Source organism: Podarcis muralis, chromosome 6, assembly GCF_964188315.1.
Source record: "Podarcis muralis chromosome 6, rPodMur119.hap1.1, whole genome shotgun sequence".
Lineage (NCBI taxonomy): Eukaryota > Metazoa > Chordata > Lepidosauria > Squamata > Lacertidae > Podarcis > Podarcis muralis.
Window position 1 is genome coordinate 22,267,960 of NC_135660.1, and position 144,179 is coordinate 22,412,138.

Sequence of the window (144,179 nt, forward strand, 5' to 3'; positions counted from 1 at the left end):
ACAATTTGTGCATCTCCCCCTGGGATAGATGTGTATAAATGATTTTGATTGAGACTGAAAGTCTTAATCAGCTGTGATTCCTGTTCCTGCTTCTATCTGATTGTCACATCTGAAACAAACAGAATATTACTTATTTACTCCTTTACTTATTTACTACTCCTACTCCTAAATTAATAAAATTATTACCCATTGCTCACCAGCAGGTCCTAGGGAGAGTGACAACAATTCAGAATTAAAACAGATTTACAGCCCCAAGAATTCTCATTTGTTGCTAGAAATGGATCGTTTCACTGATGTCTTTATCAGGGCAGTTTTTAATTATTTGCAGTATAAACTTTGATATCAAACATATCCCGAGCAGTCATCAGACGAGTCTTTTATAGAGATTTATGTACAGCTCTTTTCCCCATTTCCCCCAAGTGTTTCAGTCCTCATGCAAGTCTCTCTTTGCACTTTGTGTCCAAAAGCTATAAAATAGGATTGCGTATCAGATCCATTTTTTCCAGATACCACACAATGTCTTGTCCAAGCTTAAGTGCTGTCAAAATACACATGTATATATATGAGAAATAGTATTTCATCTAACAAAATGTGCCAGCCCCTCTCGCTAATCTTCATTTATATACAGGATCCTGCTTAGCTGTTCTAAGGAAGTCAAATCATGGATTAGATTGCTCATTAGGGCTTAAGTGTGAGAGGGAGTGGATTTTGTCTGGCATAATGAAGGTAAAGCTGGGAAGCCTGAGAGACAGGAAAGAAAATGCAATGAATGCAGTGAATTTTAAACGGAGACTAGGCAGAACTCTACATGCATATTTATTCATTTGCTGCTTTGTTCATTTTTCTGTCTGAAGTGCCCCCCCTCAACCCTAGGTACATAGGAACCAAGGCTAGTCAAGTTATTTTTGCATCTGAGGTGGAAAATCCCATAAGCACTTCATGTGCAAGGAAAACATAAGAAGTGCCTTGCTGGGTCAGGCTGGTGGTCCATCTATTCCAGCATCCTCTTCTCACAGTGGCCAACCAAGATGCCCTTGGGAAGCATGCAGAGCAGGACCTCAATACAGCAGCATTCTCCCCATTTATGATCCCCAGCAATTGGCATTCAGAGGTATACTGCCTCCGAAAGTGGAGGTGGTAGAACATACAATACAATAGCAATAAACTATATGACTAACAATCTGGTTGCTTTTCATGGTACCCAAACTCAGCTGCCTGAAATGGCCATCTCACTTTGCCTAAGGGTAGGGCTGGCCCACAATAGTGCTCAAACTGAAGAATGCTGAATTCTGCACCATAATCTAAATCCTATGCAATTTAATGTGTGGAAAATTACATTCATATCAGACTTGGTTATATCTTATAAATTCAAGTCAGCCTTTCCCAACCTGATACCATCCTGGTATTTTGGATTACATCGTCCCTGACCATTGCCATGCTGGCTGGGGCATGATGGGAGTTGAAGTCCCAAATATCTCAAGGGAACCTGGTGTGGTCATTAGCATTACACCAGAACAGAGAAATAGGAACAGAAGCTTACGGCATTCAGAGTTTTGTGATTCCTTGTTTCCATAATCCCCACTCTCCTTTTGGTCCAGCTAAGGTTTATTCTGTTTTGGCCTGGTGAGAAAAGTGAAATGACACAAGATGAAAGAGTCAAATATACGGTAAGTCCTCCACTTTGGAGCAAAGTTTTAAGCAAAGCTTCATTTAATGCCTAATCCCAGTGAGAAAAAGCATCCAGTTTGTGGTTATATCCAGGCAGGGATGAATTCCATCATGACATGTTCCGTAGCTCAGGGATAGTCAATGCTATGCCCTCAAGATGTCGTTGAACTACAACTCCCATGCAATGGGATAAAAGACATTGTGAAAAACTTAAAAGTGACAAAAAGAAGTCAGAAGAGGGAAGGAGGGGAGTCAGCTCATAGGAGCAAATTACAAATGTAAAATGTAATATAATATGTATTTAAAATGTGGAATTTGGAAAACTAATAAACATTATATTGGGGAAAAACAAACAAACTACAACTCCCATCATGCTTGACCATGCTGGCTGGGACTGAGTTGTCATCCAAGAATGTCTGAAAGGCACCATTTTGACTACCTCTGCCTTAGCTTTATTAGAGTGATCATAAAAAAGGCATCAGAACTTGCTTGACTGACCGGTGAAAACACCACCTGAGAATTCTCAAAGCACCGCTCTACACTAATAATGGACAGAATGACCTGTAAAGTGTAAGGGCCCAAATTCCTGTCTTTCTCAACCATTGAATGCAGATAACTTACAGCTTACACTAGTGAAAGAAGCAGGTGCAATGCATTCCAGATTTTGCTCTATTTAAAGCTCCAGAAGCCTCAGAGATGTAACAGCAGAGTCGAACGTTAAATCAGTTCTGCTTAGACACACAAGAGAGGAATGGAAAAATCAGGTATGGTGAAAAGCCAAAATGTTTTAGAATTGTTGATCACCTGTGTGCAAAAGTCATGGATAAGAGCTTAGTCCTCCCTCTTTAAGATTGTGGTTGGGCTCTTTTATTTTTAGGATAATGCAATCTCATTTCTTAGCAACCTAGTCTTGTTTTCCACTGGGTTATTTAAAAAGTGCTTTTTCTTTCTTCTGCATTACTTTGATTGTTTGGTAATTCTACAAGCATCCTTTAGTACGAGTGAGAAGCTGAATGCTTTTCCTTTCTCAACAGAAAGCTAAAGTTACTAGCTCTACGGATGAACCGAATGCATGTAATCTTAAATGGTACTGTGATTTAAACGTAGCTACCATGCTGTAAAAATTAAGTTTGAAAATGTAGCCAATGTAAGCAAAGTACAGTATGTACCTTTCAGGAGAATTGAGCATCAAAATTCTGTTTTACATTGCTTTCGGTTATCGATTAATAATAGAACTTGAAACTGGATTTCTCTTTTAGTGCAAGTAAGACAGAAATTTGGCATTTAATATTTACTGACACTTTCTGTACTGTTTCTTGTACCCCTCTCCAAGTGGAGATAGATGAAAGCTGCAGACTAAAACATGATGCTCTGTTGTATTTTGTCTTTATAGCATTCACTTGAGCCCCTTGCCCAGCAGCAGATGACATGCTTGGGCTCTTCTGTTCCCTTGGTCTCTATCCAGCTGTGTCACTACAGCATACCAGGATAATAATAATAATAATAATAATAATAATAATAATAATAATAATAATAAATTTATTATTTATACCCCGCCCATCTGGCTGAGTTTCCCCAGCCACTCTGGGTGGCTCGCAATTGTGTGTTAAAAACAATACAGCATTAAATATTAAAAACTTCCTTAAACAGGGCTGCCTTCAGATGTCTTTTAAAGATAGGATAGCTGCTTATTTCCTTCACATCTGAAGGGAGGGCGTTCCACAGGGCGGGCGCCACTACCGAGAAGGCCCTCTGTCTGGTTCCCTGTAACCTCACTTCTCGCAATGAGGGAACCGCCAGAAGGCCCTCGGCGCTGGATCTCAGTGTCCGGGCTGAACGATGGGGGTGGAGACGCTCCTTCAGGTATACAGGATAGAGAGGGGTGTGGCGGTGGTGAGGTTGCTGCAGTGCAAACACAGCAATGGAGCCAGTACAGTGCTCCTGCTGCCGCATTTGCAATGTGCCAACCTTGCCACCACCAACCCTCCCCCTCTGCATCCATGTATGCTGCAGCAACTGCGTTGGATGGAAGTGAGTGACGCAGCCTCCCTACACCGTCCAATACTGTCCTTGCTGCTACTAAATGTTCATCAAGAAGACAGGATCATTTTTGTTGCAACAAGCAGTCATTCATCCCCTCCCCACCTAGGCTTATTTTTGTGGTTGGCATCCATTTGTCTTGGGAGACAATGGAGGAGTGTGCCTTGGGAGTGAAGTCAAACCATCGGAGAACCACAGCGCTTGCTGTGGCTCTAGAGGCTGATGCGGGAGAGACATGTTTCGTTGCAGCTGGGGCAAATGAAGGCGTCCAGTTGTGCTGCTGCAGATGTACCATGGCATTTCTTCTCTGCGCTCCTCCCAGTGGTCATTCCTGCTCTGGACACTGCTGTGGATACGTGACCTGCTTGTTGCAATCATACCTCCTTAAAAAAAATAAAAATTATTTATTTGGTTTTTCAGATTAACGTTTTACAGTCACATCTCCATCATACAACAGAAAAACAAGATTCTGAGGAATCTCTTGGACTTCCCTCTTCCCCTTTGTGGGTCCTATTGTAAATCATTTCCTTCTGCATCTTTTATAATAATCCAGATCTTTTATCTTTTATCTCTACATTGTATCCCAAATTCACTATTAAACTACAAGTGATATTCCAATCGTACTAGCAAGTTTAACTTTAAGATAAGTTATAAAGTTTCCCCATTTTGGTTTTCCTAATTTCTGACTCTTCCAGTCATTTTAGCCCTTTTGGCACAGTCCATTAAATTTATCTGCCATTCCTCTCTGGTAGGAACTTTATCTTCTTTCCATCTCTGAGCCAATAACATTTGCGCAGCTGTAGTCGCATGCATAAATACTATTTTCTGCTCCCTTGGGATTTCGGCACCTAGGATTCTTAAAAGGAAAGCTTCAGGTTTTGTTGCAATCATACCTCCTGTTACCTGGGAATAAGTGCCACCAGTTTCAATGGGCTTACTTCCAAATGGGCATGTATAGGCGTGCACTGTAACTTGGTAGTTTTTATGACCGTTTTAATTATTACGTTTTCGTGCTGAGGTTTTGTTAACTGAGAAAGAGAATGCACAAATGTCATCTCTGGAATGAAGAAACCAATACATAATTTTATGTATTACCCCAGAGGGAGTGGCTTCTGGGGATATTTATTCTGGCAACCTGCAGTGATGTCTGCCCCATTTATTTGTGTGCCATTGGCAGGCCTTCATGCCTTTAATGACTCCCCTGAAACAGTATCTCTCCCAGCCAGCTGCTCATTGCCTCATGACATATGGTGAGTGTTTCAATGTCTCTGACTCTTCCCCTTTCATTGTCTTCTTTCAGCTAAATTGGATCTCTGTTAAAGGGCATGTTTTACGGCTTTGCTCTCTTAGACCTCTTCTGAAGGCAGCGCTGTTTAAGGAAGCTTTTAATGTCTGATGCATTACTGTATATTAATTTTAAATAATAAATTATTTTTATTGTTATTTTTATTATCATTATTCTGCAGTTTTCCACCACCCTGTTAAGGAATATTAAGTTAATAACTCTTTTTATGTTATATATATATATATATATATATATATATATATATATATAGTAAAGGTAAAGGGACCCCTGACCATTAGGTCCAGTCGTGGCCAACTATGGGGTTGTGGTGCTCATCTCGCTTTATTGGCCGAGGGAGCTGGCGTACAGCTTCCGGGTCATGTGGCCAGCATGTCTAAGCCGCTTCTGGCGAACCAGAGCAGCACACGGAAATGCCGTTTACCTTCCCGCTTATTTATCTACTTGCACTTTGACGTGCTTTCGAACTGCTAGGTTGGCAGGAGATATATATATATAAGCGAGCGCAAATGAATGCTACGGTGATGAGCCGTGTATGTAAGGTTTGCATACCTGAGATACCTGACAGGGCAGCAGTGCCATTCAGACTGGATATGTGAAAATTCCAGGCGAATAACACAGTACCAATAAGTCTGCAGTGACCTCATGTCAGAGGAAATCAATTTCAGCTGCAGTGCTGAAATCACTGTCTCTCAGCCTAACCTACAGGGTTATCGCAAGGATAAAGCAGAAAGGGGAAAAAAGCACATCACCTTGAACTAATAAATACACAAGGAGACCTGTGGAATGAGACTTTTTAAATTGGCAGCTATTGAATTGATGTTTTATTTTATTATTGCTTATACAGCTAGACGTGGTTGGGGCTGTTATGGGTGGGGTACAGGGGAGAACTATAATTGTTGGGTATTTGCTCCTATATTCACAACAAACAAACAAACAAACAAATAAATAAATTGGCAGTCCTTTCAGTGGGCAAAAAGTGAAATCTCTTCACTGTACATAGTAATGACTACGGCTTATATCACCCACCTCTTTTAGCAACCAAACTAAGCTGCCGGTTTGCCCACTATTAGCAAGCAACATGTCCAGTACAAAAATGGCGCCAAAATGTGATTATATAGTCCCCGAGCTCATTGTTTTTAATTGTTAGTTGTGAGGTGGTTTTAAAAGTGTGGCTTTAATTGAGGTTCATATATTTACTTTGTAAAATTTATACACTGCTTGATTGTAAAAAAATAAAAAACCATCAAAGCGGTTTACAGAAGTAAAATTATAGGTGAAAATGGTTAAAAACAACCATTTAGAAGATTAAGATGAACAGCAAACCAAAAAACAACATTCATCACCATTCCACAAATCTATATATGCTGTTTTAATTTGTTATATTGGCATGTCTCCACCCCCATCGTTCTGCCCGGACACTGAGGTCCAGCTCCGAGGGCCTTCTGGCGGTTCCCTCACTGCGAGAAGTCAAGTTACAGGGAACCAGGCAGAGGGCCTTCTCGGTAGTGGCTCCCGTCCTGTGGAACGCCCTCCCATCAGATGTCAAAGCGATAAACAACTACCTGACATTCAGAAGACATCTGAAGGCAGCCCTGTTCAGGGAAGTTTTTAATATGTGACATTTTAGTGTATTTTTTATCTTTGTTGGAAGCCGCCCAGAGTGGCTGGGGAAACCCAGCCAGATGGGCGGGGTACAAATAATAAATTATTATTATTATTATTATTATTATTATTATTATTATTATTATGTGTGTGTTTACATGTCCCACCCTGGGACCATACAGCAAAGGAGAGGTTATACGTATTTGTAACAATAAGTAAGTAGATCCTTTCGGTTTCATGAGGAGAAATGTAAGCAAGTGCTTCCTCCGTGTTAGGAAAGTGATTGGATCATAAAGTGTTTGGGTTTGTGGGGACTTGGATCAGAGCCAGCGCCAGACTGCTGATGCTTGCCCAATGAAGCTGTGCAGCATTCTTCCCCTGCCCCTCCTGCTCTTGCCATGGTTTCCTTGAAAAACTCCTCCCTGCCAGACCCCAAGGTAGTCATTTTAGCAATGGGCAGGTGGAGACGCCACTTCTGAATGTGAGCCAAGGTTAGCTCCCCTTTGCAATGGCAGCGCCTTAACTCACCCCAAACGAAGGTCCACGGACTGTAGGTCAATGGAATCTACAGCTTTCATGGATCTATATGGCAGGGCATTGCAGTTCAGATGCCTTAACCATCACGGTGGATGGGATGAATGCTTGGCTCCCAACGTGGTACTTCTGCCTGCTAAGGCAGAGAGCAATGTTTGGTGGCACAGCTGGGTTGAGCCACAGTGAGACTCTGGGACCTTTGGACAGTTCCTGAACTGACTGACTGCTGGTGGCAGGCCTGCCTGGGCTGGCTGGCTGGGAGAGGTATCCTTTTCTAAACCTTTGATGGGTTCCCAGTCTCTGGAATCAAAATATTCCTCTTAAAGACCTTCATACGTTATGTCTCCAACCACAATGTGAATAAAACCTTTATTTTCTTTCTTCAGAGACAATCCTGTATTCCACTTATGTCATACCTCCGCTTCTCTTGCTTGGATGGCTTGCAGGGTGTGTATTAATGGTTTGGTATGTCTTCTCTTAAAAGAGGGTAAGTATGTCCTCCCCCGCGTGTAGCAGAGAAGTGTTTTCATGTCATTGCAATAATTTATTAACTTCTGTTTCTGTTCTGCAGGGAAGAAGCCTTTGCAAAAGAACTTCGGGAATTGGAGGAAGAAATGCCTATTTCTTCTTTAAATATACTGTGCAAACTATTGTATGTTACAATGAAGACATGACATATACTCTCTGTCTGCAAAGTGCTTAATGCAGAACTAATAACCAAGCAATTTTGTAGCCTTTAAGAAAATTTTGTATTAAACCTGAATTGGATGTTTAGGGTTAGAATGCTGTTTGTTCATCTCTTGCTACCAACTTCATTTTTCTCGTCCATGGACATAAGCATTTCAATGTGTGTATTCAAAGGCAATATAAATATTCTGCCTTTGCCCTGGTTATGGTTGGGAAAATGGGGTTAAGTGTTTGCGGTCTATACCTCTGAACAACTTGTCACCCTATCATTATAATTTTTTTCCAGTTATTCTACACAACTGAGGTATAACTCTACCCAGTCAGTAGAGCACGGGGCTCTTAATCTCAGGATCGGGAGTTTGAGCCCCACATGGGGTGAAAGATTCCTGAATTGCACGAGGTTGGACTAGTTGACCCGTGTGGTCCCTTCCAGCTGTTTTATGATTCTGATTCTGTATCCAAAGATTTGCTTCTGGTGCAGGTGGGGAACCTGTGGTCCTCCAGATGCTTCTCAGCTATAACGCCCTTGCCGTTGTGGTGTAGTGGTTAAGAGCGGTAGATTCGTAATCTGGGGAACCGGGTTCGCGTCTCCGCTCCTCCACATGCAGCTGCTGGGTGACCTTGGGCTAGTCACACGTCTTTGAAGTCTCTCAGCCTCACTCACCTCACAGAGTGTTTGTTGTGGGAGAGGAAGGGAAAGAGAATGTTAGCCGCTTTGAGACTCCTTCGGGTAGTGATAAAGCGGGATATGAAATCCAAACTCCTCCTCCTCCTCCTCCTCTTTCCTGGCTGAGGTTGATGGAACTGGAGTAGAACAATATCTGGAAGGCCACAAGTTTCTGGACACTTTAGTTGTGTTCAAACATAGTTCTAGGAAACAGAAGTATTTAAAGTGCGGAAGCCTGATCTTTAAAATAGGACAGAGGATTCTGGGGGCATAGGTGTGCATGACTAGGTGGGGAGGGTAATATAATTTGGAATACATTTAACTAGATTTGGTTTTTGTGAATTAAAGGCTAACCAGAATAATGAATTTTAGATAGATTGGTAAGAGAGCTAATTCCCAGTGCCCTTTGTTTCGATTGAACTTCTACCATATTCCTGTGGTGTAGCCTGGGAAATCCTTAAACACACCGACACTAATGCCATGGACAGGACAAGACTTCCAATCAATAGTCATGACTCCACCCCACAGAAACCCCTTGCTCTTAAACTTTAGGCTCATTGCCCAGGAAGACTATTTTTCTCCCAACAGGACTCCCACTATCTGGTGTTTTTGAGAAGTGCTGCCCACCTGCTGTGTTGCAGTGCATGGAGTGGGATAATCATGGAGAGAGGCTCTTCACGCCAGCCTAATCACTTGTTCCATCTCATTGTTTTTCTTTCCCTTTGTTTCAATAGCCCTCTGTGTAAATCTTAAGTCGGAGTCCTGTAGTGATTTCATGCTCTTTATTGCAGCTTGTAAAGCAGGGATTGAATTGCCCCCCAAACCTCAGTCTTTTATATACATTATATACACAATGAGTCCCATCTGATTGGCTGATTCTGCTTCCCTCCTGGAGCCTGATTGGTCTTTTCCTGCAGGCCAATCAGTTGTTGCATTCTACGATCCTACCAGCCTAATAGGCTGATTAACTTCTTCCTGGAGCCTGATGGGCCTTCTCCTGCAAGCCAATCAGTTGTTGCATTCTAGGATCCTACTTGCCTATTGCTCTAGGATCCAAGGTTAGTACATAACATGCAGTAGTAAGTTCCAATGTACTTTCAATTAATGGTAGTAAGTTACTTTCAGTTAACAGTAGTAAGTTCCAATGTACTTTCTCTGGGCACAGGACTGCATTGCAGTTTAAGACTCCAAAACACGTCCTGCACTCTTTCTTGAGACTGTTGAAATTTTCAGGCTCACTGAGACTCTTCCATTGTGACTATTTCACTTAACAGCCAGCCTGAAGAAGAGTGCTGGAGGACTCAAACGCTTGCTCGCTATTTCAAGACATTTTAGTTGACTCCAATAAAGACATGAGTGTAGCATGGCTATTTCACACCCTCCAGCATTCTTCAGATGAAAATCAGGATGCACATCTCTTGGTGCTGCACTGCTGCACAAACCAGTGCCTGATGGGAGCCATGACATTCCGTCCCTGGAAGCCGAAGGCAGGGGACGAGAAGGGAAGCAAATGCCGCCTAGGACTCTGGTTCCTGGAAGCCACTGCACATCAAGGGTTTGGTGGCTATTTCCACTGTGGCTGCTCCTGGGAATCATAGTTTCTTCCTCCCCACTCTTTTGCTGAGGGAGGAGGAAGGTGAAAGGGCTTCTGTAATTCTGGGACCATCCCAGTAAAATCAGGACACTTGAAGGGTATGATATATTAACTAGAGGCAGCAGGAATTCAGCCAGGGACTTTCTGCAGGCCAGTAATGTATTCTACCACTGAATTATGGCCCCTTTCTTTCACAAGCTTTCTTAAATGAAGACAATTGGACCTTCTGATCCAGTACTGTGGCAAGGATAACCAGTTTGGTGCCCTCCAGATGCTGTTAGACTACAACTCCCATCATCCATGACCATAGCCCATGTTGGCTGGGCATTGAAGTCCAACAACATTTGGAGGGCACCATAAGGACATAAGACACGCACGTCCAAAGTCCATTTTGGGGGCCTAATCTGGGCCATCCGTCTGTTTAATCCGGCCCCCGGGGCAGTTTATTTTCTGGGGTAAAATTGTAAAAAAAAGAGCTCAACAACTTCAATCCTAAAAATGTCAACAACTTTGGTTGGCCCTCACACATGTTCACTTCATCAAATCTGGCCCTCCTTGAAAATGTTTGGACACCCCTGACATAAGAGGAGCCTTCTAGAGGTGGTGCTGTGGTCTAAACCACGGAGCCTAGGGCTTGCCGATCGGAAGGTTGGCAGTTCGAATCCCCGCGACGGGGTGAGCTCCCGTTGCTCTGTCCCTGCTCCTGCCAAGCTAGAAGTTCGAAAGCACGTCAAAAGTGCAAGTAGATAAATAGGTTCCGCTCCGGCGGGAAGGTAAACGGCGTTTCCGTGCGCTGCTCTGGTTCGCCAGAAGTGGCTTAGTCATGCTGGCCACATGACCCAGAAGCTGTCTGTGGACAAACACCGACTCCCTTGGCCTATAGAGCAAGATGAGCGTGCAACCCCAGAGTCGTCTGCGACTGGATGTAATGGTCAGGGGTACCTTTACCTTTTACCTACGCATTCTATGATATCAGTTTGAACAGTATGATTTCTGACTCATGGACTAAATATATAGAAGAAATTGTACACGCCAAACCATTTTGCATGGTGTTTCATGAAAGACAAGATCAACACGACACTACATTGCAGCCTTTTCCCCATTTGAATGACTGGTATAGTAATGGTATTGGCCACTGTCTGCCACATGGTGGGGCTGCGTGTTTCTAATATCACTTTTTGGAGCAATGCATCTGGTGCATAACAACCAGTAGATGGCGCTGCCTTTGCACTCAACGGCTGCTGTGCAACAATTAGCAAAATGCAAGAAGGCGTTTCATTTCCCTCTGTTTTATTTATGGACTCTGGAGGCTATAATTAAAACCCCATAAACTGAAACTGAAGTGTGAGGAAAAGAGAGAAAATATTTTGTTGATGTGAAAATGTTTTGCTTTTCGCTTATGCCCTGCTAAACGCAGGAGGGGAAACACAGATAAATTTTGAAAAGACACACACACACACACACACACACACACGCACACGCACACACACCACACTAATAAAACCACAACAAGGAAGTGTTGAAAAGGCAACTCCACACTCTCAAATGTATGTTAACCCTTACCATGTATTTATATTTCTCTCCACACCCACCTGGAACTTCCATAATGTATATCACCAAAACCACCTTGTTAATGGTCACACTGTCAGTATTTTGTTTTATGTCATTATATCCCTCAGAAGATCCCTTCTTCCTCTTTCTCCTCTCACCCCAAGCTATATATTCCTGACAATTTAGGATTACACTTCATGGGTACGATATAGAGGTCCCTAATCCAGGAGTGAGCAGATACCAAATTTGCAGGATCTTGTCTTTATACTGCAATCTCATGGATGCTGGTCCATTTTGGGTAAATGGGGAACTTCCCTACCAACTTCACTCTGCCTCAGCCAGCACCTAATTTCCTGCCATCTTCCTTACAACCCACCCAGGGGGTGGAACTGGGTGTCATCTTCCTCCTCCTTAATCTCAGTGTTACCTGAGTGAAGAATTCAGCAGGGAGGTAAAGGTAAAGGGACCCCTGACCATTAGGTCCAGTCGTGGCTGACTCTGGGGCTGCGGCGCTCATCTCGCTTTATTGGCCGAGGGAGCTGGCGTACAGCTTCCGGGTCATGTGGCCAGCAAGCCGCTTCTGGTGAACCAGAACAGCGCACGGAAACGCCGTTTACCTTCCCACCGGAGCGGTACCTATTTATCTACTTGCACTTGACATGCTTTCAAATTGCTAGGTTGGCAGGAGCAGGGACCGAGCAACAAGAGCTCACCCCGTCGCGGGGATTCGAACCGCCAACCTTCTGATCGGCAAGTCCTAGGCTCTGTGGTTTAACCCACAGCGCCACCCGCGTCCCTCAGCAGGGAGGTAGATGAGGACAAAACTAGGATGAGTTGGCTCTGCCTGTCATTGGTTCTAGCCTCACCTCCTGTGGTCCTCCTTCTTTCTGCCCTACCAGTAAATGGCATGGAAGACTGGTGGCTTTTCTTTTTTTAAAAAAGTCATTTCTATTTTCTTTGGATCAGGTGGGGGCCATAGCTATTTCTACAACACATGCCCTTCCTATTCTGCCGCCCACTAACCTGCCTGCTGAGCGACTTTTTCACAGTCAGTCCTTGTTGTGCCGGCTCCATTCTCAGAAAAGCCTACACAAGATCCCTTATTCATAGCAGAACAACAGTGTTACGTCTCTGAATGTCTGCTCAGTTGTTGAGAATCACAGGCAGTGGGCAGAATGCTGCTGTGCTCATGCCCAGATTGCAGGCTTCCCACAAGTGTCAGGCTGGCCATGGTGAGAACAGAATGCTGGAATAATAATAATAATAATAATAATAATAATAATAATAATAATAATAATTTTATTTATACCCCGCCCTCCCAGGGCGGCTAACACTAATAAAATCACAGCAAAAACATAATTGGGGGGGGGGGGGGTAATTTAAAATACAAGTTAAAATGCAATTTAAAATGCAGCCTCATTTTAAAGTAGCCGATAAATCAAGACCGTAAGGGAAGGGAAACATAAGGGTCAGACCGAGTCCAAACCAAAGGCCAGGCAGAACAGCTCTGTCTTTCAGGCCCTGTGGAAAGATGTCAAGTCCTGCAGGGCCCTAGTCTCCTGTGACAGAGCGTTCCACCATGTCGGGGCCAGTGCTGAAAAGGCCCTGGCCCTGGTTGAGACCAATCTAACCTCCTTGAGGCTTGGGACCTCCAAAGTGTTGTTATTTGTGGATCTTAAGGTCCTCCGCGGGGCATACCAGGATCCAGCAGGCTCATCTTGTGTTCTTTATGGTGCTTCCACTTCTGAGGTCTGTAGAAGCCTGGCCTTGCTTTAACAGGCCTTTATTCTGCCCCCCCCCCTTCTCTGTCTGCATTGGCACTAGCTTTCCAGCCTCCATCGGTGTATGAATCCTGCTAACCGCCTCCTCCAAGGCCATGTTGACAGTCTAATGCCCATAACCAAAGACATGGTTATGTTGCAATTCTCATTCAGCATCCTGATTCTGCACCACCAAATCCCAAAAGGAACTTGGCTGGCAATTTACACAAAAGCAGAGCCTAGCCTGCTTTCGTCCTGAAAAGTGACGAAAAGTGATTCATGATGTTGAGCACCCTCAATTGTAAACAAAACTTCTTCTTTTTTTAATGTTCAAGATTTGACCTCTCTAAGCAGGAAAAAAAACCTGCAAGCATCTTCCTGACATCTTGAGGCCAGTTCGCACAGGTGAGCAGCCCATCTTTCCCTCCTTCAATGCTGTTTTGTCCCCTCACAGATTTGTGTGAAGAAACGGCATGGGAACTGACAAATTGCTCTCTTCCAAGGAGTTTATGGCTATTCCTGCTTTGCCTCACCACAATAGGGTGGGCGAGGATGGTAGTGGGGAAAACAACTGGGCCTGATTGGGCCTGATCCTTTTGTGTGACGATATGAGAACAGCTTGGGATTCAGCAGATCCCTGGCTATCTCATCCTTGGCCTCAGAACATCCCACTTGGGAGCCTTCCACTGATTAGTATCTGTAGGCAGACTGCCGAGAACATTCCTGCTCACCTGCATGTTCAACCACTGATGGAATACCACAACTTAATCCACACACCCCGCCAGCCTGGTATAAGTGGTAGAGATTTAAGGTAGCTTACAATGTAAATTTTTTAAAAAATCCATCTAGAATTATAACAATGCACTCATTGTTCACCGTACTAAATGGTCAGCTTGTGTATCATTATGCAGCCCAAATGGCAGGCCTCTGGGGACCACTATCAGGGCTGGCCCTAACATTAGGAAGAATGAGGTGGCCATTTTGAGTGGTGGATGCTGGAAGGATGAGCGGTGGCAATGAGGTGTTGGAGGACAGAGCTTCCTAGCTTGCTGCTTGCTCCTTAAGCTAGACTGCTGGGGTGATATCACCCCTTTTAGACTGGTTTATGGAAATGGGCTAGAACCTCAGAAATAATGAGCTTACATACAGCTGTCTCCTGTTCAAGGTCGGTGCCACAAGGTGGAAGAGGTGAATGCCCATGGTCTTAGTTTCCATAAAACCTGGATTGGTGGGAGCTCTTGTCAGCCAGCCAGTCAAGTGTCTATTTGGGCTTTTGACAGCATCTTGTCCCGTTGCTCAGCCTACTGAGGTTTAAGTGTAAGTGTGGATAAGTCTGTGTTTGTTGTTTTCTTGCCTTCTATTTTAATCTGTGTAATTATTTGGAGTTTTCCCTCTCTTGTAGAGTGTTGTTTTAGTAAAGTCTGTGTATGATTTTTATGAAACTTGGTCTGCTCTGAGTTCCTGAACCCTTCAATTTTGACCACACTTTTTGGAGCAAGGGTCATCCACCACAACTGCTGCCCTCAGATAGGATGGGAGATAATTCCCTGCCACCAAGATGCATTCAACTGTCATCCCAGTCAGCTTCTGCATGTGTAAAGGTGACACCTACTTGGCCATGGTCTCAGGCAGCAAAAAGTCTCGGGCCAGGCCTGCACATTATATATTCATTTATAGTCCGTCTTTCCTCTTAGAAAATCCCAAATTGGGCCACCTCTACGATTACGTAGAGTGAGGCAGCTTCTGGATAATTCAACCAATGTTGGACTTCATGAAAGGGCAGCAAATTTTTAGATATTTAATTTGTCACTGGTGTGCTTTTATTGCCAGGGAGGGTGAGAAGTGGTGCCAAAATATGGTAACATGAACACAAGGATGGCCCGTAATATGCATTAAATGGTGCTATGCTGCGCTCATGAACATGTTAGTCCAGTACGGTACTCAGGGCATGTCCTGAGGGCATGGATGACTCATTGTAGGGCTTCTCTGTGGTTCCTTTCCAGACTTTCTAACATAAGGCAAATGTTAAATAACTTACTCTTAATGTTGAAAAATGATCTGCTATCAGAATCATTTTCTTGCTCTGCGTTTTCCCAGGCAATTTGTCATTGTCGCAAAGAAATTGCGAGGTGAATGAAATAGAAGGAGGGGGACTCACCTTGAACAAGTCTCCTCAAGGCACATTGAGGGCAGATCTGAGGAGCAGGACAACGGAATAAGAGTGACCACCCCACAGAATGGATTTCAGTATTAAGCCAGAGTGATCTATAGACTATGCTAAAGAGGCTCATTTGAATGTTTGGAACTGATGATGGGCTGTTGCTGGCCACTATTTATAGGTTCTGTTGAAGAGCCAGGTTCCTTTCCAAAGAGCATTTCAAGCGTTCATGCTTCCCTTGTTGATCCTTTTAGATCTCCTGTCTCTTGCGCTTTGGCCTAGGCATAAATTTATATGCCCGGACATCACATACAGGCTGTTTAAATAGTGCATGCAACGAGGGCTTTTCTTTTTTGCATGTTACTAGTAGTTGTAGCTCACTATGGGATAATAGCTATTGCACCGAGCAATCTGAAAGCCGTTTTCGTTTGGGAGTTGCAACATGTAAGGCTACATCCACACCATAAATTTAAAGCACAGGGATTCCCCCAAGAATCATGGGAGCTGTAGATTTCTGGGAATTGTATCTCTCTGAGTACAGTTCCCAGGATTCTTTGGGAGGGGGGAAGCCATTTGCTTTAGATACTTGAGATGTATATTTTTAGAATCCATGTTCCTTCTGTGATTGTAAGTTGTTCTAAATTGTTGTGACCTGCCTTGGGACCTTGGGATAAAGGGCAGGTTAATAAATAATAATAATAATAATATTGCTTGGTCCCTGCTCCTGCCCACCTAGCAGTTCGAAAGCATGTCAAGTGCAAGTAGGTAAATAGGTACTGCTCTGGTGGGAAGGTAAACAGCGTTTCTGTGTGCTGCTGTGGTTCGCCAGAAGCGGCTTAGTCATGCTGGCCACATGACCCGGAAGCTGTCTGCGGACAAACGCCGGCTCCCTCGGCCAGTAAAGCGAGATGAGCGCCACAACCCCAGAGTCAGTCACGACTGGACCTAATGGTCAGGGGTCCCTTTACCTTTACCTAGGAATTTTTTGCCTGCCCTCAAAATGGCTGAGGTGGGCAGCTTTTTTTGCCTACTCTGTATTTGATTCTGGGAGCATAGAGGTTTAGGGGTGGATGCAGTTAAATAGGTTAATTTGGTTGCAAGGTTTATTTGCCACGTTGTTGGCAGAAAGGTGTGGGAAAGGTTAATGAAGGGAAATGTATGCACCCTTAGGCACCTTTAAAGCCAGCTGCTCTGGGCTGTGGGGCCTTTAACCTGAATATAGGGCATGAGGCTCACATGTTGTGGGGCTCCAGGAATGCATGGGGCAAGGCGGCCTCCCTACTCACCATAAAGTGGACCCCAGGCTTTGAGGCTATACCTTGTCATGCCCCTTAGAACTGGCAAGGTTTGGCTCATTCAAGGTTGAGTTTTAAATTAGCTTCCTGCACTGCTCATTTCCCTTATTATCAATAAAATGTGTCCCTTGTTCAGCCTATTGTTTGTGTTTCCCCTGTGTTTATTACCGGGTCCTGTCGTGGGAAAAGTATTAGGCCTTCTCTGTCTCATAGACCTGAATGGGACGCAGAGTAAATATATTTGGTCTGTGACTTTTGGCTGCTTTCCAAAGGTCTTGGCAGCTCTGGTGGCATGAATCAAATGTCAAAACCGAGAATTGAGTGTGTAGCCTGATACAGTAACTGATCAGCCGAAGCAGCTGCGATTTCCTGGAAGTGTTTGCAAATGTGTGTGCAGAACACTGAAGATCTGGGGGTCATCCCATGCTGTAGCGTGCCTCTCTATTGGGGCACAAAACTGCATTCCCCGCTTCCTGTTGTTATAAGAGATGCTTCTAGCAATTAGCCTGCCATGCATTGGCCTACAAAATACATTAATTAGCAGTGACCTTGCTTGCTCCAAAGGGCGTGAGCCAAATACCAATTACAAATGTTGAATTGCAAACTAAATTGCAAATTAGGGGAATAAATCAAAGGCAGTCCAAGTCCAGTAACAACTGCATTTGCGATTGACATATTTGCTACATGCAGACCATCTCTATTTATGAGAAATAGAGTAGCCTGTACCAACTGTGGCAACATATTCATGTTTGCCTCCCCCCACCCCAGTCATGGATACATTATTTGGGCACCAAAGGTACCCATCCCTTTAAATGTGTTGTTGATCATGAGACAAGGAAGCTGTAGTATCTCCTGACAGACCATTAGTCCACACCACGCCTCCCCACTATGGTGAGGAGGACACTGGTCCTGAGACATCTGCATTGGCTCCCAGTATGTTTCTGAGCACAATTCAAAGTGTTGGTGCTGACCTTTTAAGCCCTAAATGGCCTCGGTCTAGTATACCTGAAGGAGCATCTTCACCCACATTGTTCTACCCGAACACTTAGGTCCAGCACCAAAGGCCTTCTGGTGGTTCCCTCATTGAGAGAAGTGAGGTTACAGGGAACCAGGCAGAGGACCTTCTCGGTAGTGGCGCCCGCCCTGTGGAACACCCTCCCATCAGATGTGAAGGAAATAAGCAGCTATCTTATTTTTAAAAGACATCTGAAGGCAGCCCTGTTTAGGGAAGTTTTTGGTATTTAATGCTGTCTTGTTTTTAAAACTCGATTGGGAGCTGCCCAGAGTGGCTGGGGAAACTCAGCCAGATTGGGGGGGGGGGGGAAAATAATAAATTATTATTATTATTATTATTATTATTATTATTATTATTAAATTAAAGTGTTGTCCAGAGCAGCAGAGTGGGAGCCAGTGTGGTGTAGTGGTTAAGACCGGGTTCGCGTCTCCGCTCCTCCACATGCAGCTGCTGGGTGACCTTGGGCTAGTCACACTTCTCTGAAGTCTCTCAGCCCCACTCACCTCACAGAGTGTTTGTTGTGGGGGAGGAGGGGAAAGGAGAATCTTAGCTGCTTTGAGACTCCTTAGGGTAGTGATAAAGCGGGATATCAAATCCAAACTCCTCCTCCTCCCTTCCCCCGTGTTGAGGGGCCCATCGCAGAAGGCGGCACCATGGGAGACACCATGGGGACTGGCAAGGCCTGGCGCGAGGTCACACCAACCTGAACAGCGTCTTTCAATGCTGCTGGGACCGGTGTGACTTAGCGGAAGTGACTTAGGTGGCCTGCACACTATCAGGAGACGTGTGCAATTTTGCGTGTCGCGCATATACTCTCACCAGCACACAACGTGCACCGGTCCCGCCAATCTTGGGGCCACCCACCACCTCTGGGACCTACTGCCCTGTTACAAACTCTGGATTTGACTACAACTGCTGTTCTTGATAGGCTTATTCGTTGCACTGAAATTAACATTGCACTCATAGCCTTTCCTTCAGCTAATTCTAAACATGGCACGGACTATTAAGTAATTCAATGTACAGTGGTACCTTGGTTCACGAACTTAATCCATTCCGGAAGTCCGTTCTTAAACCAAGGTGCGCTTCCCCATAGAAAGCAATGCAAAATGGATTAATCCGTTCCAGACTTTTAAAAACAACCCCTAAATCAGCAATTTAACATGAATTTTACTATTTAACAAGACCATTGATTCATAAAATGAAAGCAATAATCAATGTACTGTACTATAAAATAAATAAAACAGTATTGTAGGTGATAAAAATTAAAAAAACAACAACTTACCTGCACTGATGATAGTCATTGTTTGGATGGGGGGCTTTTATCCATTTCCGCAGTCACACAATCAATCAATCAATCAGTTGCTGAACTGTGATCCACATAGATTCCCCCCTCCACGCTACTGTGGGAAATGCTCCCTAGAGCGTGCGTCTCCCGCTACTGTGAGAACAGAGCGCTGGAATCAATGGACCCTTGGCCTGATACTAGAAGTACTTCCTTACTTCCTTAAGTTTTGTCTGAGGTCTGAGTTCCTCAGTCCCAAGGTTGATTCCTCAGCTTTTCCTTCTGTCTTGATGCATCACTGTTTTCACCTGCACAAAAGTTCACCAAATCATGGAAATCCAATAAACCTGGCATCTGCACTTCAGAGCAGAATGGTTCTTTAGTTTCCATATGTTGGTGGCATTTATATCTAGGGACTCAGCTACATTAGCAAAGAAAAAGTGTTTTAAACGCGTTATAACATTGTGACACCAGATAGTGGTGTGGAGTTTCATTTTTTGGCAACGTGATTTCCCTTTATGAGGCTTACAATGCGTTTTCCTGAAACTTTTTTTATGTGTCTAGATCTAGTCTAGTTCATATATGCATACATATTTTTTTTCATGCTGTTTTGCACGCAGATAACCAACAATGTGGAGAAAAGTGTTGATGACACTAAGTGGATTTAATTGCACAGCCAATTCTGTCTTTATGGCTTGGGGAAAATATAGTGGCAATTTCAGAAGCAGCTGCTGGCTGAGTGTTTGTGTGTGGTGGTCCACCTGCTTCACACCAGTGTTGCTGTAAATGGCTTCTGTGATTCTGTGTATGAGATCATGTGGAGAAAATAAGCATGCTGAAGTTCTATGAACTGGCTCTTCATTCAAGTACTCAACCTTGGGCTTTGAGGGTCAGTTGAAACAGAGCAGCTGAAAGGCCCAGGCCATGAAGCAAGGCTCATGTGCTCCTTCCATGTTTTCCCTCAGCAGGTTGCTTGTCCTGATAGGAACCTTTTGGATCTCTATTTTAGAAAGTGTGAACAAAGTACTCAAAGGCACTCTGAACAACATTCCCTCTGAGGTCCATCATGTCTAGGGATAGAGGAGAAATATAGAATTGTAGAGATGGAAGGGACCTTACTGCCAGAAAGTTATTCCTGGAGTTTGGTTGGAATCTCTTGTAACTTGAAGCCATTGGAGCAGGTGAAAACAAGCTTGCTTCATCTTGTGTGTGACAGTCCTTTAGATATTTGAAGATAGCTAGAATGTCTCATCTCTGTCTCCTCTTTTCCAGGCTAAACGTACTCAACCCTCTCAACCGTTCCTCATAAGCCTTGGCTTCTAGACCCTTGATCATCTTGGTTGTCCTCCTCTGCACACGTTCCAGCTTGTCATTTTGAAATCTGAATGTGTCTTCTGTGGCATTAGCTACCCCTCCCAGTTTGGTGTCATCTGCAAATTTCATGAGCACCCACCCAATTCCTTCATCCAAGTCATTTATACTGTAAAGATGTTGGAACAACAATGGGCTCAGGTCAGAATCCCAAAGCACCCCACTTGTTACTTTTTCTGCAGAATGAATGAGCACCCTGTGGAATTTAGTTTGGTTCTCATTAAATGTGAACCTATGTCATTTCCGCTTCCTGATACAGGGTGCAAACCACAACAGAGCCATCCTTCAAAATTCACACTTCTCTGAATTTTGCAGTGCAGGTCTCCAGGCAAGCAGTGCGTACAACAGTGCATATACTAGGATAAAGTGTGCATAGAAACACATATATTCATGAAAACAACATACAAAAATGCAATATATATGGGGAAATGGCTTGAATAATTGTGCCTACTGGGCAGAATTGCATACAAAAATGTGTATGTGAGGGAGAAATTCACCCTAAAACGTTGCTGAGTTTTCATGAGAACTATTGTTTTTTTTTTAAAAAAAATGATGTGGAAATGTGAAGAACTGAATTTAAGATGGGGAAAATGAGAAACTGAGGGAAACCTAATTTGACAGATTCATTTATCTTCAAGCCAATCATTCTGCCCAGACTAGTGGTCAAGGAATATGTATATGATCTCTCATTAATCATTTGTTCCTACCACACTTTTCAGTGTATTTCACTATTATTTTCCTAACCACAAACGTTCAGGTTTTTTTAAAATAAATAAATAAAATGGATTTTCTGTGCCAAGGTGACACAAATAATGCACTTTAATTGTGCAGATGTACAATTTTCAGCACACAAAATAATGAGAGTCTGAAGGTGACCCGAGTCATTTATTGGATTGAATTGAATCGAATAAATATAATTTCTAGAACTAATCCAATAAATAATTTTTTTAGGTCTTATTAGGTTGAATTGGAACAATACAGTGAGTTTCAAGGACATGTTTTACCTGATGGTTACTATAGCAATGTAATCGTCAGACATTCAGCCACAAGTGTGTTAAAATAGAGAGTTGGCTTGAAATATAATTACTCATGAGGAGTTGGTCTGAAACTTGGAGGGAGGTGGGCGTTCTTAAGATATGCACCTGGTTCCCTGTGTCAACTCAATAACCTGAAGGTCACTGCATGCCAGACAGAGGTGCTGTTAGTGGGAAGTTCCTCTCCCCATTTATAAATGCCATTTAACTTGTTTTGGATGGGACTGAACGTCTGCTAAAGCAGATTACTGAAACACATTAACCCCAGTGACTATTCTGGTCTGCAGGGTGGATCCTTTGCCTTTGATCTCAGAAGGTTTCTGTCCACAGGCATGAGGATCAAACAAAACAATACTAAGGTGACACAGGTACTCCTTGGAGATTAGAAAAGTTCAGACCTAAGGATGAACCTCACACTAAGTATTGCTGGAGGGGTGTAACATGCCAATTTGACAAAATGAGATGGCACTGGAGCCCGAAAAAGAAAATGAAAGAAAAGGGCAGCCATAGAAGCAGGTCACCAGACACCTTCACTGCAAGCCGAAGTCAAAATTTTCCAAATCATCACTCAAGGCGCATTGAAGAGATTTATGATGGCATGTGGAATTTCAGCTTCTGAATCTCAGAAGTCATGGCAATGAATCTGATCGTTCTCCCACCAAAGAAAGCTGTGTAATCCCATGTACAGGGCATGCTCCAAGAGCCACTTACCTCCAACTTAATAGTGTCAAATGAGTGTGCGTGTGTGTGGTGTGTGTGTGACACCTTTCCATGCCAAGCGAAGATGTACTGCAACAGTACAGGCAATAAGGGACACGTGGCTTAATTTTAATTATCACAATGCTTTATCAGATGACAAACTTGAAAAGAAAGAATTTGCACAGGCAGTCCTCAAATGCTCAGAAATGGACCCATTCGAGTCATCTGAGGTATCAAGTAGTAATTTATTTGGAAAGATCTGTGTGTTTCAGTGCCAGAAGCAGTATGTTCCTTGGCCACCTGCAGGAGGGCATTTGAAAACTATTGTAGCAGATTTAAAAGACTTATCACTAGTAAGGGTCCACATAATGTAAATGCCTATATATGCACCATTATTACTGAAGCAAAATGTCCTGTTGGTTCAAAGGAATCACAAGCAACTTTTGTGCTACATTTGAAAGTCCTAACATTTGTAGATCTGGCTTCTAGAAGTTCTTCTCAAAACCAGTCAGTCAGTCTGTATATCTTATTAGTAGAGATCTCTGTGTTGAGACTTAATCATCTGTTGAACGGTTTGTACCTCGACACTCTAACAAAATGCACCCATTGTAATAATATATAACAATTCATGTCCGGTATAATTCAGAATTAAATATAAAAAGTATGGTCATATATATTATTACAAATACTTTTTCATCCTCTTCTTTGGAAAAAAAAAAAGACAAAAGTTTTGAGAAAAAGCAGGAAAATCTTAGAAAAAACATGAAGGAGTTTTTGATTACAACTGCAGTGATTACAACATACGCTAAAAAAATTTCATAAATTATCTACAGTATAGGTTTTGGCTGGAAAGCAGCAAACAATAAATTTGGTCAACAGTTAATCCCTTAAGTAGATTACACTTTCGTCTTTGGGTTGTTCTCATGAAGATGGCTTCACACAAAAAGAAAATGAAAAGGAACAGAAGAAAGCTTGGAGACGAGTCCACGGGGTGAAGATGTCTTGTATGGGCAAGGGTGCCATATGTAATATGTAAGTCAGAAGCGCTTTGCACCACTACCTGCCTCCTATGAGGATGAAAACCACAGTGAGGAAGGAGAAGATCTGCTTGGTGGCTTTGCCTTCATCCAGTGATTGTGGATGTCAAAACAGAGCACAGGACAGTGTCAACCACAACCTCTCAAGAAACAGCACCCATAAGCAGATGTTTGCAGGCAAGCACTGCCATCTCACACATGGTTCCACATCTCACCTGTATTGGAACGCTCACCTGTTCCCTGCTGATCGTGCATGTCTTTTGTTGTAAATACAGAAATTCCTTACATGTGACAAGCTTTCTGCCACTATGGCTGGGGCCATTGGTGTTGTCTAGATGCAAATCACTTTTTTCTTTTTAAAGGGTGCACTGAGTCTTGAGCATTTACAAATGGCAAATCGCTAGGGTCCCTTATAGGGTTCTTTTTTCCTCCAGGCCCTGCAGTTCCCAAGGCCACATTGGGAGACACAAGCATTTGGTGAAGCACGCCAGCCGTAATAGGAGATGTGTGAGAAACCACATTGTAGGCTTTTGATTCACTTGACACATGTCCAAGCTAATGTGTGACTTGGTGCTCCCTTCTTTCGTCTGATTTATAAATATCGGGACACCTTCACGGGACGGCAGGTCATTAAGGCTGAATGCACTTTCCTGGAAACAAGTTTCACTGGAATCGGTGGGACTCACTTTCACAGAAAAACGTGGCGACGGAAAGGGTAAAACATGAAATAGAATCTGCAGGCTAAATGGAAAGCAGGATTAAAATGGTAAGATCATTGTGGGGAAAAGAAATGAAGAACCCTTAAGTATGCAGTGATTTATCATTTCCCAAGTTTCGCCAGAGTAATTGTTGGCAGTCGCTGCCTTAGCGAGGTTTTCTCCTCCTCCTCCTCCCTTTCTAGAGAATGCATCGCTTGGTATGTCTCTGTTATCGTTCCTTTTTTTGTGACAAATCCACTCTGGCCATCCTCAAATCAGTCTCGATTTCTTGAAAGCTTCTCCTCCTTCGAGTCCACTCTATGTAGCTTCATCACCAAACGCGGCACTTTTTCTCGGGGTCCATGTATTCCGCATTGGTACACTTAAAGGCTTCAGAAAACTCTGCTGTGTTCTGCAGTGTTCCTAGGACCCTTTAAAACAAGATGAGAATATGTTAGTTCTGCTTCATAAATAACTACACCCAGGACAGCAACTTCTGCTGCTTGCTCAGGAAGCATACAGTTTATAGGGAGACGACTATGGCATCTTAGCACTGTGTGAAGAAGATCCTAGTTTTAGTCCTCAGCACCTAATAATAATAATAATAATAATAATAATAATAATAATAATCCGGCCCTCTCCGGCCAGAGCTGGGCTCAGGGCAGCTAATGCCAATAAAATAACAGTAAAAACATAATAGGGGAAAAAGGGAGAGGGGGGGGGGACCCAATTTAAAATACAGGTTAAAATGTAATTTAAAATGCAGCCTCATTTTAAAACAGCTGATAAATCAAGACCATAAGGGGAGGGAAACATAAGGGTCAATCCAAGTCCAAACCAAAGGCCAGGCTGAACAGCTCTGTCTTGCAGGCCCTGCGGAAAGATGTCAAGTCCCACAGGGCCTAGTCTCTTGTGACAGAGCGTTCCACCACATCGGGGCCAGTGCTGAAAAGGCCCAATCTAACCTCCTTGAGGCTCGGGACCTCCAAAGTGTTGTTATTTGTGGACCTTAAGGTCCTCCACGGGGCATACCAGGAGAGGCGGTCCCGTAGGTACGAGGGTCCTTGGCTGGGAGAGATGAATCTGAAAAACTGGAGAGCTGTTGTCAGTCACTGAGCTACTGAGCTACATGGACCAGTTGTCTGACTTGGTATGCAGCAGTTCCATGAAATATATATTTTTTAAAAGCAACCAACTTCTTTGTAATGTGGCTGTCATTGCAAGGACCCCCCAGAGCTGGTTCTTACTGTGCACGGGGCAATGTCTTTGCAGAAAGGCAATTAGGAACTGGGAGCTGGAACATATAGCATAAAGGCAGGCCAGGGACCTGTGCATTCTTTCCCTCGCATAGATTACCAAGGAAGAAGGAAATGAACTCTGCTATCCCACAATGCTTAAGCGATGATGCCCTCTCACTCACCACTAGGAATTACTACCCAGTGGTTGCAACAGTTACTATTGGCTGAATGAGCTGTCCAAAGTGGAGTGTATATCTTTACAGCTGTCTCGTCAGTAATGAAATGCAGTGCTTGTTACGGAACTCTAAACCGTGTCCAAACAAAAGATATACAATGATCTCAAAGAATGAATCAGCAATGCAAGTGGATAAAAGGCACACCAGGCAAATGTCCTGGGAACAGCCCCATCCAAAGCAAACACTGTAGCTGAGAAATTCAGCTGAGTGCAGGATTTTGGAATATAATTGCATCAGGGAGAAAGTCGCAGATTTCCTGGAAAAACAACAACAAAGCCTTGAGAGCACACCCACATGAAAATACCATTCTGAGGCCAGCTTCAGAAACAGTTGATGCATTCAATAAATGTTTGGTTATGCAGGGTATACTGATAAAGTGAGCATTTGCAAAAAAGATGGGAAAAAAAGGGAATACTGATGAGAAGTATACCAGGTAGGTAAAAGCACAGGCTCAGAATTGTATAATAGCAGCACAAAGGCATTCACTCATCTATCACAATATCTTTATATTTTCCATTATTAATCCACTTTGATTTAATAGAACATTGCATTTCTCAAATGATATTTATCTGGACCATCCTGTGAACTCAGAACAGGATGGAGAAACCGATGCCTTATGACGGGTAATCAATGTAAACTTTGCAAACTGGGTTTTTTTAAACCCGTTCAGGTACGATGAACACATTTCTAAGGACTGAATTTTTGTGTGGCTCTCCAAACAGTACTACTGCTACCCAAAGAGACATTTGCTGTTTGGGTGGTAGTAGTACTGTTGTGTACCATTGAAAGTTGCTGCTCTCCCACACTATGATGAAACACAAATTGTTCCAGGAAGCAGACATTTAAAAACATGTGGTGGAAGCCATTTGAACCCACGTCTTCTGCCCTAGAAACAGGCATCTTAGAATGCAGGGAATGTGTCAGTGGTGGACCTGGGTAATATGGTGCCATGCGCGAGGCCAAAATCCACTCTCTCCCCCCCCCCCCCCGCCCTTGTGCTGCCTTCCCAAAGGTGGGTCAGAAGGTGACTGGCTTTGGAAAGGAGGCACAAGGTTCTGGCAGGGTCCTAGAGCCTTCGCACCTCCTTCCCAAAGGTGGGAAAGTGCTAACTAGTCTTTGGGAAGGAGGGGAGAGGATTCTGTGACCCCGCCAGAGCCCTCACATCTCCTTCCCAAAGCCCTCTTGTGGTCAGTTAACAATTACTGTATTTTTCCATCTATAAGACACCCCCATGTATAAGATGCCCCCTATTTGGGGGGACTCAGATTTAAGAAAATGGGGGGAGATGGCCCAGAGTATAAGACGCTCCCTAATTTTTGACATTGTTTTTTAGGGGGAAAACCTATTCTTATAGACGGAAAAATACGGTACTGCACGACAAAGTCTTAAAGATTAACATGTTTAACTATGCTGTTGACTTTTGTGAGAAAGGTGTGCATTTTGTGTGTGTATGTGTATGTGCATGTGTGTTTTTTAAAAAAACCACTGTTTAAGAAAATGGATGATTTAAAATACTAACCTGAATTGGCCTGGGCTGTGGACGTCTGTTTTAATAGAGTTGACAGCATATTCCGGCCTGTATGTCCCACACCATACCTTTAAAAGAACACACACACACACAATATTGCAGAAATGATTATTTAAAAAAGCAGTGACACCTTAGTTTTGATTTCCAGAACATTGGTCATGTTGCAATTTTGGACATTACCTGCCACACGGTTTAAAGACTAACAAAACGTATTGTGGCATAAGCTTCAGCAGTATTTTCCTGTAGTGGGGATGTGGGAAGGCTGTGTCCCATGCAGTTTTTCTTCTTCTTCTAATTTTTTTTTAAAGTGAAGTCATATATATATCTGTACTGAAAATATATATATATATATATATATATATATATATATATATATATATATATATATGCAGGTTTTGGTGTCCTCGGGTGTCTTCCCGTGTAAAAGTTGGGGTGTCTAGGCGACGTTTCGACGAGGTCTCACTCGTCATCTTCAGGCTGGTGCTTTCGGCTTCTTGTTACTGGAACAGAGCAGGGTCTCAGTGTTTGAGTTCCTATAAATACTGTTGAGGTGTGGTGTATAGCCTCCAATGTTCTGGGCCGAGAGGAAGTTCCCAGGCTAGTTTGCCTTTTCTTCTTTTGTTCCTTAATTGTTTGAGGGATATCTTGAGTGATTTCTTGAGTGATATCCTGAGTACCACTTAGGTGGGTCATTAGGTGTGGATTAGTTGCTAAAGCCTTTGTGTCTTGACCTCTTGAACTTTGTGAAGAGTTTTTCTGAGAAGATGGCTGTACTGCATTTTGTTGTGCTCTGGCTTGGCTTCGTGTATAGGGGCGAGCTGTGGTTTTGTGGCCTGTGTAGGGATTGCAGGGGGGTGCAGCATCCGGAGGTGCCACCATGGTTTGGCTACTGGATGGTGTCTGTAATTTATCTGTGGAGAGGGTCTGGGTTTGGGTCTGGTGTGGTTGATTGGTGATGGCGTTCTGTGTGCCTCTGGATCTGGTGTCAGTTTTTGTGGGGAGGGCTAATTTCCAGATGTCTGGCAAGCGGGATGTGTTGTCACGCTTGTTCATGTTGTGAGGGTGTTTCTCTATCTCGATGGCTTCCATGATTATTCTCTTGTGGTGATGTTCCATGTTAGAGAGCAATTTGGAATCTGCAAAATTAATTTCGTGTCCTGTTTCTTTCATGTGTTGGAAAAGAGAGGAAGTTTTTTCTTCTTTTTTGACGGCATTCTTGTGTTCTGCGATACGTGCATTTATTCGTCTGTTTGTTTGTCCAATGTACGTGGCTGGGCAGACTTTGCAGGGTATTTCATAGACCCCTTGGTTTTCCAACACCTCAACAGTATTTATAGGAACTCAAACACTGAGACCCTGCTCTGTTCCAGTAACAAGAAGCCGAAAGCACCAGCCTGAAGATGACGAGTGAGACCTCGTCGAAACGTCGCCTAGACACCCCAACTTTTACACGGGAAGACACCCGAGGACACCAAAACCTGCATTCCTATACCCGTGAAAATCTACGAAAGCAAATATATATATATATATATATATATATATATATATATATATATATATATAATATTTCAGTACAGATTTTTTAAAAAATTAAAAGGAATTATTTAGCTTAGAGAAACAAAACCAGCAAGTACATCAGCTTCAGGAGTTCAGTAGGCAGCCTCTGTTATCTAGCAATGGGTAGCTCAGTTGGTTAGAGCACGGTGCTGATAACACCAAGGTTGCAAGTTCGATTCCCTTACGGGGCAGCTACATATTCCTGCATTGTTGGGGGTTGGACTTGATGGTCCTCAGGAATCCTTCCAACTCTACAATTCTATGATTCTATGTAGATTCTGGAACTTCAATTAAAGCCCAGAGGAATATGTCATGAGGTAACAGTTCAAGCAGGGACGCTGCAAGTCACTGGGATAAATGTTTAATGGAAAGAAAAACACCCACCCACCACCCTCAGCCACCTCACAGTGGAAAGGGAAGCTCAGCACCTATGGAAATCATAAAGACATTCTACAGAGCCCCCAGAATGAGGAAGAGAAACAGAACCATTTTTCTCCGGGGAAGGAAACTTTCAGGAAATCAGAGAGCAGGTTCCATCTCGGCGCTAGTACATGACCACACGTTAACTGTGCTTTACAGACTCACCTCCTGGATGCCTCCGTGCACTTAGCTGCGATTAACTTAATCTGACAGGCCACTCTCCTCTCGGCCCCGCTGCCATGAAGGCTGCTCGATTTAGCAATTCTGCCAGTTCACATTAAAAGGAGAAAAGCCAGCCTGCTGTTTCCAACTTAACTGTGAAATTGCAACTCAAAATAATTTCCAAAGCTTTCAATCAAGCAGAGTATAATACCTGTGCAAAGTTCAGAAAGAACAGCTGCTTATGGTTGAAGTCGAGTCCGGGGAGCAGCTTCTCCTCTCCGTTCTTCTCTACAAACTTTTCATAGGCCTGCCAAAGGAAGAGGAAGGGAAGAGAGATGATAGCCACCTTGAAATCCAGCCGAGCTCGAGCTGCGATGAGAATCAAGCGCAAAACTAGGGAAGGAGAAATCGTAAGATTTCTGGTTGCTGCCACTTCGTGTCCTTGTCTTTGGGCACCTCCAGGAACATTATGCCAACGTGTTCTTGATCCAATAATAGTGAATTAGTGGTTATTATTATTATTATTTGAGGGACACAGGTGGTGCTGTGGGTTAAACCACAGAGCCTAGGACTTGCCAATCAGAAGGTTTGCGGTTCGAATCCCCGCGACGGGGAGAGCTCCCATTGCTCGGTCCCTGCTCCTGTCAACCTAGCAGTTCGAAAGCATGTCAAGTGCAAGTAGATAAATAGGTACCGCTCTGGTGGGAAGGTAAACGGCGTTTCCGTGCGCTGTTCTGGTTCACCAGAAGCGGCTTGCTGGCCACATGACCCAGAAGCTGTACGCCGGCTCCCTCAGCCAGTAAAGTCAGATGAGCACCGCAAGCCCGGAGTTGGTCACGACTGGACCTAATGGTCAGGGGTCCCTTTACCTTTACCTTTATTATTATTATTATTATTATTATTATTATTATTATTATGCGTTATTAGTTGCCCTACAATTCTTCTCCAAAGCTGCCACCTTTTTGTGGGCCAGGGGGGGGTGGGATATAGCACAAAGAAAGCAGGACAAAGACAGAGACAACATGGTATGAAAAGGTTATGGGATTTCAGCAGGAAGTTACAGAACATAACCAATTGGAAACAAAGCAATATGACCATTCCATAACAGCTGTGTTCATCAGCTGATGAGCAAAAACTTCATCCCTGCTGGGTGCTTCTTCAGAGTGCAGGGATCACAATGTGAGCATAAAGATGGCACAGTGCCACCTTCAGAATATATGTGGATGCCACACAACTCCTCCAGCACAGTATAAAGAGAAATTTAAAAGCAGGTCAGTTTCCCCTTGCGGAAGATATCGCATGACTCACAATGCACTGGGACCCATTAGTAAAAATGGTTTCCTGTATGCTGTGGAATCACATTATACTAGTATTAAAACCACATGGAAGGAAGATGGCTTTTATGTCTCTTATGTTGGGATAGTTCATCTTGCTTTACTGTGACTACGCACTTGGGAAAACTTCTGAAAAACGTAAACGAAAGATAAAAGAGCCATAATCTCAGTACAAGCAAAGAATGACAGTGTGGTTCTTACTAGAATGTACTTTGTCCTGGACATTGGGCTAATAATTACTGTGTGTTCTGTACTCTTAATTAAGATAACAAGAATAGAAGGGAGGAACTGTTTTTTCCATGGCTGCCCTTGAGAAAGATTCACATCGGAACTGTATTTCACAGAGAGAATTTGCTTTCCTTATTTTTTAGCACTATTTATTTACCTACCACAACATTTGCCCAATTCTTGCTTAACGCCACAGTGAAAGTCCAAGCTTCCCACCTCATTAAGAAACATTCTTCCCAAGACACACAACTAAGTTAGGTCCATTCATTCTAAGGGTGTCTACTCTGAATAAAACTTAGCTGAATACCACCCTGTTTCTTGTTCATGTCAAATCTGAGTTGTGTGCATGTAGTTTAGTTTATGGAAATGTCATAACTCATTTCTTTCTGAGAAACTCACACAATTTTGCTTTTTAGATATTTAATACTCTGGAGCAGGCTTCCTCAACCTCGACCCTCAAGATATTTTTTTGGCCTACAACTCCCATGATCCCTAGCTAGCAGGACCAGTGGTCAGGGATGATGGGAATTATAGTCTCAAACCATCTGGAGAGCTGAGGTTGAGGAAGTCTGCTCTGAAAGGTCTCAGCAAGTCTGCATGGAATTGGAATTGAAGCAGCAAAGCCTAAAAGCAACTTCCACAAGCATAGTGATGATGATGATGATGATGATGATGATGATGATGATGAGGAAGAAGAAGAAGAAGAAGAAGAAGAAGAAGAAGAAGAAGAAGAAGAAGAAGAAGAAGTAGAAGTAGAAGTAGAAGTAGAAGTTGGCTCTTATGGTCCTCATTTTTGGACAACTGTGGAAAGTTGGAAAGTTCTTAGCGTATAGCTTTGGTGGGGACCCTGTTGATTTGACTCATCAAAATTACGTTTGGTAATTTTGTTTAGTGGCGTTCCAAATCCCACAAAAGAAGCATAATTGTAGCTTAGAAGGACAGAAAGTGTGAGGCATGGTATGAATGAGTTGCCAATAAATGGATGTGGAAATTCTGAGGCAATGGGGAAAGAGGAGCATAACTCGTGCCCCCCTTTCTCCCTTCATGATTTATGTTGCATTTGCAAATATACAAATGCAACCAACTATACAATTATTTTTTTTAGATACCTAGGATTTTCAGTATTGTAACAAGCCACCTGGGCACTGTGCTGCTCACCCTTGCTTTGAATCAGGGCTGGGCAGACTGAAGGCTTGCAGGAGCTACTTCCTTTCTCCCAGAACCTTGAACCAGTGCTTGATGCAAAAGCACAAACCTACACACTTAGAATTAAAGAATTGTGAGGCCAGGAACCTGGCGGCATCTTTTGTTTTAGTACCAGAACTCAACAGAACTCACTCAACACAGAGCTCTACTCTGGGTCATCACCCCAAGTTTTCTTGTGTTCAACAGTGGGGTTTTTTAGGGCACAGGAGGAGTCATTTTGTTGTTGCTATTGTTAATCAACTGGTGGCCAAAAACGCTTGTTGATCTACTGCAGATCACCCGGAGGTCCACCAGTAGATTACCATCTACCTTTTACTCACCCCAGTTACTCATCTATATCAGGGATGGAGAATCTGGTTCAGATATTGTTGGACTCACAACTGCTATCAGCACTACCCAGCATGGCCAATGGTTAGGAATTATGGGAGTTTTAGTCCAGCAATGTCTGGTGGGTCACGGGTTCCCATTCCCTGCCTTCCTTTCCTGTCCAGCCACTGGACCTTCCTCCCATGAAAAGAGGTAAATTGTGGTACATGCAATAAATGGATATTTATTAAATTTGGATACTACCTTTGATTTGAGGATCACAGAGTGCTTTACAATTCCCTAACTCTCTTTCCCTAACTTTCTTTCTAAAGTTTTCCTATTGAAGAGGGAGAATGAAGGACAGGGAGAGGAGAGGGAGACAGGGGATGAAGCAGGAAGTGAGGGTTGTAGTCTTGAAGCGAAGAAACATGCATAAGGAGGGAGACTTCAGTTGTACTGAAGTGCTGCTTGAGGGTTTCCCATAGGCATCTGGTTGGCCACTGTGAAAACAAGATGCTGGACAAGATGGTCCATTCCTTATGTTCTTATGAGTACAGATTAGGCCCTGAAAACCAGGTAACTAAACTTCAGGGGTTTAATAAAGCAGCTTGTGTGGCATATATATATATATATTAAATTAAAACTCCAAACAACCCAACATTTTAACGAAACTGCACCAACTAACAACCATATGAAGTAAGAGAAAATGGACATTTCTTACCCTGTATGCTTGTCTGATGCCACCATTATCGGCAATGTTTTCACCAAGGGTATTGATTCCGCTGAGCTGCAGAGAAAAAGGAAGAAATGAAAATGCTACTTACTTTTTTGTTTTGTTTTGCCTGAGTGCAGAATGAAATTCTTGGAAGAATAATGAGTCATGACTTGAAGGTCAGAAAATGGATTATTCCCAACCATCTAGATGTGGAATGTAGAATATGAAGTCTACAAGGCAACATCCAGAGGGCTATGGCTGTCAACAGGGGGAGAGCTACAACCAGCTGAGCTCAGTGGGAGCTCTCCATGGTGCTGGTAAGGCCTGACTGTATCTGGTCGCATCTTGCCAAGTCCAGCTACTTTATCCTGAGCCTGTTTTTTACCTTGATGTGACCCTCCTCACTGAGACTTCACATGACATGACCTTTATGGAAGAGTCTTGGTTTCATGGGAGATCTGCTACCACTTCCTCCAATCACCCCCAGCCTCAGCAAAACAGGATTTGCTGAATTACTGATTCTTTGTCATTTTCTATTTTGAGTCGTCTTCTTCTTTGGCGATCACTTGGAGCTGAATAAGTTTGTCTTCCATGAACACAGTCTTAACAGTGAGTCTGTAAGTGACTGTGAAGGCCAATTCTGGATCCACACGTCCCATTCGCCACAAATTGGCTGTCTTTGAATGCAACACTGAACCATTGTTTAGTGCTACGTGCCCGAGCAGCAGTTAGCTTGAGCTTTATCAGTGAGCCTTTGACTCGTGCACGTTCCCCTCTCCTCCCTCCCTTCAGAGAGGCCACGAGGAGGAGACTGAAAGCTTTTGCTTCCCATTCTAAAATCACAACTTGCTTTGGCTGATACACCAGGAACCACCATAACTGGATAGAAATGAGCTGGCCACACTTTCTGGAAACCTCCTGTTCAGATTATTGCTGTGAGTGTTGGCCTTAAAATAGCCTAGGAACTGAAATTGGTCCAGAATAGGGCCAGGAATATATTGATTGGGACTGGGTGTTTCAACTATATCACACCTGATGCTCCCCAGTTCATTTCTGGGTAAACTGCTGGCTTTAACTTTAAAAAAAAGCCTGAATTGCTTGTGATTAGGTTACTTGTGAGATTGCCTTCTCCTGCATATACCTACTTGAAACCTATCCTCTAGAAAGATCCTGCTCCAAGTGCCTTGTTCAAACCTCTCTAGGTTATTCCATCACTGAGAAGACCCTCTTCCTAGTGGTCACCCTATACTTCTAGGGGTGACCACTAGGAAGAGGATCTTCTCAGTGATGGAATAACCTAGAGAGGTTTGCCCAGTGGATGCTGCCAATCTCTTTATCCTTGCTTTACAGGAAGATGAGATGGGAGGGCTTAATGTGCAACCAAAAGCTCACAGACATAACACTAGACCATGATTTAATGATATATCTGAATCGCAGCATTTTTTCTTCAACTTCATCTGTGAACCTTGGCAAAAGCACCTCCAGGAATACAAATCATCTAAATGTAAGGGGTTATTTGCACCTATGCACATGTCTTTCTTCTATGGAAGTGCAAAGTGTGGTGGCTCAACTACTGTCACAACATGCCACTACTGAATGAATTGCAGCGGCTGCCAATTAGCTACTGGGCTAGGTTTAAGGTACTGGCACTGGTTTGCAAACCCCTACAGAGCTTGGGACCAGGATACCTAAAAAAATTGTTTCACCCCAACCAAGCAATGCTTTTTGCAGGAAAGGGCACCCTGCAGGTACCATCCTATCAGGATGTCCAGTCAGCAGGATGTTGGAATTGGACCTTGAGTGTGCTGGTACCTGCCGTTGGGAATTTCCATTCTATAACAGACAGGTGCCTTCTCTATTGGCTTTTGGCACCTGCTAAAGATGTTCCTCTCTCAACAAGTCTTCAAAAATGTTTATCTCAAAGATATCTCAAAGAATCTGTCCTGGACCGGACCGGACCTGTTGTTTTAACCTGGTCTTAGATTTATAATTGTTAATTGTTTTTATATGCAATTGCCTTTACAGAACTGTTTTATATATGTCATTATATTGTAAATTGCTTTGAGATGCCTCATTGGGAGGAATTCATAAATGAAAGAAATATACAAATAGTAATAGAAACTAAAGTTGGCCTCCAGCAGGTTTGTTCACATGGTTAAGTTTCCTTTTGAAGCTATTCAGTCTCTCAGCATCTCCCTCCATTACCATGTGGAATATGTTTCATCTAATAAAATAAAAGAATGTGCATTAAAATGTAAGCATTTCAATAAGAAAGAAGGGACATACATTTTGTCCACCAGCCAGATCCCATTTGAAGTTTCCATACTGGTTTACCATGCACTCAGACTGCTTCTTAAAATTTGTTGCAGATGTTTGACTCCACCAGTCTACAAGGTCCCCATTCTCATTAAAATTTCTACCTGAAATAACATATACACATAAGAAATTTGCAATGATAGTCTTGAAGACACTGAAAATATGATATTGCCTTGTGCTGTAGCTGACTATTGGTCCATGGAACAATATTGCCTACTCAGAAAGGACTCAGGCTAAAGTCCCAAGGATTGAATCTAGGATCGAACGCACCAGGTTGACGAACCTTTTGCCCTCCAGATGTTGTGGAACTCCAATACCAACAGCCCCAGCATGCACGGCCATTGTCAGATATGGGGATCTGCTACTGAGTGATAGCAACAAGAGTTTGCACCATGAGCACACACTTCCAAGCCAACATCAGTAGAATGTGCAGTGCTTGACTCCAGCACCGCTCACTTTCAGCACCATCACCGATCCTTTTTGTATAATGTTATATCATAATGTAAGGGACGTGGGTGGCGCTGTGGGTTAAACCACAGAGCCTAGGACTTGCCCATCAGAAGGTTGGCAGTTCGAATCCCCATGATGGGGTGAGTTCCCGTTGCTTGGTCCCTGCTCCTGCCAGCCTAGCAGTTTGAAAGCACGTCAAAGTGCAAGTAGATAAGTAGGTACCGCTCCGGCGAAAAGGTAAACGGCGTTTTCATGTGCTGCTCTGGTTCGCCAGAAGTGGCTTAGTCATGTTTGCCACATGACCGGGAAGCTGTACACCGGCTCCCTCGGCCAATAAAGCGAGATGAGCGCCGCAACCCCAGAGTCACTCACAACTGGACCTAATGGTCAGGGGTCCCTTTACCTTTATATCATAATGTATGGTGACATCAGACAAAATATGAAGGTCTTCGACTTTTCTGATGGATTAATCTGATTCCAGCCAGGTGCTCTGCTTGATTCAGGAAGCTGGGGTCCTTAACATTCCCCAAGCATGTTTCCCAATGTAGGCAATGATGTGCTCATCCAATGGTTGGTAGGAAGCTGCCATTTGCACATTCACCGTTCCTTTGGAATCAGTTCAGTGGCTGGCCAGGACCACAAGATCATCCCTCTTGGAAAGATGCAGGGGGATGGGGAAAGAGGAATATTTGGCATCATGGCGTGACTGATGTTTCATTCAGCTGCTTTGTTAATAAGGTGCTGGTTGTGAATGAGGAAATGTTATGTTGCTGGCATAAATCTTTGGATCTTGCTTTATGGTAAGGGTGGGGAAGCTGTGACCCTCTAGAGCAGTGTTTCCCAACCTTGTGCCTCCAGCTGTTTTTGGCCTACAATTCCCATCATCCCTTGCCACTGGTCTTGCTAGTCAGGGATGATGGGAGTTGTAGTTCAAAAACAGCTGGAGGCACAAGGTTGGGAAACACTGCTCTAGAGGTTGCTAGATCACAACTTCCCTCATCCCTGGTCATTGGCCATGCTGTCTGCTGCTGATGGGAATTGGAGTTCAACAACATATGGGGACCACTGGTTCCCATCCCTGTTTTATGGGTAGTATCATGTAATGCAATAAATGCCAAGAAGCACGGGAGCGAGGGCCTTGCACACTTGCTGTTTACAAGATAATAATAATTGGTGCTTCTGGTAACATGTAAAGCCACCCTTAGCCCCTGGGAAATATATAATAGAGATTTTTTTTCCTGGTGCAAAGCACACTGCCACACACAAGAAACAGGGCTTGATTAAATTAAAACAGGATTGCCTCTCTTCATGCACCATACAGATTGGGTAAAGTAATACCAATGGTGAAACGTGAGTTCTCTTTCTTACCGTTATCGTCAAAGCCATGAGTGATTTCATGCCCAATGACCATGCCAATGCCACCATAATTCAAGGATTTAGGCTGAGCTGCACTGAAGAAAGGTGGTTGCAAAATGCCAGCAGGAAAGACTGCAGAGAGAGATAGGACACCATAGATGACAAGTTAATCTTTTGCACCAGCTCAAACTATTTGCAAAAACACAAGCTCAATTAAATAAACACCCTGGAAATTTTAGCCAACAGTGTGGCTGATTAATTCAAACTACCTCTCCTTCCCCTTCCACCCGATTCGTCTTCCTCTTTGATCACCAGGTGCCCTTCAAATGCATGCTCAACCGTATGGGATCCAACAGCATGATGCCATCCAAGGCTGGAGGGGAGCAGCTGTGAATAATGTGACCCCTGCTGGTATGGCCAATGGTGTGAGGATGTAATTGAATGTCACACTTAGTGCAAGAATTTTTCTGTCCCTCTCCTCTCCTCACCTGCCTCTTAAACCTGCTCTAGGAGTTCCCCAACTCAACTCTCTGGACCTCTGGAGTACATTTGGGGAGCACGTGGGACACATGCATGGGGGAAAGAGTGGGAACACCCCACTGTACAAGAGGAAATCCTTGCTCTGATGGGACATGGTAACTGCATACCTCCCTAAGTCTTTCCTATGAAAATGAGAGAGACATACCAGGGCAGGGCTGGGGAATTTGTGCCCTCCCCCCAGATGTTACTGACTACAGTTCCCATTATCCCTGTCTATGGTCATGCTAGCTGATGGAGTCCAATACTATCTTTTACCTACATGATCTGCACTGACCACAAGGTCATATTATTTATGGGTGTGCCCTTCTACCCTAAGTCAGCATGATGCTGAAACAGTTGCTATTTTCTGGGCCTGCAGGTTCGGGGCACATGAGTTTTCAAAGCCCACCCACTCCTTTCTTGCCTAGAGCACAATGGCTCTCCTGTCCATAAGCCATGGGTGTGGTTTCCCCTCTGTTTCCCCTCAACAACATGAGTTTTCCATCCCTCCCCTTCCTTTCAGTTTCCTTCACTTCCCAGATTCCAACTCCATTTCTCAGCCTATTGCCTACTCTTTTGTTTTGTATTTTGTTTTCAACTATCCTGCTTTCCAAAATTGCAGTTCTCCTGTCCCATAGCTCGCATAAGTTTTCCTCCGATGCTTCGAGCTGAAATTCTAGGATCTGATTAACAGGACCTATTATGTTTCTTCCGTAATCACCCAACTCTCAGAGGAAGTGGTCCAGATGTTGCAGCCAGCAACTGTTGGCTTGTCCAACCCTTTGCTAAGGTCACGCTAACCATCTGTTGTCTTGTGGACCTCCAAAAATTAGGGTATTGCCATCGTTGGTTATTTAGAAAGGAAAGGGAGCTGATTCCAACTTGTGACAATACACCATGGAGGCATTCCATTTCCCACGGTATTCACAAATTGTAGGCTGTGATTGACAAGCACAAACCAGCTTACCAAGGAAAAACAGAAGGTGACCATTGCCTCAGGGAATAAAATTATATTGATTTGAGGTTAAATCCCATACTACCTCCACCACACATTGGTTTAGGGTAAAAGTACACACAAAAATAAACACACCATTCCCTACACCAGTGTTTCCCAACCTTGGGCCTCCAGCTGTTTTTGGACTACAACTCCCATCATCCCTAGCTAGCAAGACCAGTGGTCAGGGATGATGGGAATTGTAGTTCAAAAACAGCTGGAGGCCCAAGGTTGGGAAACACTGCCCTACACATAGGCTTATTGTGTTTCCTTTGCAATTTTATGAACTGCTTCACTTTGCATTGCAGCCCTTGAAAGTGTCAAAACGCTCTGCTATTAACTCTCTTAGAGAAATGCAACTCTAATGGATGAGATGTTTATTCTAAGCTACTTCATAGCAAACCAATGCTTGCTTATAACATTTGCAAAACTTGAGCAATCTCAAGCAATGCCAGAGAGATGAGAATTATTCCTACGAGGCTCCCTCTTCCTAACTAGTAAAACATTTGCCCATATCCACGAGCCATATAGCTGTGAAGAGGGAATTGCAATTCTTTTCCCGGCTGCCCATTTAAAGACTGCCAGGAATAGAAGCCAAATTTCCTAAATTCTTGTAACTTGAGTATGTCCACAGAGACTTTTGCCATAATATGTTTATGCACTGAATGTGGGCACGGTGGAACTAACTCTTTTTGTTAATGGATGAGTAAGCATTCCTGCTAATGTGCTGCTTCGTTCTGTCTTGCTTCTATATAGCACGGCATTTTGCTGTGTTGCACTAGAACCCTTCATGGCTGCCTAAAGTTTTGCGGCTTCATTTTGACCTAAAGTATATTCCAACCTATTTCAGCTTATTCCAACAGGGCCAAGCTCTCTTCCTCAATGTCCATCAGATTTCACACCAACTGTGACTAAGATGAATTTCCCACAGCTGTGTCAAGGTTGTCCTCACTTAGCCATGATTTCAAGCAAGATATTCTGCTTGTTCTTCTTCAGAAAGAAAACAGCTCTAGGCCTATGACACCAGAGGCCTAAAACTGGTGTGTGAAGAAGCATCAGGAGCTGCTGGGATCTGTGGTCAGCTCCTTCATATGGTCAGCCCCTGAATTGCAGGCAACAGCTTCCAAGGAGAAGTACCTTCAGGTCCTAGACAGAGTCTGTCCACCCATAATGTCCATTGGGTCCTTCAGGACAGGAAGGAGTATAAGAAGACTTCCTGTCCCAGTTAATCCTTGACTGCAGAACTGCATTGCAAAATTCTGAGAACTGTGAATTTTAAAGCATGGCTTCATTTTGGTTCGCTTGTTTCAGGAAGTGCAAATTAGGTAGATTCACCTTTCAGTGGGAACTGAACTGAATTTCTGCCCCATCCCTAGTCTAGACTCTTTTACTTTCTTGATTCTGTCTCCATTCATAGGTAATTTCACTGACTCCAATGCAGCTAGATTTGATGCATAGAAGAATCAGTGTAGGATTTTGTTGAAGATGTTGTTCGGATGCCTAATTATTATCTTCCAAAGCAACTACTCTATTCTGAACTTAAAAATGCAAAGCGTAATGCATTTTTAACAGGTTTACAGACTCTCTCAAGGCAAGTCTAAAAATATTGGGAAACACTGGCCTGCAAGCATTCCAGCTGGAGAACAGCCTTTACCAAACGTATCATAGACTTGAAGACACTCAACCCAGGATAAAAGGGAGAAAGGGGGAAACATGCTAAGATGAAGGTGTGTTTGGCAAACTCTCACCATAATCAACTCCCACCCGGAAACCTATATCCCCACTGTGGAAGGACGTGTGGATCCAGAATTGGCCTCCACAGTCACTTACAGACTTACTGTTAAAACCTTGTTCATGGAAGACAAACTTACTCGGCTACGAGTAATTGCCAAAGAAAAAGAAGAAGTCCATCACAGTGAACTCAGATGTCCTTGTTCAGGGTAAATTCCACTTTCTCTCGTGTTAATAAAGTGTGAAAATATGGTCCCAGAATAGTTGCAAACCATCACTTTCATTTCAGCATTACTGCTGGCAAGGTCATCTCGCACAAAAACTGACACCATTCTTTTTACACCCCTGCTATGAAAGTTCAGCATGCAAGACTTGCAATCTGGTTTGAACCTGGCTGAATGCTTAGCTTAAAACCAGAAAAATTCATTAAACAATTTCGCTTTTACTGGGCAAGGACTGCAGGGTCACAACTCATGCTTTTCTTCTATGTCTGTCTGTCTGTCTGTCTGTCTGTCTGTCTGTCTGTTCGTATGTCTGTCTGTCTTTCTATCCCAATTTTATACTATTTAATATAATAATAAAATCTGTTTTAGATAAAAATCGATAAAAATGCAACAATGACATTCAATAAAATTCCCTAAAAACTAGATAAAAACTAAATGCCATATTAAAACAAAGTAAAGCTATATCTCACAAATAAAACTGTGCAGTAAATAATAAATACATGGCTGACTTCTGGGTTCACAGGCACGTCAGGTATAGAGGGCTATGCTAAAATATTACTTTTAATACTAGTGGTCTGTGGAGAAAACATATTGCAGAGGGATAGAGAGCTTTGATGCTTTCTTTCCAAGCATTGGGGAGGGGCGGGGGAACCCCACCCCTGTCATCTTGTTTGTAAGTAAGTAAGCCAGCCTCCCACAGTTGGAATTTTCCCTTATCCAGAGAAATGAACAGAAATCTCCCCCCCTTTTTTTTTCAATGGAAGAATGAGGCAAATAAAACGGAAAGGCAGGCTGCAGGCTTCCCCCATTCTTCCAGAGAGCAGACGGTAGTGACTGCATCAGTATAATGAATACAAAATAAATAAGCAATAGATTAATTCAGCAAAAGCACATGCTCCAGTAAAATGCTTTGAAATTATCCCCCTCCAACTTGATTTGTGCTTTGTTGAGTGTGTCAAGTCGATACTCTCATATTTTCCAAAGGAAGCAAGAATGAAAAAGATGCTTCCTTTGCTAAAGCAGTTCATCTTTAAAGCATCTGGCCAATGTCAATAGGACCAGAAACCAAGGAAACTACGAACCAGAACATGTTTTTGAATGTCCGTAGTAGGACAGCATTTTATAATAATAATAATAATAATTTATTATTTATACCCCGCCCATCTGGCTGAGTTTCCCCAGCCACTCTGGGCGGCTCCCAATCAGTGTTAAAAACAGTACAGCGTTACATATTAAAAACTTCCCTGAACAGTTTTGGATAACAAGACTGCTTGCTGCAGGTCAAGGACACACAACACCAAAATTATAGTATGGCATGGTGTAGCAACGTCCTCTAGATGTGGTTGGACTACAGTTTCCATCATCCCAGACCACTGGACTTGCTGGTTGGGGCTGATGGGAGCTGGAGTCCCTGATGTTATTGTACACTACAGTACAGCATAAATCTGCTGAGCCGGTGGAGAGATGAACACTGTGTTCCTACAGCAATTTATTGCATTTCCCTGGTAGTTCCTGAACTGTTAATTTCCGCATTATATTTGAGCTTTCACATATTGTAAAGCCCGCTTCTGTAAACATAGCAGATTATAGCATGAATTTAGAGCTCATTCATATGTTATTTGGGGGGCGGGGAAGATATTTTTTTCCAGAAGCATATAACACAGAAATGGATACTAAACTTGTGCTATTCTCTGCTATAATTCTGGAAGTGGCTTTTACATTGTGTGAAAGCTCAGAGTGCAGAAATCAAAAGTTAGGAAAACATCGGGAAAGCAGAATAAACTACCATGTTGAAACAACCAGAGAGATGAACAAGTGAAAAAGTCCACTTTCTGACCTGATCTGAGCTGAGACAGGGGACAAGAAATAACCCATTTCTCACCACACGGCCAGAAAGTGTTTCTAAGAGAGACTCAGCTTACCAATTTGATTCCTGCTTGCTGAATAAAAGGCATTGACGACAGCTGCGCCACTTATCCACCTATGAAAAATTGAAGAGACATGTTGATGACGGATGGCATCAGGGCCGGATATAGGTTTGATGAGGCCCTAAGCTACTGAAGGTAATGGGGCCCTTTATATGTCCAGCTGTCCTTTGTCAACAACAAATTGTCACTGTTTTTGTGTGTGTTGAATATATGCTATATGGTAATTTATGGACCTCATAGGTATCTAAAGCCATTTGCCCGTAACAAATAGGAGCCTACACAACACAAAACACTGTTGCTGTATGTAGGTTTTATTTTATTTGTTTTTTTATCTTATATTTTGGAAGTGTACATCCAGGTGTTTTTTTTCCTTTAATTTTTTTGGGCCCCCAAGAGAGTGGGGCCCTAAGCTATAGCTTGTTTAGCTTACAGTATATGTAAATCCGGCACTGGATGGCATCAGCAAGAGGAGAAAATTGAAAGGCATTGAATCTCTCTAAATCTGAATTTCATTTTAAAAAATACCCAGTAAAGTAGAACCATAAAATTGTAGAGCTGGAAGGGATCCTGAGGGTCATCTAGCCCAACCCCCTACAATGCAGGAGTCCCGGGTGGGCTCGAACCACCAACCTTCTGGTTAACAGCTGGATACACTGACACAATGTGTCACAGGAGGCAAAATCCCACTGGCATGTTCTCATGAATTTTAAGTCTCATTGAAATGAATGTGTGCCATGGAGGAATACACTATAGCATACTGTTAGAAGACTGAAAGCCTGATTCAGCATTCAGTTCCCTGGTAAGCTTGTTTGCCTGTCAGCTCAGCTGGGCAAATGGGTGGGCAGCATGACTGAAGGCACTGCACCCATGGAGGCTCCCTACTGACATGCTAATGAATGCCCATAGATCATGACAGAGGCTGCTCCCTAGCACATGCATTCAGTTTTACTCCTACTGGACCTTTGCAAGGAGCTCTGGTTTAGTGGGAACCTGAGTTAGCATTAATCACAGGTAACATTGGTGCTGTCATACCACTGAACTGCAGTTAAGGTCAATGGGGGACAGTTTAGGGGAATTGATCCTGAGAATATGTGTGCATTGCCCTCCCTGCAAGAGTTTTCCATTCCAGTCTTTTAATAAGAACAGTGCACACAAAGAAATTACGAGGTACAGTATTTCAATTCCTGATTGCTGTGATACTAGGAATAGAATTCAAGATTCCCCAACTTTGTTTTAAAATCATGAGACCTGGTGCAAAGGCAACACGAAGTTAACACGAACCGTTCTGGCTACCAACAGGTGCCACTTTTGCAAATAGCCAGAACCAGATTATTATTATTTTTTAAGCACTGCATTCACAGTGTGAACCATTTAAATACGTACTCTTCCTTGTCCACCTTTTCTCTAAGCTTCTTCAGCCTTTCCTTCTGGCTAAAGTTTAAGTTCTGAATAATGTTCTCAAAATATTCTTCTTCTTTGTAGTGCAGCTTACAAGAAAGAGAGAGAAATGCTCATGTTATTTGCTGGAGGGTAGGGAAAAACTAGAGGAGCACTGTTGCTCGAGTAGTATTCTTCCCCAACTTCGCACCCCCCATATATTTTGGACTATGGCTCCCATCAGCTGGAATAGAGGAACTGCTGCGTGGACTGTGTAATAATAATAATAATAATAATAATAATAATAATAATAATAGTTTGGATTTGATATCCTGCTTTATCACTCCCCTTCAGGAGTCTCAAAGCGGCTAACATTCTCCTTTCCCTTCCTCCCCCACAACAAACACTCTGTGAGGTGAGTGGGGCTGAGAGACTTCAGAGAAGTGTGACTGGCCCAAGGTCACCCAGCAGCTGCATGTGGAGGAGCTGAGATGCGAACCTGGTTCACCAGATTACGAGTCCACCGCTCTTAACCACTACACCACACTGGCATAAAGCTTTTCACTTATACCTCCAATGTAGACACTTGGTACCTGCTACCATTAAATCTTAAACACTCTCTGCTGTCCAAAATAGTTTTTCAGATGTACTTACATCTTTGTATTCCGCATTCAGCTTATTAGTATCCGTCAGAATCTCATCAGGGTAGCCAATCCTTTCTTTGATTGCTATGGCCTAAAAAATAAACCATGGTCACTGGTGAACTGGAATCAAGTTGTATATTCAGACATCATAGGGATGGCGAGAAGTCATCTACAGGCTTTTCAATTTGCTCTTCTAGATTTTGCAAACCAGGCCCAGTCAATGAGTGGTGGTCTGGGCAACTGCTACTTTGCTTATGATACCAGTTCCCAACGTGGTTTTGGAAGCGTTGGGAAACTCAAGTCTTCCTTGTCCTTGTTGTATCCTGAAGCTGCTCTTCTTTGCCATGGCCTCAGACACATGAGATATGTATTTTTATGGCTCTGTTCTTGGGACTGTGATATATTTTAACTGTTTTTCATGTTGAATTTTAGATGGCTGTAACCTGACCTGCTAGTGAAGAGCAGGTAATAATAATAATATCACCCAAGAAGGGCTGGGAGAGCATTTTGCCTGAAACCCAAGGAAGTCACTGGCAGTCAACACAGACAATACTGATCTAGTTGCACCGGCATGAAGAAGCTTCCTATGTTGCTATGACAATGAAATAAGCCCATATGTCACATCAGGGCTTCCACAATTTGGGTCTCCAGCTGTTTTTGGACTACAATTCCCATCAGCCCTGACCACTGGTCCTACTAGCTAGGGATGATGGGAGTTGGTCCAACAACAGCTAGAGACCCAAGTTTGGGAAATTCTGTGTTACATGAAGAATGTTCTACCTGTTCCACTCTTTGCAATGAATTATTTCTGATCTTCTCTTTTGGATAAAGAAAGTAACAGGCTTTCATTGGCCTCCAAATGTCAAATTCTATTATATATATATATATATATATATATATATATATATATATATATATATAAAAATTATAAACTTGCCTTTTCTTCTGCTTTCTTTTTGGTTTCTGCATCCATCCAATTGAGCTCATCAAGTGTTTGTATAAAAACCTCACGAATCTGAGTGATCATCTCTTGCACCTGAGGATGTAGAGCACAACAAGATTAAATCATTCAGTTTTTATCATACATGAGTGACATTCTGGCATGTTGCATCCCAGTTGCCACTGATGGAAGCATCGGCTTTTGTTTTTCAAAATAGACTGACAACGACTGTTTTTATTTTTCAAGGTCAAATTATGGCAAAGCCAAAGTTACCAAGGAGTGGAGTTATTGCTAAAGAAAAAAACAACCACCTTTGTTACTTAAAACATTTCTATGCCTTCAAATGAAAATATAGTGGTATATCTATGCTGCAGACTTATATTGGTTTAAATACTAGTTCGTCTGCCATGGCTTCCACTAAAGATTCCTGGAAAGGGGAGTTTGGTGAGGTTGCTGAGAATTTGTGGTCCTAGCCTCCTCCTAACAGAACCACTGATGCTAGTAACAAAAAAGGTAAAGGACTTTCGATGCTTAAGTCCAGTCAAAGGTGACTATGGGGTGCAGAACTCATCTCACTTTTCAGGCCAAGGGAGCTGGTGTTTTTCACAGACAGCTTTCCAGGTCATGTGGCCAGCATGACTAAACCGCTACTGGCTCATGGAGGACTGTAACAAGTGCCAGAGTGCACAGAACTGCTGTTTACCTTTCTGCTGCAGCGGTACCTATTTATCTACTTGCACTGGCATGCTTTTGAACTGCTAGGTTGGCAGGAGCTGGGACAGAGCAACGGGAGCTCACCCCATTGTGTGGATTCGAACTGCCAACCTTCCGATCGGCAAGCCCAAAAGACTCAATGGTTTAGACCAAGGCGCCACCCGTGTCCCATAGATGCTAGTATCCCTTAAAGGTAAAGGGACCCCTGACCATTAGGTCCAGTCGTGACCGACTCTGGGGTTGCGGCGCTCATCTCGCTTTATTGGCCGAGGGAGCCGGCGTACAGCTTCCAGGTCATGTGGCCAGCATGACTAATCTACTTTTGGCAAACCAGAGCAGCGCACGGAAACACCGTTTACCTTCCTGCCGGAGCGGTACCTATTTATCTACTTGCACTTTGATGTGCTTTCGAACTGCTAGGTTGGCAGGAGCAGGGACCGAGCAAAGGGAGCTCACCCCATTGCGGGGAGTCGAACCACCAACCTTCTGATAGGCAAGTCCTAGGCTCTGTGGTTTAACCCACAGTGCCACCCACGTCCCGTATCCCTTAGTGAGAAGTGAATACTATTAAAGCAGTAGCAGCTTGTAGTTTAGAGCCAAACAAGATGTGACTCGCATGAAAGCCCATAATGTGCACATTTTGGTTACGTAAACAGGAGCCAAGCTGGGAAGCTTGAAGAGCCTCATAACTGTGAGGGCAGGCGGGCTGAGGATGCTTAATTCTTTCTCTTCCTGCTGTGGTCCTGACTAGAATCACCATTCCAATGCTACAATTTGTATTTAGGAAGGGCAGTAACTCAATGCTAGAGCATCTGTTTTGCATGCAGAAGGTCCCAGGTTCACTTCCTGGTGCCTTCAGGTAGGACTGGGAATGTCCCCTGTCTGAAACCCTAGAGAGTTGCTGCCAGTTAATGCAAAGCAGTGCACATCTATGGTTCCACCTCCTATTAACCTGACCCAGCATGGCCAAAGGTCAGGGACGATGGGAGTCTGCAGGACACCACACAGACAACTACTGGGCAACATTGAGCTGGATGGATCAATGATCTTTCTTGGTATAAGTCATCTTCCTGTGTTCTCATCTCCATGTAAAGAGAAATTCCCCATTGGCACCATTTGCAAAGCTGCTTAGGCTTCCCCGCAGCTGCTATTAATGCAACAATATGTGCATTCTCAGGATTGGAGTCACATCTAGTTTGGTCCTAAGTGACCCTCCAAGTCTCCTTTATGAAAATATAATCACCAGTCCTTCTTGAGCTGCTTCCGTCTTATTCATATGGTAGACCCGGGGACACCTCACTCTGCAGCAGACTAATAATGAGACATGTATGTATGGCCTCCTGCTCCTTTGGCGCACACATGCATGCAGTGCCGGATTTACGTATAAGCTAAACAAGCTATAGCTTAGGGCCCCACTCTCTTGGGGGTCCCAAAAAAAATTAAAGAAAAAAACACTGGATGTACATTTCCAAAATATGAGATAAAAAAAACAAATAAAATAAAACCTACATACAGCAACAGTGTTTTGTGTTGTGCAAGCTCCTATGATGTAAGTAATGGGCCCCACCTGCTAGCCTGCTCCCTAAAATATCACTATCACTATTAATATACTTCTTCTTAATTGTATTTTAGTTCAATCATTGCTTTGATAAAATACTTATTTGTTATGTGCAAATGGCTTTAGATACCTATGAGGTCCACAAATTTTTGTTGTTGTTTAGTCGTTTAGTCGTGTCCGACTCTTCGTGACCCCATGGACCAGAGCACGCCAGGCACCTCTGTCCTCCACTACCTCCCGCAGTCAAACTCATGCTGGTAACCTCGAAAACACTATCCAACCATCTTGTCCTCTGTTGCCCCCTTCACCTTGTGCCCTCCATCTTTCCCAGCATCAGTGTCCACAAATTACCATATAGAATATATTCAACCCAAAAAAGCAGCAACAATTTGTTGTTGACAAAAGGACAGCTGGACATATAAAGGGCCCCATTACCTTCAGTAGCTTAGGGCCTCATCAAACCCAAATCCGGTCCTGCACGCATGTATACAAAGGTGTTTTAAAATCATCTTTGTGGCTTGCCTTTCTCTAGGTGTATGTATGCCCATTGTATAGATTCCACTCTTTGGCAAGTCACCTAACTGGTTGCTGAAATTTGTGAAGATGGAACACATTCAGCAAACTCCCAGTCCAGCAAGGAATACTCTGAATGCAGGTGATTCACCCACCATAAGATGGGTGGAGGGGTAACTGCCTGCATCAGGAAGCCCATATAATCAATATAATCCTTCCAGCCACAAACTCATAGGTACAGGGCCAGATGGCAATACCTGCTGCTCTGCTTATGGAGACACCCCCGCCCCCAGTTGTGGGAGTAAACTTCCCATCTTCCATTGACCATCTGTTCAGCAGGATGAAGACAGAGCTCTGCAGAGCACCATTTCTTTCATAGATACATAGATCCAGGGCAATTGTGATTATATGAGGACTCATGATTAGCTTGGGATACATTATTCTTATTGACATGTTTCCTTATTGGCCACTGCTCCTGTGGAGAAGGCTGCAAACCCCAATGGTTTCTTTTGAAGCATTAGACAAAATAAAAATAAAATGGTATTTGGAAATCCATTCTAAGATGGGGGGGGGGGTCAATTAACACACCCCTCCCCAATTTCAGCAAAGTGCATTAAACTGAATTTCCTTTCCTGTAATCTACTGTTCTTTAGCACCTTCACTCTACAACATGCAAGGACTTCTAATCTGCATCATTAGCTAATAACTTGGCTTACAGTCCAGGAAGAGACACATAATCCCATCATCAGCCTGTCTGCCAAAAGATGTCTCTTCCAGCTTCTTAAGCCTACTTTTCAAAAACAAAACAAAACAAAAAAAAAAAAACCTCAGTGTGCGAGATGTAAAATTTCATCTCTGCTTTTGGCACCAGAATTCTGTCCTACTGAGTGCCAAACAGAGAGTGTGATCTCTTTTGACTTCATCCTCATTCTCCACTGCACTAGGAGGGAAAAGTGGCTTGAAGTATTTTGTGCTGCAACAACATCACTGCTTTTGCCATTCCCACCAATAATCCAAAGCTAACGTCTGTTTAAATACCCAGTAAATAAATAATCAGTTAATGATCTAAGTGTGTTACCACGTGTTTACTGTCTCCAGCAAACGCTTCTTGTACATACAGCCTTCCCACAGCATTCTCCATGTTGCCATTGACATAGTTTGCGCAACGGCGCCAGACAGCAGCATCCGAGGTTGTGCCGTAAAGCACCTGTTAAGCGTAAGCATTTGAGAAATTAGTGACAAGCAAGAGGAGAGACTTTGTAGCATCACTAGGTCCTTTCAATTAATCTCGAGGGCTTGGTGTTAATAGACATTAAGTGATATTTAAACAGGAACACAGGTTAAGTGAGCCCATGCAACTCTCTCTGCATCTTCCTGTTTGCAGCTCTGAAATGTTCTCCCACCCATCTGCTGCTCCTGCCATTGCATTAGCACTGCACCTTCCACTTGGCCACCACCTCCTCCTCCTCTTATCCTCAGTAAATGACAGTGACCCACCGGCGGTAAAGCTAAAGTAGTGGCTCTGCCCCAACCAGTGAGCCTCTTGTGGATATAAACCCACTTTCTGGGTAATATGGAGGGCCCAGTGTGGAGAAACCATTCATTCAAGGCTGCATCCTACAGGGAATGAGCCCTATGAAAATCAAAGTGACCTAGACTGCTGCAGAACAGCTGGCTTTGCCTGTGTTCATTGCGTACTACTTTTTGATACAACAGGAGTTCCTTCCTTTCCCTTTGGTGTCCTTTAAGGTTGCTGACCATAAAGAAGGCTGATCGCCGAAGAATTGATGCTTTTGAATTATGGTGCTGGAGGAGACTCTTGAGAGTCCCGTGGACTGCAAGAAGATCAAACCTATCCATTCTGAAGGAAATCAGCCCTGAGTGCTCACTGGAAGGATAGAACCTGAAGCTGAGGCTCCAGTACTTTGGCCAACTCATGAGAAGAGAAGGCTCCCTGGAAAAGACCCTGATGTTAGGAAAGATGGAGCGCACAAGGAGAAGGGGACGACAGAGGACGAGATGTTTGGACAGTGTTCTCGAAGCTACAAACGTGAGTCTGACCAAACTGCGGGAGGCAGTGGAAGACAGGAGTGCCTGGCGTGCTGTGGTCCATGGGGTCACGAAGAGTCGGACACGACTAAACGACTAAACAACAACAAACAACAAAGGATGCTGGGGGCAGGTAGTTCAGTGGAAGAGCAGTGGTTTTGCATGCAGAAGGTCCAAGGTTCAATCCCCAACATTTCCAGGTAGAGCTGGAGATGTCCTCTGTCTGAAACCCGGAGTATTCAATGTGGTACCCTCCAAATATGGCCGGATTCCAACTCCCATCTACTGTAGCCAGCATGGCAAATGGTTGGAGATGATGGGAGTCATAGTCATGGAGAGTGTGCCATGACAACAGCTAGATGACCCAATGACCTGTCTCGTTATAAGGCAGCTTCATCTGTTTACATGTTCCTGTGAGAAAGCTGGCAGGGCAGAGCTCAGTCTCAAATTCAAAACTCCAGCAACAGGTGGGCTGAGGAATTTCCTGAAGAACCGGTTTGCAAGTGCCATACGGATTACTGTCATATCTCTCCCCTGCAGAAAGAGCTCCCAGTCAATTTCACAGCTCTGCATGCAAACCATTAGAGCTAGATGAAACTTTGCAGCTTCAGTGAAACTTACTACTGTTTCATGTGCCTTCTATTGCCTGCAAAGAAAGCAGTATCCTTGGGCTGTGCAGATTCTACCTTCAGTGACCTTGCTGCACTAGGTGAGAAGAAGCCGAGGCTTAAGAACTACGCTATGGTAGAGAAATCTGATACAGTCGTGTTAGTAAGCATCAAAGCAATCTTCTGGCAAGCTGAGTTCTTCGTTCCACAGCCCACCACAGTGGTTTTCTTGCTTTATATTTTGAAAAGAAGTATATTATTACGGAAGGGTCAGTTCAAAGTTATTCTGACTTCAGAAAGACACTGGCTTTGGGGTGATAGCAGTGTAGAAGATTTCATGGTTACGTTCTGGAATGCAGTTTTTATTCGCCAGTTTTAAATTTTAAGACAAACAAACGTGAATCCATTCATTGCTTTGTTTTCAACTGTAGCCCACAATAACCTTTAAGGTCCCATTATCTCCTACCACATCAGTGTGCTGTCAAAAGAAAAAACATTCTTTGGGGTCCGGTTTCACCACAAGACCTTGAAACAGTGCATGAGGGAACTCTTGGAATTCTATTGCTTATTTCTGCTTGGATACAGAGTGATTCTGAAGCCTGCTCACTTGTGGTCTGCTTGGCTGGCCCCGCCTCCACCAAAGCCACTGATTGGATTATTTGAACCGGGGTTTGGCGGGAACCCCCAATTACTGCGACGTAAGGAAGGCGGGCCAGCACAACCAGCTGATAAGTCTCATGTGGCTCAGGGGTGCTGTGCGCGGTCCCGCAAAGGGCGCCCACAATCGGAGGCGTTAGCGTTCATTCTGCTGCCACTACCATCTCTGGCACAGCACCAAAAGTGTGTCTGTGTGGAGACCACTTTATCAGTCACACATGTTGCCTGTGCATTTCAAAAAACCTCCATTGATCACGGTAGAATCTTTCCACATGAATATATCCAGCGCTACATGGGGGTAACATGGTCTATGCTGAGAAAACTGTTCACCCCATCTGGCGTGGCCAGTGGTCTGCGATGATGGGAGCTGCAGTCTAGCAGCAATTGGTCATTGCCCATGCCTGGCTTACAGCTTAGTGTGTGGACAGTGAATTAAGCTAGCAAGGATGCAAAAATGATGTCGTTTCCCCTCACTACTGAAATAGTTATTTCTGTATCTTTCTCCGCAGTTGCCAGTTCACTTGACCTTGTGTCTGAAGTTCTAAGTAATCATTTATGAATTCCACCCTTTGGACGAAATTAAAGGCGCTGGGAAAAAATAGGTTGTTTTCGATCCTAATAAGTGCATAAAGAACGAGGCAGAGAGGAGGCGTTATCAGTAAAACTGGAAGAAAAGAACAGCCTGCCTCTAGTCTAACTCCCTTGAAGACTGCATTGTTTCAGAATTCCCCCCCTTTTCTTTTCAACGGGCCTGTGATTTAGCACTGCAAAGGAATATCTGAACAGAGTGGGGCCATCTTTCGACTTCTAATTTGTTTCACCCCTACAAACACTCATATAGACATCTCAGATCCCGAAATAAAGACAACATGGGCTGCAATCCAGTCAAAAGTTAAGCTCCTTTTGGCCTACTTATTTCAAGAGGACAACTCAGCTCATGTACGCTTCCCCGCTGAAATCAATGGGACTTAACTTTGGTTGGATTGTGCCCTGTGTTTGTAACACAATGCAGTATATAGTGATGATGGATTTGGTATTTCTATGTTTCATTAAGTTCATTGGGCACTTTTTCTTAAAGATGGAGTAGCAAGCTAGAAATCGAATGCATAATATAAGCAGCACCCATCTGCTATGGTCAATTCACTAGTGGCCATGGAAAACACAGACTACAGCACACACACACACACACCACACACAATTCTCCTATGGGTGCAATCTCCTGTTTAAAGAAGAACAAAATAAACTCCAGTTTGCTGGACAGAGAACTAGTGGAGCAACTTTCTTCAACCTGGGGCAAGAAGTTTGGGGAGGCTGTATTAGAGGTAACATTTACCGTTCTGTATACGCTGTCTGAAAACATGCATGGTCCCAATCCAATGACAGTGCATTTTTCAGAAGAGAAATTGCACATGAGTTTCCTGGCTCTGCCTTTGTTTATCCAGCTATACTGACCTTTCTTTCCTCCTAGAGATGTGCTGGCCCAACTCCATGGCTCCTAATCACAATGACATTTCCACAAACCAGCTTTTGCCTGTCCCCATCTAGCCAATGTCTGGGCACCCCCAACAATCACCATGTACTTTCACCTCTATAGATTCTGAAACCTGTTTATCCAGTTCAAGAAGAGGACAAGTTGGACTTATATAAACCTCATGGCCCTTGAGCTTCTTGGAGAAAAGGCAAGGTAAACAAACAATTGTCTGCTTTTCCCCTGGAGTGATTTGCAAGAGCTGTGATCAGGAGGGCACCTGTGTAGGTCTCAAAACTGTATGGTACGTGTGTGCCTTGGGATTTCAGAGACCATTTTAAAATCTGTTTTCTAAATATTGGCTCACCTGTATCAATTCTACATGCCTGTTCCAATGCAGTTTTTTGTTGCGCTCAGATTTATATGTGCCAGAGCATAGATAGGGATGTGATGTTTTGTTTTGTTTTCCCCGAAAAATATGCATTTACATGAGGACAGGTGCTCCCTTCAGGTATTTGGGACCCAAGCCATTTAGGCTTTAAAGACAAATAGCTGCAGTGTGCATTGGGCCCAAAAGGAAACAAGACAGCCAATGGTGTCATTTTATATTAGGTTTGATGTGCATAGACCTGGTTGCATTACCAGCAAGTGGTATGAATGCCAGCAATACACTTTATGAACACCTACAGCGCCCTCATACTGAATCATCTAGCTTGGCATTGTCTACACTGACATTGGCTCTTCAAGGTCTTGGGCAGAGGCATTTCTGATATCCTTAAGTGAAGACCGCTTCTTAAAAAACCATCTTTAGATGCGGCCAGTATGACCAACTATCGCCCAGTCTCAAATCTTCCATTCTTGGGCAAGGTGATTGAGCGAGCGGTTGCTGAACAACTCCAGGCACACCTGGAAGAAGTGGACCATTTGGATCCCTTCCAGTCGGGATTCAGGCCTTGTCATGGGACTGAAACTGCCTTGGTTGCACAGGTCGATGATCTCCTGTGGGCTAGGGACAAAGGTGAGAGCTGTTTCCTAGTTCTGCTGGATCTCTCAGTGGCTTTTGACACCATCGACCATAACATCCTTCTGGACCGTCTAGAGGGGCTGGGAGCTGGGGGCACTGTTATACAGTGGCTCCGCTCCTTTTTCCTGGGCCATGTTCAGAAAGGGGGGGGATAAGTATTCAGACCCCTGGGCTCTCACTTGTGGGGTGCCTCAGGGTTCTGTCTTCTCCCCCATGTTTTTCAACATCTACATTCAGTCGCTGGGAGAGTTCATCAGGGGGTTTGGGTTGGGTGTTCATCAGTATGTGAATGATACCCAGCTCTACCTCTCTTTCAAATCAGAACCAGTGAAGGCAGTGAAGGTCCTGTGTGAGTGTCTGGAGGCGGCTGGAGGATGCATGGCAGCTAACAGATTGAGGCTGAATCCTGACAAGACAGAAGTACTGTTTGTCTACCCATGGTTTAGACACTGCAAATCTTAAATGTTAAATATAAAACAAAATATAAATTTCTGCACCTTACGGAAATTATTCCTTGTGTCCCTGTAGTTACGACTTAGAGTGTTTACCATATCCATTATGTATCGCCAGCTCATGTAGTTCTGAATTTCTCTAAATGATAAAACAAGAGGTAGAATCTGGTGACTTTTCTTTTTAAACAGTGGAACGTATTAGCAATGTAAAAAGCAAAACTTTAAACTGTATCTTGCATACATACCTGGGAGAGTATTTATTAAGGATAGCTTTTAGCTTGTTGAGATAGTCTGGAGCATAAACAACCACATCTTCAGTTTCGCCAATATTAATTTGCACAGTTGACATGATATGGTTTATGAATGTTAACCAGTTGAATTGCTGGAAGAAAAATGCACGCATTTTAAGTAGGTTCAACTTATGACATGTGAACAAAAGCGTAAGGTACGAGGTACCACTGTACACTCATTTGGAAGTAAGTATCGTTGAACACATTGAGACCTTTTTTCTAAGTAGACATGCATATGTCTGTTGTGTTCTGTATTCCTTAATTATATATTGGATTTACATCTTGCCAACCTCACCTAGGATGGCTCACAAGCAAAAATAACTTGCCACAACTATAATAGCAACCTAATATTATATATTAGGGTGGGGTGGGGAATCTAGTGAAAATCAGAAGTATATTATATAAAAATTGAAATTTTGAAAAAGCAACAATTTTTAAAAGGAAACAGTGCTGGCCCATTAAAACTGTCCTCATCATTTATGAAAAGTGCCATTCACTTTTGCCTGTTGCCTTTTGGCTCTCCACAGCCAGACTGCTGCTGTAAACAAATTCCTCATAGATAACAAGGGGGGGGGGGAGCCCATTTGGTAGATAACAACAAACCTCTGTCCAGTAACGTGTCTTGAAATCTCTTGGCCAACAGGCAATAAACTAAGCTGAATTCATTTCAATTAAGGTTAATGAGCTGTAAAACAATCCTAAGTGCCCTTATGTTGTGATAACTCTCTTGATAATCAAAGGGACTTGCTGGACATGATCCAACCATAGTTGATTTTGGCACCCTGATTCAAACCAATGATTTTTTTTTTTTAATCAACACTGGATGCAATTTTATATTTCTTTTTTTCTTTTAGGATTTGATATTTGAATTTGAGAACTGGAATTTGGCACAAAAAATTCATATTTGACTGTTAACATGTTTACAATTTCCCTGCCAAATGGTAAAAGAATGGATGAAATTTACTGAACATTATTGCAAATGTCATGTCCAATGTTGACTACTACATGATAGCTGTGTATACTGCCAAATACAGATTGCTATTTAGTTATTAGATGCTAACTGTTGCTGATGTGGAATATTGATGTTTTTGAGGGATAGGAATTCATTTTAGTTCCAAACCTGATCTGATGAATCTGCTTAGCTTGCCACCCTCCCTCCCCCAAGGTCACTGTTGGTTTCCTGGATGGGGCCAGAATGGAGTGGCAGCAAAGTTGGGGCCACACACTTGTACCAGCAGGTAGTATTGTAATGTGTCCAATACCCATGAAATATTAGTTTTGTTTTATATTTTCTCTATTTTTGATTAAATGCCCCCCACCCCTTGCATATAAACACATAACAAACCAAACCAAACGATTAATAGGTTGAAAGGCAAGTTCGCCGACACAAAAGTCCCTTAATCAACTGGCAGGCTTATAAATAGATCACAAAGGCCAAGGACCTCAGCCTTTGGACTTACAGAAACTGTCACATTAATCATCTTTCCTTAATGCGTATTAGATAAACGGTAAAAGGTAAAGGTAAAGGGACCCCTGACCATTAGGTCCAGTCGTGGATGACTCTGGGGTTGCGGCGCTCATCTCGCTTTACTGGCTGAGGGAGCCGGCGTACAGCTTCCGGGTCTTGTGGCCAGCATGACTAAGCCGCTTCTGGTGAACCAGAGCAGCGCACAGAAACGCTGTTTACCTTCCCGCCAGAGCGGTACTTATTTATCTACTTGCACTTTGACGTGATTTCGAACTGCTAGGTTGGCAGGAGCAGGGACAGAGCAACGGGAGCTCACCCCGTCGCGGGTATTCGAACCGCTGACCTACAACCACAAGCCCTAGGCTCTGTGGTTTTAAAATATAAATATATGCTAGACTTCAACCATTTTTGATCCCTACCAGTAAACTTTGTCTAGCTGTCAACTACATGAAACACTTGATATATTTTCTGTGGATCCTGATCTACCCAGCAAGATATACATGGCGAAAGAGCCTCATTAATTAGCATAGTTCCAAGGCTTCAGCCATTCTTAATCTGGCTTGATGCTTGTATGTTCTAGATCCCATAAGTTCCAGTAAAAACAAAAAACCTGCTCCCACTTTCCAGAGATATGATGCTGTGGCAAGGTAGGGGCTGCATGAGTGCGCCATTGAAATCACTGGACTGGCTCTGCTCAGGCTTAACCTCAGCACCACTTCATTTCTAGTAAGCAGCAGCCATGTTGCAGCTTGGAAACCAGCAATGAAGCCCTGCCTTGCTGGACAAGCCACTTCTGACTATTTAGCGTGATCATCAATTGTTTCAAAGGGCACCACATGCACACCACTGGATCAGGACCTTCGTTGTCTTTTTTCTTGCTTTCATGGCAGAATACAACAGGCTGACAAATTCAGGTCATCATTTTCAGTTCAAAAGATGAGTTCATGTCACACCACTGCATTGATTATAGCCAGTCACTGAAGGTGAAAAAACCTGTTATTGATCTTTTACCTGGTTATTAACTTCAAAAGTGAAGTTCTTCTGGACATTGGCGAGTGTCATTTTATTGTACAGCAGGAGAGGGTCATTTCTGTCATCAGCTTTGGTTGTAGCCTAGAAAAACAAATTAGCAGGAGACAGAGGAGATTCTTTGAGGAAGCAGCAGCAAAAACAGAGACACAGAGAAGCATCAAACAAATAGGCACCAAGATCTCTAAAGTCATATAATTGAAGGTGCTTAAGCTGTCTTGTTAAAATATGGCAGAAATCAGAAATCACATAGCTAGCTAATTCTATCAGTCAAATGATGTTGTTGAAAAATAGATATCCTGAAAAGTTATCTGCCTCTTTCCCCCTTGATCTGTTTAACTAGGCTCTCAGTTGTAAGCTGCATCGCCGAGAACATAGGAGGATGCTGTCTCTAGGAGCCCAGAGAGACAATCGCAGCAAGGAAATTATCTTCTCCCCCACTTGGCCACCTGTTCTGCCCTCCCATCCCATGTGGTAGCTGTGAGCATCTTCAGTCTACTAAAGCAAGTATACAATTCTTCTTCCTCTACCACTACTTCTTCTTCTTCTTCTTCTTCTTCTTCTTCTTCTTCTTCTTCTTCTTCTTCTTCTTCTTCTTCTTCTTCGTCTTCTTCGTCTTCTTCGTCTTCTTCTTCTTCTCCTCCTCCTCCTCCTCCTCCTCCTCCTCCTCCTCCTCCGTGGGAATGTTCAGGGAGGCAGGAGAGGATATATTGTTTAATTATATCCGTCCCAACTTGTGTTAACAAGTTCTACAATTTAGCAGAGTAACATTCCCTTATTTAAAACTTACACAGCAGATAATGTTTTGCCAGGCTTGCTTAAGCCTCTAAAATAAGTTTCCTGGTAATTCCCCTTTATTCCCTCCTAAAAGGAATAGACATGACACAGTCTTATATAAAAGTATAAAAGAGTTTACTCACACGTTCTGTACTCAGATGGATCCCAGAAGGCAGACTTAAGTTACAAAATATATACAATTGGAATCTATCCCACAGGGAGATAGTTCCTTTGTCCTCTCTTGGCCGGAAGCATCTCAGGCTGATGCTTCTTTGATTAAAGTAAAATGGAGAAGAGAGAGATGTGGTGCCCAGTCCTGTGCTTTTGTTACCTGCACAGGTGAGGTCACACCCACCTCTGGTCACATGTAGAGAAAGTTTGTCCCAGCACAGGAGGAAACAGGAAGTTTATCTACTGGCTGGACAAACATCCCTCTTCATGTCTAAACATGTCCACTCTAGGAATGTTGTATTTGACTGTTCTGTGTTTCACGCCCCACACAGAGGTGTCATCAAGGCATGACTTTGGGACAGGAATCAAAATGCCCGTGCAACAGAATCAGCAGGGTTGGGTTTTCAGTTTGAAATGAGTGAACCAATACATGTTATCATCTAAAGAAGGAGCCACCCCACCCCACATAAGACCATTAGATCCATAATGTGCACCACTGATTGTATCAGTTTGTAGAAGGAGAAGGAAAAGGGCTGAATCTAATTGTGTCCTTCCATTAAAGAAGGGCTTTTCATCAGCTCCACTAGCAAAAAAGGTGGGGAGGGTATTTTGACCAATCTCGCCTTCTCCTTGAAAATCAATTCCAGTGGGTTGGGTCACCCTCCAAGAACAGCTTAAGAACCCCACACTAAACATTTTAACCTTAACCTCAGTTAATTGTGTGCATGAAAACAGAAGAGCTTATTTACATTTGCAATCTCTTTCTCCAGATCCATAATTTTGTTCATTTCTGTGGAAATTTGGTTCTCGTCGATCGCAAGACCTCTTTCCTGGCGGATCAGCTTTGCTACGGAAATCATGAACTCAACATAGGCTAAACATGCCTGTAAAAGGTAAGGGGAGGTTGGGAGGAAGGGAGAAAAAAAACACTTTTGCAAATGCATGTTGGATGTTATGCAGAACAGCCAAGTTGATCCTTGTGCGATGTAGGCCCTATCTTTTTCTTGCAGCTTAGGGCAGAAATAAACTTGGCATGGGGCTGCCACCCAAACCAGTATGCCTGTATTGGATTCTCCACATTTCCCATGAATTGTGTTGAATTCCATGATATGGTTTCCCCTCCCTTTGTCTGCAACAGCGGCAGCTGTTGTGCAAAAAAATCAACACCCCACCACATTTTTTTTCTCTCCAGTCCCAATACTCTCCAACTTTTTAAAAAGTGCTCTGCAAAATACAAAAAAGCATAAAAAATAACAATCTATCCAACCTAGCTCAGTGCAGATCAAGTTACAAGAAAGGAGATTCCGACTAAACATTTGGAAAAAGCTTTCTGGCAGTAAGAGCTGTTCAGCAGTGGAACAGACTCCTACAAGAGGTGGTGGACTCTCCTTCCTTGGAGGTTTTTAAGCAGAGCTTGGGTGACCATCTCTCATGGATGCTTTAGCTGAGACTCCTGCATTGCAGGGAGTTGGACTAGATGACTCTTGTGGTTCATTCCAACTCTAAGGTTGTGATTCTGTCATTAAAAGACAAGTACGAGACTAAAGGCGCAAGAACACAACCTGCCCAAATTAACCACCAGCAGTTTACAGTCATTTAATTAAATAGGATAGGGAAATGCACAATCTGGTGATGTTCCATTTGTGGGTAAGTGAACTTACATATGATGGGGAGGAGAGACTGTGCTCTAGGGATCCTGCTGTCTGCACAAGTCCTGCATTGAGGACTGAACTAGATGTGATGCTAATCATGACATTTGTTCTTAAGTGCAGGATTTTTCTTGCAGAAATAGCCAGTGAAAGGGGGCACAATATGGATCAGGATCCTGGCCTAAGGGACTTTAGCCGTTTGTCCCCTACTGTGATCCTGAGCCGAAATAGGCCTCTTGTGTATTCAATTTGCAGGAGAGAAAAAACTCCCATCTGAGTGAATGGGAACTCCAACCTCCCATGGCAGGATTAACCTGGCATCTGGTTTGACTCTCAGTGTTCTGTGCCATTCTACTTTATTTTACCCTTTCCCTGAACAGTAATTTCTTTTACATGCACCCTGTTTTCTTTGCCCTTGTGCATTATATTTTTAAACAGTCACAGCTTTGTTAAATTACTATTATTGAAAAGGGAAATGAATAGTTAGCTCAGGGTGTGGGTGGGAGGGACTCACAACAATCCATGTCAAAATAATGTTAACAATAATAACAAACCCAACTGGCAAATGGTTATATGTCTCTAATTAAGACCAATCACAATGCTGTACCAGTCCTTCCTTATGAGCATAATTACATATTTCCTAAAGTGTACTTTTAAAACCTACTGCATAAATTGCAGATTTCCTAAGCAGCTTACTTAATTAGAGTTTCTGAAACTGTGGTTTCTAAACTGCGGCTTCAAGCGGATGAGCTGATACCATATACTCATTACAGGAACAATGATTCCTGTGTAGTCAAATAACCAGTGTATCTTCTTCAGGTATCTGTAGGAAGTTCTGTGATCGGCGCCGGCCCTACCATGAGGCAGAATGATGGGATGGGAGGTGCTGTCCCATCACCAGTGCTGAAGTACAACTGAACTGTGGGTCCAGTTGGATTCCACATGTGAAATTAAAGGGTGCTATCTTGCCCTTGGACCCAAGCAGCAGAATGACTTGGGCTAGCAGTGCCTGTGATGGATGTTCTGCTTCTTATCAAAGATTCTACTCCCAAAGAGAGCATAGGAAGCTGCCTTCTGTTGAGTCAGACCAATGGCCAATCTAGCTCAGCATTATCTACACTGACTAGCAGAACAGAGGCAGATTTAGGTCAACACAACCAATTTCACCACACTGGGTGCTGGCTCATATGCAGGCTCATTTCTCATCTATATGCAGGGTAGGTTCCTGCACAATGGGGCCCATGTGAATGAGGCCAGCAGTGTTGCCTTGAATTTCCTGTGCCAGGCATCAAAAGGGCATAACTTGATGTGACAATATGAACGTAAAGAATTTCAAGATGTGATGGGACAATTTCATTTTAAATACAGAAGGAATTCAGATATAAAGAACCTAGGACATCAGAAAGGTGGTGAAGACCGCCTTTCTGATATCCACTACAGGCATATTAGCCTCAGTGAGGCTTCGGAATTAGTTAGGAAGCGAGCAGTTTTTGGAGCCTCTCTTTTCGAGAGAGAGCTGTAGGAGATCCTTGTCCCAGCGTACCTCTTTGTATACTCCAGCGCATTCATAGTAATCGCGGGAAGGGAGTCCAAGTCCAGGCTGATCGATCTATAAAACCAATTGTAAAATATGTTCACAGGCTTCAGAAAGAATGGCAATCCATGGGCAGATAAATGTTTGGGGACCACGGCACCTACCTCTCCCACAGAGATGGCTGCTGGGAAGGACTGGTGTCACAAACCTATCGTCCCCTCAACTATATTGCTGTGCTTACTGGGAGGGGTAGGGATGAGCTGTTGGGGAGGTGCATGTGCAAGGGCAGAGTCAATCTGGTGCAAGCATAGCACCAGCCCTGTGCTGACCTCCTTGCGCCTTGACTGTCTCCTGCCAAGTAAGCAATGTGATGCAGCTGATGGGAGGCCGGATGTGAGGTGATGCCCTTCCTCTCCCTATCAGCCTCCCTATCGGGACCACCTTGGGCTATGTTTTGAGACATCATCAATGATAGGAGACAGCATCGTGTAGGGTCCCAAGACATGGATCCCAAGTCTTCACAGGGCTGCGATTGTCAGCCCCAAGCTGTGTGCTTCCATGGCACACTCTTTTGTGGACTACCACTGGGAGTGGGGAAGGAGGCAATATAGAACCTAAGTCTGAGATGGGGAGCCTGTGGCACTCCAGATGTTGTTGAACTACAGACACCATCTCTAACCATTGGCCATGCTGGCTGGGGTTGGGTTGATGGAGTCCAGCAGCACATGGTGGACCACAGGTTCCATATCCCTATCCTAAAACATGGGGGAAAGGAAATACAGAGGAGGTGGCATTGACCCACACACCTTTCTAGTATTTATATGCCCGCCACAACAAAAACATTGTAGGCAACACACATTCTGTTCACCTAAAAGTCAACTCTCACAGGGTAAGAGTATTGGTGTTGCTGTTAAAGAATTTGAACAGCACTCTCAGAGAAGATCATGTCATCTTGACTTAGCCTGACTAAGTATATTCCGTACATTGCAGGGAAAATGGGAGTCTGACATTACGTGAAACCTGAAATGAAATGATTGATTGTAACAGGTTTCCCTTAATAATAAAATATGGCTAAACAAGAAAAATGAACAAAAATACTAAGGGTAGCTAACACAGTGCACTCCACAGTGGACTACAACTTCCATCATATCTGATCACAAGCCACACTGGCTGGGGCTGATGGGAGCTGGAGTCAACATCTGGAGAGCAAGGTGTTGGCTATGCCTATGTGCTCACAGAGCATGAGCTAGTTGTATATATGCATGGCACTCCTTCAGTGACTGCCACACAACTGTCTGTAGGAGAAAGATTGATGGCCACTGCTGAACTCACACCTCCTTGTGGTTGTGTGAAGCTGCAAGGCCTTTCGGAGCATGATCAACTCACATGGATTACATGTTGCGTGGAGTTTTTATCATCTGTACCAACAAACAGGCTAATGATGACCTTCTTTCCATACTTAGAGTTTAATTCTGCGATAGACTTCTCTGCGTTCCACGAGGCGCCTAAAACAGCAAAAACATGCTCACACTCAGCATTTTGACACATGCAACCCTACCCCTCGTGAATATGCAGTATTTGAAAATGGAGCTGGAGAAGAACAGTCCTACCGTAATCGACGTCCCAGGAGTCTGATGCCACAGGCCAATCAGAAAAAGATGGCAAGATGTCAATGAGTGGTTTGCCTCCTCTGCTATCAATAGCGGCTTGTGGGTGGAGGGAAAAACTTCCATGAGTTACTTGTCTCAAAAGCACATGACACTGACATATGGAAATAAGCCTAAATACACACACACACACACACACACACACACACGTTTCTTCTGCAGAGGCCTTCTATCCCCTGGCAAAATTTATTGGAGACCAAAGTTCTTGGGGCTGGGGTGGGGAAATTGGTAAGCAAAAAGGGAAATGACATCTAGCAGATAAAATATGGCAGAATATATGGTGTTTTTTAGCACTTCCTTTCAATTGTATCCATTCTAAACCCATTTAAGACTTAAGTCTTACGTTAATTTCCATATGAATTTACCCCCTACTGTTTCCTCTCCTCTCATCCTGGATGGATATATCTACTAAGTTGTTGTGGTCCCTTCTTTTCTATTGTGGCTTGTTTCCGTGTGTTTTGAGTGGATTCCTACAAGAATGCATTTTCAGGTGTTGGCAGGACCCTCCTAAGAGATCCTGCTAGCTACTTGCAAGGGAAATCCATCAACTAAGGCTGTGTACACACTATACCTTTAAAGCATATTGAAAGCACACACTTTCCTGCATAGAATTATGGGTACTGTAGTTTACCCATCTCAGAGTTACAATTCCCAGCATTCCTTAACAAACTATAGTGCCCAGAATTCTTTGAGGGGGAAAATGTTTGCAGGGAAATTAGACAAAGTTGGCTATTTAGTGAGCATTCATCCTGGTTTGTTTGCATGGAGGTTAGATGGCATTGTATCAAAGCAAGCTGTATTCCACACTTTCCTATCAGTTTCCTTTATCTCAGTAAGTTTGACCTGTGGGGAAAGTGGGTTTGCTGTGCAAGAGCTTCAAATGTGCAACCAGAATTTGTTGGTATGTGATTGAAAGCCACCACAAAACGGGTGAGATGCCAGAATCTGAAAGAGCTATTTTAAATTTTTCTATTGGCCTTTACAAATACCCCCTAAATATTGCTAGGATATATTGAAATTTGCAATCAGAATGTTTACATATCATAATATTCTATAGGAATAGTTTTTTAAAGTTTTTTTTTTGCTTTTTTGAATAATAAAAAATGTTGAAATTAAAGTATATAAATAAATATGTTGAAGCCAGTCTGATCATACTTTGCACCACTTGTTCCTGTTAATATTTTAAATTCTAGAGTGCCTTAGGTGCCTTGGCAGAAAGGCGGTGTATAAATGCAACTAATAGTAGTAGTAGTAGTAGTAGTAGTAGTAATAATAATAATAATAATAATAATAATAATAATAATAATAATATTGGCTGGGTTGCCCAAGCCATTCTGGGTGGCTTCCAAGACATAAAAACATAATAAAACATCAAGCATTTATAGTAACAATCTGATCCAATATAAAAGTTGCAATAACTTTAAAATAAACAGCTTATATCAAACAAAGCAACATTCAACAAATTATCAGAATCTAATAGTAAGCAGTAAAATTAAACACCAGCGAATAATAATTAATCAGTTCAACCACAATAAAGAACTACCAATCTATAATCAATAAAAGTGACAGCAAGTCACAATGCATAAAATACCGCAAAGCATACAAAACCATGTAAAAGGATCAAACTGAGAAACAAAGAAGCACAACTTATAAAACTTTTTAAAAAAATATCCCAGAACTCCTCTCTTCACAGCAGCTGCTGTTGTTCTCAAAGTCATAGTCTGGGGCAAGGCAGGTGAAGAAGCTGTTGCCTCATGTGGAACAGAAAGTCTGTCTCCCCTCACAGTTCATACATGTCTTTATATTGACCCTACCAGGGTGCCACAGAGCCAAATGGAATATTTTTTTGCTACAGAGTGGTGTTATCTGGGAGCTGCAAGAACACAGAACAGAGCTCCATACCCTCCAACATTTCTTCGATGGAAAGAGGGATGTCCTATTCCATCATAATAATTTTATTATTTACACCCCAGCCACTCTGAGCGGCTTCCAACATATATAAAAACATAACAAAACACTATCTAAAAACTTTGCTTTGCAGGACTGCCTTCAGACATCTTCTAAAGGTTGTATATTTACTTATCTCCTTGGCTCGGGGGTCGGATAACTCCATACCCTTCAACATTTCTCTGATGAAAACAGGGACATCCTACCATACCCCCCAACACTTCTCCGGTGAAAATAGGGGGCGTCCTAAGGAAAAGCGGGACATTCTGGGATCAAATCAGAAACTGTAAATCTGGGACCGTCCCTGGGAAACAGGGACACTTGGGCGGCCTGTGTCTCTCCCATGTGGCAATTTGCAAAGGAACTTACTTTCGTTTACACAAGACCTGTAGAGTGTTTTTGCTTTCTTGACAGCTTCTATATCATCACTCTTTGCCTTGTCGAGGACGTCTGAAAAGAAGGGGGAATCAAATGTCGTAAATTAGAATTGGAGAACACTCAGGCCCAGAGGCCAAATGCAGCCTCCCCAGGTGTCTCCATGTGTCCTCATGACTGCCCCCCACACCCCTTCCTCTGCCACACCTGCTCTCCCCAGCTATACTCCTCAACTGCCTTGCTCTGCACCCTCCCAGGGTGTCTTTACCTGGTTGAAATGTATCTTGGAATTTGGATCATGCATTGTGTTTTGCCAGGGCAGATGATAAAGTGGGGTGTGCACAGAAACTATCCTACAGCCCAAGGCCAAATTCCCATGTGTTGTTCTGATCACTTTTGTCTCTAGCCCTGCTCACCGCTGGTATGTGGCCCCTGGGAGGCTGCCGAGAAGACAATGTGGCCCTTGGGCTTCAAAAGGTTCCCCGCTCCTGTTATAATGTAATTTAAATTGTTCCTGTTATGTACTGAGTTGAATAGGATCCAAAATGCAGCAGTCTGATTGGTCCTAGAACAATTGGATTCAGAATGCAGCAGCGGTCTGATTGGTCCTAGAACAATAGGATCCAGAATGAAGCAGTCTGATTGGTCCGCAGGAGCCACCCAATCCAGCTCCAGGTGGAAGTGAATCCGCAACCTGATTGGCCTACAGGAGAATACCGGAATTAGCCAATCACGTGGCTGTTGTGTAATAGCGAATCATGTGGCCCATTGTGTAAATAATATATATAAAGCAGACGTTTTGGGGGAAATTCCATTCCTCGCTACTATGAGCTGAATAAAGAGCATGAAATCCATACTCGACTCCGAGTATATTTCAGTTCCGTTCTGCAGGCATCGGTTCACACTGCAGCTTCAGTAACAATAACAGACAACTTCAACCAAAGAGTGCTATTTGAAGCCTCGTAAGTTTGCAAATGTTCTAAGGTCCACTTTGCATTCTTATCTAGCCTCTCTTCTCAGCCTCACTGGATGTCACAGCTATAAGTAACACGGACAGTGTTCCTAGAACTATTTTATCTGATTTGGAATGCAGGCTGCTCTTCTTCTTCTTCTTCTTCTTTTAAAAAACTATTATGCATGTAACCAGATGCACTAGAAACATCATATTTATGTGCCTATAAAACATTTACAAACACAGCCAGTGTGCTACATGGTCAAATTACACTGCGTAACATACAAAGTAACTTGCTAGAGTCTCCTTCTTGTGCTCTCTTCTTCTCTGCAACAGTTCTTTTGGTCTTTCAACATATGCAACTAACTATGAACGTGCTGCCAGTTTCAGAAACTGTATATAATGGAAGCTTCCTTCCTACAAATCCTAGAGACTTTTCCCTTTATTGATTACATTGCATGCATGTTCAGCATTCTGAACAATACTTTCAATAGCAGGTACTGGAGGTGAGTTTATGGAACTAGGCAGGTGGTGGCCTGGAAAAAAATGGGAAAGCACTGTTCTAAGAGAAGTTTGAGACGCAAACCAATACAGTGTTTGTTTCCAAGCCAGAATTTACTTTCCTCCTTTTTTATGTTTTGAAAAGATACATAGCTTGATAGAGTTGTCATATGCTTATGTTTAGAAAATGCCTAGATTACTGTAGCTAAATGCAGGATATAAGGTGGGCCAACATTTGCTGCCAGTAAATTTAGCATCGTTCCCGGCTGAGTTGGCCTGAAAAAAACCCACCTACTTCTCACACCTAGGACAGCTGCCCACTCTTTCAGGGTCACGAGGACAGTGGATTCAGCTGTTCAAAGAGTCAGAATGCAATGCTGTGCTCTTCCTTCAGACTAGGGCCGAAATTCACCCGAGTCTGAAACTGTCTCTGTTCGCTTTTGCCAGACACAAGAGAACAATTCCTAAGCTTGTGTCCGCACAACAGGAAAACAGACTAGGGTGATTTTAGGCAGCCTGGAGTATGGAAGAACTTCTATAAAACACATGACCTCCTGACACAAAGTTTGGAGGAGTGGAAGAGAAGAGAGGACCGAATGGTTCCAAATGTTTCGTTCACAAATTTATATCCCACTGACCTTTCAAAACAACTTCGAGTTCATCTCTCAAAATGTCAAAGTTACTATAACGGGAACTCGTCTCTGGAATGATGTTCTTCTTTAACCACCCTCCACAGGCATACTGGTAAAAGTCTTTGCAAGGCTCTGAAGTAGCATCCATGTTGTCGATGATTCGGGCAGCTGACACAAGAAACAGACACCAAGGAAAAATTAAAATGAGGGGTTTTATGGAAGAAAAACAAGACAACGTTTGAATTACTAATACAAAAGGGATGAAATGTAGTTGCATTTTTGTAAAGTAAAGTTTTTCTATAGATCTTGGTAGCCTTGCAACTACACGCTTTGTTGAGAATTAGTGGAGCATACTTCCAAGCAGAGATTGATTCATTGGTTTGTACCTACACTGGGGAATAGCTTTCATGATGAACACAATGAACCTACTCAGTTACAGAGTTACGAAATTTCTTCCATTCTACCCTGAGAAAAAGATTGTGAACAGAGAGGGGAACTTTACAGTTGATTGATGTGATTCAGAACTTGGGTCACTTTAAAAGATGACAAGTAGTGGCACCAGATTTGGCTGATGCCCACATCACAAACCAAACCAGGTCAATTCAGATGGATCTGGCTGAATCAGGATGAGGCAGCCCCTGGTTACCCCTGGTTGGGTCAGCTCACTCAGAGCAAGTGTCAAGAGATTGGGGTGGGGGGTGGGAGAGAAAGAGAGGCAGGTGGCAGGCTTTGCAAAAAGCTGAATGGGGCTGTTTGCAATAAAGCCTTCAATAGCCCTGCCCTGCCGCTGTGGGTTAAACCACAGAGCCGAGGACTTGCCAATCAGAAGGCTGGCGGTTTGAATCCCCGCGACGGGGTGAGCTCCCGTTGTTCAGTCCCTGCTCCTGCCAACCTAGCAGTTTGAAAGCATGTCAATGTGCAAGTAGAGAAATAGGTACCGCTCCAGCGGGCGGGTAAACGGCGTTTCCGTGCGCTGCTCTGGTTTGCCAGAAGTGGCTTAATTATGCTGGCCACATGACCGGGAAGCTGTACGCCGGCTCCCTCGGCCAATAAAGCGAGATGAGCGCCTCAACCCCAGAGTCGGTCACGACTGGACCTAATGGTCAGGGGTCCCTTTACTTTAGCCCTGCCCTTCACTTTGCCTCTATGTGCCTGTTTCCAGAGGCACACAAACAGCCAAACTGCCCTGGATAACTCCAACCTAATCAGCAGTGATCTGGGACTGCCTCAATGCAATCCAGCTAGAACTTAAATTTGCTTAAATCATCCCAGTTCTGTTTGGGATCAGGAATTTGACTGGCTCCTACCTTTCAGGTGTATAACACATGAAGAGGGTTTGTAAGACAGGATTTTGGTGAGCCAAGTACTTCAAAATTACTTTGAAGCAGCAGGCAGAACACTCCGCACACTGCATGGTTAAAGTTCAGAGCAGGGAATACGGTCTTTCAAATGAAGCTATGATGATAGTATATCTTCAAACCAAAGATGGAGAACCTGCAGCCCTCCAAATGCTGCTGCACCACAGTTCCCATCATCCATGACCATTGACCATGCTGGCTGGAGCTGATGGGAGTTGTAGCCCAACAACATCTGGATGGCAGCAAGTTCCCCATCCCTGTTTTAAATTTTTGGAGTTCACTGAGAGCTCTAAATAAAAATAGGTTAGTCATCTGGCAGTTGAGGAGAGATTGCCAAAGTGAGGTCTCTTCCAGACAATCTGCTCATTCATTCCTTCATTCATCCTGATTTGATTGCACAAAGCTTAGAGTTTGATCTATAGCAAACAAACATTCTGATTTGCTTATATTACAATGATGGTTCATCCTTCATTGTTTGCAGGACACTTACATGTCTTTCTGTTAATCATTCATTCACCCCACACTTTTCAATCTATTGCTTTGTCACTCTCCAAACTGGAAAACAATGTTTCCTTCATTGAAATAAGTGGATTTGCTGTTTTGGGGCAACAGAATGCTTTAATCCACTTTACTTGTGCAAAACTAATGTTTCAGTACAGTGGTACCTCGTGTTACGGACGTGATCTGTTCCGGAAGCCCACCCGTAACGTGAAATGCCCACAACCCGAAGCGCTGCGTCTGCACAGGCACATAGTGCGATTTGTCACTTCTGTGCACACGCAAAGCATGATTTAGCGCTTCTGCGCATGCACAAGCAGCGAAACCTGGAAGTAACCCATTCTGGTACTTCCAGGTTGCCGCGGGATGTAACACGGAAAGACGCAACACGTGGTATGACTGTATATGATTGAATTTGTTCTACAAACAGTCTGGAGCAGGCTTCCTCAACCTCGGCCCTCCAGATGTTTTGAGACTACAATTCCCAGCATCCCTGGCAACTGGTACTGCTAGCTGGGGATCATGGGAGTTGTAGGCCCAAAACATCTGGAAGGCCGAGGTTGAGGAAGCCTGGTCTGGAGGATTCCAGCTGGGGATGCAGGTAATGAGTAACCTGCATATACTTGTCATTATAAAGAAAACCATTGTTAATGAAGTGCCCAGCTTCACAAAAGCAGTGCTTGAGTACCAAGATAACAGGAGTGAACATTGCGAGTTTGTAGAGGTGCTCAAAAGACAAAGCAATTGGAAGCTCCAGGAAATGTATGCTTGACTCTGAATTCTGCCAGTGGCTTGAATCGTTTCATACAGAAGTTAAATTTCCCACATAAACTTGCCCATAGACCAAGATTATATTCAGAATCAGTCTCCAGAGGCTAAGTAATGGTTGTAGAACAGTGTGCCAACCATACCATTAGGCAGAGTGAGGCAGCTGCCTCAGGCAGCTGATTTTTGAGTGTTGTGAAAGGGCAGCATATTGTTGCTTGCTTAATTTATTACTGTTGTATTTTTACTACAAGGGAGATATTATCGGAGGAATTTCTGCAAAAAACAAACAAACCTTAGCTGGCCTTCAGTAGTGTGCACCTGAAGGAGAAACCATTTATATAGTAAAGCGCCCTGTCATCTTTGGGTGAAGGGTGGTATAGAAATTAAACAAACAAACAAACAAAGTCTCCAGGTTTATCTTGTACATTGGGTGCATACACACCATACTTTAAAGCACATCTCCCCCCCCACACACACCGAAAAAGAACCCTGGGAATTGCAGCCCTGTGGGGGTAAACTACAGTTCCAAGGAATTTGGGGGGGGGTGCTTTAAAGGTATGGTGTGTACACAGCCCTCCTCTTGCATCTCTTCTGGTACCGGGCAAAGATTCTTTCTTTCTCTCAGGTGATTTAAACTGTAGGAAATCTTACAGGTTTTATTCTGCTACTTGGTTTTGCTTTTTTTTTTTCTTAATTGCCTTGCTGTTTTACACATGAACCTGTTTGAAATTATACAATGAACAATTTTTATGGTTTCCTAGTTTACCCATTTATTAATGCTTGGGAAATCCTAGAAACATACTAGGCAAGGGGTCTGTCGCTCTCGCACCTCTGGGTTGCTGCACAGCATTGCCTGCAGAAAACTAATTTATTTTATACTATTCTCTACACTCAAATTGTCAAGATGAGGTTCTTCCTTTTAAATTATAGTTAAGGACTCTCTTCTTTCATGGAGTGCAATGTGACTTGAATTATTTTGTGATTTTCTCTCGGGAGATGGAAAGGTATTTCAGAATGCATCTGAAGAGAGCGTAATGAGCCTTACTACCCATGGATGTCTATTTGAAGAGCTGGAATACTAGGGATTTGCTTTAAAGTAGCAAATTAAAAAGTTTGCCTGGCTGGCCCTCTCTCTCCGCAAAGGATCTTAGCCTTGGTTCAGGTGTTCACCTCTGTGCATTCTCAGAACGCATGGAAGGAGGAGAGTAGAGCTGCAGGAACTTGGTCCATCTCCAAAATCCCCATCCTTGATGGCTCCAGCTCTGACTTTCATGCATTGAATTGGAAAGTTTGAAAGGGGGACTCTCTGAGCATTTCACAGAAAGTGTTTAGAATTTTCTGTAGGTTTGGGAACTCTGATCATGCAGGGTTTCCAGTCATGTGCAACATTCTATACATGTCCTGATAAACCCTTCACGCTCAACACAGGAAAGCTACAGCCGGTGAGGAAGGAGGCATCATGGGTAAGGCTAGCATATGAAGTCCCATTAGTACCACCATGTATTCTCAGGCCAGTGCACTCCCAATTCATGTTGGAAGGAGGGCAATAACTTTGAAAGGGGGCATTTTTCCAGTGGCTAACCCACTGAATTAAAAACTGCAGCAGATGGGTTCACATCTCAACTTTGAATATAAAAAAAGGTAAAGGTAAAGGGACCCCTGACAGTTAAGTCCAGTCGCGAACGACTCTGGGGTTGCAGCGCTCATCTCGCTTTACTGGCCGAGGGAGCCGGCGTTTGTCCGCAGACAGTTTTTCCAGGTCATGTGGCCGGAATGACTAAGCGGCTTCTGGCGAAACCGGAGCAGTGCACGGAAATGCCGTTTACCTTCCTGCCGGAGCGGTACCTCTTTATCTACTTGCACTTTGATGTGCTTTCGAACTGATGGGTTGGCAGGAGCTGGGACCGAACAATGGGAGCTCACCCCTTCACAGGGATTCGAACCACCGACCTTCTGATCGGCAAGCCCATGGCTCAGTGGTTTACACCACAGTGCCACCCGTGTCCAAACTTTGAATATAGTGGGCCACTAAAATACTTCTCAGCTCCTACCTAGGTAGGTAAAGGTAAAGGACCTCTGGATGGTTAAGTACAGTCAAAGGCAACTATGGGGTTGCGGCGCTCATCTTACTTCAGGATGAGGGAGCCAGCGTTTGTCCACAGACAGCTTTCTGGGTCATGTGGCCAGCAGGACTAAACCACTGCAATGGAACACTGTGATGGAAACCAGAGTGCACGGAAACGCCATTTACCTTCCCGCTGCAGCAGTAACTTTTTATCTACTTGCACTGTTCTGCTTTCAAACTGCTGGGTTGGCAGGAGCTGGGGCAGAGTAACAGGAGCTCACCCCGTCGCGGGGATTTGAACTGCCAACCTTCTGATCGGCAAGCCCAAGAGGCTCAGTGGCTTAGACCACAGCACCACCTGCACCCCCTACCTACCTACCTACGCCATCACAGGTATAGTGCACGGAACAGATAAGGTATTAGAAATACCTGCTAGAATAGTGGCTAGCCTGTTAGGACCATCAAACAAATGGAGACATTCTTGCTCTCTCTCCTTTTCCTATCTAAATGCACATATAAGGTGAGGTTCGGTCCTGGCAATGGAGGTGGCTGTGCATCCACACCTGCCCAGTGATGTCGTGGGTAGGCATGTACCAATATTGTAGTGACCACTTCCTTTTTCATTCAGCTGGAGCAAGTGCAGAGAGGAAAAGACATGAATAACCTAATCGAGGGGAGGGGTGTCTGTAAGCAAACCCAGGCTTGTGGATGGCAGAATCTAGAATCAATCTAAATCGAAAGCAGGATGTTGGATTCTGCATTGAGAAAACACTACTTCTTAGCGCTACAAAGGAGTAAGTGCGTACACAGGCTATATCTAGGCAAGTCTCTCTCATAACCATGGAGCCTACAAAGAAAATGTCCCAACAAAGAAAATGAGTCACTGCTGGGTAGACTTGGCAGACCACCTATTAGGCAATTTAAGTAGAGGATCAAGCACCTTCAGTCTAGCATCCACATTTGGTTAGCTAATAGCTATGCCTTCTATTTCATCCAAGTTACAAAGACTTCTATCTTAAGTACAACAACAGAAAAACCTGTGGTGGAGGGTTCTGCGGATGAGACAGCTGCAGACAGATGGCTTATGAGCTTTATGGTTGATGTTGCCAAGATGTTAATTCTGTGAGACCACAACAAATAACACTGAGGGAGGTATTTTAAGGCAGGCATGGTTTTTTGGGTGGTCCCCCCCCCCCACTTCTTCTTCCATGACGAACATGGATTCCTCCCAAATAAGATATAAGGGTGGGAGTCAAAGGAAGATATGCTTGGCAATGTCAAAGGTGAGAAGAAAGATGTCTGTGAAAAGACGTTCAGATCTGAGGAGTAGGAAGTGGGCGGGCACAGTTTCAATCACAGAAAATCCAATCAGAAACGGTCAAGGCAACAACTGGAGGTCAAAACGTAAATCTGCAGATATGCCTGCATGAACGCCATACATTTAAAGCACATTATTTCTCCCAGCTGGTTAAGGGTGCTGGGAATTGTAGCTCAGTGAGGTGGACACTCTCCAGCAGTTAGCAGCTGGACAGCAGACTGAGCAGGCAAACAGGTTATCCTTTGCACGCAAGGGTGGCTTTCCCTCTGAAATTTTGCCTGCATTTGCATCTATACATATAAATCATCATATGAAAAATCTATGCAAATTTGTGCCATAGGCTTAAGCCCTGAGTTCTTTAAGCAGGGGCTCAGCAGCCTCGCTGAGGTACAGAGAAGGCAAACTGCCTATGTCAGAGGTGTAGAACCTCTCAATTTCATTCCCCCCCCCAAAAAAAATTGACATCAGGACAAAACAAAAAACAGGAGGATGTGGTGTGTGTGTGTGTGTGTGTGTGAGAGAGAGAGAGAGAGAGAGAGAGAGAGAGAGAAAGAGAGAGAGAGAGAAGCAGGCCTCTCCAATAACTTTCTAATTTATCTCTACTAACTGTCATACTTCTCGATAAACTACCCAAGGGCTTCAAATATCTCTTTCTCATTTTTCGATTACTCAGCACAGAACAACATTGTCCAATCCCTCTACGGCGTATGGCTTGGGCTTATTTTAAAATAGTAAACAGAAAGGAGGGGGAATCACACAATTCCTGTGTTATAGAGCTTCCTTCCGGGAGAATTGGTTCCAAGAATGACAGCCACAAATAGAGTGATCCTGAGACACTCCCAAAGTCCAGCTGAGGCACATGGCAATAAGTGTGGGATGACGGGAGAAGGAAAATTGAGGACAGAAAAGAAATCAGCCCCTAACAGCTTAAGCTACACATTTAATCAATCCGTTCTCACTGTTTGCCTTCTCATTATTTTAGTGCCACCCCCTCCTTTTTCTCCCAGGAAGGAAAGAAAAACAGCCCATAGTGGGAACGAATAAGTCTCATGAATTTAGCTTGGCTGTGATTAGTAGCGTCCCAGAAGGCTGCACAGACACCATGCATCACTGGCGGAGGAAGAGGAGCGCACCGCCCCCAGCAGTGTGATCCCGGCAGGGTGCCATCGTGGCTGCCCCCCCCCCCGCCTGCCCTGGGTACCCCGCCTCTGCAGGCAGCATGCCACGCCCCCAGGATGTGCTCCACGCCCCCAGGATGAGTGCCAGCCCTGCCCCCGCCTGCTCTCCACCCCCCGGTGATGGAGTATGAAGCTCCGCCACTGCCATGCATTGCAGCCAATTGCCAATGGGCACTTGACATGGTGCAGCACAGTAGTGCAGGCAATCTGCTGCACCTAGTCCTGCACCTGCATGCTGCTGAGCTCCTAATGCATGTATTCCTGCATCCCTAGGAACCCCCTGAGTACCACTCCTTTACTTTTTAAGTTGCCTAGCTTCACTTCCGGACTGAAAAGCACTTGAGTTTGCTCTTGAAAAGAAATACATGAATCTTAACCAGTGGAACAGTCACTCCCATCTGCAGCCCGATAGTATTCAAAGAGGCTATTAGAAAAGTAAGCTGATATTTTTTTTTTTAAAAAATCCAATTTAAACCCCCATAATTGCAGACGGAGAAGAACATGGATCACAATTTGAAATCCTGGTATTATTCGCCATTGTCGGGTTTTTCATATATTACTTAGCAAATGCTGTGGTTCTTCACAACATTGAATTTATCCAATTCTTTGTAGATTGCTTCACTTTGCACTGGTTCCAGGAAAATGGAATCTGTGATATGAGCTTGCTGAATGCCTCTAGATTATCACGGCAAGCTGTAACCAGTTTAATGGAGTACTGTGCTGGAAATGTCTTTTAAAACAAAAAAACAAAACAAAAAAACCCATCAATTAATGAGAGAGGAAATTGCATTCAAAAATTATTGTTATGAATTTGGGAGAGGGTGGTGGTGGAAGAAGGCTGTATGTGAGCTCCTTCTAACCCCTGGATTCAGCAAGTATAAGCCAGGCTAGCTTCCTGTGTTGAGGCGATAGCCTGGGTGATGGGCCATTAAGGGAAACAAAGGAAAGGAACAAGGCAGAGGGATGAGGCAGAGTTTAGAGCCGAGATTCAGTGACAGTGACCCTAGAAGTAAAGAAGCAAGCTGTAGAGAGAGTCAGAGAAACTTTTGAGAGCAATGTCTGATTTCTGTTGGAATCCAGTGCTGTGCTTATGGAGGAGGCAAGACCGTCTTGGGGTGTAATGCTGGGAACCCCTCCATTGTAGGCTCGGGTTGCATATACAGTGGTACCTCGGGTTACATACGCTTCAGGTTACAGACTCCGCTAACCCAGAAATATTACCTCGGGTTAAGAACTTTGCTTCAGGATGAGAACAGAAATCTTGAAGCAGCGGTGCAGCAGCAGCAGGCGGCCCCATTAGCTAAAGTGGTGCTTCAGGTTAAGAACAGTTTCAGGTTAAGAATGGACCTCCGGAACGAATTAAGTACTTAAACTGAGGTACCACTGTATGTGTAAACAAACCATATATCATAAAGACACCACAGTTTCCATGGTGTCCCTTTTCCATGAACCCTGGGTGAGTGCCTTGAACCTCTGGACTCTTGCACCACTCAGAGACTGGGGTTGCAGTGGTGTGCAACATTATTAGCGGGGAGAAAAAATGTTGGCAAAGTTCTCGTGACTGGGGTTCAGGCTATTTGTTTCCCTTTCCTTGCTTTTTTAGGCAGCTGAAGGGAGTTTGTGATGAGTTTCCTTTATTTCACCCTACAAAGTATCTCGCCAGTGGTCTGCACTCGGCAGCCTTCCTGGGTGCCACACTTTAATTGAAAACCCTGAGCAAGACACATCAGGAGAGACATCTCCTCCCATGAGGAATTTTCAGATCAGGAAGTACAGAGTTGCTGCAACGTCCTAAAGCGTGGGTAGGCAAACTAAGGCCCGGGGTCCGGATCCAACCCAATCGCCTTCTAAATCCAGCCCACAGACGGTCCGGGAATCAGTGTGTTTTTACATGAGTAGAATGTGTCCTTTTATTTAAAATGCATCTCTGGGTTATTTGTGGGGCATAGGAATCTGTTCCATTTCCCCCAAAAAATATAGTCCGGCCCCCCACAAGCTCTGAGGGACAGTGGACCGGCCCCCTGCTGAAAAAGTTTGCTGACCCCTGTCCTAAAGAAACGTTCGCAATCATTTACCTATTGATCAGTTGTTTACACAGCTGAAAAGGTTCAAATAGTTTGAATCCCTGATAGAGATTAATTTAGGTTAAACAGTAGCCTAGTTTATCAGATAGATTAGCTCCCCTAATAAGCAAAATAATCACAATACCTGCATCAATTGTGTTCCATTGACTCATGGAAACCTGATAGTGTGACCTTGGATAGTCAAGATCCAGCTTTGCTGTTGCAGTTAAGATTAAAATGTATTAATCATCAGTGGTTCTTTTGACCCCATGTAGACCCATCTGACTACTGTAATTCGCTCTACGTGGGGCTGCCTGTGAAACTGTCCCAGAAACTCCAGCGGGTGCAGAATGCTGCAGCGAGGCTCCTCACGCGGTCCCTGACATGGAAGCATATTCACCCAGTGCTTTACCAGTTGCACTGGCTCCCGGTGGAGTATCGGGTGAGGTTTAAGGTGATGGTTTTGACCTTTAAAGCCCTTTGTGGCCTAGGGCCCTCGTATTTACGGGACCACCTCTCCTGGTATGTCCCGCAGAGGACCTTAAGATCCATGAATAATAGTTTAGAGGTCTCGGGTCCTCCACCAGGGCCTTCTCAGTGATGGCTCCGACCTGGTGGAATGCTCTGTCCCATGAGACCAGGGCCCTGCAGGATTTAACTTCCTTCCGCAGGGCCTGTAAGACAGAACTATTCCACCTGGCTTTCAATTTGAACTTAGTCTGATCTTTTATTTCCCTTCCTTCCCTCCCCCTCCCCTTTTTATGAAGATAAACCCCTCTGGGATCCCACAGCTAATTCTCCTCTGGTCTCCTCGCTGGCCCAAATAGGACTAATTTAGCCAGCTAGCCCTGGTGATCATCTAATGTTTATTGGATGGATTTCCCCCCTAAACTGATTTTTTATTTTATTGTTATTCACGTTTTATACCGTATTTTATGCTGTTTTTTGTAGCATCAATTAAGTGTTTTAAATTTCTTGTTAGCCGCTCTGAGCCCGGTTTTCTAAACTGGGAAGGGCGGGGTATAAGTAAAAATTTATTATTATTATCCAGCGCCTGCCAACCTAGCAGTTCGAAAGCACCCCCGGGTGCAAGTAGATAAATAGGGACCGCTTACTGGCGGGAAGGTAAACGGCGTTTCCGTGTGCTGCGCTGGCTCACCAGATGCAGCTTTGTCACGCTGGCCACGTGACCCGGAAAGTGTCTCCGGACAGCGCTGGCCCCCAGCCTCTTAAGTGAGATGGGCGCACAACCCTAGAGTCTGTCAAGACTGGCCCATACGGGCAGGGGTACCTTTACCTTTACCTTATCATGGATATAAAACTTCTGTGTGGTATAAAAATGGACATCAGCTACATTTGGCAACATTATCAGCTCTGCTTGGAGTTGCGTGTTTCTAGTGGCATCTCATCACAAGGTTCTGTATTTGCTGAAGTCTGTTCAGAGTATGTGCCATCCCCATCCATGTTATGCAAAACGTGTAGCATTTTGAATTTTCTTTAATAAATTACAGGTGCAAAGAGTGGGAGAATGGGCTCTAGGTTCTTCAAGTGACCACAGCAAGCAAGGAGGAGAGTTTTATCTCTTCCTTCCCAGACAAATTCCACACACAAAAACTTCCCAAACCCACAGCTTTAGAGACAATTCTCATTGGTACCAATTAATAAAACGAACATATGATCTGGAGACATAGCTGTATGTATGGTACTCAATTTGTGACCCTGTACCCTGTGCTAACCTGATGTTTCTCAAGCCACACCAAATTAATCCATCTACGTTTTGTGTGTGAAGAAAGCACCAACGCCTGATTTAGAAAAATCTCCACCCTGTTAGCTCCTAGCAATCCATTATCTCCAGTATGACCACCTCTCTCCATATGAACCAACCCAGACCCTCAGATCATCCTCTGAGGCCCTTCTTAGTGTGCCTCCTCAACTAAATAAGATCTTATAGATGTATTGTGCTGCTCTCTACTGTACGGCAGCTTGAGAGGGTTTTCACAGCCTAGAAACATTCTAAATAAATAAGCCATATCTCAGTTTTAAAAGCAGTTTGCTATATTGAATGGAAGTGGAAGGTGGGGAAGGCAGTCATTCAAGAAATGCAAACCCAGAGCCCATTTTATTCATATCCCCAACATACATTACTTTCAGGAAAACAAGTTGAAATGTTACAGTAAAAAGAAAAAAAGCTTTGTAAATCTTACCTGATTTTATACAATCTGAAGTTTTGCAAACACCATCTGCGGGGGGGGGGGGGGGGGAGAGATAAACACATTTATATTGTTATTAAAAACCCTTAATAAACTTAAAAAACCTCTTAACAACTTGGGACCAGTTTACCTAACAGATCGCCTTGCCCCATACTTGGCCATTTGACCGCTTCAGTTGGCAGAGTTGGCACTACTGCCAATTCGATTGGCACTTGGATTGGCAGAATTGGTGCCACAGAATACAGTGGTACCTTGGGTTACATACGCTTCAGGTTACATACGCTTCTGGTTACCGACTCTGCTAACCCAGAAATAGTGCTTTAGGTTAAGAACTTTGTTTCAGGATGAGAACAGAAATCGTGCGGCGGCACAGCAGCAGCAGCGAGAGGCCCCATTAGCTAAAGTGGTGCTTCAGGTTAAGAACGGTTTCAGGTTAAGTATGGACCTCTGGAACGAATTAAGTACTTAACCCGAGGTACCACTGTACCTGTTTCGCATTTGTAAGAACCTGATTGTTTAGTGTAGCAGCACCTGCACTTTGGCAACTCCCAGCCTATCGATATCAACCAGACTGTATTATTTTCGGTGCCTGCTAGAGACATTCTCGATTAGACAAGCCTACCCAGATGCTTAGAAATGCTGGTATGAATTTTAATCTGTTTTAGTGTTTTAACTTCTTGTATGTTTAAAAATACTGTTGTATCCCCCTCCCCAATTTTATGGTTTTCTCTTCTGGGGGTGCCAGGGAGTGCCCGGGACAGGCAGTCAGGTTGGGTATCCACAGCAGTGACCAGAGGAGAAATGACCACTGGGAGGAGCACAGAGAGAAGAAACGCCCTGGTGCTTCTGCATCAGCACAACCAGACGCCTTCATCTGCCCCAGCTGCAACAAAACATGTCTCTCCTGCATCGGTTTCTACAGCCACAGCAAGCACTGCAACCTTCCAACAGTTTGACCTCACCCCCAAAGGCACACTCCTCCACTGTCTCTGGAGACAGGCGGACACCAGCTCCACCTTGGGAAGGCAACTGCCTTCATAGATGGTGATTTAGAAGGCAGTTAATAAACTAATGTCAATAATAATGATAACAACAACAACAACAACAACAACAACAACAACAACAATAATTATTATTATTATTATTATTATTTAATTAACTAACCCACCTTCACCATAAGGTCCCAGGACAGGTCACAACAATTTTAAAATAACAATATTTTAACAGTTTATCCATTTGGGACAAGCAATTTACAAGGAACGGGAACGGAAAACATCTTAGGAAAATTTGGCTCGGGTGTCCCAAAGTCTTGAGCTTCATTTTGCTTGGCGTAACCTTGAACATTTCCTAAATTATGGTAAATTGTTGATTTATTTATTATTATTATTTTGGTATGAGAAAAAGAGAGAGATGGAAACCTGAATGAATTCTGCTGCTGAATCCATCTGGTCTTGTGGATTATAAATTGAGATTTGAATAGAAACTGCAAAAAGGGAATCACTTTGACATATGCAGTAGTAAAAGCAGAAATGATCATGTAAGACTGAGCTTTGGTTTTACTAATTGTGTACATTTTTGATGATCGTTTATGGCTTTCACAGGAAGAGCTGCTGTTCTTTTTTTTTAACAGCTCTGTGTGCAGGATGGAAAGTTTGGGGTGTTTGGGATGGACAGGTATAGAATAGAATCATAGAATCATAGAATCATAGAGTTGGAATAGACCACAAGGGCCATCGAGTCCAACCCCCTGCCAAGCAGGAAACACCATCAGAGCACTCCTGACATATGGTTGTCAAGCCTCTGCTTAAAGACCTCCAAAGAAGGAGACTCCACCACACTCCTTGGCAGCAAATTCGAACAGCTCTTACTGTCAGGAAGTTCTTCCTAATGTTTAGGTGGAATCTTCTTTCTTGTAGTTTGGATCCATTGCTCCGTGTCCGCTTCTCTGGAGCAGGTAAGGTCCATTGGGGTGAGAATGTCCCTGGACATGTTCCTTAGTAGCCAGTGACAAAGTTGCCAGACATGCCTTCTGTTAGGGAAATTACAGCTAAATGGCCATGGGAGGCTAGGAGGTGATTGGAGAAGATGAGTCATCCTTATTCCACTCTCCTTCTATCTATGAGGAAGTGGCAATCGAGGTGTGAGTGGAAAGCAACAGAGACCAGGCAGAGCTTCAAAGAATCATATAATGTTAGAGTTGGACGGGACCCTGAGGGCTCTGCAATCTTGCTCACAGTGGGTGGGCTCGAACCACCAACCTTCTAGTTAACTGCATCACGGGGGAATGCTTTTGAGTGAGTGAGAGAGAAGGGTATCACATGCTCTGGGACATACTGTTTGTGTGTACTGTCTCCCTATGATGATCTGATATTGGGCAATGAGTTTTCCTGATGGAATGCATAAAGAGAGGGCCACCATCTATGATCAATTTGTATATTTGCAAATATACAAATACAACATGAATACCCGTTACAATCTGGCATAAGCCTCCAGTGATTCCTTCCGAAGGAAGCTTAACAGTGCTTGGAAAAATAGGACAAGCATGTAAGTCAGCAAATTCGTTTTCTACAATGCTGTCCAGGGTTGTAAAGACTGCAGAGAGAATAATTGGGTGCACTCTTCCCACCTTAGATCAAATCTATGCTGCCAGGTGCCATAAGAAAGCAGCAGAGATAGCGCAGGATAGTACGCACCCCAGAAATGATCTCTTTCAGCTTCTGCCTTCTGGAAGAAGGTATAGGGTTGTAAAGGCCAGGACTAGCCACTTGAGAAACAATTTCTACGCAAATGCAATTCTGGTTCTAAACACAGCATAAGGGGTCTCTATAGTATAGTGTTTTTTAAAATGGGGTTTCAGAGTTGTTAGGGGTTTTTGAATGTTTTATGTAGTTTTTCAATTTCATTGTTCTGCATGGGACAATGACAATAAAGATATCGTATATATATATACGTTTTAGGCTGATCACGGGCTCCTGAAACGATCTCAGAGAAGCCAGTCCCAAACAAAGGTTTGTCGAACCGTTTTAGGCATATAGTTATTACACAAAAAGCACAACACAGCTTTTTAAAGTCAACTTGCTTCCCCCCCAAAAAAGGGCATCGGCTCCTTCTAAATACAGAAGCTAAAACATCCAGCAACATCGCACCTAACAAGTTCAGATGTACTTAAAAGCATCTTAACAGGGTATTTTAATCAACCCCTTTTCAAGGTGATGAAATTTTGTGTTTTTTGCTCCCCCCCTCCTTGAACTTCAGGTTCTTAAAAGAACTTTTGCCACAAAAGTAGTAGCTTGATTCACTTCTACTCACCATCATAGGTTGCATACAGAATGATCATGGTGATAGCTATGATAGCAAGGAGAGCAACGACAACAGCAAGCCCAATTTCCAGCGCACTCCATCGCAGTTTTTTCTTTTCTTTTGCAAGGTTCATTTCAGTTATATCCATCTGACTTTCTGACTTGCCCATAACCTAGAGTCTGGGACGAAGAAAGAGAACAAAGAGCAGTGACTGAAATGCTTAAGGCATGGAAACTTCCAAGTTCCTTTTACCTAAGACCCTTTTTTTTGTTCCAGTAGGGAAGAGGAAGTATTGGTGTTTTTTTAAAGAAGAAAAGTTAAAATACGTCTGTTAGTCACGACGGCAAAAAAAATGACAGTCCAATTGACATTTTGCCACTTACAACCCACAGAACAATGTTGTCCTTACACACACGAAGAACAGCTAAAAAAGGGGATGAAAACAAAGGAACACTTGGTTTTATTGCTAACATATCTACTTTAATTGCACTCCTCTGCCACAAGAGTTCACAGGCAAGCGAAATGCAGCCCTTACTCACTGAATAAAAATTAACCTAACCTTTCAATCTTTGATCCTTTGCCAATGATCAAAAGTGTTCCATTTTGCCTCTCTGGCATCTTTCAAGTCATTTCAACAATTAATGACTGAAGAATTTATGACTCCTAAAGTAGCTGAGGGAGGGAACATCTTCTTCCCTCTGAACTCAAGTCTGGCAAATGGCATTGTATGGGTGGGTGGGAGCGAACGTCCAACACTGCAGGGCCAGCAGCCTGCCCTCCAAGTGTCCTGATTTTCCAGGGACAGTCCTGGAATTATGAAACCATGCCAGCTTCTGATTTAATCCCAGAATGTCCCCATTTCCCCTGCTGGTGTTGCTGGGAGGAGGCCGAACTAGTGCTTGCCCTGTGCGGCAGCAATAGCAAGGAAGCATCCCGTTGTCTCTCCATGCTTGCCGCTGCTGGCCTCCTCCCTTTGGGCAGCTCACAGCGGCTGCTGGAGAGTGGGCAAGGAGGAGGAGAGGCTGCAGCCACTGTGACCCAGCTCAGTGCGACGAACTGGCTCGGAGGGGGGGCAGGGAAAGTGCCGAGCCACCCTGGCCAGGGAAGAAAACAGGAGCAGAGCAGAGCACAAGGAGACTTGATTTTTGGCTTTGTGCGTCCGATTCTAATCTTGCCCATTTCCAACATTTTGTGATGGCCTGGGACTCGGGCACAGACTCGGAACCAGAGGAGACTCAGTCTGCACCGGATCCTTTGCCTCAGGCATCATCTGAACCAAGTCTGGGTCCTGATCCTGAAGAGTCCCAGTCTGCACAGGTTACCCTGCAACAAACATCAGCTGGGCCGTCAGGGGCCTGAGCCTGCCCTGGCTCCAGATGTGGGGATTACCTTGTTGCCTTCAGATGGGCCATCACTTACAGCTGCTCCACTACCGGTTTGGTCAGGGGAGGCTGAGGCGGCCCCTGGGTCTTGTAACCCACCAACGTCTCCCGAGCTGCAGAGATTAAGGTATCAGAGAAGGAGAGACCTGAGTACTCGCAGGAGGAGTGCTCGCCTTTGGGCGAAACAGGGAGGTGAGTCACAGGGGGATCAGGACTGTCAACTACCCCGACAAAGATAAAAGGCTGTCGGACCCCACCCCAGGTTGCGGGAGCAACATTGCTGTATGCTAGATCCTGCCTGAGATCCTGTACCTGTCCTTGCCTGGTATTCTGCCTTGTGTCTTGCCTTGGCCCTGTCAGACTGACTCCTAGCAGAACCTTCGGATTCTGGACTGGTCCTGGACCACATTTCACAGGTTACCCCTGGGCCCAGCACACATTTATTTATTGGTATGTGTTTACTTTTTGTAACTCTATCAAAGAATAAGATAAAATTGGGACTGAGGGGTTTTCTCAGGATGGTGGAGGGTGTGTGTGCTGTGTCCCACTGGTGAAGTGGTAAATGGTGGAGACCACCTCCCCCTCCTGAACCTTCCAGAGAAGAGGAAAACAGTATAGATTTACAGCAGTGGTTTGAGGAACGTCATGGCTCAGAGGCAGACATAGAGCAGAGTCGGGAAATAATGAGAAAGGAAGTGAGGGGAGCAGAGCTTGAACAGCTGTCTGACACATTATCACTAGAAAGCATTCCAGTCCCCTCTTCTCCCAGAATCTGGCGGGCATTGAAAGTAGGAGAGCAAAGGGCTTGTAGGCAAATGGCCCTAAGCGGCCACCGTAAGGTGGGTAGTGTTGGTGATGATTGAGGAGGGAAGGGGTGGAGTGGAGTTTACTCAGAGCAACGCCATTACTCCAAGAGGCAGCATTTCTCAGCCTCTCTCTGTGAATATGAATAAAAGACATTGGCCAGGGCTTCTTTGTCTATTCCTGTCCACCTGCCCCTGGGGTGGGGTCAGATTTCCTGACACCTGGCAGTTTGCAAAAATGGGGGGGGGGGTCAAGGAGGGTCAGTTGCTGAGGAGTGAGAAATGTCCCTATGCAGGGTATGCAGCAGAGAACCCCCAAATCTGCTGTCTTATGGACACCCTTCATTCGACACGTTGCTAAAGCAATGCCTCCACTGATGCCATCACAAAAACACAAGCTTCACTGGGGTGATGTGGACTCATGAGGAAGAATGACTAGTCAGGCTTCCTATGATGCATGGGCCTCACAGCAGATTCATCTGAATATGTAGAACAGACAGCACTCCAGTGCTGCTTGTTATTGTTGAGGTCAGTTGCATTGTAAACTTTTGAATGGACAAAGCAATAAATGCATCTATATTATATATGAGTTTAGGGTGGGGGGAAATAGGCTGTACACAGAGAACCTCCTAACCCCCCAGATCTAGCAAGTGTTACAATATAAGCTTCCTGTTGCTACTAACATGAGTTTGACCAAACTGCGGGAGGCAGTGGAAGACAGGAGTGCCTGGTGTGCTCTGGTTCATGGGGTCATGAAGAGTCAGACACGACTAAACGACTAAACAGCTTCCTGTTGAGGTGATCACCGGGGTGATGAGCCACTGAGGGAACAAAGGAAGCGGATCCTGTGGGAAATGGGAGCATTGTCTGATACAGTGGTACCTCGGGTTACAAATGCTTCAGGTTACAGACTCCGCTAACCCAGAAGTAGTACCTCGGGTTAAGAACTTTACTTCAGGATGAGAACAGAAATCGCGTGGCGGCAGCAGGAGGCCCCGTTAGTTAAAGTGGTACCTCAGGTTAAGAACAGTTTCAGGTTAAGAACAGACCTCCAGAATGAATTAAGTTCTTAACCCGAGGTACCACTGTAGTTTGAAAAAGGCAAAGGCAAAAATTGAGAGTTGTAGTGAGGTGTGCCAGAAGATATGCAGCAAATTGGAGAGAGAACATTGTTTGATTTCTGTTTGACTCCAAAGCTGTGGCTATGGGAGAAACAAGGCCCTCTTGGGGTGATAATGCTGTGAACCCCTCCATCGCTCAGGTTGTCTATTTGTGTAAATAAAAAAATATATCATAAGGACACCACAGTCTTCGCTGTGCCCTCATTCGCAAAGGAAACATGAACTTGGGGTAAGCGCCTTGAACCCCTGAAATCTCGTAGCACTTGGCGATTGGGGTGGTGTGCAACACTACACACCCACACACACACACACCCACACACACCCACACTGAAAATGATGAATGTGAGAAAAATAAGGGAGAAGAAAATTAAAAGCAATAAAAACGGTACCAAAAACATCACTTCAAAATCAGCAACAGCTGAATACAGCAAGAACTGCACAGTCCAGCACTACCCCAAGGTAAATCCTGTTGAATTCAGTGAGGTAAGTGGAACTATGATTGCTTGGAAGAAACAGAAAAGATCTCTGAACTTCTCATGGTGCTCAGCTGGGTATGTTTCCCACCCTTTGGATTTTGTATTTATCCAAAATAAGCTGCAGAGGCTGCAGTCTTGAGTGAAGGGCCCACTGATAACTGAGGAGAGTGGGGAGAGAAGAGGGAGATTAATGTCGGGCAAGTTTTTCTTGGTTGGTGTGTTGCCAGATTCAAAATCACTCCTCCTCCACTCCCAAACTGCTTTTTTTTTTTTTTTGCCATGTGAGGGAAAACATAAGGACTCTCATATCATTTTCTGCTCATCTCTTTGCTGTCCCTGCCATTATCCTAACGTACCTAACGTTTCTGAAAAAACATCATTTCATGCACCGATCCAGCCCACCCAATGCTACAGCACCTCCAGCTTTTCCTCTCTTCACAACTTGTCCATGCCCTGACTGCTGCTTTAATGTTGCATGGCAGCATTTAAAAGCAGGCATTTCTTTTTAACCGTACAGTGATTTTTATGAGCCTTTTTATTGTGTGTGAAATATTCCAGCCACATGAATGGCTCACGAAAGCTCAAATGTTGAAAATATAATAATTGCCGGCACTCTGAGGGGTCCCGATGAGCGACAGTGACTTTTGGAGGTCTATGTGCATTGGTTCCCATTCTGTGAAAGCAGGAGGGGGGAGTGCAGTTGAGCAGCGATACATCACTGGCCTCCCAATAACAGCATCTCTGCTGCTCACTGAGATGGTGTGGGGATGGGATAGGGCAGGGGTGAGGGTGAGTGGAGGCTGCCCTGGCAGAGCCAATCAGATTCTCCCTCCACTGTGCCTGCACAGACCCAGTCTCACCACTCCCATGCCCTGCCCCATCCCAGTAAATGATAATTCTGCCACTGTGTCAGAGTCCTGCCTGTCACCACCCCTGCCAGACTGTCTTCTACTGGGCATGAGGAATTTTTTTATCTTAGGCCCGATTTTGTCCAGTGTGATCTAGTCACATGAATTCAGCCTCAATTATTCCAGGACCAAAACGACCTCGTTACGCATGGTAAATGTATCTTTATGCACATGAGCAGTGAGGACCATTCTTCTAAAATTTCGCAGTCTGAAGTAAAGTACTGTCTTGTGACCCCTTCAGGGAAGTGTAGAACTTAGTTAAGTCTACAGAATTCTCATAAACAGCGTTCATTTAGTGCAGCCGCTGTTTAGCTAAGGAACTTGGATGAATCAGAAGAGGTGAATCCAATGAAGTCATCCCATCAGCCCAATGCAACTCCTCCTCCTCTCTGCATGTATCCCCTGCACCACCTCAAATCTGCTCCAGAGAGTTGGACAGGGGAGAGGGCACCAGAGGCATGTGGGGAGAAGAAGAGAAGTCCCATTGCACAGGTAGAAATCCATGAGCTTACAGGATGACTTTATTAGACACCCCCCCCATTAATTGGTGATAGAAAGCAGGAATGTGATGGGATTCTAAATGCCCAGATTCTAGTGACCACATAATATCTAAGAAGGTGAATTGGAACATACAGTATCTGAGTCAAAGTTGGGTCACCCTAATTTGCAATGTATGGATAATCATAGCAACCTGCTTTACAGCAGTTGCTGTCAAGGATTACTGAATGTATGTGAAGCACTTTGCACGCCCCAAACAACTGCATAAATCAGCCTTCTCTATGCTGGTGCCCTCTTAGTTTTGGGCTGCAGATCCAATCATTGCTGACCGCTGGCTGGAGCTGATGGTGATTGTGGTCCAATATGTCTGGAAGGCACCAGGTTGGAGGAAGCTGACATAAATTCAAAGTGTGATGGGTAAATTATCTAATCCCATAACCTCAGATAAGTTTGCCATCAAGGCATATGTGGGGATCATTTACAAGATCAGTGACAATTCAGTTTTTAAAAGGTAGCCCATGTGGTTAGAAGGAAGAAACACCTTTTACATTTTCTTATTTCTCGATTATGATAAGCCATAACAATAGAATTGCTTCAAAAGGTAATCAAGTGTGCCCTTGAATCTCAACCTAACAGATCAGATGTTCACTTTTAAAATCTCTTCACTGACAAAGTAGCTGAAACTTTAGGCAACTGATCTCCCAGTTAAAGCATGAAGATTTAAAGCTTAAAATGGTTCTTGTGTATGCATACTAACCTGGGAGTAAGCCCCACTGAACTCAAGAACTCGTAAATCTGAGCACACATGTATAGGATTGCATTGCAAGACGGCCAAACCCGTCCTTATCATATGCCAGTCAAGCAGAAAGTTTGATCTTAAACTTTGTAGTCCTTAAACTTTGTAGGTTCATGAAGTCAAAATTAGAAAATGCCTCAGCTTCTTAGTTTGGTGAGTGCTTTAATGTTCCTAAATTGCAATTTATTAGCACACCAAGAATCACCTGCTTTGACATGCAAATGTGCTTTGTGAAGACAGCATAACTTCCCTAAGGGAGATAGTCTTTATTATACTACTGCTGGAGTGTTTCCATTATTTAAAGGCATCCCACTGATTTGTTCTTACCTGCAGCTTTTTAAGAAAACAAGCGAACACTATAGGCCACCTAGCAAAGGTCTATTTATGTGATCATTCATTTATACCACCAAGACCTGGGCATAATTAAAGCAGACAGGAGCTTAGGTATTAGAGTTCTGTTCTATTTCTCCTAGGGCTTCAATGATCCTCCCCCAGTTGCCCTCGAAAGTGTAGACAAAACAGGCAGCTGCAATTATTATGTTTGGCAGCAATGGAAATTAACAATCCGAGCTTCACTTTTCATTTTCAGTCCACCTGCTTCAATCTGACTTCTTGGAGCGGCCTACATGTTCTTCTTTGAAATATGCCAGACCAGGTGATATGGACTTGCGAGGGGGTGGGGGACCACACTATTCCTTTTGGTTAATTGGTTTAGAAATGCGTTTCCTTAGCAATGGATGATTCCAAACACTGCATTGGCAGTTGAGGCTGAAGTTGGCTCCTGCTTCCTAGTCCCTTACTCAGTCCAGGTGCCTTGTGGGATATCTTTTTTGGGGGGGGGAGGGGAGGCTAAGGAGTTAACCCTATACAAATCTGGGATGGAGTCCTTAAGATGGTTGGATGACACCTTGTACGCCTCCTTCTGGCAACTCCTGCAGCTAAGATGGTACCAAACGTATTGCTCTACTTTCCTTTGGAACACATCAGTGGAGCCTTGTTGTCTGAGCAGCCCGGGACCTCCATATATGTTAGCTTGCTCCCTTAGAAGGTCACTTGGGTGCTGCTAACACAGCAATTTGATTTCACTCACGGAGGTGTACTCCATTGTCTCTTGAGGCAGATGGATGCCAACAAACTCAATCAAGGCATGTGGAACCAGCCAGAAGAAAGTACAGTGGTCCCTTGGTTTTCAAACGCCTTGATACTCAAACAACCTGGAACCCAAACACTGCAAACCCGGAAGTAAGTGTTCCGGTTTGTGATTTTTTTTTTGGAAGCTGAACGGGCTACATTTTTAGTGTTATGCTTCCGATTTGAGTGCTACACTTCCATTTTGAGTGCCACACTTCTGTTTTGAGTGTTATGCTGAGGTCGGTCTGTTTTTGCTATTTATTTTGCGTTTTTGTTTTCGCAGCTCTTTTTGTTTTGTTTTTCTGACTATGTGGAACCCAGCTCAGCTACTGATTGATTGATTGTGTGACTGCAGTACATTGTTTATTGCTTTCATTTTATGGCTCAGTGGTCTCATTAGATAGTAAAATTCATGTTAAATGGCTGTTTTAGGGGTTGTTTTTAAAAGTCTGGAATGGATGAATCCATTTCGCATTACTGTCTAAGGGAAAGAGCGCCTTGGTTTTGGAACGCTTTGGTTTTGGAACAGACTTCCGAAACGGATTAAGTTTGAGAACCAAGGTACCACTGTATGTGCTTCTCTGCTCCCTATTGTTGTTTAGTCATCCCTGCCAGCAGGACACTCTCCATTATAAGATGCCAAGAATCATGTCTGGCTGCAAGTGGGAAGCAATTGCAGCCTCATGTTTATTACCCAAATAAGCCATTTACAATGTTTCTGCATACATAAAACTTATTTCAAGTTTCAAGCTTAGGTCAAACATTTAAAGGTAGCATAAACTGTGTAATATGCTTCTGGGAAAATCCCATTTGTTTGAATAGCTTGTGTATACAAAAATGTACCTGGGGTGTGCATTCATACATTTCAGAGTTTATGAAAATGCATTTATTCTGGCCACATATTGACATGTATTGAAGACATACATAGCAGATAGGTGTGTGGGTTTCATTTCAGAGAAAACGTTTTTGCAGGAAAGTGGTGTCTCAAGGTGAAGTTGACATGAAATTGGCATACAATGGTATCTAACCAAAACGGAAACTTTCTAAGACAATTAAGGTCATGGCATGAATTGTTACAAAAAAGTTGAAAAAAACTCCTTCCATTGAGAAAGGGTATGGCTACTGGGAGAGTTGAAATGGTGACAGATTCAGATTGCAGTCCTTGGTCATCAATTGACTTGTCAAACAGGAATCTAAGGTGGTTCTCACCTTTCAATTTAAATGCATGGAAGCAAGTCTTCCTGCATCTAAGGTGCAAACATTGACTGAATGTAACAACTTTTGAGAGAAGACCTGTGAACTGTGACACCTTAGGAGACACAATTAGTTTGGAGTGTTCTCATTCAGCAAATACATTGGTATCTGAAAATAAGAGGCATTTCTGGTTTGGTTTCCTGGTGTTACTCATAAATTGGGGGGGGGGATGATGATTTAGTAAAACAGGCCAGCGACTTTCTGAAATAAAACACCATCCCTTGACAGAAAGTTATGTGGCAACTTTTCAAAGAAGCAAAGATAATTGCATACACCTACAGTTCCCATAGAGTTTGTTAGAGGACATATTTGAATTTGTTACTGATAAAAACAGATAATGCATTCACAGCAACACTTCCCTGTTCCTGGATTTCAGATTTTATTCATTTCAGCGTTCTCCTGAAAGCTTATCTGCAGAGTGAACCACTAACAAGACTGGGTAAAAAGATGTCAAGACTTCTGGGGGCCAATTACTACTGTTTCAGTAACATCTTCCATGCATTCAAATATGAATACCCAACAAGAACAATATAAATGGCAAGGCAATAAATTGCAAAAATGAGAAAGAGAGCGAGAGGTTTCTTGGTGGGGAAATTAAAACATCGGCTTGTGGGGTTCTGCCAGGGCAAATTTAAACATCAAGGGTAAGGGAGATGGATAAAGTATTCTAAACACACACTAGTAAACTCTGGTGATCAGATATTTCAGGAACCACAACAATCTATTGTTCTCTTTGTAAATAGCTGTGTGACTGAGCACGTTTCATATTTCCTTAAAAGCCACAGTAAAGGTTGCAATTGTAATTCTATAAAACGCTTCAAAGAATAGGATTCAAGTAAGTGATGCAACAAGCAGTGAAATGTTTGTGGGTGGGGGGAGATTTGAAAAAGTTATGTTAAACAGCCCATATGTTGTTGCTGTTATAAAAAGATTTAGTACTGAGTTAATGAAGCAATTTTTAAAAAATTAGTAATGCTTATTTTCTAAGTAGTACATGATTGCTTTTAAAAATTGGCAACGGTTAAACATTTATAATAAAAGTATGAAAAACAAAGTTTCATTTTTAATTGATGAAGAGTAACTTCATGATTATAAATAATTCCAGGATCTGCCGCTGGTTCACATTCTTATGTCACACTTACAGGACAGTGCCTGTTGATTCTAGGTTAACCAAGAATCTATCAGCTTGGCGTTCTGCACCAGATATCAGCACGACATATGAGAAGTTCCACTTTGCACATAAAATAGCCACTGGAATTGTATGTGTAAATCTAACCTTTTGCTGCATTTTAACCAAACTTGAGTTTGAACCCACACAAGCCTGCTTCGTAAGAGAAGTGAATATGTACTTTTACTCCTATGAGCAACTGCACAGCAAGGTGAGAGAGCTCATCCTACTCTCTGGGACAAACAGAGCAATCACACTCTTCCAAAACTCTCCCAACAACTTGCAGCCTTAGGACAATAGAGTCTGGGCAGCCAAAGTTTCATGCTTACAGAAATATAACAATGTACAAAGCAAACAGTGCTGTTCTCTCCCCTCATAGAGCGTTTTAGAGCTTATTTTAACTGGCTCTGAAACACAATGAAGTTTAAAACGTGTACACTGCAGTTAGTTTACTGATGCTGTTGGAAAAATGTAAAAAAGAAGGAGGTATCAATGAAATGAAAGCCTTAAATTCAGTTCTCTGCTTGCTCTTAAGGCTCGGGATGAAACGCACGCTATTAAAAATACACGGAAACCAAGTTTGGAAGGTAAGCTAGATGCTGTGAGTCTACCTCTGAGGCAACATGCATGCTGAAGTTAATCAGAATCAGGTCGCTACTAAACAGCCGGAGGAAAACATGGGGTGCTTTGAGAAGCTACCTAAGTTGGCGGAAACAATGCCCTTTATCTGCACCCTCCCAAAAGAGAGAAACGCAGAGGCTCCAGTGTGCTAAGAAGAGACCCCTTTTCTGCTCTCAAATCCCAGAGGGCGTGGGGGGAGGGGCTGATTGTGACTGCAAAGATGCAGCCCACGGAGAAAGGGGGGGGGGGATATATGGGGCACTCAGCACATGCTCAGAGGTACCCTTCTCCATTCTTGGCACTGCACAGTGATGAAAGGGCTGAGATTGGCTCGAATGAAGCCCAATACCTGCCCGGCTCCTCTCCTGTTTTCCCTCCTCTGCAGAGAAGCTGCGCTCAGATTTACTGGAGAAGTGATGCCCCGCTCTTCATGCTGGGACTGCCCTCCTTCCCATCCCTCTCTACCCCCTCGCCTTTCTCCATTCAGGATCCCGCTTCTAGGTTTCACCATCTGTACCCACCCACTCTCCTATTCCACGGCTCGCCAACTCTACCTCTCCGGTCTCTCTAGACTTACCGAGCTGTTCCTGGGAGAAGTTCGGGGCTGATGTAAATAGACACATCACCGACCGATGGAGAGAAGAAAGCGCAAGCGGAGGGGGGAAGAGAGAGATAGAGGCGCCGCCGTGGGAAGACCCAGGAAGGAGGAGGAGGAGGAGGAGGAAGAGAAGAAGTCAGCCGGCTGGAGCCTCCAGGGAAGCGGCGGCGCTCAGGTCCGCGAGACGGGATGGAGGGGCGGAGAGGGGGCGGCGGCAAGCGCCGCGCTCCCGGCGCTCCCCCTGGACTCAGGCTGCGGGTCGTGCGAAGAGCCACCCAGGCATTGCCAAGCCAGCCGAGGCAGCCGCGGATCAGAGAGATAGAGAGGAGAGAGTGGGTTTTACTCTTCCCTTGCAGGAGAGAGAGAGAGAGAGAGAGAGAGAGAGAGAGAGAGAGAGAGAGAGAGAGAGGGGCGAGCTGCGCTGGCTGGTTGCGATCCAGCCTCTCCGCTGTTCCTGGGGACTTTCAAAAGGTCTTGCCACTTATCCTGATTTCTAAGCAGAGACTGGGCAGGGGGCAGGAAAAACGCACAACTCCGCCTCCTCCTCCTCCTCATCTCTCTCTCTCTGGCTTTGGGGAAACCCAGATGAGGCCAGGAGGGAAGCTTTGGTTCCTATCCCCACAAGATTAGCCCTCCAAGAAAAAGAGGGACCTAACGGGTTATAGAAACCAACTCCTAGGGCCCAAGAGGTCTTCACCCCACTCCCATAAAATACATGAGGGGGTCGCACCCTCCCCCCAGTTGATAGGCACTGGCATGCACCACATCATGTGATCGATTATGTAGGGTGTAGCATACCTGTAACCCCCCCCCCCAATATTTTATTTAAGTTGGCACCCCTGCCACAGGTAGTCTGAACTCCAGTTTGGCTTTGCTCCTATGGCCTGTGAAGAATGGGAGATGTGCCCTCACCTTAACAGGCAGGCAAGACTTTGTCCATACATATGGGGTGAAGGACGATAGCTCAGTGGTATAGCACCCCTGGTTCAAGGACTAATCCTCAGCATCTCCAGGTAGGGCTGGGAGAGGACCACATTTGAAGTCCTGGAGAGGTTCCACCAGTGTATGTAGACAGTACACTTACTAGGTGGACCAATGGCATGAGGCCTCTTCCCCTTGCTTCTGAGGCAAATGGGGAGAGCTCTGCTGGAAGCCTGCTTGAAGTCCACTTTTTGGGAAAGCATAGTTTACAAACAACTGTCCTATTTTATTTTTTAAAGAATTGGGTTGGTTGTGCTGAGTTGGCTAACTCACAAAGGATCTTCCTCAAAGGCTCCACCAGATCTATCATGGGTTGGTGAAATATGGTGTGGCCAAATGTTAGCCCACCAAACCACTATGAAGGACTACAGTGAACCCAAGGTGAAGTGATGGTGATCTTTCACTTGGTTATAACTGGATTTTTGGATGGTTTTTCTTCTTCTTATGGGCACACACTAATTTTTCTTTCTTATTGTGGTATATGTTTCCATGCATTTTGTGCACATCTGTGAAATTTATTTGCCACAGATTGAATTTATTGCGTTTCATGGTATTTCTGCCCCACTGTTAACATTTTCTCCCTACATCTCTCTGTTGATCTCTCTCTGTAACTAGAAGGCCTTGCTGGTCATTCCACAGCTGGCAGATTGCCATCGAGTGTCGATGGATAAGTGGACCACTTTTAAAGTGCCGCTGACCCTCTGAAACACCCTCCAATAGGTTCATCTGAGGATAATGGGGCTTCCTTCCACATAAATCCTACAGCGTCAACTCCCATTGAGCACACAAAGAGCCCTGCTTTGATCAGGCCAATGGTCCATTTCAGACCAGCATCCTGTACTCACAGTGGCCAACATGTGGGAAACCTGCAAGCTGAACATGAAGGCAATAGCACTCTGCCTGCCTGCGATTCACAGCAACTGATATTCTGAGACACAATGCCTCTGACAGTGGAGGTAGAACAAAGCTGTTGAGGCTGGGTAAACACTAATTGTTAACTCATTTGCATGTAGTTTCCCCCAGTTTTAACCTATAAAGCCCTAAATGGCCTAGGACCCTCATACCTATGGGACCGCCTCTCCTGGTATTCCCCACAGAAGACCTTATGGTCTGCAAATTACAACATCCTAAAGATTCTGGACCCCAGACTGGCCTCGACCAGAGCCAGGGCCTTTTTGGCCATGGCCCTGGCCTGGTGGAATGCTCTCTCACAAGAGTCTAGGGCCCTGCGGGATTTGACATCTTTCCGCAGGGCCTGCAAGACGGAGCTGTTCCGCCAGGCTTTTGGTCAGGGTTCAGTCTGACTCATTTTCTCCTTGTATAAGAACAAGCACGAAGGAGGTTCCGAGCCTGCTCACAGGTGCTTAGAATATTGGTAACTGCCTTCAATTTTAACCTGAAGATTGCCACTTGTCCAGTTTTAATTTTAATTTGTTTGAATTAATTGTGGGATGTATCTTAATTTATTGATCGCTTGTTTTTATGCACTGTCTTACTTGTATGATGTTAGCCGCTCTGAGCCTGGCTTTGGCCAGGGAGGGCGGGATATAAATATATTATTATTATTATTATTATTATTATTATTATTATTATTAATGCTTTCCCTCAACATGCTGCTTTCAATTGATATTTATTCTAGAACTGGCCATCCACAAGACTGGGCTTGGTTACTTGATATGCATTTGAAATCCCTTTCCTTGCTTAGGTTATTCATGCCTTTCCCTCTTTGTACATGGTCCAGGTGAATGATGGAGCAAGTGGTGATGGGAGTGATGTTATGTACCCACTCGCAACATTAATTACTGAGAGCCAGTGTGGCGTAGTGGTTAAGAGCGGTAGATTTGTAATCTGGTGAACCAGGTTCGCATCCCCGCTCCTCCACATGCAGCTGCTGGGTGACCTTGGGCCAGTCACACTTCTCTGAAGTCTCTCAGCCCCACTCACCTCACAGAGTGTTTGTTGTGGGGGAGGAAGGGGAAGGAGAATGCTAGCCGCTTTGAGACTGCTTTGGGCATTGATAAAGTGGGATATCAAATCCAAACTCTTCTTCTTCTTATCAGGCAGGTGTAGATACGCACCCAGACCTCACACCAGCTACATGGAATGGAAGAAATGGACAGGGAGACATTTTTCTCCCTCTTTCAGAACACTAGAACCCAGGGCTATCCAACGAAGCTGAACACTGGAATAATCAGGACAGGCAAAAGAAATTCCTTCTTCATGCAGTGGGTGGTTACAGAATTCATTTCCTCAAGATGTAGTTATTGATGGCTTTAAAAGAGAATTAGGAAATTCCATGGACTGTAAACCTATCAAAGACTACTAGGCATGATGGATGTGTTCTGTTTTTACTCTTGGAGGCAGCATGCCTCTGAACACCACTTGCTGGGAATTACAAAAGGGGGAAAGCATTGCTGCACCCATGTCCTGCTTGCATGGACATCTGGTCGACCACAGTGAGAACAGGATTCTGGATTAGATGGGATGTTGGTGCTGACCTTTAAAGCCCTAAACGGCCTAGGTCCAGTATACCTGAAGGAGCATCTTCACCCCCATCATTCTGCCTGGACACTGAGGTCCAGCTCCGAGGGCCTTCTGGCAGTTCCCTCGCTGTGAGAAGCCAAGTTACAGGGAACCAGGCAGAGGGCCTTCTCGGTAGTGGCACCCGCCCTGTGGAACACCCTCCCACCAGATGTCAAAGAGAAAAACACTACCAGACTTTTAGAAGACATCTGAAGGCAGCCCTGTTTAGGGAAGCTTTTAATGTTTAATAGGTTATTGTATTTAAATATTCTGTTGGAAGCCACCCAGTGTGGCTGGGGAAACCCAGCCAGATGGGCGGGGTATAAATAATAAATTATTATTGTTATTGTTGTTATTATTATTATTTTTATCCAGATGGACTTTTCTCAGGTCCTTCCAAGATGCTGAAGGGTGATGGGTGTGGAAAGGACAATCAGGGGCAACATCTAGCGGGGGCCAAGAAACCTCCCCCCAAATTGTCAAGGAGGGGACCAGGCCCCCTTCAATATCCCCCTCAATGTGCGCGCATGCCACACAATGTGTTCATGCCACTTGTGCACACGTGTGACACATCAGCACGTTGTGTAGCGCCGACTCCCTCAATCATGGGGGCAATCATCATTTTATCCACAGTGACACAATCAAGGACCCCATCTGTGTGAGGTTCAGGGCCAGAGTCAGAGGTCAGCATTGCCACGCAAGCCATGGTAGTGTCCCTTACCCCACTGAAAAAGACAAAGGAACCACACGAGTCCATCACCAGTGCAAGTATATAGTGTAGCAAATGCCATTATTTGCTTTTTCGGAAATGCAAATGGGGTGAGGGTGCTCTGGATTCATTCCTGGTATGATGAGCAAATGACCCAGAATGGACATCAGTGAAATGAAGATGGATAGACAGCAATTAAGTCAAAAAGCCTGATATGGCGCTTCCTGAAAAAGGATGGTGCGAAAAGTGACAAAACGTTTTCATATACCGAACAGCAAGGAATAAAAACATCCCACAGTGTGTCGAAATGTCTCCATTAAGAAGATGAGTGCTGATATCTCATTCTCTGCTAATAAAGCTATAAATGCCGACAACAATCATGATACTCTGCCTTCAAAAAGGAGAGGGAGAAATGGCCCCCAAATTAATCAAGACATCTCAATTTCAACATATATATATATAAAACCTACCATGGTTCTTTCAAGCACTGCCACTTCACTTATTACACCAACCCATCTACTTAAAAGGCCCATCTTAATGTCCTTTTTAATGCAGCTTCAAAAACCAACCCCAGGCCCTACCCCCATTATCACCCTCAGCTTTCTAATTTATACGCAGTGAGGGGAAAAAGTTTGATAGCCAGAAAACCACTTTGGTCTGTACATAGGCCAAAAAGTTTTCCATTTATAAAAACTTAGTTTTGAAATCCAGCATAGATTTAAGAGGGAAATGGAAATCTATCTGAGAATATGACTAGAAAAGCGAGAGAGAGAGAGAGAGAGAGAGAGAGAGAGAGAGAGAGAGAGAGAGAGAAGCGGTGACCTCTTCTTTTATTTTTGTTTTTCATTTAATGGCTAATGTAATAAAGATCTCTAAACAGTTTACATTAAAACAATAAAAAATATTATTTAACAGTGGCCTCATATGTAGAATATCAACAGGGGCTACCTCTTCTTCTTTCCTATGCCAAGGAAGGTTTTATATTGTAAACTGCCCTCTGATCCTCAGATGAAGGGCAATAAAGAAATTTAATAAATTATTATAATAAATAATAATAAAGTCTTCACCAAGACCAACTTTAAAACAGACACCCTGCTGGGAAATTATTTTTACTCTCCAAACATCACTTCCGCCTGTCCTGAGGTGCCTACATATGTATCACGAAAATAGAGGAATTATCTGTAACAGCAACACAGGAGGCAATTTTTCTAAGGATTACAGCTTGGGATAAAGAGTTACGCTTCCCCTCCCCACATATTGCAGCCTCAATTAAAATTGTCCTTCCTGCCACCTATTATTAAATAAAAAGTCCTAGACATCATTGCTAACAAAGTACTTAGCAGCACATCTAATTTGTCCCTAATACTATTGATTTTCTTGGGGGGGGGGGGAGGGTCCCGAATCATTATCAATCCAGTAACTTTAAAGGAATGCCCTTTATAGTTCTTGATTTGTAAAAAGTCACATTGAAAATCTGTTGCAGAGTAAGGAATGGGCTTTAAGGATGGAATTGTGGCTGTAAACCCCTTGGAACATAGATGGAGTCCATTTTGAGTTGACATGCAAAAGAGGGTGCTGGATGAGTTTGATTCAGAAATGTGACATGCCCAGCAGTGCAATTGCAAGCATGTTTACCTGGAAGTAAGACCAATAAAGGTCCGTATAGTAAAAGCTATGGTTTCCCCAGTAGTGATGTATGGAAGTGAGAGCTGGACCATAAAGAAGGCTGATCGCCAAAGAATTGATGCTTTTGAATTATGGTGCTGGAGGAGACTCTTGAGAGTCCCATGGATTGCAAGAAGATCAAACCTCTCCATTCTGAAGGAAATCAGCCCTGAGTGCTCACTGGAAGGACAGATCCTGAAGCTGAAGCTCCAGTACTTTGGCCACCTCATGAGAAGAGAAGACTCCCTGGAAAAGACCCTGATGTTGGGAAAGATGGAGGGCACAAGGAGAAGGGGACAGCAGAGGACGAGATGGTTGGACTGTGTTCTCGAAGCTACTAGCATGAGTTTGACCAAACTGAGGGAGGCGGTGGAAGACAGGAGTGCCTGGCGTGCTCTGGTCCATGGGGTCACGAAGAGTCGGACACGACTAAACGACTAAACAACAACAAGAAGACCAATAATAATAATAAATAAATTTTTATTTATATCCCGCCCTCCCCAGCCGAAGCCGGGCTCAGGGCGGCTAACAACAGACCAAGTGAGGTTGATGGAGCTTACTCCCAAGTCAATGTCTGAAAGATTGCCTAAGACATATTGAAATAATTGGACCTGAATTCCACTGCTCAGTACTTTTATCCATGGATTTCAGTCCCTGGGTTGTGCTTTAAATGCTAGGTTCCCGTAGTTCACTTATTTAGGCACATTGCTTCTCCGTTATATACCCAAGGCAACCGTTCTCAACTGCTAGTGTGCCATGAGAAATTGAGTAATAAAAGAACAAAGGTTTCCTTAAAAGCCAAAGCACCTATGAGCAGATGAATTTGTCCTCTTCATCTCTGCCATAATTGCTGCTCTGTATATGACTGTTTCCAACCAGTGGCTATGTGGCTTTTGTTTCTGTTAGGGTGATTCTGAAGCAAAGTCCTTGGGAGGGATTCAGGACTTGTTTAAAGTGAACTGGGAATCTGTCACTCACAACTGAAACAGGTTTCCTGAAGCACTTCATGGTGCCTTGGCAACCTGAACATCTGTAACAAACACTGCAGACAACTCTGCTAAAAGCAAAACTAACATCCCTAAGACAGCAAGAGGGGTTGTGGGGGGTGAGGTAGAGCAAAACCCAGGTGGAGAGAGGGAGGAGGAGAGCTGATTGGTCAAACTTGTAATCAGAAGGAATGATTTACTCAGACTCTCCAATCCCGGTGTTTTTGGGAATGGACAGTGAATCTTCTTCTGGTTCTCTCCCCAACCACATCTACTTTAAAGTTGCCTAGCAGGAAAACAACCAGACTGATTTGTCTGCAGTTTGGTAAGTTTCTTACCTAGGAGCATCTTCCTGATGTCAGCTATTTCCAGGCTAATTGACTGGGGGAGAACAAGGGGAGATTAAGTGAAACCTTTTTACCCACTCTGAAATTGTAGAAGCAGCGTTTGTGATGTTTCAAAAATTAAAAACAAGACACCCCAAACATTGTTTTTTTTTTTTGTAAAAAAACACACAAACAAACCCCAATGTTGTTTTCAATTCACTTGCCTAAGATCCAGCACAAAGCACCACTTTCGAAAATTCCACCGGAAGTCAATTCCCCCTTTGAAATCCCAGTAATGTCTGGAAAAATCCAGACACATGGCTACCCTAGTTTGTGGGGAAATCACTGCAGCCCTACTTCTGAAATATGGCAGGATGAATCCCTTCAGGAGGGGTTCCCAGGCATGAAAATTGCATCCAATTCCTCCCCAAAGTAAAGAAGTTACAGATATTCTGTTTTTCTTTAAAAACAAACAAAAAAATTTTTTTTCAAGGCACCCAGCACTGTTTCCTGATTCTTGGTTTACAGAAGTAGATGACTGATTCTGTCCCCACAATGTTACAAATTAACTTATTCAGATAATTGTGTTGTTTGCACTGATTTTCAAATTTATCTATATTGGTTAAAATTTATGTACCTTATATTGGTTCTGTGTGTGTGTGTGTGTGTGTGTGTGTGAGAGAGAGAGAGAGAGAGAGAGAGAGAGAGAGAGAGACTTTTGAAATTAGTAGAGATTTGGGGGGGGGGGGAATGATTTAGAAACTCCACACCTGTCATATAATAAATAGTACTGCCTGTACACAAGAATGTAGTGGGGGAAAGAAGGTCATTGAAAATCTGTATAGTGTATAATTGGAATTATCCATGCATGGAGTAAGGGGAGGGTAGGAATTGATTCTGCCTTCAGATTTTTTTTCTTTTTCTTTTTTAAAAAAACGTTCATGGTAGGCATGTGTGCACAAATGCTTTTAAATTATTGTAACTAAATGCTTTTAAAATATGGTAGGTTGTTAATACATATGTGCAGTTTAACCCTGTGATGTGAAGAAAGAAGTATGAACCATCCACCAAGTATTAACAATATCCATTGATAAGCAGAAGAATGATATATTTCAACCTCACCCCCTTTCACTCAACAATAACAAATAACCACACACACAATTGTGGCAATATTAGAGACTTTCTAATATTCTTGGGTAAAAGGGAAAAGCAGGCCATTTTTTCTTCTTTAAAACAGGGGAAATAAAACACTTACAAAAGAAGTAATTTAATATTTACATGCTGACTGATTACAGTTAACACCCCCATCCCACCCCAAAAAGGTATGATTTATTGTGGATGCTTGGAGACATATATTGCAGGAGTTTTCAGTTTGTCATATTCCATCCAGGTTACAGGTACTTCCTGCATGGGGAATGGGTAGAAAGAACAGTAGATATTCCCAAGGGACTGATGATAAAGATACCAACTCAGAGAAGTAGTCATTCCATCAGGGGTTGGTCCATGTGAAAGCAGTACATAAAGAACACTTGGAATTGTGAAATCTGAAAACCATAGAGAAAAGCAGGGGAGACAAGCAAGTCTAAGAAGAAACTATATTATGTATAAAACTATTGCTCAGCAAACTTTTTCAGCAGGGGGTCACTGTCCCTTAGACCTTGTGGGGGGCCAGACTATATTTTTTTGGGGGGAAATGAACGAATTCCTATGCCCCACAAATAACCCAGAGATGCATTTTAAATAAAAGCACACATTCTACTCATGTAAAAACATGCTGATTCCTGGACCATCCACGGGCCGGATTTAGAAGGCAACTGGGCAGGATCCGGCCCCCGGGCCTTAGTTTGCCTACCCATGCCTCAGGGGATACCTCACCATCACCACCCAGGGTTTAAAGTGGCCCTGGGGAAAATGATCTCAGGTGGTTTCTTTCTTCTGTAGGTGAGCCCCTTTGGGTTTTTCCTGCCCATGGGGATAGTCTGTAGGCAGATTTTATTTGCATTCACTTGTATGCAAGAAGGTCTTTCCATGCAACCAAGGACACCTTTCTGCTCAACACAGGAAGGTTGGGACCTATGCATAGAATAGTGGACACAGGTGGTGCTGTGGTCTAAACCACTGAGCTTCTTGGGCTTGCCATTCAGAAGGTCAGTGGTTCGAATCCATGCAACAGGGTGAGCTCCCGTTGCTCTGTCCCAGCTCCTGCCAACCTACCAGTTCAAAAGCACACCAGTGCAAGTAGATAAATAGGTCCCACTGTGGCAGGAAGGTAAAGGGTGTTTCCATGTGCTCTGGTTTCTGTCATGGTGTTCTGTTGCGCCAGAAGCAGTCTAGTCATGCTGGCCACATAACCCGGAAAGTTGTCTGTGGACAAACACCGGCTCCCTTGGCCTGAAAGTGAGATGAGCGTCTCAAACCTCTAGTCGCCTTTGACTGGACTTAACCGTCCAGGGGTCCTTTACCTGTTTTTTTTACCTTTACACCAGTGATGCTTAGAGCAGGACTTCTGTGCATACTCCAGTCCCCACTTTTGTTTTTTAAAAAAACCTTATACAAACACACACACACACTGCAATATTACAGCAGAGCAAAGACATTATATGGTTGAATATTGCCCTTTATATGTCATTCCTGGGATGCAGGTGGCACTGTGGGTTAAACCACAGAGCCTAGGACTTGCCAATCAGAAGGTCAGCGGTTCAAATCCCCGTGACGGGGTGAGCTCCCGTTGCTCAGTCCCTGCTCCTGCCAGTCTAGCAGTTCGAAAGCACGTCAAAGTGCAAGTAGATAAATAGGTACCGCTGCGGCGGGAAGGAAAACGGTGTTTCGGTGCGCTGCTCTGGTTTGCCAGAAGCGGCTTAGTTATGCTGGCCACATGACCTGGAAGCTGTACGCCGACTCCCTCGGCCAATATAGCGAGATGAGCGCCACAACCCCAGAGTCGGACATGACTGGACCTAATGGGGGTCCCTTTACCCTTTATGTCATTCCAGAACGTAATGAAGACCAGAGTTCTAAAAACCTTTCTGGTTGCTCTTGCTTGCTCTTATTTTAAACATTGTGTGTTCATACATGAACATAGCTCTGGCACAGCATCTGTCTACATCCTCTGTTTTGGAGCTGCAAGTTTGCTTTTTATGACATCATTTTCCATCACTGAATGCTTGTGAACTTAAGATGAACTTAAGAACAGCAATGCACATAGTGTCTGAGGGTTGCTTTGGTGTGCTGGGTTTTTTGGGTTTTTTTTACAGTTATCATCCACTTTAAATAATGGCAAATTATGAATACTCTTGCTCTTCATTACATCAGACGGGCAAAATGAGAATGACATCAAGAGCCTTATTCCAACCACAGTGTATAATCATGGGTAACATAATCGCAGTAAAAACAGCTGAGAGCCCTTGTGGCACCTTAGAGCCTCACAAACGCATCATGGGCGAAATGAGTTTCTGTTGACAATAGCCCACTTTGACAAAGCCGTAAAGGGATGACTTCGATTAGCAGGTCATGTCATGCAAAGGACAGCTGTAATTCGGCCACATTTATTTACAGAGCCCAATTGTAAGCAAAAATAAGAATAGATGTAATGTACAGACGTAATGAATATAGCAGTATTTTATTTTAATTGTGGAAATATGGCACGGGGAGGGGGGAGCAGTTCCATAATTCCTAATAGTCCTTAGGGTAGGGTTTCTCAAACTGTGAGCCAGGCCCACTCATACCTAGTAGGCCTTGGGCCACTTCAGTGGCATGGCTTGCCCAGGGCTTCCTCACTTGCCTGCCCAGCCGCCTAAACCATGCTGTCGCCATTTGGTTAGACTAATGCCAGCACCAGCAACTCATTGCATGCTGAATAAAGGTATCCATGAGCTAGACAAACCCAGAGGGGTGAGGCACCCCTCATGTGAGGGGGAAGGAGCTCTCCCTCATGTGAGGGGGAAGGGCCAGAGGAGGTGCTGAAGGAAATTTGACAGATAAAACATTCATTTACATTATTATCATGAAAAGTCAACTGGGAAAAAAGATGAGGAAGGAATGAATGTAAAAGAACCAGGCAGGAGGAGTGAAAGAATCTAGATTTTTATTTTTTATTTTGTGGGAGGGCGAGGAAGGTACAAATTGAGTGTGAAAGGAGAATAGTTACCTGGCTGGCTAGTTCCTAAGCGACCAAGTCTGTGGAAATCTCATTTTTATGGATATCTGAAATAAGTAAAAGCTGGCATTTTGTATGGTTTGTCCAGCAGGTGAGATATGCTCCACTTCTGAAATCAGTGGTGCGGCGAATCAGAATTTTGCTCAGAGGCCACATCCATACCCACGATTCTGCACTTTTAAAAAGAGCTAGCCAGTTCTTATATTCTATTCTGCTGTCACAAAGGAAGTGGAAGGAAGAAACAGGTCAAGTCAAGTCTGGGCAAAAGCTGAAGGCAGTTATGTCAAAGGCAGGTCAGCACCCTGGGCAGCTCCCAGTGATTCCATTTGCTAAGCCTTAGAATATGTTGTCTCAGCAAAGCATTCAGGCCATCTCAGGTCTTACAGAGGTCTGGCAAGGCATATACTGCTGTTGGACCCACCTTCTTGAGAAGCTATCTGTGTTGACCATTTTTCCAAATGTTTTCTTTCACAATTTGGAAGGAATTTGTCCTCCATGTCTGAGGAAGGCAGGAGAGCTGCATTCTCAGTTTGGGATAGCCTGTGGGGGGTTGGTGGTTGTTGGTGGTACTAAATGTTTCCTCTTGAGTGAGGCAACATAATTCCACCTCACTTGTATCTCCCTCAGGGTAGTTTATGGGACTGGGTTCAGGGACCAAGACATCTGACTAGTTCAGGTATTACAGTGGTACCTTGGTTCCCAAACTTAATCCGTTCCGGAAGTCTGTTCCAAAACCAAAGTGTTCTAAAACCAAGGCCTGCTTTCCCATAGAAAGTAATGCAAAATGATTTAATCTGTTCCAGACTTTTAAAAACAACCCCTGAATCAGCAATTTAACATGAATTTTACTATCTAACAAGACCATTGATCCATAAAATGAAAGCAATAATCAATGTACTGTACTATAAAATAAATAAGACAGTATTGTAGATGATAATTAAAAAAAAATAAAATCTTACGTGCACCGATGATAGTCGTTGTTTAGATGGGGGGGGGGGGCTTTTATCCATTTCTACAGTCACACAATCAATCAATCAATCAATCAATCAGTAGCTGAACTAGGTTCCACACAGTCACAAGCCACAGTCACAAAAACGAAGTCACAAGTCACAGTCACAAAAACGAAGTCACAAGCCACAGTCACAAGTCAGTCCCATAAAACGAAGAACAAGTCACAGTCAAAAAAACGAAAAAGCCACACAAACAAAAACGCAAAAAAAATTGCAAAAACAAAAGCTCCAAATATCACCTCTGTGTTGCGTGGGTGCTCAGGACTCAACAGCTGACAGACTCAACAGGAAGCCTCTGATTAGCAGCTGGGAACTCAATTTACAAATGGAACACACTCAACAGAAAGAGGAACATGTTCAGCTTCCAAGGCAAAGTTCACAAACCGGAACATCTACTTCCGGGTTTGCAGCGTTCTATTTCCAAGTTGTTCATAAACTAAGCTGTTCTAAAACCAAGGTACCACTGTATTAAATAAGATTTAGCCTCAGAATGTTTATTGGAGAAGAAAGGTAAGTTGTCTAACTGTTGAGAGCTTCCCAAAGAGTTCCCAGATTGCAGGCACTCGAAAAGGAGCTGTTGAGTTATATCAGAATATAGTTTGTCACATCAGAGAATATGGGCAACTTAAATTCTAGGGCGCATTACATATTGTTTTCTCCCATATGAACTTACTGATGCATTGGAATCCTTCTCGGAGGGTTTCCTTTATGTGCCCCCCATTGTCTGAGGAACACAGGGTGGCTGTGCAGTACCATACTTTCTCAACACAGTGCCACCAATGCTGTGCCACTCTGTTCCAAAGCAGTCCTCCACCTTTGCATGCTTTTAGTTACTAGGTAAATGGGTTTCTTTCTTTCTTTAGAATGGCTCTTGAAGTTCATTGATGATTTTTGTTACTCAGCAATAACTGCTGCTGTCATCTTAATTCTGCTGCTTACTATGCTCCTAAAAAGAGGAAGCTTTCATAACAAAGTTTATATAGATGCCATCCCCCAAAGCAGATTGCTATGGTGAAAAACAGAACTGTTTTCCTGTCTGCTGTCACGTTTATAATTCTGGTTATGCAGGCAGTATTGTGGAAGGTACTAATGCAGGGGGAAGCAATGTAGTGCCTTCCAGCTGTTGATGGATTCCATATCCCATCAGCCCCAGAAAGCATGGCCAGTTGCTAAGGATGATGGGAACTGTAGTCCTGTAACATCAGGGTGGAACCATGTTGGCTACCCCTGTGCTAATAAATGACTTGTGACACTCATATTTCAGAGAAGCAGGGCTGATTCCTGACATTTTCTATCAAGGTTATTAGAAATGTCAAGAATTGTCAATTGGCTACCTATTGGGTAAGGAGAACTTTAAGCACCACCTGTTATTTTTACATTGCGATTATAAAATACGGTTTTAAAACGTATCTGAATTGCATGCATGAGAGAGGTTTTGTGATTTTTTAAAAAACAAACATGCTTCTGTGCTCAGTGCAGCTGCACAGATCCGGGGAGAAAAATACATCAACTTTGTTCTACACAGCATTTTTGATGTCATTTCTGGCCACCATGACAGCACCAATTTGTTCTGTAGTTTCTGAGTCTCAGGAAAAGCTGCTCATGACCCTTGGGGCATAAGTGAGAGAAACATCCTCAAGCCCTGTGACCACCTAGCTTGAGATCATAACAATCCCCATTGTTTGGGAGTCTATTTAGCCATTGTGAAATGTGTAAAATAATAATAATGGAACAGTCCTGAAACAACACTTAATCCAAGCGTACAATATGTGTATTATAAACTTAGGGTGGTATCCAAGTAACTTTTTCAGTACAAGGGTTTCTGTTTGTGCAATGGTACTCCCCCCCCCCCCATCTCCTTGCACACATCCTTTACCCTTTCCTACCCTGTTCTGGAGGATTGGTGGAACCTCCAGAACAGTTTTTGGAGGGCCACGGATGGAGGAGGTGGAAAAGTTCCATTGTGCAAATGGAAATCCTTGCACTGATGGAATGAGAAAGCTGGGTACAGCTCATATTGGTTGCATCCACATCCTACATTTTTAGCTTTAAACTGAAATAAGCTGAGATATATACCTAACGAATGTCACAGCTGAAGAGGTTCTTTTCTGTCTGTGAACTTCTGCTGTTGACCAACTGTAACAAACAAGCACCACCCAGTCCCCCTAAAGGAAGAGATTTTCACCCAAATACCCTCAGTGAAAGACATGGGGCCCATTCACTTACCTGCTTCTCATTAGGGTCTTGTTACAGCTGGGCTCGCTTTGGGTTAGAAGTGAAGTCCTAGGATGTGGACAGATGTACACCCTGCGTCTTCAGGACCAGCACCCCGGAGAACAGCTTGAATGAAAGCAGTAAGCTGATCCCAGCTTATGCCTTGAAAGTGTGTTCTGCAGATCCTTATACAGGAGGTGGGGTTGCCTAGAACCTCCTTTCTTTCAGTGGATCATTTGACACTCAGGTCCAACCAGTTCTTCAGCAGGGTTGCTGCTGACTCTTCTTGGATGCTTCCCATCAGGGCATGTTCTCTAGGGGTAAAATCAGCAGCCCTTTGTCAGAGTGACAGATAGTTCTCTGGCTCTCACTGCAATCTCTACTCATGTCCCTATCAGTTTTCCAAGCCTGTGGTTTGGGGTGTGAGTCAGCGAGTGGCAGTTGGAGTTTGTGGTTCGGGTGAACTTGCAGGACCTGGGACAAGCTTTCTCAACTAGCTCTGAAGAGTTGCAAACAGTGAACCAGCACTTTACAAAGAAAAGTTATTTTCTCTCTCTTTCTGCTGCTTCAAGAAGATAGGTTAGGAAATGTTTGCTTAGCCTGACTGCCAAGCGAGTCTATCACTTGCATAATATGTGGTTTACATTTGGCAGAGATTTCCAGCATCTTTTTTTCTTTCTGTTTTGTTAGGTGGGATTTTTTTGGTGTCTTCTGTACTTCAGCACTAGCCTGGGGCTACCACAACATTATTTATACTTGCAGCATCACACTGTAATATGCAGAATCCACACTAAAAATAGCTGGAGTCTGCTCTTCCATTTAGTTACCATTTGAATTCTCCTCATGTATTTTACTGGGGCGCCATCTTAATCACAATTTGTTTGCTTACATTAAAGAGCATCTTTTAATTTATTTATTCTCATGATGCTATCTTTTATAGTCCTATTACAGGACTGTCTGTCTCCCCAAATCTGTCTGGTTGCCAGCGCTTGCGTGCTTTGTGACAATGTAGAGATACAGATGGTCCTGATACTGTTATTTTATTATGTTTGGCATGGTAAGAACACATTTGTTCCCTTGTTATTGTGCTGTGGTTGACTTGGCTTCTATATTACCACCTTATTTCCTGCTCCACAACAAGAGATTGTGCTTAGTATTGTGTCTGATTGCTCCGCTGTGACATATTAAAATTACGTAATTAACGCGAGGTGCTGGAATCTGCCTGCTGAAATGCTGAGCGTCTGCCATTTTAAAAAGGAGCATTGGAACACCATGCCCCAGATTCGAAGCGCCATACTTGCTTTGCTAATAATGACGTGTGCACAGTCTTGTCAGTGTTAGGAGGTCTCCATGCTGAGAATCCAGCTGTGGAGCTTCAGCCCCCATCATGGAAGGAAATTCCACATAAGAACTGGTGCACTTCTTATGCCAATGAAGGTCAACAACAATAACAATAACAATAACTGGTGCACCTGTACATGCAAGGAACATCAGGATTTCATTACAACTCACGTAATGCTTAAGTCTTGTCTTTCTTTGTAATTAGCAATTGCTGGTTGATGTCCTTCCAAGTAATAAATCATGCTTCAAATACTGTTTTTTTGGGGGGGGGTGAGGGGTGCATATTAACTGAGACAAAACAGCATTTCTATAGCCTGTTTTCCTTAAAACAACAGGCAACAAAAAGGACATGTTTTCCATTAAAGGCTTAACTATTCTTTTCCGTTAAATAGCTAAAGCTTATACATTGCACTTAAGTGAGGTGTGTCTCTCGCTGACCTCATATCCTCCATAAGCACAGCTCACACTGATTATTAGCTGAACGGAGAAGAAACAAACCTTTCGACAAAAGAATAGCCAGGATAAAAGAGGAAGGAACTGAAGCTGAGCCAGAACCCAGTCGAATCTAGAAGGCATGCAGTATTCATACAGAGGATGCCTCGGAATTCATGCAAAGTGCCAATGCAGTGAATAAGTGTAGTTCGCATCTAAGGAGCTCAAATCAATATTCAAGGGGACTTTGTTGCAATAGGAGGTTTGGGCAAGAAAGCCTGCACATTTGGAGTTTTTAATTTTAACAATTGATTTCTAGGAGGGGATGCGGCAACACAGAAAACAACCACCAATGTTTTATTCAAGTTGGCCCCCCTGCTGACAGCCAACTCTCAACTGACTAGAACTGCCAGCTAGAATCAGTCTGGTGTCTGCTGGACCAATAACAGAATTAACTCTTAGTGATCCCTGTTGTACTTCCAACAACAGATGCCTTTGGGAAACCCCTCTTGCGGTTTCCAGTGACTGGCATTCAACAGCACTGCTGCCTCCTTTGTACAGTGGTACATCGGGTTAAGTACTTAATTCGTTCTGGAGGTCCATACTTAACCTGAAACTGTTCTTAAGCTGAAGCACCACTTTAGCTAATGGGGCCTCCTCCTGCTGCTGCTGCGCCGCCGGAGCACAATTTCTGTTCTCATCCTTAAGCAAATTTCTTAACCTGAAGCACTATTTCTGGGTTAGCGGAGTCTGTAACCTGAAGCGTATGTAACCTGAAGCGTATGTAACCTGAAGCGTATGTAACCTGAGGTACCACTGTACATCATACAGAGAAGTCAGGCAAATTTAACCCAATATTTTTTTCTTCTTAAAATAAATAAAGTGAATCTGGTTTTACCTTTGAAGGAATTCTTTTCAAAACCTCTCCACTTTCCCTCAATTTCTGCTGTAAGGGCACAAAACTGTAAGGAGCTTTCATTTCTTCCAATGTAAGAGTTAAAACAGAGGACTCGTAGGAAATCAAATTTGTCAGATGCTGGAAGGAAGCAGGACATTAAGAAGAGAAGAAGAGGAGTTTGGATTTGATATCCCCCTTTATCACTACCCGAAGGAGTCTCAAAGTGGCTAACATTCTCCTTTCCCTTCCTCCCCACAACAAACACTCTGTGAGGTGAGTGAGGCTGAGAGACTTCAGAGAAGTGTGACTAGCCCAAGGTCACCCAGCAGCTGCATGTGGAGGAGCGGGGATGCGAACCTGGTTCACCAGATTATGAATCTACTGCTCTTAACCACTACACCACACTGGCTCTCTCTTAAATGAAGACATACATATACCCATGCTAAGATGCTTTATGTTTTCTAGTTGCTCAGGTTTGAGCCTCAGATTTTTATTTTTATTTTCATGGAAAGCTTCTAGATACTTTTAATCCACAGCAGTTTCTCAAGAACAGCAATGTAAAAAAGGTAATCAAGAAAAGGGGTGGTATTTTAACACCATTAAAAAGAAAGGTGAGGAGGCAGAGTTTGTTGTTTGTTTATTCATTCAAGTATTTCTATACCACTGCATCATAAAATATCTCATCATGTGTACGGCATTAAAACATCAAACACCATTTAAAACAATACAGATAATCATTAATGTGACTGGCTAATAAAAATGCTCCCAGTACGTTTCCGAGCACAATTCAAAGTGTTGGTGCTGACCTTTAAAGCCCTAAACGGCCTCAGTCCAGTATACCTGAAGGAGCATCTCCACCCCTATAGTTCAGCCCAGACACTGAGGTCCAGCTCCGAGGGCTTTCTGGTGGTTTCCTCACTGTGAGAAGTGAGGTTACAGGGAACCAGGCAGAGGGCCTTCTCAGTAGTGGCACCCGCCCTGTGGAATGCCCTCCCATCAGATGTCAAAGAAATAAACAACAATCTGACATTTAGAAGACATCTGAAGGCAGCCCTGTTTAGGGAAGCTTTTAATGTTTAATAGACTATTGTATTTTAATATTTTGCTGGAAGCCACCCAGAGTGGCTGGGGAAACCCAGCCAGATGGGTGGGGTATGTATAAACAAACAAACAAACAAACAAACAAACAAACAAACAAACAAACACCTACAAAGGCCAGGGTCTTCAAGAGATGCCTGTAAGTAAGAAGAAAGGGCACCTGCTGAATCTCTGCTACCTTACACAAAAATACGTAGAGACGCACAATAGTGGCACATGAGGGAGGCATGGGGCAATGGTCCACTCACAATGGTGGTCTCACTGTATTTGCCAGAATGGGGATAGGGCAAGGGCAGGGGTAGTGGTGAGGTCCAGGGAACTTTAGCTTGCTGGCAGGAGTCCTGAAGGTGCCACACACACCTGTAGGGTCACCGCCACAGTCCTAGAGCCTGCCCCCCACAACCTCACCACCACCTTGCCCCCAACATCCATTTCTTTGTATAATTTTTAATTAAATTTCTGTTTTGCATTTTAGAACATTCATTTAAACAACCTTAAAGTATCAATGACTTCCCTTCTTCTCTTTCCATGGTTAATTTTGCATACCATAAATCCCTTACATAAACTAAACCATTCAGTATTCCATTATTACATCCGTCAAAACTTATTTACACCGTTGAATTTATCTTAATGCTGCCAACGTTTTCAAGTGTACACAATTCCCCCCATATATTCAATAAACATTTTCTGATCTTCTTTAAACATATGTTGTTCTTGTTCTCTTTTTCTATATGTTAAGCCTGCAAACTGCGTATATTCCATCAGTTTAAGTTGCCATTATTCTTTAGTTGGGACCTCACTCTTTTTCCATTTTGGGGGCTAACAAAACACGGGCCGCAGTAGTGGCATACATAAATAACCTTTTTTGCCCCCAACATCCTGGTGAGTGACAGCACCTATGCTGCCAGGAGGGGACAGTTGCTGCTTCAACCCCCCCACCAACATAACACCACCATTCATCATCATCATCACTATCATCATCATAGACTTTTATTTCACTAGCCATAGGCCATGGCATACCACTGTACAGTGGTACCTTGGGTTACATACACTTCAGGTTACATACGCTTCAGGTTACAGACTCTGCTAACCCAGAAATAGTACCTCAGGTTAATAACTTTGCTTCAGGATGAGAACAGAAATTGCATGGTGGCAGCGCAGCAGCAGCAGGAGGCCCCATTAGCTAAAGTGGTGCTTCAGGTTAAGAACAGTTTCAGGTTAAGAACAGACCTCCGGAACGAATTAAGTACTTAACCCAAGGTACCACTGTACATGCAAACACATTCTTTTCCTGTCACCTTTCAAGTACTTACGTGGAAGCAAACAAATCAAGACTTAAAAGCAAAGCTGAAGCAAAATATACAAATGCCACCCTAGGTTTATTTGGCAGCTTGCAAATTTCATAATAAATGTCAGAAAGAGTTCAAGGAGATCAATACCTGTCTGGTTAGATTTGTGGTTAGGGTGATGAAGCAGTTTGACTGGAACAGTGACCAGACCTGTAACATGTTCCCCACTGTCTCTCTGCTAACAGACTGTTGATTTCCATGATATGCAGTTTCTTTCCCATCTGGTATTGTTTGAAATGATTGGGGGCAAGGTGCTATTTAAAGCAGAGCCAGTGCAGCTGAATTTCTTGTGGTTTTTTTTTTTTAAAAAATAAAAAACCATATTGCAAATTGCTGTGGAAATATGGAGAACTCATTTTAAAGTTTGGAAGAATGAGAAACTGAGAGCAACCCCAATGGTCAGGTTGCGTAGGTCTGAACAATTTGGGGCAATTGAAATGTTAAAAGTTAAATAAACCTCGTGGAAGGAGGAGTGTTAAGGTATACAGTGGTACCTCAGGTTACATATGCTTCAGGTTACATTTGCTTCAGGTTACAGACTCCGTTAACCCAGAAATAGTGCTTCAGGTTAAGAACTTTGCTTCAGGTTGAGAAAAGAAATTGTGCTCTGGCGGCGCATTGGCAGCAGGAGGCCCCATTATCTAAAGTGGTGCTTCAGGTTAAGAACAGTTTCAGGTTAAGAACGGACCTCCAGAACGAATTAAGTACTTAACCCGAGGTACCACTGTATAGAAGTGTACATATGGTTAATTTGAATATGTTATTATTGAATATTATTGAATATGCATATTATTGAATATTGTATACCCAATGTATCAGCTGCCTGAGGGGTTTCACTGTTTGTGTTTTGGTGGTTGGTAAAAAATAATATATATATATATATATATATATATATATATATATATATATATATACACACACACTAAAAAAAAAGAGAAACTGAGAGCAACCCAAATGGTCAGGTGGAGCCATCCCTATATAGGAGTGACCATGTCACACCCCTGCTCTCGTGCCTCACACAGAGAGCGTGCCTTTTAGAACAAACACAGTACTGAATGGAATGCAGAAGGGATGAGTTTCCCAACGACAAGACAACAAACAAGGAGTGACATAATGAAATGTGCAGGCTAAGAAGTAAGACAAGGCGAAGAATGAAAGACTGAATGGGTGACCTAAGATGAGATAAGGGCAAGTTGACTAAGGATTTATAATAATCCAACTGAGATAAAATCAAAGAATGCAGTCAATAATGGGGACTGTCAATCAGAAAGTCAAAATCAGAAAGATTAAAGACGCTGTATGTGATGGATGGACCTTAGCAGTGTAGAAAACATGAAATGATTTTTTTATTATTATTACTTAGAAAGTATCTTGAAAACAAGAGAAGAGTGCAGAAAGTATCCTAAATGCAGAATTCATAACAGAAGGAGAGGAAAAGACCAATGTGATTTAATTTACTGGTATTTGGTCTAAATAAAGTCAGGTCACTTTTCTGGGCAAACACCCATCCAAAGTGACTTATAATAATAAAAAAAGAAAAATTAGGGGAGGCTTGCAAAATCCTCTGTTCTGAAAGTGGGGGAGATTCGAAAAGGCTTTTGCAAGCCTCCTCCTATTTTCCTTTTAAGCAAAAATTATTTTGAAAAATGGGCACCTAGCCCACCTGTCAATCATGTGATGCCATAATGTTGCAAAATGATTGACAGGTGAGCAGTCTCACCCGTCGGTCAAATTTGGCCTGAGAGGTGGATTCTGAGAAGTATCTGGCCTGGGAAACCAGAAAGGCTCCATACGCTGGATGTCAGGTGTGGAGCAGCTAAAGATGCATCTTCCTTCCAAAAGTGCTCTAAAACTTCTAAGCATGTTCCCTTGAACTGGGAGTCCTGTGTTATCAGGACTGCTGAGCAGAGCTTCCAATCAGGTTCAGCCACACCCTATTAGATGCCTCCTTCAGACCTTCCCTCTCAACATGGGAAGTTCAAGGGTGGAATAAGGGTGGAATTAGCACCCATGGATATATTTAGGGTGGGGCAGATGTGCACGCCATGCCCCCTCACACATTTTTGCCCTTGCATGTTCAGGCTGAGTGTACTAATTGGGCAGACCTAGCTGCAGACCGAAAAACAGGATCAATATTAAATGAAAGCCACTTCCGAGCTAGGGAGGAGGTGGGGTTGCGGGCTTCACGCCCCTCCCCACACACGTGGGGGTTGGCTTACAGCCCCCGCGATACCAGGGGAATCCTCAGACGCATCACCCCCCTGGCCAGCCCTGGGAGGCGTGGCCGGCTCTATTTAGGGCTGGCGTGGCCGAGGATCTCCCTCTTTCCTGCGCCTCAGCTGATCAGGTTTTCCCTCCCCTCCCACCCATTAGGCTAGGCTCTCCAACTTTGCTTGAACTTCAGTTGGTCGCCGTTGAGGGGCCTGGTAGGAATTTTTCCATTTGGCAGATTGGCACCAGCCACTGGTTTTCGCCTACCACGTAGCAAACTGTCACTGCTCCCTGGTATTGGCGGTTAGGCACTGGTAGGGGTATTGTTATGCAGATGAAGGGGGGGAGGAAGCACCATCACCTTCCCCCAAATCAAAGGGTAGTCCGGTAAAGGATTCCGGGGCGCGTGGTCTTGTCCTAAGCCTATGGAGGTGTGGGCCCACATCATGCCCCCGAGCGGTGACCTCAGGGGAGCTCCTAGTTGATGTGCATCAGCGGGACTCCCCCTACTGGTGGTTAACCCTTACCAGTCTTCAAGCAAGCAGGCTGAATCTGGTTAGTTGATAGGACCAATGCCTATGCCAATACCGCTCAATTCCTGTAATCAATAAAGAGTTGTGGCCTAATTTGACCCATTAACTCGAATTCTTGTGTCTTTATTTCTGAGGGGGGAGGCAGGAACTCGCCACGCAATAAGCAAAATGCTTTGTGTTGAAAATATATAAAGATCTTAATGGGAGCAGTTTACTTATGGCAGAGGTTTTCAACCTTTCTGAGTCCACGGCTCCCATGACCAACTACATTCTTTCTGCGGCACCCCTGTGGGGCTCAGGAGCCCAGTTATGTCACCACTCGCCTGCAGAGCTGGCAGTCTCTCACTCTTTTACAAACAATCTCCCTTACAAAGGGTTCCCTCAGCCTCCACTCTTCTCCCCTCTCCTTGAGAGTCCTCTGGGCAACCACTGCTGCCAACCCTGGTCTCTGAACTGCCCCCACCCCATCCCAAAGAGAGGTGCTTGCTCACACTGTCCCACAGGGACTTCTCTGTCCATTCCCAGCAGCAAGAGCTCCCTCGCCTGGGCTCCCTCGCTTGCTTGCTTGCTTGCTTACTCTGAAGTCACCTTGGCTCCTGGCAACCAGCACCTTCTGGCCAGCCCCAGAGGCACTACTCGCCTGCAGAGCTTATATCCAGGGCTGCTGCAACAAACAGCTGTGCAAGCCTTTGGGAGGCAGAGACTTGAGAGGACATCAGAGGAGGGAGGGAAGGAAAGAGGGACAGAGACCAGTGTTGTCCACAGCACTGCTGACCATCATTCAAGGCACCCCAGGCTGCCAGGGCACACTGATTGAAAACCACTGACTTAAGGCATCTTATTGCCCAATACATGCCTATTTGATCACTTTGATCTGCGGAACTCACATTTTTACAAGTGCTACATAATGCCCAGTTTATCTTTTACTCTATCAGCACCTTTAAAACCCCCTGTTTATTATCATTCGGCAGGCTATCTTCTTTTAGAAACCACCTGAAAACTTTTTTTGTTTCTCAGGCCTGCCCAGACATACAATTTAGTTACCTAGATTTGTTTTTTTAAATTTTTATTTCATCTTCATTTTTAATGATAGTTTAAAAAGCAGATCTACAAGGAATATTACTTAAACCAAAGTTAAAATTATATATATATAATCTCACTTCTTTAATCTATATAAGTTACAGAACTCACATAGTTTCTACTTATTTTCAAATTCTCCCACCCTCTGTGAGTGTTGACAGTTTTCCCCATACTTAGAGATTTCCAACATTTTCATTATAACACAGACTTGGCTAATCCAAGGAGGCTGCCCCCCCCCCCCCCCGCCTGCCCGCCTGCCGAATTTCATTATTGTAATCTTAGCCATAACAGAAAGCAAAATTGGACCGATATTATATTTCTAACACCAGTAGCAAATGATTGCATCTCACTGAGAAATCTCCTACCTAGTTTCCAACTATGAATCGGAAGAGTTTCTAAATTCCGTTTGAACATCAAGTGCACACTCCCCCTTCCATCTTTCCTCAGTGAATTGGCTTTTGAAAGGCCAAGGGCTGCTGGCTGCTGCTGAGATAACAGGGACCAAAGAATCTGCAACAGGTGGTACCAACTGTTCAACTTCAACTCCCAGCCAAAACAATCTGACATCCCATTGTGGAGAAAGGGGAGGAATAAGAGCAGCGGGCAAGTCTGGAGGAAGTGAAGGAAGGAAAGCCTGGCTTTCTTAAAGCATCCTATTTCATTTTGTCCCCAAATCAGTGCGGCATGCCATGTTGAAATTTCACAACCCTCTCAACTCTTGCAGGGAGAGAAAACATAACACACATGTGCTGCATTTGCGACTTTGGGGCAATGGGAAAATAACCACACAATCCTATGCAGACTAAGCTGGTAGAAAGTTGCAATCCCGTGCCCCTATATGTGAGTCCAGTTAATGCAGCTGAATTTACATTAGGGATGGACAAATCTCTCAGTTTTAGTTTCTCCCAGTATCTCGGTTTTATAATCTGAAGCTCCGTTTTCCACACTGGTTTGCATTTTTTTTTTAAAAGCCATCAAGAAAAGTCACCAGCATTTTAGCATTCCTTTCTTTTAATATGAATTTTTGCCCAACACAGAACTTTTTGCAAGTATTTTTTCCTAACAAAATGCATTTTTGTATGTTATTGCCATTGATATTTGTGCTTTTATGCACACTTTCCCCTGGCATAAATGCATTTTGCCCACATTCTTTGACTAGAGAACTCTGATGAAAATTTTGAAGGAAACCTGTGATTTGGTTTGCATATAACCTAGGGAAGTGTGAATTGGATAGGGTTGCGTTAAAATGTGGAGCAAACTGAATTTCTCTTCCACCCCTACATCTGTAGACACACACAGGATTTTTTTATTCTTAGCCCACTGAAATTGGGTTCTCTCTCATTGAAATAGATGGGACTTACATACTTGAACTGTAATCTAAAATGTTGGATCCCTCTGCCTTGTGTCTTGTTATATGGTGAATAGCATAAGAAACCGGCACCTTACATTGGGTCGGTCACTATCTCAAAGCCAACACCTTGCAGGAGGGTCATTCCATATCAAGTGATCCAACTTTTTTACCTCGTGGCATCCAAATTTCTTCATATTTTGTACACTTGTTGAATGATCAAAACTACATTTAAATCTAAAAAAATTAAATTTTTCATCTCATCCCATTTTTGAGTTATGAGGTTAAAGTTATGAGTTTGAGTTATGAGGTAAAAAAAGTTGGATCACTTGATATGGAATGACCCAGGAATGTTGCTGGGAGCAAGGGGGGTAGGGGAGACGGCAGGTATTCTATCCTGACTTTTTAGGCGCCAACTCCCTGGATCTCTGGGCGCCCGAGCACCTACAGAATTCTCCATGAAGGGGCCAGGCACCCACAAATTTCAGTTCCAGGGCCATGTATGTTGCATGGCGGCCATGACACCAGGCAATCACTGTAACTGGGTCAAGCTGACACTCCTGCCTGACTTCCCTGAAGGAAAAATGGACTGAAAACATATTAATTAAACGATAAAATGAAGTGGGATTTCCCCTACCAAATGTTTAAATTTCCATAGAAAGGATGACAATTTTGTAAGATATGTTTATCATATAAAGAACTTCAGAGAGAAAGTAAAAGAAATATTTAAAAAGGTTCTCAGCTATCCAAATACACCTTAGGCAGCCTTCCAAGTGCTTCTCCCCTTCTCTGGCATTAAGAATCACAACATCAATCAATCAAATGGCTAATAATTTAAGGTCATTTCCTGACACCCCAAAACAGCTGTCTGAAGTGGCCATGCCAGTCTACCTAATGATAGGGCTGGCCTTGAAAATGAAAGCTGCTCAGATGAATTTGTTCCAACTGCATTGAGAGATATCCTATTTATCAGGGGGTATTTCTTCCAATGCCCCTTTAAAAAATGAAAAGAAAGAAAGCTGCTCTTCCAGGGAGTGACTTTCATTGATGCTCAACATCTTTTCAAAGATATGATCAATGACTCTAGCATTGCCTCACACGAGAAAGGCTTCTAATTCCTCCAGATTGCAGCCCTACACTGCACAAGGCATCACCCATATATTGTCATCTGCAACAATGGCCTTTAAAAAATGGATTTGCTGAAGTGCAAATAAATTCATTCTCAGAGGCTGCTATAAATAAAACATCAGAACATACCACTTTGGGTTATGAATGAATGGCTTTCTTTGTCGATTTCTGAAATATTATTCTTGCTTTTGTGAATCACAGAGCTGGCAAGTGAAATCTGTAATACAGTTCTAATGCAATTCTGCAAATTTGTTTTTTAGAGTAAGAACTCTCTCTAAACGTAGGGAAATGATTACACAGAATATATGGGGTGATCTGGTGAAGGGAAGAAATACGTCTATGGTCCAAGATAGACATTGTTGGAAACGTGTAAGTTATAGGTGCTGCTGGAAGAGAAGAATTTTGCTATGGGGGCCTTAGCAATCTGCTTTTCCAGATGTGGTAGGTAGTGCTTCTTTGGTACTCATATCTTGATAAAAGAGATTGATAAAAATGACTGCCATAGGCAGCAAAAGCAGAGGTGGTGGTACTTGCAAGTACCATCATAGAAAAGCATTGACAGTAGGCATAACTGACAAGTTAAATTAATGTTAGAATTTGAAGTTACCCTCCTCATATTTAACTATAAAGGTGCATGTCATTTTCTTTACTTAAAACTAGGCATACTTTGATAAGGGATGCTGCACTAGGGGAGTTTTAAACTACTTTCCCCGTGTCTTTCTCCATATCAGAATATTCCTCTCTCCAAAGTTGCAATTAGGGGGGAAGTCAGTTTTTGGATTGGAGGGATAATTTACTGTGAGAAAACCATGTGAAACTACTCCTTTTCCCAGGGCTGCTTCCACAATCATATTAACTCCGCCGCCGCCCCTCTGGCTGCTTTGAAGCAATGGAAAAAGAGTTGGTCTTGAGAAATCGGCTGTATTTCTCTGTTTTCAGCAAACTAGAGCCACAAACCAAAATCTCACTTTACTAATATTTTCTCATGGCACTGAGATGTATTCTCTTTTCAGTCTGCCAATTTCGCACTTTAAGGGTATCTTGATGAGCATACGAAGGCTTTAGATAACATATATCACTTCATTAGGCTGAATGAGAATTGGGCATTGGTTTTTAAGGAAGAAATAATGTGAACTGTGGAGCTGAATCTCAGAGAAACTGCACAGGCGAAAACCACAAGAGCCTGACTGGATCAGGCCAAAGCCCCATCTAGTCCAGCATCCTGTTCTTACAGTGGCCAGCCAGATTCTCATGAGTAGCCCACAAGCAGGACCTGAGGCCAACAGCATCCTCCCCACTTGTGATTTGCAGAGAGTATAATTCATAGTCGTAGTGCCTATGATAATAGAGGTAGAACAAAGCTGTTGATAGACCTATCCTTCATGAATTTGTCTCGCAGTGTTTAGTGTGATGTGCAGGCAGGCTGGCATTCCACACCGGGCTTCCCAATGCCAAGTGCCACTGCTGCTTATTGACAGGGGATGGTGCATGGTGCAGGGAGTTCAGTATAGTGCTGGTATGGCAACAGGAATGTCAGAATTGGAAGGGACTCTGGGGGTCATCTGGTCCAAACCGGGAATCTCAACTAAAGCTTCCATGACAGATGGCCGTCCAACTTCTGCTTAAAAACCTCCAGTGAAGGAAAGTCCACAGCCTCCTGAGAGAGTCTGTTTCACTGCTGAATATCTCTTACCATCAGAAAGTTCTTCCTGATGTTTAGTCAGAATCTCCTTTCTTGTAACTTGCAGCCATTCATTCAGGTCCTACCCTCCGGAGCTGGAGAAAACAAGCTTGCTCCATCCTCCATGTGACAGCCCTTGAGATGTGTGAAGATGCCTAACATCTCTCTTCTCAGTGTCCTCTTTACCAGGCTAAACATACCCAACTCCCTCAATTGTTCCTCATAAGGCATGGTTTCTAGACCCTTGATCATCCTGGTTGCCCTCTTCTGTACACCTTTCAGCTTATTAGTTGGGCCAGGATGGGTGCAATATGCTCAAACCATCTTGCCCCAGTGAGAAAACAGGTATGTATGATTTTTGAACCAAACTTGCAAACCTTCACCCATTCCGAGCTTTGGCCTGTCTGGCCTTCTTTCTGCAACTGTTAGCTACACATGTATGTTCTTACATTACTCGTAGGAGAAAGGGCTGTAATGCATAATGGTACTTAATAACATCTGACCCAAGGTATCTGAGCCAGAGGCAAAGGAAAACAAGACAAACACACCCTTATTCCATATAGAGAAGCAAACTGGGCTGGCAGTTGAATCTTGCATCAACGCTGCTGAAGAGCGTTCTTCACTTCACATGAGGACAGCAGAAAATTAATGTTTTATTGTGTTTTTATATATGTTGAAAGGTGCCCAGAGTGAGATGGGTGAGTGGGGTATAAATAATAAAATAACTGTTGTTGCGGTTGGTCCCTATTTTCCTTGGAGAAATGTTGGAGGGTATGTTGTTGTCCAATGGTATGCACCATAGGGATGTTTGAAGCCTGCTCACAGCACCAGTGTTATAGAGCTCTGATCCTATACTCTTGTATATCAGCATCTTGGCTCAGAGGATGTAAAGCCAGCAAGCTCAGTCTCTGCATTCCCCACCAAATGCAGAACACCAGCCAGGTGCTGTGCGCTTCTAGGTGCTTGGCCATTTATCTGTCATTGAAGTCCTGGGCACAGTTCTCAAGCCCAGTGGCAAATGGCCTGCCTGTCCCCGTTTCCGGAAAACGTGGAAAGAACAATTGTCGTTAATTTTGCATTATGCCGTCACTTTTTGCTAAATTTAGCAAGAAGCATTTTGTTCTAACAACAGCAAAAAAAAGGACCCTTCGTTTGTGGGGTTACGTAAGACACACAAAGACCAGCTTTTCATGAAAAATGATTCTTAAGATTTACAAGGATATTTCTCTGAGGAACGTTCTGTAGATGACGCAGGAATTTAAAGGAAGAAGAACATGTCAAAATAAGCCATTGAAAAGCAAACAACTGAAACATGTCCAGGCAATAAATTGAAAGCCTGGAGCTAGTCTTAATAATAATTTGTTCTTTAAAAGTTGCTGACGATTCTGATGCTCTCTGACCTTGAAACCATGCCTAGTTTTATTGAGTAGACGTAAGTCAAATTCAGCACACTTCACCTGAGGACTGTAGGAGAGGCCACCCAAAACATACAGTTCTGTTGTCCACTGCATCATCCCAACTTTCTACCTGGCCACCATCATTGCCACCTTATTCTGTCTATTGGTAGAGCTGACTCTGGCCTTATAACTCTCAGTTGCCATTAGTACCCGTGCCTTTCATGGACAAGCTTGTAGACCAGTGGTAGAGAGCATGTTTTGTATGCAAAAAGTCCTAGTTGAGAATCCTTGATATCTCCAGTTGCGGCTGTGGAAAGGCAGTGCAGATGAAAGGCCCTGGCATCGTCTAGATGTTATTTTCAACTACAACTCCTATCCCAGTTCTGGCTGGGGCTGATGGGAGTGGTAATCCGAAACATCTGGAGCATACCAGGTTGGCAAAGGTTGGCGTAGCAATTCTAAGCTTGACTCAGCATAAGGCAGCTTATCATGTGCCATTTAGCAAATCCAAATTGTACAACGCAACCAACCATCCATTTTGGAAATAGACTCCAATAAATGTGTTATAAAGAGGGCAAATAAAGATTTGGTATTTACTTATTTTTTTAAAAAAACCCCTGTAGACAAATAAGACATTCTGTAAGAAGCAAAGTCTATCAAACCCAGCGAATCTGCTCTAACGTGACCTTTCTCCTCATGTGGTCTGAATTAGTCATTTCTGCTTCACCCACAAAGCCTTGGTTTATGTCAGTAAGAGATCATTGTTTTCCCCCCACTCCCACCATGAATTTAACATCTGCATCAGCCAAGGTAAACAAGTAATTAACTTAAAAGGCATAGGCTGAGTACTAAACTATTATCACTTGCATTCAGCCTCCCCCAAAGACCGTCATTATGCTAAGCCAAAAGGATGATTACGCCACAGGAGGCTCAGCAAAAGACTCATGAATCTTAAAGATAAGGCCAAGATTGTTGTGATCCTGTGCCTTTCATTTCAACTGGGCCCTGCTGAAATCTGCAGAGTTAAGTTTTTAATCAGTGCCAATGAAGTGCGGCAAATGATATTATTACGAAACCTGTTATTCAGAATAAGGTTTTGCTTTGTAGCCGAGAGCATCCAAGTGAAGATCAGACCACATGAATTGGTTATCTACCCGTAGCATGAGGTAACACACACATAGACACACACACACTGACTGAAAATATTTTCAAAAAGCTGTTGTATGAATATACCTCAAAAGCAGAACATGTGCCTTTTATCATTATTATTTTTAATCTTGGAAACTGCATGGTTCTCTGACAGTAATGGGTGATCCTTGAGAGTTTCCTCTTGTGAATGGCTTATCAGCTTGCCCATGTTTTCCTGGTGTGAAGCAGCCCACCTGCCAGGAGTTACCAAAACCAGACAGAAAACCTTTCTCATCTACTTTTACATTATCTTTTAAATAAAAGAAAAGAAAATTATAATTTTCATTTATATACATTGCAACAATTATTTTACCAAGTTTTAATATTTTCAATTTCAACTCCCTTCCCCCTCTTTCTGTGGTTCCTTATATTTATTTTCATCCTTTCTTGCATACCCCAAATTGCCTTAACTTATTCTTTTAATCATCTATTCTCATATATATCTCATATATATATTTAAAACTGCAGGTTTTTACAATGATCCTGCCAATGTCTTGATCTGTTTGCAGTTTGTTTGTAAATACTCAGTAAACCACTCCCATTTCTTTCTAAAAAGTTTGTTGTCTTGATTTCTTATTCTTCCGGTAAGTTTCGCCATTTCTGCATACTCCATTAGTTTCTGTATCCAATCTTCTTTCGTCGGGACCTATTCATCCTTCTACTTTTGGGCAAATAACATTCTTGCATTCTGTAGTTGCATACATAAATAAATTTCTATACTGTTTGGGTAGCTCTAATCCTATAATTCCCAAGAGAAAAGCTTCTGGGTTTTTGTTTTCGTTTTACAAATGTTATCATAAACATCTTTTTCAATTCGTTATATATCATTTCCCAGTAAGTGTTAACCTTATTACAAGGCCACCACATGTGAAAAAGGGGCCTTCCATCCGCTTTTACATTATCATGCATGCTATTCTTTTGTGATGAACAGAAACAATGTACATTCCAAGCCACCATTTCTCTTCCTGCAGTCTCCCATTCCTCTCATTACTTGATTATAGAGTTGAGTTTGTGTGAGTTTCGATTATGCACAAACTTGCATTCTAAAAAAACTGGAAGCTGACACATGCGCATATCAGGGTAGGCCTACTCATGAGGTAAGGTGAGGTGATGGCCTTAGGCACTTTAAAAAGAACAGCCTGCTAAGAATCTAAATAAGCCCAGAAACTTTGTCATGCAATATCTTTATTGAAGATTAAGATCAGAATAAAAGCTGTCGTGCACATTCAATACACTATTTTATGTATCAAGTTCCAATTACAGGTCAGTCCTGAACTTATTTGTTTGACGGGTCAAGGAAGGAAGATATACGGAATATTGTATTGCAATACCTCCTTAGGTATGTGTGTTTTTGACATAAATCTCCATTTGACAAAAAAAATTCCATCAAGAGCTCCACCTTCATGTTTGTTTTTACTTTGGGGGGGGGGGCAGCAAAAGATGTGAAACATGGTGTTTTAACTAGATATTTCCACTGAGCACAGTGAAACGTGGCTTGTTAAGCTTGTAAACACAATCTTCAGTCTCATGTCCATTTTCAGTGCAATATTCATCCTCTCTATGTCTGATGCTCAGGAGGGAGGGCCATTGCTTATGTAGTCAAGATGACACCACCCACAAACATATTGGAGGTATCTGTAGACTTAGGGGAACCCCAAGGCTGGCAGAAGTCTAAGAAATCAAAACCCTAAGCAGGCATGTCCATAGTCCATTTCGGGGGCCCTGTGGCAGTTTATTTCCTGGGGTAGAATCGTAAACAAAGCTCAACAACTTCAAGCCAAAAAAAGTCAACAACATTGGTCGGCCCCTTGGTCGGCCCTCATGGCCCTCCACTTCATCAAATCTGGCCCTCTTTGAAAAAAGTTTGGACACCCCTGAGCCTAATGGGATACCACAAAAACAGTTCAGTGAGGGTCCTGAGTGGCCATGGAATGTTGAGGGACTCTTGGGAGAAGAAAATAGAAAAAGTGATGGAAGAGAGGATACAATGGAGTCCTGTGGATGAAGGCATGGCTGGCTGGATCAGTGAACAGGAACATTCCACACTGCAGCACTGTGTTGCAAGTCCATCATCTTTATTATGAAGTGAGAGCTCTTAGACATGGTGTTTTAATTGTATAGAGTTGTTTTGGAACGACCACTGGTCCATGGTTCTGAGGCTCAGTCAATTTGGCACACCCCAAGTCTGACACATTGTTTTCAAACCTGCTGTTGCATCTCTCTCTCTCTCTCTCTCTCTCTCTCTCTCTCTCTCTCTCTCTCTTTTTATGTACAGATGCTTCTCCTTTCAGTAGGAAACATAATGCAGAAAAATGCTCCCTTGAGCATTTGGTTTCACTTCAACACTGTTCCATTGTGCTTTTCAGTAGATTTTTGTAATGGCTCCGTGACTGTTTAAGCGTAGATGCCTGAAAGTTGGAGCAGAAGTACAATAAAGCCCCTTTCTTCACCCCCTTTCTTTTTTTCTTTTGCAAAACACCAAACCACAGAAACTGATAACACAGATGTAGAAAAAGGATTGTCCGTCAGATTTAAAGTGTACTTAAGAAAGCAGACGACTATTGAAATGGGCTCAATTTTAAATTCAGATAGGGTATCTTTGTTCTTAATATTGCGCTTGAATATTTAACGTTTGAAACTGATATGAAAAAGCATTTTCTGTGAAAGTTGAAATGATGAGACTTCTAGGGGTGGCATAGACCAGTGTTTCCCAACCTTTTTTGGGCAAAGGCACACTTGTTTCATGAAAAAAATCTCGAGGCACACCACCATGCCAGATGGGGAAAGGTCACTTTTTACTTATGTAAAAAAAAATAAAAAAATAGTAACAGCATAGAAGGTAATGGTTAGGCTAGCATCCCTCTTCCAAATATGCTAGGTTTTTATTTGCAGGGACTGTTCTACATGGGAAAGCATTCAGCACTGTCATTCTCCCATCTGCCATCTGAATTGGTACTATTCTGGGTCAACTTACTCTGCTGCATGTGTAGATGAAAATGGCACCAAGTGTGGGGGAGGGGGCAGAACAGGTTTCAGATACAGGATATTAAGCATACACGTACTTCAGATTGAACTGGTTGCTTGCTTTGCAAGTTTTCATTTCCCAAATGACTGCCTTGGCAAGCGCAATACCTACCAGGCTCAACGCCGGTCTCGCGCTGCCGCTTCCCGCGCTCTCAAGGACCCGGGAGGAGGAAGGCGTGAAGGGAATCCCGAAGGCGCGAAAACCTCGCGCATGCGCAGGCCTTCCGCCTGCGACAGCCCAGTAGGCCGGCCAAAGCGAGCGGCGATGGGATGTGGGAGGGAGCTCGCTCGCCGCCCCGCGTGTGCCTATGTGGGGCACGTTACAGCCCCGTGACGTCAGCGCCACGCAGGCAGCCAGGCAGGCAGACGGCGAGAGCCCCGCGCTGGGCGGCCTCTCCTCGCCGCCGCCGCCGCCCCGCCTCTCGCCGCCCGACTCACCCGCCTCCCTCCAGGCAACATCTCGCGGCACACCAGGCAACGTCTCGCGGCACACTAGTGTGCCGCGGAACACCGGTTGGGAAACACTGGCATAGACTGTCAGTTTGGGTTCCTCATTTTTCCAGTGTTAAATTCACTTATCCATGTTTTCAATGCAATTTTCTTTGCTTTTTCAAAAAAATCTTCATGAAAATTCATCAGTGTGAATTTCTCTTAATGTACACACTTTTATATGCAGTTTTGAGTAACGGACACATTTCTGGAAGCACTTTCCACTAATATAATATATATTATTCTCAATAATGCATGCATTTTAATGCACAGTTCACTCCAATATATCCATTTTTGTATGCATTTTTCTGGCTAGAGAACTTCATCACAACATTTAGAGAAGTGAGGATTTCAAAGAATAGTTGTGTTTCATTTTACTCTTCGAAAGAAAAGAGCATGCAAAATAGGTAGTTTCTCATTAAAATGCAAACAAGACACCACACAATTACTTCTGAGTCATTCCTTTCCCAAATGAGAACCTGGAATGTGATGTTTTTGTGAGGCAGAGACATACAGATAAAAACATATATGCTCCTAGATTGTGCCATCTTCCTGAGGACAACTGATCGAGGTTGTAAAATCTCTTCAATGCTCATCCTTTTCCTGTTAAGTTTAATGGAGATGGAAAAACTGAACAAACATGAAAACCACACCACAGCAAGCAGCAACTTATTGACAGTGTGGGAAGTTCTCAAGAAGCTGTTTGATAAGGAGATGTGCCTTGTTGATGAAACTTCTATGATATGTCATGGTGACTGGAGGTATATGCCTGGTATTGTGACTCAGGCTATATGCTATGGGAAGAGGTAGGAATGTTCCTGAGCTATCTATGTTTTCACTTCACTAGCTGCTGCAAATTGAGGAAAGGGAAATGTGAATGCAGTATCGCTGCCAGTAGTAGTAGTAGTAGTAGTAGTAGTAGTAGTAGTAGTAGTAACATTTGAACTTATTAGTCCCTTGTTACATGCACAGAAAGGTCTTCAAGGAACTAATTACTCAGCATCTAGGAGCCCGGCCCAGATATTCCTTGGTGTTAGATTCACCATCATACCATGCTTGCTGCAGACCCTCCAAGTGTCCCTATTTTCCTGGGACAGTTCTGATTTGATCCCAGAATGTCCAGCTTTTGCTTAGGACATTCCTATTTTCATTGGAGAAATGTTGGAAGGTGTGGAGTTTAGCAACCCCCGAGGCAAGAAGATAAGAAACTATACAACCTTTAGAAGACATCTGAAGGGTAGCCCTGTGTAGAGAAGTTTTTTTAAAAAAATTATTAATGTTTTATTATGTTTCTATATATATTGAAAGGGGCCCATCTGATTGAGGCAACCCAGTCAGATGGGTGGGTGTGGTATAAATAATAAAGTTGTTGTTGTTGTATGTTATGTACTGAGTTGAATAGGATCCAAAATGCAGCAGTCTGATTGGTCCTAGAACAATAAGATTCAGAATGCAGCAGTCTGATTGGTCCTAGTACAATAGGATTCAGAATGCAGCAGTCTGATTGGTCCTAGAACAATAGGATTCAGAATGCAGCAGTCTGATTGGTCCTGGAACAATAGGATCCAGAATGCAGCAGTCTGATTGGTCCTAGTACAATAGGATTCATAATGCAGCAGTCTGATTGGTCCTAGAACAATAGGATCCAGAATGCAGCAGTCTGATTGGTCCACAGGAACCACCCAATCCAGCTCCAGGTGGAAGTGAATCCGCAACCTGATTGGCCTACAGGAGAATCCTGGAATTAGCCAACCACATGGGGCCCATTGTGTAAATAATATATATAAAGTAGACATTCTGGGGGAACTTCCATTCCTCCTCAGCACTATGAGCTGAAAGAAGAAGAAGAAGAAGAAGAAGAAGAAGAAGAAGAAGAAGAAGAAGAAGAAGAAGAAGAAGAGTTTGGATTTGATATCCCGCCTTTCACTCCCCTTCAGGAGTCTCAAAGCAGCTAACAATCTCCTTTCCCTTCCTCCCCCACAACAAACACTCTGTGAGGTGAGTGGGGCTGAGAGACTTCAAAGAAGTGTGACTGGCCCAAGGTCACCCAGCAGCTGCATGTGGAGGAGCGGAGACGCGAACCCGGTTACCCAGATTACGTGACTACCGCTCTTAACCACTACACCACACTGGCTCCCCAAAAGAGCATGAAATCCACTCTCCACTCCAAGTATATTTCATTGTACGTCCCTATTTTCATTGGAGAAATGTTGGAGGGTATGTTGCTGTCCAATGGTATGCGCCATAGGGATGTTTGGAGCCTGCTCACAGCACCAGCACAGCACCATTGTTATAGAGCAAGAATCATTTTGTTCTAACAACAGCAAAAAAAAGGACCCTTCATTTGTGGGGTTACGCAAGACACACAAAGACCAGGTTTTCATGAAAAATGCTTCTTAAGATTTACAAGGATGTTTCTCTGAAGAAAGTTCCATAGGTGATGCAGGAATTTAAAGGAAGAAGAACACATCAAAATAAGCCATTGAAAAGCAAACAACTGAAACATGTACCAGCAATAAATATAAGGCCCGAGGCTAGTCTTAATTATAATAGTTCTTTAAAAGTTGCTGACGTTTCTGATGCTCTCTGACCTTAAAACCATGCCTAGTTTTATTGAGTAGACGTAAGTCAAACTCAGCTGGCAAAATCTCTCACTGGGCTGTGTTAGAAAATGCTTCGAGAAACACACTGAATCTCCTCCTTTCCTCAAAGGTTAAACAAGCACAATATGAGGACTGGATGGAGTTTATTCTTTTGAAGAGTTTTGCTCTTGCCAAATTTTGGTCATTTATATGATTTCTGAGTACTTTTGCACAACACCAGTGGCAAAGCTTTCTAATGATTTGCCCAACAACTTTTTATTTAAAACTAATCTTATAGGAGTGTGATCCAGACTGACTCAGAGAAGGAATCACTTTATTTCAAAAGCATTTTTATCTTTTGGGAATGCCTTAGTATCATTGCACTTGGGGAAGTTGCTGGAGGTTGCCGTTCTTCAGGAACAGAACTGGCCTTCTGGAAACAGAGACAGCTTCCATTCAGAAAGCAAAAATGCACAGCACAATCCTGTGCATGTCTACTCAGAAGCAAGCTAGACTGGTAAGTGATTATAGGATTGCACCCTTAGGATCTAAGTCATTGTTTCCCCATTACAACCTCCTTGAATGGTCCCTTCCTTTTCCTTTGTTCCCATTGCCGTTTTAAATTCCCACACCCAGTGATTCCAGAAAATAACTCAGCAATGTTTTTAGTATGCTGGAATATAAAGTGTATGTGTGTGTATCTGTGCTATTGAGGTTGTGGATGAACGCCGGCTCCCTTTGGCTTGAAAAGCGAGATGAGTGCCACACCCCATAGACACCTTTGACTGGACTTAACTGCCCAGGGCTCCTTTACCTTTACCTGTTGAGGTTGCAGAATGAGGGTGACAACAAAATCTATACTGCTTTGTGAAAGAAATGCAAAGGGAGAATAGAAAGCCTTAAGGGAAGGGGAAGAGGCAATAGGATTTAAAAATAAATGAAAAAATAAAAAAAATAAAATGTTTCTGGGAAGCAAATTTTGCTTTGATCTCCATTACATACACAAGTCTGTTTTGAATCGGCTTGGTTGTATGGCAATCAGCGTGCCTGCAGCCTTTTCCAAAAAGTCTCTCAAAATTGTGTGGTTTGGTACAGACTGTGAAGCTTGTATTTGGCTGACAAAGTATTTGGCCATAATGTGGACGTTTTGACTGAGGACTATATCTTGCTTTGACTTATAAGGTAACCAGCTTTCTCCTTGCAGGCCAAGCTGTCTTCACACTTTATCTATCAACATAAAAAAGAACATGTACCTGGCAAGAACACATGATAAGTGTTTGGCTCGCGTTCTGAGCATTTTTGTAAATACCTCATTGCTCTCTTTGATTCTGTTGCCGCTGCTGGTCCAGCGCTTGTGGACCAAGACTTTGATGGATGAAAAACTGGAAATTAATTCTGTTGAACTGCACCAGGAAACCAATGCCTACACAGTTGAAATATTAACCTGCAAAGGGATGATGAAGAACGATTTTGGTTTCTTCAAACCATTGCCACCATTACAACACTAGCAGTGCTCAGATGGTACTTTTCCATACCATATTTGCATCCTGCTTGAAACTGACAGGGTTTGCAGAGCATGGTGAAAACATAAGTCATTTCTGTTGCATGATTAATAATAATAATCTGATAATTATAAGTCTTATGTAGGGACAGACACTGAGATCCAGCGCCGAGGGCCTTCTGGCGGTTCCCTCATTGCGAGAACCAGACAGAGGGCCTTCTCGGTAATGGTGCCCGCCCTGTGGAACGCCCTCTCCTCAGATGTGAAGAAAATAAGCAGTTATCTTATCTTTAAAAGACATCTGAAGCCAGCCCTGTTTAGGGAAGTTTTTAATATTTAATGCTGTATTGTTTTTAACACTTAATTGGAAGCTGCCCAGAGTGGCTGGGGAAACTCAGCCAGATGGGCATGGTATAAATAATAAATTATTATTATTATTATTATTATTATTATTATTATTATTATTATTATTATTAGCCACCTAAGCCTTGCCAGAAATGAGGAAATGCTTCTCCCAGTAAGAACATAGTGATTTCCATAAGCTATTTTATATGTATTGATGCAAATGTAGAAATACAAATACAAAACATCTTACCATAGTAGAGAAGACTCTGATCAGCTGAAGTGTGTTCCTGTTCAGTCTGCTGTTGAGCAACTAGTTGTTGATGGGCAATTTCAAGGCCCCCGCTTTGCCTTCTTGTTTTTGAGACAGCTCCTTATGTTCTGAAGGTATGAGTTCGCCCTCCCCCCAAAGCCACCATTATTCTGAACAGGTGGGCAGCTGTATATATCATTCACTTAAGCTCCAGTTCACACACATGGCTCCACACAAACCCATTTGGGTATAACAGTTGGGTCTGATGTTATGTTTGATGTATGAGCTTGACTGCAGTCAGCAACAGAGAGGTGTTTCTCCCTAAGCAAGAACATAAGATAGGCACACAGGAATGTTCACTGCTGAAGGGGGAAACAGTCACATTACCCCCTGCTCTAGATCCCATGTTGCACAACATTTTCCAAATTATAGACCATTGTTATATATCATAATTGCACTTGAGCTGGACATTCAAATGTGGAAATAATAAACATTTGTGCCAGAAAAATTGTTTGCTTCTTTATTGGAATGAGCTAGGTAAAGGTAAAGGTACCCCTGCCCGTACGGGCCAGTCATGTCCGACTCTAGGGTTGTGCGCTCATCTCACTTAAGAGGCCGGGAGCCAGCGCTGTCCGCAGACACTTCCGGGTCATGTGGCCAGCGTGACGAAGCTGCTCTGGCGAGCCAGCACCAGCGCAGCACATGGAAACGCCATTTACCTTCCCGCTAGAAAGCGGTCCCTATTTATCTACTTGCACTTAGGGGTGCTTTCGAACTGCTAGGTGGGCAGGAGCTGGGACCGAAAGACAGGAGCTCACCCCGCCGCGGGGATTCGAACCGCCAACCATACGATCGGCAAGTCCTAGGCACTGAGGTTTTACCCACAGCGCCACCCGCGTCCCTAATTGGAATGAGCTAACTGGTAGCAAATACTATGACGTTTTCCTTTCACGGTCTGGTCCAGGAATTCTACTGCCTTATCATTTCACATCGCAGCTTATCCCTTGAACATTGCAGCTGGATTCCTCATCCGAGTATTTTGTCTATATTGCTGTTGTAAATGTCTTTTTCTGGCCTTTGCTCCAAAGTGCAATAAGCACTTAAAATTCCTTTTCGGTTTGTGAGAGCGACACCCCACCCCCCTTTGCTGCTTCAGTAACAGCTTTTCTCCTCAAGTCACGTTTCAGTTATTTTGTTAACCTTGGATTAAATGAATGAATGAATCCATGCCCTACCAGGGAGTTTCCTAGAGATAACTACTTGCCCATTCAGGAACTCTTGTAGGAACTACATACTGCGTACCTATCTGGTCCCTTTGCATCTATAGACAAAAGGTTTGGGTTTTTTAATATATATACATGTGACACATACTGTATTTCTAACTTTATTAGAGGCTGACATCTGTGTTTTTTTAATGTGCTCTAACCAACAGCAATTCCAAAGCCAACTTTCCCCTTCCATTCTTCCCTTTAAGGCAAGGTCTGTAGCTCAATGGTGGAACAACTGCTTTGCATGTAGAAGGTTTCAGATTTTATCCCCACCATCCACTGGTAGGGCTGGGAAAGATACCCCTCGAGATCTGCACTGGTCACTGTACACAGTACTGAGCTAGGGGGATCAGTGGTGTGACTTGGTATAATTCTAGGGTTGCATGTTGATATTTTATTTGGAGCTAGACTCATCGGTATGGAAAATTCCAGCTGCATAATTAAGTGGTTTAAGATGGAAGGCAATTGCATTTCCCCCTTATTTTCTTCTTTCTGATTATGTTGTGGTTTGCATTGATGCATGATGTGCTGCACACACAAGATTTAATGAGCAGCAGTGTAACTACTCTCCTCCGAAAGGTGTAATTATCGTAGGATTCTAATCTGAAGACCTGAGGACAATACCACAGTATGGCGATTTACTAACAATCTTTCCTTTCGTTTGAAATATGACCACCACCCCCCCCCCCTTTAAGGAAACTAAGTCACATTCCACACAAGAAATTAACACAATATTTTTGTTTATTTATCCCCTTTTCCTGTTTTATAACCCCCTGTTGCTCATGTTTAGGGTGGGTCTCATGGCCTCACTACACAGGCCACAGAATTCCAACACGAAAGAAAGAAAGAAAGAAAGAAAGAAAGAAAGAAAGAAAGAAAGAAAGAAAGAAAGAAGGAAAGGAAGGAAGGAAGGAAGGAAGAAAGATAGAAAGAAAGAACAGCTTTGGGTAGGACGACTCAGGAAAGAATCAGAGAACAGGATCTTTAAGCTGTTCTCTAACTGCTGCTTCTTTTCTCCATGACCCTCCACAAAGATGCCTACCTTGGGATGGAGAAGTACCGTATTTTTCGCTCTATAAGACTCACCCGACCATAAGACACACCTAGTTTTAGAGGAGAAAAATATTCTCTCCCTCTCTGTGCAGCACCTCTCCAGCAAAGCAGGAGGAGAAAGGGAAGGGACTCCATTTCTCCTGCCACTTCACTGAAGGGAAAGGCGCAGTGAGGGAAAGCTGTGCAGCGCCTCTCCAGCTAAGCGAAGTCATAACAGCAAGAAGGATCGCTGCGCAGCAAAGGCAGCAATCCCTCTTGCTGTTCTGGCTTCTGGGATAGCCGTGCCAAGCCTCTTCAGGGCAGGGGGAGTGCTCCTCCCATTGCCCTGAAGAGGCTTCACGCAGCTATCCGTGAAGCCAAGAGAGCAAGAGGGATCGGTGCGCACCGATCCTTCTTGTTCTCCTGGCTTCAGCGATAGCTGCGCTGCCTGCATTCACTCTATAAGACGCACACACATTTCCCCTTACTTTTTAGGAGGGGAAAAGTGCATCTTATAGAGCGAAAAATGCGGTACCTGTGAGTGGATGGAGTGAGCATGATTTGCAACAGGTTTAGTGGGCAGAAGAAAGGTTTGCAGGTCTGCTCTTCAGCCAACCCCATGTCTTAATACTATGCATTATCTCAAATTTCACAATAGCCCTGCAATGACGGCTAACACGCCTTCAACATAGAACACCATACCTAAGGCTGCCTAGTGAGTGCATGGCTTCTAGTTCATTGCTTGTTCCATAACCTCCCAAGAAAGGTTTAGAATCCTAACATCAATCAATATCTGGGGAGAAAAGAGGGGGAAACATAACATAACAAAACAAAACAAAACAGATGATGATGGAATCATATCAGTTTGGCTCATTTGTTCAAGCACTTTTATGGACTCCCCCTTCCCCCATTTCAAGTGCAGCCAGAAGGTGAATCACACGTTTTTGTTCTATGGACCTCATATAACACACACTCACACTTCTATTTCCTATGATTCCTATTTATTTAATTCACTGGGAGAAAGCAGCACATCCCAGGGCTTCCTGTAATATTTATGAGCTGACCACACATTCAGAGCAAAGCTTAACATATACTAATATTAATGATCTGGTTGCAAAAAGCTGGCTCCTTGTGGTGCTGTGTCTGTTTCTTTCTTTCAGAAGCACGCATTTGGAACCGAAATAAAATCAGTAACACACATTAGATCGCACTAAACATGGATGTACAGAAACAACACATTGTTATGAGTTTGGGAGGGGGGAGGCTGTGTGTGAGACGCTTCTAACTCCTGGATCCAGCAGGTGCTAAAATATAAAGCAGACTATCTTCCTGGGTTGAGGTGATAGCCTGGGTGATGGGCCATTGAGGGAAACAAAGGAAAGGGACTGTCAGAGATGGCAGAGACGGCAAATGAGTGGGGCCAGTGCCAGATTTATGCATAAGCTAAACAAGCTATAGCTTAGGGCTCCACTCTCTTGGGGGCCCCCAAAAAAATTTGAAGGGGAAAAAACCTGGATGTACATTTCCAAAATATAAGATAAAAAACAAATAAAATAAAACCTACATACTGCAACAGTGTTTTGTGTTGTATATGGACGGGTGGCGCTGTTGTCTAAACCACAGAGCCTAGGGCTTGCTGATCAGAAGGTCGGCGGTTCAAATCCCCACAATAGGGTGAGCTCTCGTTGCTCGGTCCCTGCTCCTGCCAACCTAGCAGTTCAGAAGCACGTCAAAAAGTGCAAGTAGATAAATAGGTACTGCTCTGGTGGGAAGGTAAATGGCGTTTCTGTGCGCTGCTCTGGTTCGCCAGAAGCAGCTTAGTCATCCTGGCCACATGACCCGGAAGCTGTATGCTGGCTCCCTTGGCCTATAGAGCGAGATGAGCGCACAACCGCAGAGTCGTCCGTGACTGGACGTAATGGTCAGCGGTACCTTTACCTTTAAGGGCCTATTAGGTCCATAAATTATCATATAGCATATATTCAACACAAAAACAGCAACACTTTGTTGCTGAAAAGGACAGCTGGACACACAAAGGGCCCCATTACCTTCAGTAGCTTAGGGCCTCATCAAACCTAAATCCAGCCCTGGGTGGGACCCCTCTCCCAGCTCGCAGTTAGTTAGAAGGACGAGTCCAGAGTTTTCCATGATTTGGGTCAGATGTAAAGCAGCAAGCTGGGAGAAAACACAAAGGGAGGGAGCAGTGTTTGATATCTGTTTGAATCCAAGGCTGTGGTGAGGGGAGAAGCAAGACCCTTTTGGGGTGCTGATGCTGTGGACCCCTCAATCACAGACTCAGTTTGTGTATATGCATAAATAAACCATATATCCTAAAGACACCACAGTCTCTGCCTTGCCTTATTTCCAAAAGCAAACACGAACCCTGAATAAGCACCTGGAACCACTGGAATCTTACAGCAATTGGAGTTTGGGGTGGAATGCAACAATATGTATGGTCGTTCCGCTTTGTGTGTGTTTTGTGGGGAAGTTGTGCATATTCTGCCTCTGCTTGAAGAAGAGTTTGGATTTGATATCCCACTTTATCACTACCCAAAGGAGTCTCAAAGTGGCTAACATTCCCCTTTCCCTTCCTCCCCCACAACAAACACTCTGTGAGGTGAGTGAGGCTGAGAGGGAAGTTGCTTCCGCTTGCTAATACCCTTGGGCTAATATCCTCTTGACCTCAGAGGAGGAAAACAAGGATTAGACTAGTCTACCTAGTCAAGCAATTTGTTCTCACGGTCAGTGCTGGATTTACGTATAAGCTAAACAAGCTATAGCTTAGGGCCCCAGTCTCTTGGGCCCCCCCAAAAAAAATTTAAAGGAAAAAACCACATGGATGTACATTTCCAAAATATAAAATAAAATAAAAGTATGTTGTTTATTAGGTATATTAAGTTAGAGCTTAATAATTGTTTCACTATTAATATACTTCTTCTTAATTATATTTCACTATTAATATACTTCTTAATTGTATTTCACTTCAACAATTCCTTTGATAAAATACATATTTTGTTATGTGCAAATGGCTTTAGATACCTATTAAGTCCATAAATTACCATATAGCATATATTCAACACAAAAAATGGCGGGAACTTGTTGCTGACAACGGACAGCTGGACATATAAAGGGCCCCATTACCTTCAGTAGCTTAGGGCCTCATCAATCCTAAATCCGGTCCTGCTCACGGTGGCCATGCCTGCAGCAAGGAGTGCTTTGAAATGTACTCCTCTGGTGTCAAGGTCTCTCTTTCCATATATTCTCCATATAAAATAAAAACAGCAGTGTGTGGTGTGGTTTTGTGCAATATCGGGCAGAACCCTCGGGGGGGGGGATTGTAACATATGATGCTGCAATTGTAGCACATAATGCCACAGATAGAGAGTACCTGTTTGGTTTGTAAAATGTAAGGCTTATCAGCAGTAGGGGCTGGTGCACATTGGCACTGGTGGGGCGGAAGGGAGGCCCACAGTAAATGGAGCCACAGCCAATGACTGGCAGGGCCATATAATTCTAGTTTATCCCCATCATCCTCTCTGCTGAGATCTACAAGGGGGAGAAAGCTGACAGCTAGTTCCACCCCCTGGTTTGGTTTTAAGTAAGGAAGAGGTTTGGTGAATGATAGGTTGGTGGGGCAGTGCCCCATAGCCCTAATAAATAGGCCTTCACTGGATTTCAGGTGCTCCTTTTGATGAGGTGAAATCAATGGTCCACCCAGTCCAATGCTCTCAACTTTTAAGAGGTGCAAGCTACCAATGAAACTAAACTTAATTGCCTTCCTTTCAAATATATGGATTGTGGTCAGTCCCAGTAGGAAATGCTTCTGAAATAGTCATATCCAGAAAGTGAAAGGCTTCTGGGATATGATATATTGAGATTAAGAAAATGTTGAAATATACATATGTTAAAAAAACAGAAGCATTTCTACTGGGAATTGTAGGTACAGAAATTAACAGACAAGATATTAAGCTTTTCCTATACACAACAACAGCAGCAACAATTTTATTAGCACAGAAGTGGAAACGAGAGGAATTACCGACAAAAGAAGAATGGCAATTGAAGCTAATGGAGTATGCGGAACTGGCCAAAATGATGGGAAGAATTCGAGAACAGCGGGACCAAAAGTTCATCAAGGAATGGACCAAATTTGTAAATTATTTGAAAGACAATTGTATTCAATCAAATACGTTGGTAGGTTTGCAAGAAGCTTTTTAGGAAAGGTACAGAACCCACTGGAGATAAGAATAAGAATGTATGGTGTTTTAATGTTTTTGATTTTAAAGCAGTGGTTAAATAGTGAAAATGCAGAAATTTGAAATGAAAGATAGAAAATAATAAGGAAGGTTTGAAGGAAGTCAGGGCCCTAAAAAGCCAAAATGTATAATATAAGAGGAGATATTACAATGGAAAGTATTATTGTAAAACTAATAAAAATGATATGGAAAAAAGGGAAATAGTCATATCCAGAAATCATCAGGAGAACGTGTCAGCCTCCCTAGACATACTGTAACTGTCATGAAGGTGGTCATTTTTGGACATAGTAACTTCACAGGAAAACTCCCGTGGGAAGTCACTAAATTATAATATATCTGGCAATTCTTTCTTCTATGGCTGTATCTCCGTACACAGTGGGTTTATTTATTTTTTTGAAACCACACTGCTTTTGACCAATATCAGTATGCTTGTATTACCACCAATGTTGTTAATTGATCATTTTCCTGACTTGTTAATTGGTCACTGTAGCTATGTTGTTTTCTGGTAATTGCCACTGTCTGCTTTTTTTTTTTTTTTTGCATTTAATTTCCCTCTGACCTCATCCTTTTACACATACCCAAATTAGAATTACACTTTATGCACCTGAAAGCTCAGAAGAGCTCATGACATAATAATTTTGTTAATCTTTAAAGTGCTATGAGACTCTTCATTGCTTTGCTGCAACAGACTGACTTTGCTACCCTTTTGGAAACTGTTGTAGCCATAATCCCCTTTCTTTTTAAAAATTCAAGTGATTTATGCAAAACTCTTTCAAAGCCTAGTCACAGAAACTGCATAAAGCAGTGTAGCATTGGCTGCAGTCCAGCTCCCAGTTACATAATTTTGTGCTAGATTGCAATCATAAAGAATGATCCTGTAGGTCTACTTTTTCAGTCGTGGTTATAGAACGGAGTGCTTTGAAAGCCACAAAATGAGGGTGAGAAAAGAATTTCAGGTCTGATGGTGCCCACTGAGTATTGTGTAAAGTTGTTAGTTAATCACTCCTAGAGGTGAGTGCCAGAGATGCAAACATTGGTCAAACTCAAAATGCTCATCATATGTAGGGGGGGCTTCATCAAAAGGATTTGCATCACCAAAAAGGGGAACAAAAGAGAGTGCCAATTGGCTTTATGTTTCCATGTGTATAGGGACGTGGGTGGCGCTGTGGGTTAAACCACAGAGCCTAGGACTTGCCGATCCGAAGGTCGGTGGTTCGAATGCCCGTGACGGGGTGAGATCCCGTTGCTCGGTCCCAGCTTCTGCCAACCTAGCAGTTCAAAAGCACATCAGAGTGCAAGTAGATAAATAGGTACCGCTCCAGCGGAAAGGTAAACGGCGTTTCCGTGCACTGCTCTGGTTCGCCAGAAGCAGCTTAGTCATGCTGAACGCATGACCCGGAAGCTGTCTGTGGACAAACATCGGCTCCCTCGCCCAATAAAGCGAGACGAGCGCCGCAACCCCAGAGTCGGTCACGACTGGACCTAATGGTCAGGGGTCCCTTTACCTTTACCTTCCATGTGTATAGACACAAATGTTGAAAAAAGTATAACTTAAACAGAAATACAACAACAACAAGGCTCTTTTTTCCAGAAAGGTGAACTCAAAGCAACTTACAAAAAGAAACATAAAAACAAGAGTAAAAACAACGTAAGATGTTCAGCAGTAATATGTACAGAAGAGCAAATCAACCCCACTAAAAGATAAGTAGAAAATACATCTCATTGTAATGGGGAAGATACCAAGTGATTTGTGAGTCTCCTCAGTCTGTTAACTAGGTGCTGCTGATTGTTGATGGGGGAGTTCAAGGCTCCTGATCTCCCTGTTTATGGCTTCTTATCTTTTAACCAGAATTGGACTAGACAGCCCTCAAAAAGGGGGCACTTTCAAACAGAGCGCTATCCTCTGCCAGCCCTTCAAAATAGAGGACCGCCCTTTGTGAAGTAGGACACATGGCCAAGCTATTTGTATGTTGCCATTTAGGCATATGGGGCCAGCTAGCCTTATTTACAGGACAGAATGAGACTACCCAACATATGACTAACCAATACAACCTATCAGATAAAAAGCATGGCCTTCCAGGGGCTTCATAAGCCTGTTGTTTGCTCATGTCTGGAAAAAGAATGTGTGTGTGTGTATGTGTGTGTGCGTGTGTGCGCGCGCACACACACACACACTGGGTGAGAGAGGTCCTCAGACACCTGGAAAGGGTAAGCATTTTCAACCTGAGGGTCAGGGCTCAGGCCCCATGCCCAGAAAGTCAATTGGACATTTTCTTTTCTTTTTTTTAAAAAAAGATATTTATTAGAATTTTACAAAATGAAAAAAGAAAAAAGAAAAATACAAAGTGAAAATAGATAAAAACACTTCCATCTTTCCATCACTTTCTTTCAAATGTCAATTGGACATTTTCAAGTAAAGTTATAAAACAAAATGTGAAGACAACTCTTAAGACTTTGGTGCTCAGCAGGCAGCACTATTGCTTATGGGATAGCCATGTGTAGCCTCTCCCGGGCTGGGGAGGCTGCGCGCGGCTAAGCCAGAAGCCAGGACATCCAGTGGGATTGCAGCGCAGAGATCCCACTGGCTGTCCTGGCTTCTTGCTTGGCCATGCACAGCCTCTCCAGGGCAAGGGGAGCCTTCATCCCCTGCCCGGGAGAGGCTGCATGCAGCTAAGGCTCCCCCAAGAGCTGCGCTCCCTTTCCTCCTCGGGGAAAAGCCCCCAAGAGCCGCACACACACTCCGCATGCTCTTTAAAGGGAGTGCTGAGTAGAGCCTCCCATCTGCATTCGCTCCATAAGATGCACACGCATTTTCCCTTACTTTTTAGGAGGGGAAAAGTGCATCTTATAGAGCGAAAAATATGGTAATGGTCAGGGGTCCCTTTACCTTTACAACTTACTTTTAAAGTCTGATATTATCTGTATTTTTAATGAATATTATATATTTTGTGTACCAAGTTAAGATGTTTTATATTCTTTTATTAAGCAGTACATCAATCTGATTAATTTTTTTTTAAAAAAATCATATTCTTAAATAACTTGGGAAGGCCAGGAATAATGAACTAAGGCTGCTATCCTACCCATGTACCTGGAAGTAGAGATGAGTGAACCTGTCAATTTAGATTCCTCTCCATTTCTCTCTCTCTTTTTAAAAAAAGTTCTGTTCTCTACATTTTCACACCAGTTTGTGATTTAAGCAAAACAAAACAAAACTGCTCTGTCCCTAGCTGGGAATATGCCCCATCAAATCCAGTGAGGCTTGCTTCTGTCTAGACATGTTTAAGATTGTCCTGTAAAAGTGCTTGCTCCAGTGTCGCATGCTTGACGGCCCTGCTCATAGCTCCGACTGTGGCATTGACAGGATTTGTGCTGTTGGAGATAAAGTCACAGGAGGACAAGAGGAAACCAAGAAGCCCTCCCTGGGATTTCTGATTTACAGTTTATGTTCCGCCAGTGGGAGAGAGATACACAAGGCCTCTGGCTGCATTCCTTTCTCATAAATGCAAGCTTGAGGGGGGGGGGATAAAAATGGACAAATTAGAGTATTTTGATGTCCTTCAGAGTTCTAACTTGTGGTTTGTAAACTCTGCTAGTAAATATAAAATGGCCTTTCTGTGTATGTGCAAGTAGACCACAATTGCTCCAATTAAATCTGCAGCAGGAGAAGTCTCCATTCAGCTATAACCTGGGACTATAACACAGGGCTGGGTTTAGGTTTGATGAGGCCAGCTGTACTTTGTCAACAACAAATTGTCGCTGTTTTTTATGTTGAATATATGCTATATTGTAATTTATGGACCTAATAGGTATCTAAAGCCATTTGCACATAACAAAACATGTGTTTTATCAAAGTAATTGTTGAACTGAAATACAATTAAGAAGAAGTATATAATGAAATATCATTAAGAAGAAGTATATTTTTGGGGGGGCGGGGCAAGAGAGTGGGGCCCTAAGCTATAGCTTGTTTGGCTTTATACGTGAATCCGGCACTGCTGTAACATGACTAGTAAGAACATAAATCAGTATTCTAATCTTTGTTGGGGTGGGTGTGGGTGAAGAACAAAGATGCACATTTGTGATTGAGTGGGCCAGGTCAAGGTGAAAAGACAGAGGGCTGGAGCTGTCTTAGGGTGGAACAAGTTCATTAGAACAGCCAAGATATCTAGTCAAGCATGGAACTAGATGTTGTTACCTGCCACCCCAATCTCTGAGCAGTGCAGTGTCCTAGGGGAACCAGGTGCTCTTACCAGGGTCTGTGTTTCTTTCAGGATAGTGAGGCACAGCAGAGACTATGGTGTCTTTATGATATATGGTTTATTTACACATATATACAACCTGAATGGTTTTGACTTCTCCCACAGCCACAGCATTGGATTCAAAACAGACATCAACATCCTGCTTTTTGACTCTCTCGCCAGCCTCCTGCTTAGTAACTCTGTTTCATAACTAAAACCCTCTGTCCTTATCTAAACTCTGGTCTCTCCTAAGAGTCCCCACTTGTCGATGTGCTAAATGACTCATTACCCCCAGGCTATAACCTCAAAGGAAATTTCACATTTGTTGATTGCCTAGGATTAAAGGGGGTGGCTGATACACAATTTAGGAAGCTTGCCTAGGTTAATTAATGCTTCACATATGCTAATAGCAGAGGATTAACAGCATCTAATACACACCTTAGATACACATGGGTCTTGCTATTTCCCGGTTCCAATACCCCAGCCTCAAATAAATCCTAGCACTTATAAACCTGTAACAATATCATTGTGAGAAGAACATGAAGTTTCCAACCTGCTGCTTCCCCACTAAGGCAGGGGAAAATCTTGGTCAATTCATATTCCTAGATATCAGTTAGAGAGCAAGGGATGGTTAGAAACAGCATGGAAATCGTGGATCATCTCTGAAAACTAGAACCTGGAGTCATCCGATGAAGATGAATAGTGGAATATTGATCAGATGGCCTCTGTACTAGCTCATCCTGCTGTTCAGATTCTAGCTGTTGATGGACAGCTCCAAAGCATTCCCTTCATATTGTTTCTTTTGGACTAGACAGCCCTTCAAACCGAGGAGTCCTTTAAAGATAGGGTGGTCCTCTGTCAAGTAGTACACATAGCCATCCTAGTTCTCAATGAGGTAGTACTAGTTTGCATTCTAAACTCCCCCATTCAAAGTCTCGTATCAAATGAGAAGCAAATACCTGTGTCAAAGTTTGTGTTTGTACAATTCTGCTTCTTCTCGGCTCTAATTGAATCAAAACAGTGTTACTCTTTCGGCTGCATACCAACATTTTAACAACCTGTTCCCTGTCATTACTATAACACACAGCCTCCATTTAGAAGCAAATCCCAGGTTTTCCCCAAGTACAGATAATATTGAAACAGATGTGGCCTTTCCACCAGGAACGATATGGATTGATTTATTGATTTCATTGATTTCATTCTTTTTCTTCCCTGTCCATTCATCTTCAGGCTGCAGCCTTGCTATTATTGTCATAAAAATAAAATATATACAACTGGAATATTTCTGAGCTGATTCCCAGTCACTTGAAATCTGGTTTACATTAGAGAAATGACATCTTATGTGCAAGGATTTCCCATTGACCAGACCAGACCACCCGGTGAGCAAGCTGCCTGGCTGTTTTGGTTTCATTCCACCAGAGAGTGAAAGAATCCTATGACTAGCAAGGACACAAAGCAGGATTATAATATACTTGCTGACAGAATTATGCTATAGCATGAGTTATAGCAGAGTTTCTTGCGGCTGTGGGGTGGGGGAGGGAATGCACTGTGACTTGAGTGAGCCAGATGAAGCTTGAACGGAAAGGTTGGCATTGCCTTAGGGTAGAACTACTAGATGTTGTATCAGCAACTGTGCATTCCAAAGCCTGCATTTGCCACAACAGGTTTTGGCTTAATAGCAGGTTAGCATTTGGCCTTCCACCAGTTGTCTTATGCAAATGCTCCGCAAGGATAGTGTTTCCTTCAGGTAGGCTTACTTGCAGTTTGCGACCCAGCTAAAAAAAATAAATAAACCAATGAAAATGGTCCATTAGGGATTTGCAGGGAAGAACTGGTGGGTGGGAGCAGTGGCGTAGCGTGGGTTGTCAGCACCCGGGGCAAGGCAAGTAATTTGCGCCCCCTAACCCGTGGATTTGCGCCCCCTAACCCGTGGATTTGCGCCCCCTAACCTGTGGATTTGCCCTAACCCCAGATGTTGCGCCTGGTGCGG

General features: G+C 43.4%; 2 protein-coding genes across 5 annotated transcripts; one reads left to right on the top strand and one right to left on the bottom strand.

Annotated features, from left to right (window-relative positions):
* The first annotated feature begins 2,176 nt into the window (after positions 1-2,176).
* On the top strand, positions 2,177-7,933 carry STRIT1 (small transmembrane regulator of ion transport 1). Of its 2 annotated transcripts, none has more exons than XM_028731349.2 (3): positions 2,177-2,432; positions 7,537-7,637; positions 7,722-7,933. In XM_028731349.2, the coding sequence occupies exons 1-2, from the start codon at positions 2,420-2,422 to the stop codon at positions 7,629-7,631; spliced, it is 108 nt and encodes a 35-aa protein (XP_028587182.2). In that variant the 5' UTR covers positions 2,177-2,419; the 3' UTR covers positions 7,632-7,637; positions 7,722-7,933. The 2 variants fall into 2 exon arrangements, with proteins under 2 accessions (XP_028587182.2, XP_077785985.1); XM_077929859.1 differs by lacking the exon at positions 2,177-2,432 and adding an exon at positions 4,864-4,958.
* Positions 7,934-22,386: 14,453 nt separating this feature from the next.
* Positions 22,387-93,414, bottom strand: MME (membrane metalloendopeptidase). 3 transcript variants are annotated; one of them, XM_028731346.2, is made up of 23 exons: positions 92,936-93,414; positions 82,210-82,379; positions 78,895-78,930; positions 67,449-67,610; positions 65,352-65,432; positions 62,979-63,074; positions 62,755-62,873; positions 61,378-61,443; positions 58,935-59,069; positions 57,220-57,321; positions 54,696-54,832; positions 54,496-54,589; positions 49,271-49,399; positions 45,405-45,503; positions 44,478-44,558; positions 43,830-43,933; positions 42,441-42,499; positions 37,063-37,182; positions 35,215-35,348; positions 32,935-33,000; positions 29,351-29,446; positions 26,992-27,068; positions 22,387-24,429 (listed from the first exon to the last, which is right to left on the bottom strand). In XM_028731346.2, the coding sequence occupies exons 2-23, from the start codon at positions 82,367-82,369 to the stop codon at positions 24,330-24,332; spliced, it is 2,253 nt and encodes a 750-aa protein (XP_028587179.2). In that variant the 5' UTR covers positions 82,370-82,379; positions 92,936-93,414; the 3' UTR covers positions 22,387-24,329. The 3 variants fall into 3 exon arrangements, with proteins under 3 accessions (XP_028587179.2, XP_028587178.2, XP_028587180.2); XM_028731345.2 differs by lacking the exon at positions 92,936-93,414 and adding an exon at positions 82,584-82,698; XM_028731347.2 differs by lacking the exons at positions 26,992-27,068; positions 92,936-93,414 and adding an exon at positions 82,584-82,699.
* Positions 93,415-144,179: the final 50,765 nt, after the last annotated feature.

Bases quoted from the DNA above. Each gene is read 5' to 3' on its own strand.
- MME (XM_028731346.2), bottom strand. From the start codon at position 82,369: ATGGGCAAGTCAGAAAGTCAGATGGATATAACTGAAATGAACCTTGCA. The intron at 59,070-61,377 runs GTACGCTGGGAC...TACCTTTTACAG, and splicing joins GCGCTGGAGTATACAAAGAG to GCATGTTTAGCCTATGTTGA. The intron at 49,400-54,495 runs GTGCAGAAATTT...TACGCTTAACAG, and splicing joins CAAGGAATAATTTCCGTAAG to GTGCTTTACGGCACAACCTC.
- STRIT1 (XM_077929859.1), top strand. From the start codon at position 4,892: ATGCCTTTAATGACTCCCCTGAAACAGTATCTCTCCCAGCCAGCTGCT. The intron at 4,959-7,536 runs GTGAGTGTTTCA...TTCTTTCTTCAG, and splicing joins TCATTGCCTCATGACATATG to AGACAATCCTGTATTCCACT.